Source organism: Paroedura picta, chromosome 7 (genome assembly GCF_049243985.1).
Source record: "Paroedura picta isolate Pp20150507F chromosome 7, Ppicta_v3.0, whole genome shotgun sequence".
Lineage (NCBI taxonomy): Eukaryota > Metazoa > Chordata > Lepidosauria > Squamata > Gekkonidae > Paroedura > Paroedura picta.
Window position 1 is genome coordinate 22,943,462 of NC_135375.1, and position 142,430 is coordinate 23,085,891.

The 142,430-nt window shown below is 45.5% G+C and overlaps 5 protein-coding genes across 12 annotated transcripts; 2 read left to right on the top strand and 3 right to left on the bottom strand.

The window, feature by feature from the left end:
* Nucleotides 1–1,302: 1,302 nt before the first annotated feature.
* On the top strand, nucleotides 1,303–18,359 carry ZNF131 (zinc finger protein 131). Of its 2 annotated transcripts, none has more exons than XM_077347060.1 (7): nucleotides 1,303–1,467; nucleotides 5,067–5,205; nucleotides 7,464–7,565; nucleotides 9,420–9,564; nucleotides 10,980–11,668; nucleotides 15,092–15,222; nucleotides 16,841–18,359. In XM_077347060.1, the coding sequence occupies exons 2-7, from the start codon at nucleotides 5,082–5,084 to the stop codon at nucleotides 17,498–17,500; spliced, it is 1,851 nt and encodes a 616-aa protein (XP_077203175.1). In that variant the 5' UTR covers nucleotides 1,303–1,467; nucleotides 5,067–5,081; the 3' UTR covers nucleotides 17,501–18,359. The 2 variants fall into 2 exon arrangements, with proteins under 2 accessions (XP_077203175.1, XP_077203176.1); XM_077347061.1 differs by lacking the exon at nucleotides 1,303–1,467 and adding an exon at nucleotides 3,013–3,152.
* Nucleotides 18,360–22,630: 4,271 nt separating this feature from the next.
* Nucleotides 22,631–54,681, top strand: NIM1K (NIM1 serine/threonine protein kinase). Of its 5 annotated transcripts, none has more exons than XM_077347069.1 (4): nucleotides 22,631–22,760; nucleotides 44,789–45,728; nucleotides 50,326–50,594; nucleotides 53,174–54,681. In XM_077347069.1, exons 2-4 carry the CDS (start codon nucleotides 45,440–45,442, stop codon nucleotides 53,921–53,923), a joined length of 1,308 nt encoding a protein of 435 aa, XP_077203184.1. In that variant the 5' UTR covers nucleotides 22,631–22,760; nucleotides 44,789–45,439; the 3' UTR covers nucleotides 53,924–54,681. The 5 variants fall into 5 exon arrangements, with proteins under 5 accessions (XP_077203184.1, XP_077203181.1, XP_077203182.1 ...); XM_077347066.1 differs by having other exon boundaries at nucleotides 22,636–22,760; nucleotides 44,627–45,728; XM_077347067.1 differs by lacking the exon at nucleotides 22,631–22,760 and adding an exon at nucleotides 23,711–23,760 and having other exon boundaries at nucleotides 44,627–45,728.
* Nucleotides 54,682–56,609: 1,928 nt separating this feature from the next.
* On the bottom strand, nucleotides 56,610–85,254 carry HMGCS1 (3-hydroxy-3-methylglutaryl-CoA synthase 1). 3 transcript variants are annotated; one of them, XM_077347063.1, is made up of 10 exons: nucleotides 85,123–85,254; nucleotides 69,976–70,433; nucleotides 67,574–67,699; nucleotides 66,771–66,935; nucleotides 65,747–65,915; nucleotides 64,024–64,194; nucleotides 62,549–62,655; nucleotides 61,020–61,145; nucleotides 60,143–60,306; nucleotides 56,610–58,576 (listed from the first exon to the last, which is right to left on the bottom strand). In XM_077347063.1, exons 2-10 carry the CDS (start codon nucleotides 70,421–70,423, stop codon nucleotides 58,484–58,486), a joined length of 1,569 nt encoding a protein of 522 aa, XP_077203178.1. In that variant the 5' UTR covers nucleotides 70,424–70,433; nucleotides 85,123–85,254; the 3' UTR covers nucleotides 56,610–58,483. The 3 variants fall into 3 exon arrangements, with proteins under 3 accessions (XP_077203178.1, XP_077203179.1, XP_077203177.1); XM_077347064.1 differs by lacking the exon at nucleotides 85,123–85,254 and adding an exon at nucleotides 80,785–80,807; XM_077347062.1 differs by lacking the exon at nucleotides 85,123–85,254 and adding an exon at nucleotides 74,222–74,398.
* An 18,326-nt stretch (nucleotides 85,255–103,580) lies between these two features.
* CCL28 (C-C motif chemokine ligand 28) lies at nucleotides 103,581–116,928 on the bottom strand. The gene is made up of 3 exons (XM_077347070.1): nucleotides 116,771–116,928; nucleotides 109,510–109,633; nucleotides 103,581–107,133 (listed from the first exon to the last, which is right to left on the bottom strand). Exons 1-3 carry the CDS (start codon nucleotides 116,826–116,828, stop codon nucleotides 106,977–106,979), a joined length of 339 nt encoding a protein of 112 aa, XP_077203185.1. The 5' UTR covers nucleotides 116,829–116,928; the 3' UTR covers nucleotides 103,581–106,976.
* Nucleotides 116,929–125,305: 8,377 nt separating this feature from the next.
* TMEM267 (transmembrane protein 267) lies at nucleotides 125,306–141,566 on the bottom strand. The gene is made up of 3 exons (XM_077347071.1): nucleotides 141,457–141,566; nucleotides 138,887–139,274; nucleotides 125,306–134,611 (listed from the first exon to the last, which is right to left on the bottom strand). Exons 2-3 carry the CDS (start codon nucleotides 139,208–139,210, stop codon nucleotides 134,276–134,278), a joined length of 660 nt encoding a protein of 219 aa, XP_077203186.1. The 5' UTR covers nucleotides 139,211–139,274; nucleotides 141,457–141,566; the 3' UTR covers nucleotides 125,306–134,275.
* Between the last annotated feature and the right edge of the window lie 864 nt (nucleotides 141,567–142,430).

A 142,430-nucleotide genomic window follows, 5' to 3' on the forward strand; every position in this document is an offset into this window, starting at 1 on the left:
ATTAGAGACCAACAATAGCTGGCCACATCATTTATCTGTACAGTTTTTAAAGTAGCGGATGGATAAATGCCTCTTTGAGGATCAGAGATGATGTCTGATTTATAATAGATGCTAAGTGTTTGTTGTTTTCATCCTTACATGACTAACAGAATACAAGTAGTAGCCTCCACCAATCTCAGGGTCTTGCCAAAATTGACTTAGAAACGCTAAATGGCTCATGGATAGACCACATGATGTATTAGGCCTTTCTTCAACTGGTATCCAGGTTAAGAAATGTTCTCAGTATTTTATCAGCAAAAAGCTTGGCAGAAGCATTACAGCCAGTTGTTCCTTCCTAAGACAATACCTCTGAACGTCTCTTGCCTTAAAAACCATACAGCATCGCCACAAGTCAGCTGCATCTTGATAGCACTCTCCACCATCAATAAGGATTTCAAGGCAAGAGTAGGTTTTATGTATGGTTCTCTGTTATAATGTAAACCGCCCTGAGCCTCCGGGGAGGGCGGTATAAAAGTATGATAAATAAATAAATAAATAAATAAATAGGTGGTTTTCCACTGACTACCTCTGCACAGCGATCCTGAATGTCTTGGGTGGCCTTCCATCCAATTGCTTACCAATGCTAGAGCTGGCAGCTCTGGGTAGGAAAATACCTGGAGATCTTGGGGTTGCAGCCTGGGGAAGGTAGAATTTGGGAGGCAAAGGGATCCCTGTGCCATAAAACCCACCCTCCATGGACATCTGGAGGGCCGCAGTTTGACTACCCCTGCTCTAAACTGCCATTTTCCCCAGAGGAAGTGACCTTAATTGTCTGGAGATCAACTGCAATAGCAGACCTCCAGGTGTGATCCAGTGGTTTGCAACCACAATCCAGGGTTAACCCTTCCAATATCTTGAACTGCAAGTTACAAATATCAGTTTCCCTGGAGAAAATACAGACACTAGAGCATTATCTCCTATTATGGCTTCTATTCGCCCCAAATCCTACCCTCCCCTGGCTTCACCACGAAAATCTCCAGGCATTTTCCAACCCAGAGCTGGGAACCATGGGTTAACCTGATCAGATAAAGGGCGACGCAGGCTTTTCCCAAAGCGCCAAGCCCTAAACTCCTTTCCATTTCCTGGATATTTCGCCCACGTTCGCGCAGCGCGACTTTAACACCCCCTGCCAGCACCAAGATCGCATCGGCTCTTCCCCGACCTCATGAAACTACAACTCCCAGGACGCCTCGCGCGACAAGGAGGGCGGGACCGCGCCACTCACTCCTCCCAGCATGCACCGGGAGCCCACCAGTTTCCCGAAAGCGCCTGGTCAGGGAAAGGAGGTCAATGAGTTCGCCGTTTCCGGCGCGCGGTGCAGGACGGGAATGCGAGTAGCGTTGTCGGCCGGTGCCTGCCTCGTTTTTCGGCGAGCTAGGCAGGCAGGTAGCGATCGCCACGGCCGAGGCGGACGGCGAGCCTGGCTAGGTGAGTGTTTTATGGCCGCGCCGGATTCTCTCGGGGTCAGCGCGCGCCTCCGGCCGAGGCGGGCGTCGAAAAGGCATCGATTTAATGCGCGATTTGATGACGTAATAACGGCTCTGGAGACGGAGCCGCCGCTGGAATCGCGGGGGTCCATGCGCCGGCCTCCGTGGCGTCTTTCCGCCCGCGCCGGTCTGTGCGGGGACCTCCGCGCTCCAGCCCTCTCCCCCTTCAGGGGTCCTTTTCGCTGCTCGGCGCCTCTCGGCGGTTAGGCCTTCCGCTTATCTCGCTGGGAGCGCTTATTGGCCCCCCAGTACCTTTCCGTGCTGAGATTGGCTGGTGTTAAAATGATTGACAGTTGTCTTCCCAATGGGGTCACGAACTGCCTGGATCCCTAGTGGGAAATAGTTCAGTGTCTTAGACCAAGCACGTGGCGGGGGAAACAGGCTGTTGTCCCCCCAACACACACACACACACGATCTTTATTCATAGTTTTCCTTCTCTCCTAGACTCGGTGTAAAACAAGGCGGCTGAATAGCATGAGACACCCAGTAAGCAATGCAGTAGGACTAAGAGCACACGAATTATTTATTTATTACATTTATATACCGCCCTCCCCATAGGCTCACAAACAAGGTTGGAAATACAAAAGGCTTCTCAGAATCCTGCAGAAGTTTATTTAGTGGGGTTTGTTCCAGGATGGCACTGTTTGGTTACCTTTTTAAAGATGCAATTAGACCGGTTGTTCCTGTCTAATCTTCAGACAGTAAACAGTTGTAGCACCTGAAATTCTCGCAGCAGTCGTGAGGCTTTATTATTATTTTGCTATAGTCTTATTTGTCAGAGATGTCACTCTTTGTTTACCCATGTGCTTACAGAGAACACTAAACAATTGACCAGAAAGCCATAAGAACAAGAGACAGTTTGCCATTGCCCATCTCTGCATTATGACCCCTAGTGTTCCCTGGAGGAATCTCATCCAAATCTTTAGAGGTTTCTCAGCCAGGATCAGCCCTACTTGGCTTCCACAGTCTGATAGGATTAGGCTTGCCTGGGATATCCAAGTTAGGGCAACTCCATATGTGTGGAATAGTGGTTAAGAGTGGCAGCCTTTAATATGGAGAACCAGGTTTGATTCCCCACTCCTCCACATGCAGAGAGCTGAGTGATCTTAGGCCAGTCACAGTTCTCTGAGCTCTCTCAGCCCGACCTACCTCACAAGGTCTGTGTTGTGGAGAGAGGAAGGAAAGGTGTCTGTAAGCTGCTTTCATGCTTCTTCAGATAGTGAAAAGCAGGGTATAAAAACTAACTGTGGATCTATCTGTGTAAATAAAAGATGACACCTTATTTTTGGTGGTTTGGCTTACTTGGAGGGAAAACCCTAGTCTGCCTTCAGAGTAAATACTGTATGTTGTGCCTTTCGAAGAAATGCTGTTCAAAGTCGGTTATAAACAAACTAAATATACACACACACCCTGGAATAAGCCCTACTCAGCTGGACCTCTGGCTGGTGGCAAAGGTGAAATTTTCTGCCCTGTGTATTTGAGCAGATGGAATTTTGCTAAGATGGAGGGACACCTTCTCTGGCTGAAGGATGGAACCAGGTTAGCATTCTTTTGGAGACATTCTTCCTGGCAGGGAGGATGTACCGCATCCAAGTGGTCTCTAGACCAACGCCTGCTTAATCTACAGTAAGTGTCATGAGACTTCCTTATAGTAGTGTTTAAGTCCAAAGTGGTCTTGAGCATTCAGGGCATATGTATGTAGAATGCAAGTTTAGTCTATATTACCATTGGAACTAGAAAGTCTAGTTATTTTGGATTGTTTAAACCTGGGATCAGATGTTATGATTTTATACATGGCATGTCATTGCCAGAACAGTTTTACTGCTAATTCCAAAAAAAAATTAAGGCTGGTTACTGCTAATCTGAACGGGCAATCTTGCCCTCCTGATTGTGATATTTATGTGTATTCTCTAGCAGCATGTAGCCATGTTCCTGCTACTGGGGAGGGTGTGGGGGAGGCCAGAACCAGTGTTAACGGTCTTCCTGACCACCACATTGTTTGGGTGGATGCATGCATACTATCTCAGCTGCTTCCTGGGTTAATATGGCCTAATGCATAGTTTGCCCTTTTTCACGATACCACCACACCCATGTTTTTGTAGCACAGGCAATAAACATGTTTGCTTCTCCAAGTTCCTGGTAGATAATAGGTGAGTTTGTTTTAGTATTCATAACCAAATTATTCAAAATGGGGTAGGAGATGAAGACCTGGGGATACTCAATCGTGTATCAGATAATCTGGAAAACAATGAAATGCAGGTCTTGGGACTGCAATGTTCCCAATTTCTAACACTAAAATCTTGCCATGATGGAACACCGTAAGACTCAGGTCTGTGACTAAGCTTGCCATAGGAGAATGCATTTTGTGTTCTGGCCCATCCTTCCTTTTATTCCCCCTCCTTCCAGTTGGAGAAAGGTATGGATTTCCAGACCTTGCACTGAGACTCTCTGCTATTGAGCCTGCCCTCTCCTTCAGGCTAGTGGTGGGGAGGCGGACAGGAGGACCTCTGAAGCATAGAACAAAACCAGTCCAATCCAGTTACTGTTATTTCCACCACTGTCATGAACAGGAGCACCCAATCAGATAAAACAAAAGTGGATTATAAACAAATTCAATATATCTCCCCCCCCAAAAAAAAACAACAACCTTGCTCAGCTGGACCTCTGACCGGTAACTCTTTAAATATGCTGTGCCGTAACTGCAACAACATATTTGGTCACCTATACAGCTGATCAGTTTTCTGCATCCCTTAATAACCAAGAAGTTTTCTCATCCAGAAAAGTAATGGTAGAATTAGCTTTGAACATAAATTTGAAAATACAGGACAGTCTAGAACTATAGGGTCAGTAGAATCCATTTGGTCTGAACTGCAGGTACATAATCTATCAGAAAATGTTCTATCTCATTATTGTCTCGTTAAAACTGCCAGAGACCCATGCTATCATAAATGCCTGTCTATGCCAAGATATGGTCAGCAAAAAAAAAAAAAAACCCTTAGCATTTTAATTGAAGGAACAACGTCAGTCATGAATCCTCCCACAGAGTAGCTGTAGCATTAACAGCAATTACACACGCACAGAGGCTGAGGCCCGCCAGAATTTGTGGATCATTCTTTGATCCTCGTGCATCTGAGGTAGCTTCCCCCCTCCCCTCTCCCAAACCTCATATGCACACCAGAAGCTCTCTTGAATGGGCTTTGAGCCACATTCATAGCTTGGATTTCATATCTGTCTGAAAAAGAAAACCAGCTTCCTTCAGAGATGGCAGATATAACATTTGTGGGGTCTCTTAACTTGGTCCATGGTTGTTTATGACTCTTGTCGCAAAAACATTAAGAATTATTCATGGGAATTGTTGACTTTAGATGCCCATTTCTAAAAATGGACAAAAAGTGTGTTTAGTTTTGGGAGAACGAATTAGTGGCTTGAAATCGAGGCATTGCAATAACGAAAAATATTCTTGCTAATCAATTCATGTTGATATATCATTGCATGGTTATGGATTATGGAGGTCTCATTCTATGGTGATTTTTTTTCTAGATCACTGCATTAGCCATGGAAGCTGAAGAGACGATGGAATGCATTCAGGAATTTCCAGAGCATTATAAAGTAATTTTGGACAGACTGAATGAGCAGAGAGAGCAAGATCAGTTCACAGACATCACTCTGATTGTCGATGGTATGTAGTAAGGCAAACTGTAAGACACACGTAGACACCATTGTGTTTATTTCTTGATGCAAGGAAGAATAATAAAGCCCCCAAACTCATGGGTTTAATCCTGGTAAACGTCATCACAGCAAAGGGTCTAAGGCACGGGTAGTCAACCTGTGGTCCTCCATGGGGGCTCATGGGAATTGTAGTCCATGAACATCAGGAGGACCACAGGTTGACTACCCCTAGTCTAAGCTATTTCTGATTCATCTAATTGGGTGATTGCAGCTCTTGGACCAGTTACTGTCTCAAATCCAGTTGAACGGAACAGGGCTTGCTTTAAAGATAAAACGTATGGGATGTGCTCTCAGGAACCTGTCACAAATGTTGCTAGAGATGAAATTCCCCCCCCTTCTTTGTGATCCCCACCATTAGTTTGTTGAATAGTAATCACAAATTGTGGATCATAAAACTGCAGCGGAAATGCTGAGTTCTTTACTCAACTATTGAATGCAATTGATCTGTCTGTTATCTTACGCAGCAAAGCTCATGAACTCAAGTGTTTTTTTTCACTTGGGGTTTACAAAATAGTTATTGATGGCCATTTCTCATCATTATTCTGTGTTCTTTACAAATGAACCCTTTGTTAAGGAGTCTCAATAGTTTGGCTTGGTGTCTGAAGCCAGAAAAATACCTTCAGAAGTCAGAAAAATACATTCAGAGAGCCAGTTTGGTGTAGTGGTTAGGAGTGCGGACTTCTAATCTGGCATGCTGGGTTCGATTCTGCGCTCCCCCTCGTGCAGCCAGCTGGGTGACCTTGGGCTCACCATGGCACTGATAAAACTGTTCCGACCGAGCAGTGATATCGGGGCTCTCTCAGCCTCACCCGCCTCACAGGGTGTCTGTTGTGGGGAGAGGAAAGGGAAGGTGACTGTAAGCCGCTTTGAGCCTCCTTCGGGTAGAGAAAAACGGCATATAAGAACCAACTTCTTCCTCTTCTTCTTCTTCTTTATTCTTTCCCCTCCCCTGGCACGGTGACTATGTAACAGCAGCTGCTATTTATCGGAAGTGGAATTGGTGAAAGCATGGCTCCTAAGGGAAATGGAACTTTTAAGAACATCCTAGTTCTGCAAATTCCACGCTGTGATCACCTCTGCTTCAGAGATAAAATTGAAGAGGAAAATACTGCTTCTGGATAACAGCTCATTTGAAGTGCTGTGTGATGTAACAAGAAATCAGTATCAGCTGTTGCTGTGAAATTTGTACAGTCGTGAATAGCAGGAGACCTTATACCAGGAGACCTTATACTGCAGGGGTGGGTTGGCCCTTGACCTTGCAAGGAGTAGGCTGAGTTTGGAGCCATCTTTTGGTTTGGACTGAACTAGTAGCCAGCAGAAGCAGCTTGCAAAGCTTGCAAAGCCTACTTCTTTGTTGCCACTAGGTGGCTCTCAGCTGAATGGTCCTTTCAGTGGATGCTGACATTAGTTTGCTCCTTGTCGGTTTTAATAGTCCAGTTGTCACTCTGCTACAGTAAACCAAGATCTGACACTTACTACCTCCTTGATCCATATTTATATAATTATCTATTCTCAGCTCCTGCCTTTGTGTGGGGCAGGGCTGGCCAAAGGATGGCTTTCCAGATGTTCATGGACTACAGCCAGTTGGCAGGGGCTCATGTAAATTGTAGTCCATGGACATCTGGGGAGCCACCATCTGGCCGCCCCTGGTTTAGGGATTTATCTTGGCACAACCATCACTGGAGGAAGTAGGTATGTTAAATGGCTCTCAGATCGTGGGCTGGAGAGACAGAGCTCTTGGAATCTCATGTCACTGGGAGAGCAAGTTGGACCCAGCCAGCATTGTTGCTCAACACACATGGCTTTTCTCCATGCAGGTCCAGCATAGACATTTCGGGTGATCTATCTTCCGTCTATCTATTATATCAAACAATAGTAAAAACCATTTGCATAACTCCAGTATTTATATATACATTTATATAAAAATATTGGAGGCACGTAAATGTTCTTCTACTAACTAGAAATGTGAGCTGGCCACCCTTTGTCTCCCAAGCAGCTTCTCTGACTCCTCATCTATCTCCTGTTTCCTTCATACATGAAATTATCTTTGTGTTTTCTGGTGAACAAGATGCACTCGTTATGGACCATCTAGTCAGTAAATAAGGGCATTGATTTAAACTATTTTCTTCTGATTGTGATGCATATTTTAATGGACAGATGGGAGGATTTCATATCCCGTTCTTTTTTTTTTTTTCCTCCCCTCTGCAGGTCATCATTTTAAAGCGCATAAAGCTGTTCTTGCTGCCTGCAGCCGGTTTTTCTACAAATTCTTCCAAGACTTCACTCAGGAGCCTCTAGTAGAGATAGAAGGTAATTGGTGGATTAATAGCAAGGCTGAGCATTGCCTTCTTTCAGGAAGGCCCCATTTGTCTTGTGTCTCTTTCTGCTCTCTCATGTCGATCTCATCTTTGGCTACAGCAATGAACTGCTAGGTTTCATTTCCACAGTAGAACGTCACTGTCAAACCCAGAGGGTTGTCAAAGCTATAATGCTTTTGCCTAGAACTTCGTCTCAGCACCCTCAGCCCAGGTAGAGGACAAAGAATGCTCAGGGGAAATGTGGCATCCTACCACGTTCACTAGGAAAGAGCAGAGGCTGGGAAGGGTTGGGAATTCTTGGCCTGGGGAGTGGCACCAGGAGGAGTACAAAGTAAAGGGAAGATGGGTGGAGTAAAAAGGAGAGAATTCAGAAGCAGAGGGGAGAAAGAATGGTTGCGCCTAACAGGGTGGGAAAGGGGTGTGGATGAAGAAGACTGAACATGCAGAAGAGGAGAGTCCCCCCAGGTTCCAGGAGGTCTGATGCCCAAGAAGGGTAGAGGGTGGTGCAGAGAGCTGGGGAACAAGAGCAGGTGGTTCCTGACCTTGAGGAGGAGGGATAGGCTTGGGGTGTTCTAGGCACTGGATGTTGGGGTGAACCTTAGCATCTACTTGCAAATTAACAAATAAGAAAGACACCAAGGTGAAGCTCCATTCACAATGGTACCCATTATGATAGATGCTGGGACTTACAATAGGCCCTTACCTCCAGAAATCTGCATGAATCAACTGCATGTTCCAGAGGTTATATTGGAGGGGAATTGATGGGAATATCATTCCAGTAAGCTGCAGCGTTGAGGGAGAGGGATATTTGTTATCTAGACCCAGTGTCTGACTTGGGTTTGGAAGTGAAAGTCTTGGGTCTCGTTAGTACTTAGGTGGAAGACCTCCTTGGAATCCTGCCTGTGCAACCTAAAGATAAGTGGTGGGGAAAAGCATGATATACATTAAGTAAAATAAACTGAGGCTCCATCCATTCTGAGAGCCAGTTTGATGTAGTGGTTAGGAGTGCAGACTTCTAATCTGGCATATCGGGTTCAATTCTGCATGCAGCCACATGCAGTGGGTGACCTTGGGCTCTCCACAACACTGATAAAGCTGTTCTGACCGAGCAGTGATGTCAGGGCTCTCTCAGCTTCACCCACCTCACAGGGTGTCTGTTGTGGGGAGAGGAAAGGGAAGGCGACTGTAAGCCACTTTGAGCCTCCTTCGGGTAGAGAAAAGCGCAATATAAAAACTTACTCTTCTTCTTCTTCTTTATGAAAGACAGCACGGGTGGAAGCTGTCCTTGAAGTCTGTGGTCTTGGACTATATAGGACATAGGTAATCAACAAAGATCTCTTTGTTGACATTGGGGAGACATGCTAATACTAACTGACCCTAGCCATTTTCTGACCCAGACACTGCTTCTGGACCATGTTTAAGTCTCCTCCCAGCCAGCAGTGCACATTTCAGTAACCTAATCTGGAGATGATTCCTTCAAGAAGGGCCACAGCTGGAACAACATCCAAAGCTGAAAAGGTCGCTGTGTTCTGGGTGGAGCCTTTGCTTGCTCTCCTGGTTCCCTGATCAGCACTCAAACCAGCCATCCCTGTAGCATCTGGACTGAGCTTCTTTATTGACTTCCATCGAGCTCATGGCTCCATCTGCCAGCTCAGGACTTCCGCCGCCTCACTTCACCCAGGTGCACAGGAGAGAGAATGTTGTGTGCCGTTGGCGTGGCTCTCCAACCTTCAGCAAGGAAATCTGTGAAAGAGACAGATAGCAAAATATGATGATTATCCATGCAAAACATAAGAGGCACAGTCTGTGCCTTTGAGGTTTCATGGAGGCTTTTGCTTTCAAACAGGTGTCAGTAACATGGCGTTTCGTCACTTAATTGAGTTCACCTACACTGCCAAGCTAATGGTCCAAGGGGAAGAAGAAGCAAATGATGTCTGGAAGGCAGCTGAATACCTTCAGATGTTAGAAGCCATTAAAGCCCTCGAAATCAGGTGAGTGAGGAGGCCTTTTTGGGTGCTGTTTCCTAGGAGGTCATTTAGGAACCATCCATGACCGTCTGCGGAGGCCCCTTTGGTCTTCCAGCATGTGACCTCACTTTGCTGTTGTGAGGACAATGGCGCATATCCAAACCTAGAATGGAAAAAGTCACTCTTGTCTAAGGAGCCTTCCTCCAACCTATGTGGTGGTTCCATTTGTTTAGTGGACTGTTCTGATAATATGCCAACTGAGCTCATAGAATCATAGAATAATAGAGCTGGAAGGGGCCTCATGGGTCATCTAGTCCAACTCCCCGCACCGTGCAGGACACTCACAACCCTATCGCTCATCCACTGTAACCTGCCACCCCCTTAAGCCTTCACAGAATCAGCCTCTCCGTCAGATGGCTATCTAGCCTCTGTTTAAAAATCTCTGATGGAGAACCCACCACCTCCCGAGGAAGTCTGTTCCACTGAGAAACCGCTCTAACTGTCAGGAACTTCTTCCGGATGTTTAGACGGAATTAATTTCATCCCATTGGTTCTGGTCTGTCCTTCTGGGGCAAGAGAGAACAATTCTGCTCCATCCTCCATATGGCACCCTTTAAATACTTGAAGATGGTTATCAGATTCCCTCTTATTTGTCTCCTCTGCAAACTAAACAGACCAAGCTCCCCTAACCTTTCTTCATACGTCTTGGTCTCCAAACCCCTCACCATCTTTGTTGTCCTCCTCTGGACAAGCTCCAGTTTGTCTACATCCCTCTTCAACTGGGGTGCCCAAAACTGGACACAGTAGTCCAAGTGAGGCCAAACCAGAGCAGAATGAAGCGGTACCATCACCTCCCATGATCTGGACATAATATTCCGTTTGATACAGCCCAAAATCCCATTTGCCTTTTTACCCACCGTCACACTGCTGACTCATATTTAAACTATTTCAGCAAAATAACCATGCCCTTTGTGTTCGCATATGGCACAGCGGCAAAGTAGGAGTTTGCCACTGAATTATGCTCAAGTCAGTATTTACTCAGCATTGGGTATGTCTGTTGTATGGATACATGATCTGGGTCCTCCCCCCCTTCCCCGAGCTGTAACCATGCTCTTGTTTCTCTCTAATCACTAAAATTATATTTAACTGGGCCTCTTGTTTAACACAATGGGTTAGACCCAGCCACCTTTTTTGTGCAGTCTTGGCCAGTTCTCCATCTTACCAGAACCCCTGTCCTGTGCTGTTTATGCCCATACAGATGTCAAGATCCCCAGCATGACCTTTTCCTTTCCTTTTCTTTTTTTTTTTGTCAGTGCCTCTTCCCTTTTCCACCAGCACGAAAGCTGGATGGAGTCAACCCATAAGCTGAATGCCGTTGTTTTCCTGCAGCTCTTTGTTTTTGTATTTTTTTAAAAAATGTATTCTGCACAACTTTCTAGGAACAAGGAAAATTCATTGCCCCTTGAATCCAATCAGGCACAAGACCCCAGCAAAGCTAAAAAGAGGAAGATAGCGGAGACCTCCAACGTGATCACAGAAACGCTGCCCTGCGCAGAGTCAGAGCCGGTGGAGATCGAGGTGGAGATTGCGGAAGGGGCTATCGATGTGGAAGAAAACAACATCGAGGCGCACGAGGAGGCTGCGTCCGCCGAACAATCCATTAAGTACATACAGACCACGGGTACGTCCGATGAGTCGGCGTTGGCCCTCCTGGCGGATATCACCAGTAAGTTCCGCCACGGGGAGCGGAAGAGCCAGATCCAGGAGGAATGCGACAACGGGTCTGACCCGATGGGCAAACAGGTGGAAGGCATTGAGATCATGGAGCTCCAGCTGTCTCACGTCAACAACCTGTTCCACTGTGAAAAGTGCAACCGCTCCTTCAAGCTGTTCTACCACTTCAAGGAGCACATGAAAACGCACTCCACCGAGAGCTACAAGTGCGACCTATGCAACAAACGGTACCTCCGCGAAAGTGCATTGAAGCAGCACCTTACCTGTTACCACCTTGACGAAGGTGGCGCCAACAAGAAACCGAGGCCGGGCAAAAAAATCCACGTCTGCCAGTACTGTGACAAACAATTTGACCACTTTGGCCATTTTAAAGAGCATCTGCGGAAACACACAGGTGACTGCAGCTTTCTTTCTTTGCCCGCTTGGTTACGGACCAGCTGTTTGGTGCTATCCCTTTCCCCCACTGAAATTGTAGTAATATTTTGCCTGCGTCTCAAGCACATCCTCAAGGAGAAGAATGGTAGCAAAGTTGGATCATCTTCATAGCGCTAAAAACCTATTGGCACAGGAAGTAATCCTGAAGGCGGGCCTGCATAATTGTGTGGTGATCTCTCATGGGCTCAGTAAACGTCCTGATTTTGTTGCATGCCCTGCTGTCAGATACTCGCTTGGCCATGGAGGGCACCTTACTGGGGGGGGGAGGTTCTGCTTACCTTGGCACATTGCATGTCTTGCAAATGTAGCTGAAGGGCTTGCATGTAACACTTACTGGCTTCATTGGGACCAGGCACCATCCCAAGAGACAGAACTTGCACACATTCCTTTTAAGGAAGTGAAACCTGAGCTGTGGCAGATTCTGGCCCTTAATCCCTCAAGGAAGTTGTGGCTTCAGGTTGTTTTTAATGGCGTTGGCTTGGTTTCGTTTTTCATGGATGTGGTTTTCGATGGTTTTGTTTTAGCGGCAAGCTGCCTTGAACTGACCTTCAGAGAGGTGGCATGTACATCTGCCAAATAAAATAAATAGGTATGTTAGGAAGTTCTGGAGTTGCCTAGAAGCTGACTCTGAAGCGGCATGATCTTGTGACTGCTTTGCTGTCTCAAGATGATTGTCGTGTTCTGGCAAGACTTTACAAGTGAGCATGGGCCGGGAAGTCTAAAGGCACAAGCTTAATATCATACCGTCCATGAGAGGCAGCGTGGTGATGTGGTTAAGAGCAGTGGGCTTCAATCTGGAGAACTGGATTTGATTCCCCACTCCTCCACATGCAGCCAGCTGGGTGACTTTGGGCCAGTCATAATTCTCTGAGTTTTCTCAGCGTCACCTACCGCAGAGGTCGTGGGGAGAGGAAGGGAAGGAGGTTGTAAGCTGCTTTGAGACTCCTTGAGGCAAAGAAAAGTGGGATGTCAAAACCAATTCATCTTGTAAGGTAGGAAGGTTAAGTGGCTGAATCATTGTAAGTGATGACATGAGGACATAAGATCTGCTTTGCTGGATCAACTGAATGCTCAGGCATTCTGACGTTCGTTACCATCAATATAGGAGTAAAAGGTAAAGGTATCTCCTGTGCAAGCACTGAGTTATGTCTGACCCTTGGGGTGACGCCCTCTAGCGTTTTCTTGGCAGACTCAATACAGGGTGGTTTGCCATTCCCTTCCCCAGTCATTACCATTTTACCCCCCAGCAAGCTGGGTACTCATTTTACCGACCTCGGAAGGATGGAAGGCCGAGTCAACCCTGAGCCGGCTGCTGGGATCGAACTCCCATCCTCATGGGCAGAGCTTCAGACTGCATGTTGGCTGCCTTACCACCATGCGCCACAAGAGGCTCATAATATAGGAGTGTGTAGCTTCTAAGAAGAACACACAAGTGTGCTGGATTATTTGGAGGTGCTTGTGCTATGTTTTGTGCTAGATAGGTTGGCAGTCTATTTTAAATTCTATTTTATATCTTCTATAAGATAGAATATACAGTATGCAACTGAGAGGCATTTCAGCAGCACTGCTGGAGAATTTGGGATATAGACAGTGGATGAACAGGAATTCTCACATGTGCACGCACGCACATGAGTCACACACATTGTGTAAGGCGCCTTAGTGGTTTCACAGGGGTTACAAGGCATGTACAATCAATGTGGGGGTGGAATACAACATACCAAATGCAACCTGCCAGTGGCCAAATGCAACCTAGCAGTGACTGTATGAAAGGAGTGATTAAAGTGAAACATAACCAATGTATACCTTCTGCCTTAAAGTAGTACATGTTACCAATCCTGTGTTTTCTTTGCAAGGCAGATATGGGGCATGACATTTGCAGGGGAGAATCGGCAGGGAAAACAGACCCTTTTCTTCTGCCGTTGCCCCCAGCAGCTGTGTCTTTTCCTGCCCCCAACCCCCAGGTGTGTTTAATTTTTTCCCCTCTATGTCTGAGCTTGAAAACGGCAAGTAGGCCTGGAGGAAGGGGGAACAGCTCAGAGGATGGATTTTGGGGGCGGGTGGCAAACTGGTAAGAATTTAAGTGCCTCAGTAAATGGGGTTTAAGAGCATAAGAGCCCTTCTGGATCTGACCAGTGGTCAGGGGTGGCCAAATTGTGGCTCTCCAGAGGTCCATGGACTACAATTACCAGGAGCCTCTGCCAGCCCCTGTTCATGGTAATTGCAGGCCATGAACCTCTGGAGAGCTAGCGTTCGGCCACCTCTGATCTACTCCAAGCTTCCTTTAGGATGCTTAGGGCTGCTTTAGGATGCTTTGGTCTGATCCTGCGTTGAGCAGGGGGTTGGACTAGATGGCCTGTATGGCCCCTTCCAACTCTATGATTCCTGTTTGACCCAGCTGCCCTGGAGAGCCAACAAAAAGGGCACAAAGAACAAGACCTGCCCCTGATGTCGCCTCCTATCGCTGATATTCCAAGGTTTGCTGCCAGTAATTGTGGAGGCTTTTTGGTCACCCCATGACTGGTAGCCATTGACGGGCCTGTCCTCCAAGCATCCGTCTGTTCTCCTTTCAAAGGCTCAAGAATACACATTTGCTGTAATGAGTGTAGTTCCATGCGAATATTGCACTCCCGTGTAGCCTTACCTGAGAGTCGGCTCCATTGAACATAGTGGGATTTACGTTTCTTCTTCCATTGCAGGCCTGCATGAGATCAAATGGGAATACTGCCCTGCTTGTGAAATTTGCAAATCCAGCAGTAAAACAAAACAAACAGATGGCCACTCAGTGGTAGGATAGTCAAACCAAAAGAACAAAACACCGAGTTGAAGCTCCCAGTCAAGCTGTGCCCAGTGTCACTGTTTATTCACAACAAAGGCTGAAAACCACACCAGTTAAATTGGCTTTTCAGCTCACTTCCTCAGCAGCCAAGATCTGTACTAGGTTATATGTCCTACTTTCAAAGGTAATACCAAATGCCATTAATTTGCTTGTTGAGTATATTTCACATAGGGAGTATGGCATTCATTCAATACAGAAATTGGCTGCTGAGGAAGTGAACCGAAAAGCCAATTCAACCAGTGTGGTTTTCAGCCGCTGTTTTGAATAAACAGTTGATTTGACCACCGCTTGTTTGGGAGCTTCAACACAACGGTTTGTTCGTTCGGTGTGTAATTTGCAAGGCAGAATGCAGAGTCTGATTGACCACTAGCCCAGCCTTCCACGGTAGTCCTTGGGGTTTAAACTTCTGAATCCTGCAGTTCTGCACCATCTGGATTATGCCGTTTGCACAGAGGGGGAGGGGGGCGATGAGACCGGCTTGTCAGGTCAGGAATGGTGGGGAGATGATTTGCCTTTTCAAAACGTTGCCTGTGTTTGCCTCGATAGGTGAAAAGCCATTTGAGTGTCCAAACTGCCACGAACGTTTTGCCCGGAACAGCACACTCAAATGTCACTTGACAGCGTGCCAGTCCGGTGCCGGTGCTAAAAAGGGGCGGAAAAAGCTTTACGAATGTCAGGTATGTCATCAAGATACCGGCTCCAGCAGGGCTGGGGCCTTTTACTTGAAAAAGAGGGCCTGAGGATGGAATTCAGGGGCACTGATGAGATGGGAGGAGGGGATGGTGATTCCCATTAGCCGTAGGGGCAGGAAGGAGGAATTGGTACCCCTGCATAGAAATTGAATCATTTCAGCTCTTGTTTAGTTCCCATTGTAACTGTACGCTGGTCTGAAATGCAACCTTGTATAAACTGCGCCGGGACATCTAAGAGGGCGGGCTGATGGTCGCCAAATGCTTTAGGAACAAGTTGCCACAGCAACTCCATAACATAAAAGCTTGTCCCTGGAGCACGTCTGCCACACAGACTCTTGCAGGAGCGACTCTTTGGAGTTCGTAGCAGCAGTGTCTTTGACATAACTGTGCTGGGACTAGAGCTGGCCTATTTAAAATGTTATTGCTTCATCTGAGTCCTCCAGAAATTCATCCTGGTTCCTAAACTGTCTTGCTGTGAGAAATCTACACCATTAGATGATCAGCTCTTAGCAATATCCTCCACACACATACCCCGGTATTGTTCACACTCTGTTCTGGACAATTTGTGCTCCTGGGCGCTTAGTCCCTGGAACCATGTTTTGCTTGTTTGTTTTCTTTAGCTATTTCAGAAAACTGTTTTCCAAGATGTAAAACCCAGCATATTTACTTGTGTTCTTACAACTTCTAACAGAGTATTATGACTCTTATATTTTAACTAGGGGCCAAGCCCATTGCATTCAGGAATACAATGGGCACTAGATTGGGGGTGGAAGAACTCTGCAGATGGCCTCTCCCTCCCCCCAGGCCCTGGAAAGGCTGCAGGCTGGAGGCCCCCGGGAAGAGAACTCACCAGCAGGGGCAGCTCTCATGCAGCAGAGATCTGCAATCTCAGAGGGAAGTAGAAGGAGGAGGGAGTGGTCAAGGTTGGGGGAGAAGGCGATTGGATGGCTGCTGGATAGACAGGCAAGCCGGTTGGAGGAGGAGGCACTCAGGGGTGGGACAGCGGCCTTGAGCCGGTGTTAAGTACACTTAAGCCTGAGACACGCTCCTCCTCCAAGGCCTTACAAGAAATATATTGTATGGAACAGATAAAAATGAAACAGTGCTGTTTCAAAAATGTACCAGTACTGATAAACTTGCCTCTCTGTCTGGCGGAAGGAAGAACTGCAAACAGGAGGAAGGACCTTTTTGTTTTGTTTAGCGTTACGTCTTGGGGGCAGTCTGAGACCCGCATTTCCCACTGTAGCTTCTAAGCAGTGACTGGGATCCTGTGTAGAATCTCTGCAGGCCTTGCAGGGAGGGGAGAGGTATTCACTGACTGCTTTCCTGAGGCAGAGCCCCATGCCCCCTGAATGTTGTGCCTGGGAGTCAGGGACCCCCCCCCCCAGGAATAGCAGGAGGGGATTGTCCCCATGCATGGACATTCTAGGTGAGCACCAAGACATTTATTTTGGGATGTGAGCTTTTTTGAGCCGCTGCTCGCTCCTTCAGAAAGCTGCTACCCCACCACCACTTTTGTTTAGTGCTCATCTAGATCAGTCAGGACATGAAAACTGAACTTTGGTTAACCTTCCTAAAAGCAGCCTTGCGTTGTCCTTTTCAGGTCTGCAACAGTGTCTTTAACAGCTGGGACCAATTTAAAGACCACTTGGTAATACACACAGGCGACAAGCCCAACCACTGTACCATATGCGACGTCTGGTTCATGCAAGGCAGCGAGCTGAGGAGGCACCTGCAGGATATCCACCACATTTCAGAACGGATCGTGACCGAAGACATCCTCCCAGTGGACAGCGATCCAGTGGCCTCGATGACCATCATTGAGCAGGTGGAGCAAGTCCACGTTCTGCCGCTCATTCAGGTCCAGGTGGATCCAACGCAGGTGACAGTCGAGCAGGTGCACCCGGACTTGATACAGAACAATCAAGTGAAGACCGAGCAGATAGCCGAGCTGCAAGAACAGGTGGAGATAAGCTACCTGGAGGTGGAGCACATCCAGGCTGAGCCAGGGACCGAAGTGCACATGGAGGAGCTGGACGTCGAGCACGTCAATCAGTTGCAAATGGAGGAGGTCCAGGCGCAGCTCATACAAGAAGCGGATCTCGGGCCAGTAGAATCGGAACACGTGGATCAAGGGGGGCTAGAAGGGAGCTCGCCTGTGCAGGTGGACGAGGTGGTGGCATTGGCAGCTGATCATGGAGAATCTGAGGATTTAAAATCTCAGCCCATAGTGGACATACAGGAGGAAAAGGTGGAAACATGAGACAGTGTTGACTGTGTTTCTCGTGGTCTGAAACATGTCATACCAAATCATTGATTTTTTTTTTTTTGCTTTGTTGTTTTTCTCGTTTGACTTTTGCACCACCAGTGGGGAATGGCTGTCCCACACTGATGTCCTTTGGGGACCGGACCGGTGGACCAAAGTTTAAGATATTTGGTTAAATTGCTCTTCTTGTACTTTCATTTTTTTTTTTTTTAAATCCCTCTTTCATTAAAAAAAAAATACCATGGAACAAAGTCTATTCTAGACACGGACAGCTTTGTGTGAAGTTTAATTGTAGAGTTTTGTTAGACTGTACCATTAGGTTTTGCTGTTGTCTCTCTGACTTTTGGAGCAAGTTCTATTCCTCCTTGAAGAACACGAGTTTAGCGTTAACATTGTGTGATGTTTCAGCATTCGTATGGATTAACTAAAGAGAGTTGCGTGATCTGGTTAGAAACGGTGATGGTTGTTTTCTATTTCCTCCCCTTTAATATTGTGCAGTTACTACAATCTTTCACTTTTTCTTTTTTTGTCTTCTTCAACGTAGCTGCTATCTTGGAAGCCTAGAATTTGGAACGTGCAGATATTTGAGGCTCAGAAAAGCAAAGCAAAAACACCCCCACAGACACACAAAAACCCTGGTGCCTTTTCACAAGTCAGAAATTACTTCCACAAAGCTTTGGAGGTAATTACAAAGGCAATGTAGATATTGCTGTACAGCGCTTTTGTAACCCTGCTCACAATTGTCAGCTAACAGGGTTTTTTTTTTTTTTTACATTGAAATAAATGTAGACGGGAGAGAGGAAATGGATTTATCACTGACAGTTTTTCTTTGTGGGTGGGGGAGGGCCATTCATAATAGGAATAATTCTGCTGAATCTGTTGCAAGTTATGAGTTGGCCAAAAGATTGCACTGGCATCTTCAGATTTTTATTTTTTGGGGAGGGGAAAGGTACATTTTATATTTAAAAGAAATGCAATTTTTTTAAAAAAAAATACAGTGTGTCTACACAATGCATCAGGCTACTGTTTTATTATTTAAACTTTTTTTTCAACCCTTTACAGGAAGATCTTGTGTCTGAAAGGGGGGGTAGGGGAGTGGGAAATCAATTTAAAAGCCATAGGTATGAATGGTTTGAAACTGTGGATTTATAAGTAGGAGTGTAAATATTTGAATCAGTATTACTGAACAATAAAACAGTACCAACCACACATCATCAACTAATGCAGTGGTATTTGCTTCGTCAGGAATACGAATTCTTAGAACAGCTCATATTATGCTGCAAAACAAACAAATCGAGTTCTTACTGAGCATGTGATGTACAGGAGAGATGCGAGCCCAGTAGGACAGGGGTAGTCAACCTGTGGTCCTCCACATGTTCATGGACTGTACAATTCCCATGAGCCTCTGCCAGCAACAAGTATAGCCAGCATGGCATAGTACAGGGTTAGTCAACCTGTGGTCCTCTAGATGCTCATGAACTACAATTCCCATGAGGCCCTGCCAGCGTTTGCTGGCAGGGACTCATGGGAATTGTAGTCCATGAACATCTGGAGGACCACAGGTTGACTACCCCTGGTGTAGTGGCTAAGAGCAGCAGCTTCTAATCTGGCCAGCCAGGTTTGATTCCCTGCTCCCCCACATGCAGCCGGAGAGGTTTCTGTGAGGTGGCTATCTAGTCACATTAACACATTACATTTTCTTTCACATCAGAAGGGGCACCATGTTAGTTTGCTTCACTGAGATGCCTTGAAGATTTAACATTCTGAGGGAAGCAAAAAAAGCTATTGAGCGAGAATGCATTTTATCTGAAGCTGTCTTCTGGAAACTCAAAAGTTCTCAAGTCCTAGCATGTAAAGAAGCTCTGGAATTAGGTTGATATAAGAGAATTAATGTCTTGAACCTCCCTGGGGTGTGAGGTTGGAAGTGAAAGTAGCTGCCCTGATCATACTCTTCCACATATGGTGACCTTCAGCTAGATGGTCACCAACTAATTTCTGTGTGATCATTCAATTTCTGGAGACTTCATGCTGTTTTCTGAAGGTTTGCTTCCGGAACCATGCAGACAGGGACACACAAGTCTAAGCACTGCCCTAGTTTGTGGTTTGTCAGTGTCTTGGAAGTGGAGAGAAGCCCTGTGTCCTGGTTATTCTTTTGGTGCTGATTGCTGTCCATGCTCAGCTGAGGACCATGAGTCCATAACCTTTGCAACCAAAGCCAAATTGCAACAAATCTGGCTCCACAGGGCAGATTCCATGCCATGGGAATTGCATAGAAAATCCCATAGAGGAACATTAGAAGGAGTGGATACTTCCTTGTTAAGTACCTATTGATCCCCAGGGTCTTAGGGCTGTTTGCATCTCTCACTTTTATCATCACGTCAAACACAATAGAGAAGTGTGCGCGTGAAATCCCGTCTTAAATCTCTAGGAGATTATATCAGACTTGTTAAGTTCTGGTTCAACAGTTTCAAGCTGAAATTTCCCTTTGAAATTCTTTTGCAGGAGAGTGGCAGATTTTAGGACAGCAATACTGTATTGGGAGTCTAAAAATGGTAGTATGGGGAGCATTTCAATGTCGGACTTGTATCCCTTTATTCTTTGGCATAGAGATTGCAGAACCACAATGTGTATCTGCTGAAATAAACTCTAGTCCCCAAAAGTTTATGCTAGATTGAAATGAAGAGAAAAATAGTTGGCTCTTATATGCCGCTTTTCTCTACCCGAAGGAGTCTCAAAGCGGCTTCCAATCGCCTTCCCTTTCCTCAACCCACAAGAGACATCCTGTGAGGGAGGTGAGGCTGAGAGAGCCCTGATATTACTGAAGAAGAAGAAGGGTTGGTTCTTATATGCCACTTTTCTCTCCCTGAAGGAGTCAAAGCGGCTTACAGTCGCCTTCCCATTCCTCTCCCCACAACAGACCCCCTGTGAGGGAGGTGAGGCTGAGAGAGCCCTGATATTACTGCTCAGTGAGAACAGCTTTATCAGTGCTATGGCGAGCCCAAGGTCACCCAGCTGGCTGCATGTGGAGGAGGAGCGAGGAATCAAACTCAGCTTGCCAGAAGTCCGGCGCTCCTAACCACTATACCAAGCTGTCTCCCCTAGTAAAGTGTTAGTCCTTAAAGTGCTGTGGGTTAATGTCGGTTTTTGCTACATGGAGTTGGAGTTAGAGTCTGCCTGAAATTCAAAAAACATGTTTTGAAATGGTATCTGTAGGCCTGCCACGATGAGCCTCTTGTGGCGCAGAGTGGTAAGGCAGCGATATGCTGTCTGAATCTGTCTGCCCATGAGGTTGGGAGTTCAATCCCAGCAGCCGGCTCAAGGTTGACTCAGCCTTCCATCCTTCCGAGGTTGGTAAAATGAGTACCCAGCTTGCTGGGGGGTAAACGGTGATGACTGGGGAAGGCACTGGCAAACCACCCCGTATTGAGTCTGCCATGAAAACGCTAGAGGGCGTCACCCCAAGGGTCAGACATGACTCGGTGCTTGCACAGGGGATACCTTTACCTTTACCTTTTAGGCCTGCCACAGGATGAGTGACCTAATTCCATTGGGGGGTTATTAGGTGACAAAACTGGGTTTCTCTTATCAGGCTGCAGTAAAACAACATAGGCTTGCCTGGTAAGTAAGACGTCATTTAAAGTGGCAATCTGAATTCTGCCGTGACTAGTGTGAGGAGCTTGTGTTTTCCTGTCATAGAATTTAAGAGCGTAAACGTTCCAGACTGTACAAAGAATCCTAAAACAAAGCCAACGCTAAGTCGCCTTACTAAGTCAGGCCATAGACCGCCGTAAGTTGGACGTGACTCGACCGTACTTTACACATTCAACTACTCAGTAATGTGGTGTGTTGTCCAGTTTCAATACCTTCTACGAGACACATGAGAATGCACTCAGGCCGAGAGTAATAAGGGTGGAATTTTGGAGAATAAATCTTTTAACGGGGGGGGGGGGGGGGGGAGGCTCCAAGACAGGGATATTTTGACACATTTTATACGTGTGGGAGCCTCTTCCTTTATATATATTTTTACCACTTTATAGTCCCCATTACTCCATTACAGGGGTGTATTTAAACAACTGAGGAAGACCCCCAACAGGGGCTGTTAAGCATTTGGGTTTTTTTGTATCAGGTCATTTATCCATGTGCTCTGGATTTGTACAATAGTGTGAGACTAATGTTGATGTTTTTACATTTTTAAATGTGCACATGAGTGATAATAAATATTTGTATTTTAATATTTAGCTTATTCTTCTTCTGCCCAGCCTGTAAGTTTCCCAGCTAGTCCAGTCCCATAGATATGGAAATAGGGTTCTTCTTAGAAAGATGCATCTTCCAGAAAGGTTTCAAGCTACCTACCTGTCCTGAAGGCAGAGAAAACTGCAAGTGCTGAACATTCTTTTTATTGGAGGGGGGGGGATCCATGTGCCTGTGTACAGTTCTCCAAGCAGATCAGGCCGGATCAACTAAGATTAAATTGGAACAACCCTTGACTGGCTCGGCCCAATGCAATGTAGGGCTGCATAAAAGTAAACCCCACTGAACTTAATGGGGAGTTAAAACAGGAGTTCCCTTTACAAAGTAACACTTTTTATTCATACATTTCCCCTGAGCCAGGGTTCACTTCATCAGAGGCACTGGCTTGCCCAGCCATCAGGTCAATGCTTTTGAGTGGATGTACCCTTCAAGAAGAGGGAAAGTTGTTTTTTTTGTAACTCCCCCCTCCTTTTTACAATCCGAAGGAGTCTTAAATCATGTTACAATCTCCTCCCCTTCCTCTCCCAAAAACACACACCCTGTAAGGTAGCTGGGGCTAAGAGAGCTCTGTAAGAACAGCTCTAACGGGACTGTGACTAGCCCAAAGGTCACCCAGCAGGCTGCATGAGGAGGAGCAGGGAGTCAAACGCTACTCGGCAGATTAGAGTCCACCACTCTACACCATGCTGGCTCGCTGGCAAGTTTCTGCAGCATACGTCAGGCAGAAAGCCCACCGGTGTAGCTCCTCCCTTCTCAACCATGCCGGCTGCTATAGAAACGCGCTGGCCTCTGTCCAGTTGGCCGGCGGCTTCTCAGGCCACGCCCCCGCCGCGGGCCCATTGGTCCCCTGGGCCATTCCCCCCACCCCCCCACCCCCTCGAGCGTGTTCCAGCGCCTCATCGTTTGCAGAGCGGCCTCCTACTCTCGGGCGGCCTCTGCTGGCAGGCGAAGGAAGCGACGGGGCTGCGCGGAGTTGCTTGGGCGCCGGCGCTGGAGGGGCGCGCGGGTGAGATGCGTCTCCCTCCCGTCCCTGGGTTCGGTTTGCTCGCAAGGGAGCCCCGTCGGTTTCCATGGGGGATGAGGGTCTGCCGGGGTGCGGTGCGGTGCCATGCCAGGGAACCTGGGGGGCGGGCGGGGCGCCCTCGTGCAGGGCGCATCTCAGTCCTTTCCGCACCTTATGCAACAGCCGACCCGGCTTGTGCGCGCGGAGCTGCATCCCGCCAAAGCCCTCTTGCCCAGGGATCTTCAACCTGTGGTCCTCCAGATGTTCATGGACTACAATTCCCATGAGCCCCTGCCAGCATTTGCAAATGCTGGCAGGGGCTCATGGGAATTGTAGTCCATGAACATCTGGAGGACCACAGGTTGAGGATCCCTGCGGTCTTGCCGAAGACCTGTCGGCGTCCCGGGGGCTGCGGGGTTTGAGTCCCGGCCGCGTGTGGGGGGTGCATGTGCGAGGGCGTTGAAGCATGGCTGTCCCCGGGGGCGTCTGTTGCGAGTGTTTCGGGAATCCCCGGGTGTGCGTGCCAGGAACATGAGAAGCCGCTGCCTGTTGCCTTTGGACATGTCTTTCCAGACGCTGGCTTGACCCGCACTGTATGTGCTTGTTTTCAAAGTTAGATGTAGACCTAAAAGTGGGCACATATCTGAACCCAACCAAGGCTATGGAGGATTTCCCTGCATTTTATACCTAGTAGACAGGCATTTGCCCTTTCCAAAGCATTTCCCTTAGGAACCCCCCTCCCCTTCTGATAGGAGTCTGTGCGTGTATATATATATATATAATATCCCATGAATATCCAAACCAGTAAGGAGAAAATGGGTTCTGTGCACCTTTTGCACTGGGTTCCGTAAAAATTGGTGTGATCTGCACAGGGGAGGAAGGGAAGTCCTAGGAAATTTGGGAGAGGGCTGTGTGGCGTTACTTGTGCTTCTTAGCAGTCATTTCCCTCCCTGCAACAGGTGATGCGTACTGTCAAACCTGACAGCCATGGCTCTCTGGAAGGGTAGGAGATCTTTGCATGCATGCAAATTCAATAATGATGATGATGATGATGATGATGATAATAATGCACTCAAAGGGGGCTGGGTGATATTATTTTGCTTACTGTCTTCCTATACTGTGTTTTTGTTAAGTTGGTCACAAGATGGTTTAACCTTTAAATCTTTTAGGCAGTTTCCAGTAATCACTGGTCTGTATTGGAGTGGGGAAAAAGCAAGGGAGTGTTGGGAGAATAGGAATAGTACCTTCTCAGTTGTAGTTCCCCAGCCTCGGAATAACCTCTCTCAGAAGACAAATTCAGGTGGGTAGCTCTGTTGGTCTGAAGACGCAGAACAGAATTTGGATCCAGTGGCACACAGAAGCTTATATCCCGAATAAAGCTTTGTTGGTCTTAAAGGTGCCTCTGGACTCAAACTTTATTCTGATCTCTATTTCTGGGGCATGCTGAAGGGCCTGGCTTAAAATATTTTAGCTTCTCTGTGCCTGCCCTAACTGACTGAATACCCTGTCACTGTTTTCTATGGGTTCTTATGGATGTTCATTCTGTTAATAAGATTTGATGTTATGGTTCTTCTATTTTTAGCCTCTTTCTAGGACTGGCATTTTGGAGAGCTTTTTTTTAATTGTGCGCCGCCTCGGGGCCGTTGACCTGGAAAGCTGGAATAAAAATATGTGAGACAAATAAAGAAAGGTCGGGAATAGGAAGCTGGAGAGTTTGGAAGAGAAGGAATGACTTTGGAAACGCAAGAGCCAAAAGATTGCTGAGTCTGAATTCCTGCATGACACTGAATGTTTTTTAGCCCACTTTCATTGACTCACACTGCATTCAGGCAGATGGTGAGAGGGAGGGCAGGAAGGGATGAGTCAATGCTCGGTTCTCATGGCCCTTTCTTACGTGCCCTGGGTAATGCCACTTGCCAGTTTGGGATCTGGGAGGCCAGATTGGACCAGGGATCCCAGAGTTGTTGTTTTTGTTTTGTCTTCCCCTGGGCATAGAGCAGAGGTCACTGTGGAATGGGGGTGAGGAGCTGTGAATTTCCTGCATTGTGCCCAGGATGTGACTAGATGACCCTTGGGGTCCCTTCTAGCTCTGTTTCTATTTGCTGATGTGAAAAATGAAGGGGTGGTTCCAGGTATCTTGTTTCTGGAGTGTGAAAAATTGGCAACCTTAGACATGGAGGTTTATGTTGTGCCAGGCCAGAAAGCTAACTTAAAGTCAGATTGCCTCTGTCATGTACTTTACACGGGAAAGTACAGTGCACAGCTTGGTGTAGTGGTTAGGAGCATGGACTTCTAATCTGGCATGCCGGGTTCGATTCTGCACTCCCACATGCAGCCAGCTGGGTGACCTTGGGCTCGCCACGGCACTGATAAAACTGTTCTGACTGAGCAGTGATATCAGGGCTCTCTCAGCCTCACCCTCCTCATAGGGTGTCTGTTCTGGGGAGAGGAAAGGGAAGGTGACTGTAAGCCACTTTAAAACTCCTATGGGTAGAGAAAAGTGGCATATAAGAACCAACTCTTCTTCTTCTCCTTCTCCTCCTCCTCCTCCTGGGGAAAATGAGTGTGCGTCAGGCACAGTGTGATCAGTACACCAAATCTTGTTTTTGACAGATCAATATAATTTTGTTACAAGAGCTTTCTTTCATATTCGCAGTCAGTCAAAAGCTGGAGTCCAAAGAATGGTGGAGATATTTCCATGTCCCTAAGGGGTCTGATATTGCTGGAATGGCTGCCCAGCCAGAGGGGCTTTCAGTAGTATGAGGTGTAGCCCAGGATCTAAACAGCTTGGATTCTTCTTCCTGCACAGAAGAAGGAGCTGTGGCCTGGATAGCCCAGACTAACCCAATCATGTTAGATCTCAGAAGCTAAGCAGGGTTGGCCCTGGCTAGTCTTTGGATGGGAGACCACCAAGGAATAGGAGGATCACTATGCAGAGGAAGGCAATAGAATCATAAGAATCATAGAGTTGGAAGGGACCTCATGGGTCATCTAGTCCAACCCTTGCATTATGCAGGACACTCCCAACCCTATCGCTCATCTACTGTAACCTGCCACTCCCTTGAGCCTTCACAGAATCAGCCTCTCCGTCAGATGGCTATCTAGCAAACCACCTCTGTTAAAGTCTTGCTTTAAAACCCTACGGGGGGGGGGGCCTTCACGAGTCAGCTAAGCAAGGTCAGTCCTTAGAAGGGGGACCACCAAGGAAGGCTCTGCAGAGGAAGGCCATGGCCAACCACCTCTGCTCTGCACTTGCCTTGAAAGCCCCTTGCTGGGTCACCATAAGCCAGTTGTGGTTTGACTGCCCATGCACATGTGCAGATGAGATATGGAAGATGTCTGACTTCGGACCTTATCTGCGTATGGTTTGTTTAATGCTGGTTAGCAGTGCCCCATGGCTGTTGGCAGATTCAGGTAGGTCAGCTAGGCGTAGTTCATGCCTCGTATGCCTCTCCAGTGAGTAAACAGCCCCTCCGAAGCAGCATCTAATGTCACTTTTCTAGTTGAGTTTGTCAGGTCTGAAAATAAGACCCCCCCCTTAATTCGCTTAGGGCCGCGATCTTGTAATGCGTAATTCATGAACTCTGGCGTTTAGCATTTCCATATCAGATGCTTCAAATTCAACTACAAATAGTCTGTATAGTTGTCGCATCTCCCAGGTAGTTCTGCTTGAAAGTGGATCCCTTCGAGAGGATTAATAGGATACATTTTCTGTTTGTTGTCCTGACAACTGTGGCTCAATGCAGCAGTCTGTTAATCCGCACAGGTTAATCTAATTTCAAGATTAGCTCATTGGCATCAAGCAGCGGGGTGGGGGAAGGGGATCTGGGATTGATGCCAACAGATCAATGACATTTTATAAAATGCCAGCCCTGGGTAGCAATGATGCCGTGTCATTGAGGAAAGAACTGAGGCTTTAAACCAGTGGTTCTCTAAGAATCCTGTTGAAATTTTATCAGGGCTTCTCATGGAGAAAAATCAGCCACCGCAGATTCAATGCAGCTAGCTATACCTTCCAAAGAACTGCTTTGCTCTAAAGAAATGCTTGAAATGGCTTTACAAAAAGTGTGGGGGAAACCCTCTCCATAATACATTTAAAAAACACTGAAATGAACTAATGCAGGTATAAAGGTAAAGGTATCCCCTGTGCAAGCCCCGAGTCATGTCTGACCCTTGGGGTGACGCCCTCCAGCGTTTTCATGGCAGACTCAATACGGGGTGGTTTGCCAGTGCCTTCCCCAGTCATTACCGTTTACCCCCCAGCAAGCTGGGTACTCATTTTACCGACCTCGGAAGGATGGAAGGCTGAGTCAACCTTGAGCCGGCTGCTGGGATCGAACTCCCAGCCTCATGGGCAGAGCTTCAGACAGCATGTCGGCTGCCTTACCACCCTGCGCCACAAGAGGCTCATAATATAGGAGTGTGTAGCTTCTAAGAAGAACACACAAGTGTGCTGGATTATTTGGAGGTGCTTGTGCTATGTTTTGTGCTAGATAGGTTGGCAGACTATTTTAAATTCTATTTTACATCTTCTATAAGATATACAGTATGCAACTGAGAGGCATTTCAGCAGCACTGCTGGAGAATTTGGGATATAGACAGTGGATGAACAGGAATTCTCACACGCGCACGCACGCACATGAGTCGCACACATTGTGTAAGTCACACACGTTGTCACACACAGGGGTTACAAGGCATGTAGAATCAATGTGGGAGTGGAATACAACATACCAAATGCAACCTGTCAGCATCACCCAGTGGCGCTGCAGATATCAAAGTTGCCAAAATCGGCCTAGAAACAATAAAACAACCTGGCAGAGTAATTAGTGGACTCAGTCCGATGTCAGGAAGGAAGAGCACAGGTAATGCTGCAAAATGAACAAAATTGTCTGGACCAATGAAGATTTTCCTCCTGGGGGCTACACCTTAAAAGGAGAGGCACTTAGTAAAGTGCTGTTGGGGTGGCAGTGAACAGCTAGAGCTCCTCCTTGGAAAAGGCCTCCTCTCTGTTTGCCCCCCACCAGAAGGTTGAAGGACACAGAGAATATCGCCACAGCTGAGCTTCTTCCTCAGTGCCTGCCCACATTGCCTGGCAAATGCTCCATGTGAACAGGCTGTCACAGGATACATGACCTCTGGGGTGATGGTGGAAAGTGCTGTCAGGTCTCAGGTGAATTATGGCGACCCCGCAGGGTTTTCAAGGTCAGACACATCCAGAGGTGGTTTGCCATTGCCTGAATCTGCATGAACACCCTGGACTTCTTTTGGAGGCCTCCCAACCAAATGTTAACCAGGAGCTAACCCTGCTTAGCTTCCAAGATCTGATGAGAGCCGGCTAGTCTGGGCCATCCAGGTATAGGCAATGTTTCCCACAGTCACCACTTATTGGGACAAGCTAGATTTGTGGATCTCATCCCAATTCAGACTCTCTCTTGGGGCCCTTCAGACAATCAGGATCTCAGATTGCAAAGGTTAATGTTTCATTGGTTCGCTGGCAGGGGCTCATGGGAATTGCAGTCCCTGAACATCTGGAGGACCACAGGTTGACAACCCTGTTCTAGAGGACACGTCCTCTATTTTTGTGTGCGTCCATTCACTTTTGGGCTCTTCATTTTAAAAAATGATGAAAATGACTTCTTTTGAGGTTTGTAAAGTTAGGAATATTCCCACTTGGTAGCAATTATCAAAGCGTAAACCAGGCTTTCTCAACCAGGGTTTCACGAAACCCTGGGGTTTCTTGATGGCCCTGGAAGGGATTCCCAAGTGGGTGGAAATTAATTTTTATATAGTTTTATAATTTGTTAAACATTTATTGGGTGATATGAGAGGGGCCTCAAGTGGGTGTGCCCACAGCTATGATTCCCAACCATATTCTGTATCATGCCATTTCTGGGGTTTCTCGAAGCCTAAAGAATGTTTCAGGGGTTTTCAACAGTAAAAAAAGTTGAGAAAGGCTGGCTTAAATAGTCGTCATACTATTGTACTAGTGTATGATCACTTGTCATAGTGATTGCTTGTTTGAAGCAGTCCATTGGGAAACATGTCTTCTTTTTTGCTTTTCAAAATATGGCAACCCTAAATAAGGGAATTCAGGCTTTGTGTAAAAATGACTGAAACGGACAGCTGGCGGAATGCCTACGCATGGTCCTGACATGTCATGGAAGATATTGGAGGACTATTTTGGGAAATACGGGCCCTCTGGTATGTCATGTGACACCGACTGTCCCATGTCAAACATCATGTTGCATTCTTTAGGTTTTCTAAAAGATGTTTAATGGGACCTTGTTTTGATGTTTTGTATTGTGCATGGTACACAGTCTTTAAATATCCGAAAGTGACGTTAAAACAAACTAGACATACCTTGATAGGCCAGCTGGTTTTTATAAATTAAATACGTTACACAAAGTTTGGGGAGGGTGAAACACCAGAAGGGCTGGATTGCTAGCGATAAATTCCATTTCTCGGTTAATCTTAGAAATCTTTTAATAGACACTGGATGACATTCCTGGGTGGTTATGACTCTTATCTTTTGCCATATGTGTGAGCCAGTATGGAATAATGGTTGGAGTACTGAACTAGAGTCTGGGAGTTGCTTTGGGGCAATCATATTCATTCATTCATTCATTCATTCATTCATTCATTCATTCATTCTCTCTCTCTCTCTCTCTGCCTAATCTACCTCGCAAGGTTGTTGGGAACATTAAATGCAGGTGGGAATAATGGTGTTGTAAGCTGCTTTGGATCCGTTGGGGAGAAAACCAGGGTATAAATATATACACACAGCTTGGAGAGCTATCAAAACAAGGAAGAGCTGGGTGGATTCGGAGCAACTTAGGTAGAGATAGTCTCAATTGCTTGAGATAATGCTTGTGAGTTTTAAAACCAGAAAGATTCTTATAGCTGGAATATTTTAAAATCTTAACCACGGCACCGCAGACTAAATAAAGTCATAAGGGCTTAGGGGGAGGAGTTAGGGCGGGCTCTGTCCGGGATGAGGAAGGGTGCCGATTGGCCCCTTCCTCCGGACAGACCATTGGTGGGGCCAATCGGCAGGCGCCCCGCCGCCAAGCTGTGAACTCTTTAGCCTGATGTTTTTCTTCTCCTTTCCCCATTGCAGTACCTTCTCCACCCACCTATAAAGATGAGAGGGCTTGCTGCTGTCTCCCTGCAGGGGCCTGATCACGGTTTTTCCTTCACCTTCCCCCCTTCACCTTCCCAACCCACAGAGGTCTCAGCAAAGAGCTTGAGTGCATGGCCGTGCTGTGCCGTGTCATGTCCTTTTCTGCAGGGCTACTTCAGGGCAGATGCTTCTCGATCAACCGGTTGATACTCCAGCTTGTGAAAGACCTAAGCTGGGAAGGAGAGGTGCTGTTGACAGCCCGGTTGCCTATGAGCCTTTCCACAAGGCTATTCCTCAAGGTGACCTCATCTCTGATAGGGAAATTATGGCCCTCCCTTGGAATGTTCAGATGGGAACGCTTCCCTGTTGTTAAAACGGGTGCAAACTGTGTTGGTGTCGTTTTGCATAAGCACAACCTGTGCAGTGGGGCCACCCACACAGCTTAGAGCAGAAGACTTTCTGTTGTGGGTTTGGAAGGTGAAGAGTTGATTTGGAGTTGAGGGAAAGGGGCTCAGTGGCTGAGGGCATGCCTTGAGTGAAGGCGGTCACAGGTTCCATCCCAGGCATCTCCAGTTGTGGGGGATCTTGTAGAAAAGATTAGGAAGGGAATTGTACACCCCTAAGATCCTCAAGCATTGCTTCTACTGCTTTTGGTCTGAGTCAGTAGAGGGCACTTCATGTGTTTGTGTAACTCATGTTAATGCTAGGACAGCGGCCTGTATGTTTGCTCCTGCTCCATCTAACAGTGATGTGTGTAAATAAGTAAATCCTGATCCTTATCCATGGTTCCTCTATATATTTGTGAAATAGCCTGGGGAGTGGAATGTGTCCGGCTGTCCAAGTTGGAATAGGGCCAATCAGGGTGCACACTGATTGGCCCCGCCCCTACAGCTCCCGCCCTCCCTCCCTGGACACTAGCCATGTTCCTCTCAGCCATGCCAGAGAGAGAGACACACAGAGCCCTGCCAGACCAAACATGAGCCCTCATTACCTCCTATCGCTCCTGCTGCAAAGGAGGCAGAGAGAGACACAGAGAGAGCTACGCCAAGCTGCTGACCAGCCCTGCTTCCCTCCTAAGAAGGGGCCCTAATTACCTGCTATGGCTCCTGTTGCGAGGCACACAGGAGAGACACGCAGTGAGAGGGAGAAAGAGAGACACAGAGTCTCTCTCTGTATCCCCTGGGTCCTAGCCCCCATTGCATTCCTGCTTGCAATGGGCTTTCTTGCTAGTTAAAAATATCCCCAATTCTCCCTCTCTAAAAACCAGAAAGCCTTTATTCATGCTTTTAACTAAAGGGGGGTGGGGAATGTTCTTTTAGTGTCGTGCATGTACTTCCTTTATGCTCTCCCTTTCCTTTCCTCATTTCCCCTCCTCCTTTTTATCTGTACAACAACCTCGTGAGGTAGGCTACTCTGAGAGGGTGTGACTGGCCCCAAGCGCTGCTGGCAAACTTTCATAACAAAACTGATATGAATCTGTGGGAACCTCTGCACCACAAGGTCTGTTTTAGTAATATAATTTTAATATATAATTTTAATGTGCTTTTCTTCCCTCGCTTGGCTTGTTTTTATTGGTCCATTATTATCCACTTATGATGATGATGATGATGATGATGACGATGATGATGACGATGATGGTGAATTTTATTTTTATAGCCCTCCCTTCCCTGTTGGCTCAGAGAGGGTAACAACAGGATTATTACATTTATATTTACACAGATAAACAGGGGTTTTTAAAAAATGTTTAAATTAAATTATGTTAATTAAATTTCAGCCGACTTCACTTGAGCCAGTCCACCACAGCTTAGCTTATTCTACTGGTTTTGCTGGTTTTTCTCACTGAAGTTTTGAGCCACCTCAATCCAGTCTGGAGAGGTGACATAAAATGTCATCAATAAGCACATAAAAAGAACAATTGTAAAATTCCACAGAGTCCATTGTACCCCACTTTTCGCTACCCGAAGGAGTCTCAAAATGGCTTACAATCACCTCCCCTTCCTCTCCCCACAACAGACACCCTGTGAGGTAGGTAGGGCTGAGAGAGCTCTGAGAACAGCTCTAACTGGACTGTGACTAGCCCAAGGTCACCCAGCTGCCTGCATGCAGAGGAACCAGCTCTCCAGCTCTCAAACCAGCTCTCCAGATTAGAAGCTGCTGCTCTTAACCACTACACTACGCTGGCACCCCTACACCACTGCACCAAGCTGGCATTCAAACCAGTCAGCAAATAATCTTCATTGTTAGCTCAAGCTTCAATACGTCACAGCAATTGGCATGCTTAATGTATTAATAAGAAGGTACAGTATCTCTGAAACACATAGACTTGGAGTTGATGAATCAGGGGATTTTTAGCCTTGTATTTCATCTCTGATCCAGGTGACCGTGCCTTCAAAACCAATAATGGACCCACCAACAGAAGTAAGCTTGTTTCTTTGGCACAGTTTACTACAGCCACTAAAATACTCAAAATGCTCTGATTGCAAAGAGTTGAGAAATGTTGACGTTTCATCAAGTAACTGGTCGGATCCAGAGTTGGGTGCCTGATCAGAGGAAGAGTTCTGCACTCAACCCTCTCTTAATCCCACCCTTCCCAGGCTGTACCCCAAAGTCTCCAGGAATCCCCCAACCCACTGCGGACAGTTCTCAGACACAGAGTTATCTCCAAATGCCACCAGCTCCTATTTTCGGGGGCTGCAACAGCTTTGAAGATCTGTGTTTGGGCAGATTTTTATTTATGTGTTTATTTTTGCGAGACGAAGCGTTCTGTCAGGGTTCACGACAGCTTACTGGCCAGTTCATGAATACCTCTTGGCTAAGTCCTTTTGTTCCCTCCTGAATAATGGGCGCTCAAGAAGAGGGGGGGGGGGGGCTCACTAGCAAATCTCTGGAGCGTTCAGTAATTGCTCTTGTGATTGGACCCTCCAGTTTGCCCTTTGCTGCTGTTTGCACATGTGCAAAAGGTTGTGGGAATTCTCCAGGGGTTATGGGAAGCTTGCAGCAGCTCTTTGATCGCTTGGAGCCTTTGCTAGAAACACAGCGTTGTCCAAACCTTGTAACTGGAGGCGGCGGGGGGGGGGGTGTTAATTTGCATTCTAAATGCACAGGTTGCCTGTCTGCAGAATTTTCCTCGTTACCCCCTTGCTGCTGGCTTATATGCTCCGGTTCAGGAGGCCCGAATCTGCACATTCTGCAACAGCCCAATTCCTTTGATTCTTTTTAACAGCAGGGTGACCTTGGGCTAGTCACAGTTCTCTTAGACCTGTTCTCACAGAACAGTTCTGTTAGAGCTCTCTCAGCCACATCTACCTCACAGGGCATCTGTGGTGGGGAGAGGAAGGGAAGGATGTTTGAAGGCCCCTTTGGGAGTCCTTCAGCTATTGAAAAGTGGGGTATAAAAAAAACAGGTCTTCTTATCTTCTGTCATTAACTGCATACAAACTAAAAAAACAGGCCTTTTCTGTGATATTCATCTTGTTCTTCCTTAGGAACTTAGGGAAGCATTGTGTTGCTGCCATACTGGGTTATTGTAATTTTATAACTAATGTTGTATTGTATTGTAATGTAGTGTTTTATCTCTGTAAACCGCCTCAAGACAGCAACCCCAGGAGTTGTGGTAAATAAATCAAATTAATAAATTAAAAATAAAACTAGGCATGAATTTGGGCCAGGCTCACCCCTGCTTGGTGTGTATGCAGGAACCTGCCTTATTCAGAGTGCGGCCCCTGATCTGTGAAGGTCAGTAGTGCCTTTCCTACCTCGTGCGGGCTCTGCAATGTTTCAGACCTTTTACATCACAGGTCACGGGATCATTTTGACTGGAGATGCTGGGGACAGCACCTGGGGCCTTCTGCTCTACGACTGAACCCAGCCTCCCCGGTTCTGTTCGCCATTCAAAAAGCTGCTGCTTCAGGATGTAATTTGTTTTTTTGTTTCCATCGCTGTTTTTCTTATTGGATTTGGTCACTGTTTTTAATGTCTGTTGGCTTCTCCCTCAAGCATTTGTTATCCATTTCTTTCTTTCCTGATGGTGTACTGTAGATTAGCGATCCCCAACCTGTGGGCGGCGGACCACATGTGGTCCTTTGACTAACTGGGGTTGGCCGCAAAGGACGCCTTCTCCCCCCCCCCCGGCCCTTTACTTCATCCCCCCCAGCCCTTTACAACACACTTCATTGTTGTGGCGTGTCTGTATGTTATTTTGAAGGGATGTTTAAACATTACCATAGCGATCAGAGAGCGCTAGGGCAGTGGTTGAGAGTAGAGGAGTAAACTACCCCCCGACCGGGCCTCAGTAAAAGGCGTTGAGTGGTCCCTGGTGATAAAAAGGTTGGGGACCACTGCTGTAGATGACCATTTTGGGGGGTACAATCAGAATCACACAGAACTGAGAGACACCCCAAAGTGCCATTCAGTGTAGCCCCCCACCTTCTTGGGGACTTAAAACAATGACACTATCCTGATAGGTGCTCATCCAATCTCCTCCTAAAAACTTCCAACGAAGGAGACTCCACCACCTCCCGAGGCAGCCTATTCCATCTACGAACAGCCCTCACCATCAGAAAATACTGTCTAATATTTAAGTGGAACCTTCTTTCCATCATTTGAACCCATGGCTGCCAGTCCTTGTCTCAAAAGCTTCTAAGTCATTGTCTTATAAGCAGCTGAGGGGAAGATACATAACCAGAAATGAAAGATCTGCGTTTTTTTGAAGACTGACTCAGAGCTTCCTGTTGATCTGAAAATCCCTCGGGGAGGTAGAGATGTCTCCTCACGTTACGCCATAATTAGATGAGTAGCTTTGGTAAGGTTGCTGCGTCCAATTATTTTTAAACCTGCAAGCCTTCATTTGAATTGCGTATAAAGCAAGGGGATGATTTATCTTTCTAAAATTTTACTTACTTGCTTTAAAAAAAAAGTCTCTGGCCCCTTTTGTTGCAGAGATCCAAAGGGAAAGGGATATCTTTAACAAATAAAATTAATAATAATATTCTTTGCAATAAGAGGAACAAACCTTCTTTTTTAAATAAAGAATTCTGGGAATTCAGAGAACCTGTTAATAATGATCTGTGCCTCATTATAATGATATTTAACTTCTGATTTTTAAAAAAATTGAACCGATGGTATAAATGAGGCCGTTGTTTGAAAATAGTTTAAAACATCAAGCCAACAAACAAACCCATATTCACAAGCGATGTTTTCTCCTTTAATGCATTTTTTGTTTCTCTTTTTAATCTCCCGTTTTCTTCAAGGGGAACTGATTGCTTGATTAGGAAATTTGTTTTCTGCCTCTCCAGTCTTTTTTTAAATGGCTCACAGCTAATGCTAAGAACAATAGAGTGTTGTCCAGTCGCCATTCCCCATGGGGTTTTCAAGGCAGGGAATGAACTTGCCCTTTCTTGCCTCTATGCAGAGACCGTGTTATTCCTTGGGGGTCCCCCATCCAAGTACTAACCAGTGCTTCTGCTTAGCTTCCAAGATCCGACAGATGTGGACCATATAACAAATGATGATTTGCAAGTCAACAAAACAAGTCATGTGATAAAAGCCAAGACATAAAAGCACATAAAAGTAAAGCGAGTTAATAAAACAGTCCTCTGGGTTGGCGCAGATGAGAAAATGTCTGAGAAAATAACTGAAAACCCTGGATTAAGAGAAATTTGGCCTGGTGCCTCAAGGTGGGTTCCCAGGCATGCTTCAAAGGGAAGGGCATACCAAAGTCGTACAGGTTCCCTTTTCCTATCCTCCTTGATACTTTATCCCTTTTTATCTTTTAGCTTTGAGAAATGACGATTGAGGGATGACATGATAGAGGTCAACAAAATTATGAATTATGAAAGAATAAAGGAGTACTTTTCTCCGTGTTTCACAATACCAGAACTCGTGGGCACTAATGAAACGAATGAGCAATAGGCTGAGATCAGATCGAAGGAAGTACTTCTGTTAGCAGGCAGATCCCTCCCTTCACTGTGGGGCAGTTTAAAGACAGACGCCCATAACCCTCTTCCTTATGATGGCAAAATATTATTTGCAGTAAACTGCCTGGTCAAAATGACATAAAAATAAATATCAGCCCGTTCATTAAAAATACTGTCCCAAAAAGGACACCAGCATGCATATCAGCCTCCAAGATCAGCCTGGACATGTAGTTTAAAGCATCTGAGGGCAAGTGGTTGACTCCCGAGCAATTTGTTCCCTATCCTGGGGAGATGCATAATTTAGGACAATAGGTTTCCCAGGACCTGGCAATTAATTTAGTCAATTTCTCAACCTTGCTTCTTTTGCACCCATCTACCTAAATTAGCATACTTAACATGCTTCCCAAACTTAATAGCTTGCCTGTCCAGTAATTAAAGGGTTGCTGAGAACCATTTTGCACATATTGTTCACCTCCCATAAAGCAATCACGAGCTTTGTCTAACATTTGGGAACCCATCAATGTTTCTCTCGGATCATTGTGCTCCTCTGGTAAAACCTATCACATGTCTCCCAAAATCAGTGTATTTGGAGCAGACGCATCAGCGTACCCTTGGTCTATAAAATATGGTCATCTTGCCCCGATCCTGTGTGTGTGTATTGGGCACATACATACACCCCATCTTGCATGTAGCCCCTCTTTCCTCCCTGAAAGGCTGATCATTTTGCTGTTGAATCCATGGACCTCTCTTCATATCATGATCAGTAAATATCACCTTTCCCAAATTCTCTCTCCCTTTCCCTCATTTTCTTAGTCAGACTTGTGTGTTTTCCAAGACTTTTCATGTGTTTGCTATATCCTGAATAAAAACATTCCAGTTTTAACATTTGATTGGGCATTTTGAGTTTCTGTAAGGGAACAATCCCTGTAGACCCGCGGTAGCCAAACTGTGACTCTCCAGATGTCCATGGACTACAGTTCCCATGAGCCTGCTGGCAGGAGCACAAAAGAATTGTAAACCATGGACATCTGGAGAGCCACAGTTTGGCTACTGCTGCTGTAGACATTGATGGAGATCCCAAGTTACCCTTTTTTGCTATGTCTCCTTAAGCTAAATTCCCCAAACTAACATTAGAAGACCTCCTATTAGGGTAGCACTTCTTAACCCAAAGATTAATTACCACATGGAATTCACTGCTGCAGGAAATGGTGGCAGCTACAAGCATAGACAACTTCAAGAGGGGATTGGATAAATATATGGAGCAGAGGTCCATTTGTGGCTATTAGCCGCAAGGTATAGATGGAATATGTCTGGGGCAGTGATGGTCTATATTCTTGGTGCTTGGGGGACAACAGGGGAGTTTTGGTCCTACTGGTTGACTCCCTGATGGTGCCTGGATTTTGGCCATCATGTGACACAGAGTATTTGAGTGGTTGGGCCGTTGACCTGACCCAGCATGTCTTCTGTTATGTTCTCACAAAGCCCCTGTGTAGTGGGTTGGGTTTCAAGGTGGCCGAGTGAGGTTCAAGGCTGATTAAAGATTTGAATCTGCATCTCCCCATCTGCTACTCCATCTACCGTATTTGCCGGCGTACAAGGCGACTGGGCGTATAAGACGACCCCCCAACATTTCAACTCAAAAAATTGAGTGAGCCCAGTGGGGGGGGGAGCCGCTCGCCGCCTGCCGCTCGCCGCCCGCCGCCCGCCGCCCGCGGCGCTGCTCACCCAGTGGGGGGGAGCCGCTCGCCGCCGCTCGCAGCTCGCCGCTCCCCGCCACCCGCCGCCGCTCGCCGCTCGCCGCCCGCCGGCGCAGCTCACCCAGTGGGGGGGAGCCGCTCGCCGCCGCTCGCCGCCACCCGCCGCCGCTCGCCGCTCGCTGCCCGCTGGCGCAGCTCACCCAGTGGGGGGGAGCCGCTCGCCGCTCGCCGCCGCCCACCGCCGCTCGCCGCCGCTTGCTGCTCGCCAGAAGAGCACCCGGCGTATAAGACGGCCCCCCCACTTGGAGGCATGTTTTTCAGAGGAAAAAAGCCGTCTTATACGCCGGCAAATACGGTAATTTAAAGCCCTGGGTGCTAGTCCATCTGTGGATAAATGCGATCAGCCTCCTACCTCTCTGTAATATTTTGCACAATCATAACAGCTGAGATTATTTTGTCTCAGTGACAGGCCAATATGAAGCACAGTATTAAGCAAATCCAGGATGGATTAGTCAGTGAATGAAATGCCAGAAGTCCTGTATTAACATGGAAGTAAAAATAGCCTTGACTATTTCAGACCTCCAGTTGCCTGGTATTGGCTTGTTGAGTCTCTCTCTCTCTTTCATTCTCTTTCAGGCATGCTTAAAAGACTCAAGGTCATTCTTTTTACTTCGAGTCCAATCTTGTTTGTACGGAAGGTACATCCTTCCTGTAGGCAAAAGATTCATTTGTAAAGGCTTCTGTCCAAACTATTTTTTTTGGGGGGGGGAATATTGGATCATTTGGGGTGTGACAAAAGAGGGCGTGTTCCATTCAGGATGCCAGATTCCTAACTTGGTCAGGTAAGCAAGCTAACTAGGAGGGGGTGTCAAGGCATAGACTATGAATTAAAATAAATACAAGCAGATTTTGGGCCCATTTCTGTTCTGAAGATGAGTAATGAATGACTGAGAAGGGCAGAATGGGAGAAATGTCCCATGCTTTTAACTGACATAAACTTATCCTCTTGATTGTCTAGTTTAATTTTGCTGGGGCAATTTGCCTTTTGTGAGTTTCTCTCTCGTAATTACATCCTTGCAGTCTAGATTGTAGAAAGCTGGTGTGGTTTGGGGGCAGGGGGATTAATCAACCAAACATTCAGAGGGTCATCTCAACTGAGAGCCAGTTTGGTGTAGTGGTTAGGAGTGCGGACTTCTAATCTGGCATGCCAGGTTCGATTCTGCACTCCCCCACATGCAGCCAGCTGGGTGACCTTGGGCTCACCACGGCACTGATAAAGCTGTTCTGACCGGGCAGTGATATCTGGGCTCTCTCAGCCTCACCTACCCCACAGGGTGTCTGTTGTGGGGGGAGGAACGGGAAGGCAACTGTAAACCGCTTTGAGCCTCCTTTAGGTAGGGAAAAGCGGCATATAAGAACCAACTCTTCTTCTTCTGTTTCCTGTTTCCATAAATGGCTTGCAAGTTTATTGGTCTGATTTTTGATAGCTTCTTTCTACATGAGGATGGAAGGTGGATATGAAAGTCTTTACCCTATCGGTGCACGATTAGATCAAAGCCATATAGTAACTTTCCCCCCCCACCCCCTTTTAGTGTTTTGAATTTAAGGGGAAAGTTGCATGTAATTTCAAAGCTCACATCCTCTTCACTGACTGACATAAAAGGTATTGTTTTGCCTGTTCAATTTTGCATTAGTTTATAAAGAGAAGAAGTCATGTTTCCCTCCATTGTCCAATATCGCTTGGAGAAAAACATGCACAGACTTTTATACAGACTTTGTGGTTAGAAATTATCAGTGATAATTTCGATATAGTAGGTATCTCAGAAGCATGGTAGAATGGGGAAGATCCATGGGAAACAGTCATTCTTAAGTATAAGCTCTACGGGCTGGAGAGTGAGGGACAGGTTGGTGGTGATATTACGTTGTGTATCAAAGAGGGCATAGAATCAAATCAGAAAACATCAGGGGGATTAACTTCCTAACAGAAGTGATATGGGTGGGAATGCTGAGCCCCTGCTGGTCAGCTGATTAGCTGTGGGGCCTGGTAGTAGGGGAACCCTGCTTCCATTGGAGGGGGTCTGGCAACCTTCCACTGCTAGTCCATGTTTGTTTCTGCATCTCACAATGCTGCCTTCAATTCGTACAGCTGTCAATCACTGCTTAAAGGCAAAATCTCCTGTTCTTTCCCCCCAAAGAAACACACTCTGTAACGTTAAGTCTAACATCCTACTGCTTGGTGGGAAAAGGTGGAGTTGGGTGAGGTTATATTTATTCCCTTGAAGAATGATTTATTGTACATCGTGGGGCTGCTGGAAAAGGTAATAAAAAGAGTTCTGGGAGAGAGGCAATTGAAATGTTTTTTCATTTTCCTGATGCCCACGTCGATGTGGGTGCGTGCATTCTCTCTCTTTCAAAGAAAAACCTCCATTGATTTCATAACACAAAAGCTAGAAAGGCGATGAGATAAAATCTGTGAGGGACTCAAGAATGGTCTCACCTGGCCTCCTTTCTCATGTAAATTAGCTGTGTGGCATTTAAAAGGAGGCCACAAAGTTGTCTACATTTCTGTCTTGTGAGGATGGGTGATTTTTTTTTACACAGAATAAAATCACCTCAATTTTTGAAAGCTGCTTTAGTATTTTAGCCATCCAGTTTAATATCCATTTTCTCCAGTAGTTTTGATTGTAGATTATATCACACCCAGCATGATGGAGTGGTTAGAGTGCCGTACTAGAATCTGGAAGACGGAGGTTCGAATCCACATTTTACCATGAAAGTTTGCTGGGTGACCTTGATCCAGTTCTTTCCTCAGCCTAATTGACCTCAGAAAGTTGCTGAGAAGGTAAAGCGGAGGAAGGGGGAGAACCATATTATAAGCTGCTTTTGGTCTCCATGGTGCAGGGTGGGAGTAGAGTAGAGTATATAAATAAAGATCCCTGAAAGTCAACACTACTGATTTTCCAGGATTCTTTCCATGATAATGTTAAATAAACCCTGTAAAGGAAAGCCACTAAATTCTTGGGGGGAGAACCATATTATAAGCTGCTTTTGGTCTCCATGGTGCAGGGTGGGAGTAGAGTAGAGTATATAAATAAAGATCCCTGAAAGTCAACACTACTGATTTTCCAGGATTCTTTCCATGATAATGTTAAATAAACCCTGTAAAGGAAAGCCACTAAATTCTTGGGGGGAGAACCATATTATAAGCTGCTTTTGGTCTCCATGGTGCAGGGTGGGAGTAGAGTAGAGTATATAAATAAAGATCCCTGAAAGTCAACACTACTGATTTTCCAGGATTCTTTCCATGATAATGTTAAATAAACCCTGTAAAGGAAAGCCACTAAATTCTTGGGGGGTGAACCATATTATAAGCTGCTTTTGGTCTCCATGGTGCAGGGTGGGAGTAGAGTAGAGTATATAAATAAAGATTCCTGAAAGTCAACACTACTGATTCTCCAGGATTCTTTCCATGATAATGTTAAATAAACCCTGTAAAGGAAAGCCACTAGATTCTTGGAGCTTTTTAACTACATATTGCAAGAGGTGAAATAAGCCGTGTCTTCCCTGCAATGGTTAATGAAGAAGAGTTGGTTCTTATATGCCGCTTTTCTCTACCCGAAGGAGGCTCAAAGCGGCTTACAGTTGCCTTCCCTTTCCTCTCCCCACAACAGACACCCTGTGAGGTGGGTGAGGCTGAGAGAGCCCTGATATCACTGAAGAAGAAGAAGAATTGGTTCTTATATGCTGCTTTTCTCTACCCGAAGGAGTCTCAAAGCGTCTTACATTTGCCTTCCCTTTCCTCTCCCCACAACAGACACCCTGTGAGGCGGGTGAGGCTGAGAGAGCCCTGATATCACTGCTCGGTCAGAACAGCTTTATTCGTGCTGTGGGAAGCCCAAGGTCACCCATCTGGCTGCATGTGGGGGAGCGGGGAACCTGGCTGGCAAGATTAGAATCCCGTGCTCCTAACCACTACATCAAGCTGGCTCTATTTATTTTATGCTTTGTGAGCACAGAGAAGGTCTTTGACAGGGTGGGAGGAAGTTGCTATCAATTCCTACATTTGTAAATCACTGATTACAAGCAAAATCTGCTTTTTCCCCAAAGAAACACACTCTAAATGTGAGCTGAATTAGGTTTTTGATTATAGGGTAGATTTAAAGAACAGACACCGAGTGAAGGAGGTGAGGCTGAGAGAGCCCTGATATTACTGAAGAAGAAGAAGAGTTGGTTCTTATATGCCGCTTTTCTCTACCAGAAGGAGTCTCAAAGCGGCTTACAGTCACCTTCCCTTTCCTCTCCCCACAACAGACACCCTGTGAGGTGGGTGAGGCTGAGAGAGCCCTGATATTCCTGCTCAGTCAGAACAGTTTTATCAGTGCCGTGACGAGCCCAAGGTCACCCAGCTGGCTGCATGTGGGGGAGCGCAGAATCGAACCCGGCGTGCCAGATTAGAAGTCCGCACTCCTACCCACTACACCAAACTGGCTGATTTAGCCCCAGCCTTCCCTGTCGGTGGTCTCATGTCATTGCCAAGCAAATAGGGTTGTCTGCCTCTAGGTGGCACCTGGAGATTTCCCAGAATTACAGACGATTGCTAGACTACCAATATCAGTCCCCCTGGAGAAAGTGGCTGATTTAGTGGGTAGACTCTATGGCATTGCCCCTTACTGAGGTTCTTCTCCTCCCCAAACCCCACCCTCCCCAGGCTCTCTGCCCCTTGAATCTCTAGGTGTTTTGCAACCTGACCTACAGATACTCTCCTGACCTTGACCGTTATGTTTACTCTTCAGAACAACATGTTAATGCCATGCATTTAGGTTTAACGGCTCAGAGCTCAATAACAGAGGCACTGAAACAGAATTGATGGGACCGTCAGTCAAAACAGGGAGACAAAAATGTGAGAGGGAAACAAAGTCAGCAGAAGTTCTCAACCTTCCTAATGCTGCAACCCTTTAATCCAGTTCCTCATGTGGTGGTGACCCCCCAACCATAAAATTATGCAAGTGTTCTTTCACAGAAATTAAACCGAAACTGACCAATGGTGTGAAGATCCATTGATCATGATTGTATATAAACTGTTTTTTTCCCTGGGGTTTCTCAGTTCAGTTCTGCCTCTTGTCCCACCATGCCGATCTCGCTCTTTTCCACTGCTCCAGACAGACAAATGCTCTATCTCAGTCTACCCCGCAAGGCTGCTGTGTGGATGGCGCCCCCCCCCCGGTCAACTGCCGCGACCCCTGTGAAAGGGTCGTTCGACCCCCAGGTTAAGAACCACTGGTTTAGGGCTTATTTCCGAGTCTGTGTCTTCACCTAAGCAGAAAGCAAAGCCTTAGGCAAGTATTGGGGCCTGAAATATCCCTGGCTCATCACTTTATATCACCGCTATTGTCATAAGGCTGGTGCAGCATCCTCAGCCAGAAAAGAACACATGTGTTTTAATTATGTAAATTTAAATTATGTAAATGGGTGTAAATGGGAGGAAATGGGTGTTCCCGTGCTCAAGATGTCCATTTATTACAATTGAATATGGCATGATTAGCGTCAGCAGCTGAAGCAGTAATGCAAGCAGAGATTCTGAATAATGAATGTTGTTTCGGGGGTGGGGGCGGCTTGTGTCTTTCTTTGCCGTATCCAACTGCTGCCTATTGTCCTCAGCACCACAACCCTTAAACTGCTTTGCTATTTATGTCCTCTCTCGGCCACTTACGCAGAAAGCCTGCACTAAGCATCTGTTTTCGCTTGGTCAGAAGTCTTCGGGTCTCTTTGTGTTCTAATGGCTTTTTCAGTGATGCAGCAAATGATGACCAGAAATGCAGGAACAGTGGAATGTAGCCCAGTGCTCTCAATTCAGCTACATTCCACCGTTGCAGACAGGATGCTAGATGGACCAGTGGTTTGATCCAGCAGGGGCTCTCTTCTTATGCTAAGGAGAGTCAGACTATGGCAAACTTCCCTTGTCCGTCTCTTGCCTTGTAAACCTTACTGTGTTGCCATAAATTTGTTGTGACTTGGGCTTGTTCAACACTTGTTGGATAATGCACTTCTGCACACATTGGATAATGCACTTTCAGTGTGCTTTTGCAGCGGGAATTTTATCCATGGAACAGGAAAACCTGCTTCTATTGAAAGAGCATTATGTAACGTGTGTGGAATGGGCCCAGCTGCAAAAGCACATTGAAAGTGCATTATCCAAGATGTGCCCTAGATCAGATTAGAGGTAAAGGTAATGGTATCCCCTGTGCAAGCACTGGGTCATGTCTGACCCTTGGGGTGATGCCCTCTAGTGTTTTCATGGCAGACTCAATACGGGGTGGTTTGCCAGTGCCTCCCCCAGTCATTACCGTTTACCCCCCAGCAAGCTGGGTACTCATTTTACCGACCTCGGAAGGATGGAAGGCTGAGTCAACCTTGAGTCGGCTGCTGGGATTGAACTCCCAGCCTCATGGGCAGCGCTTTCTGACTGCATGTCTGCTGCCTTACCACTCTGCGCCACAAGAGGCTCATTACCACCATAGAGATCAGATTACCACCATATTTTACTTGGTTGGTAAGCTGCCTCCACTACTAGTTTTGGTTGAGATTTTCTGGAGCGTTGGGGATTAGAAGTGTTTGAGGCAAGCAGATCTTTAGGTGGCTGGGAGCAGCAGAGCTGGAGCGCCCAGTTCCCAAATATTCTGGGGAAATAAGGATAGGTTCCTCGGGACCAGGCCACAGAAACCACTTGATAAGCAGATTTCAGAATGTGGACTCCTGGCCTACTGAGGAAAGCTTCAGTGCATCCGTAGGCAACAAAGAGATGCTTCGGGCCAACAAAATGACAATTGAATTGGTTACATAAGGCTGCTGCTGTGCCTTTGGGAAACGGGAAGACAGCACAGAGAGAAGGAAGCTGTGCTTTCAGGAGCTGGTTTTTTTCAGCAGACGCTAGCTGGGTTATGGGTTGGGGATGTTATCAGTTCACAGTTTTGCAAATCTCTTTTGATGCCTGGCTAAGAGGAGGAGAGGTCAAATGGTTACCCAGTTCAGCAATTGCCTATCGCTGAACGAACCAAGTTGCAATTTCTGTGCCTCCTGGGAGATTCCAAGGCTCTAACCCATTTTTCTGCCCCTTCTTTTTCTTCTCCTCCTCCTCAGGTGAGCACGGTAGCCAGCAGAATTTATAGAAGGCTCAAGGCATTTAAAAAACCTCATCTAAACTGAGGCGGGTTTAAGGTGGCATCACAGTCACTTAATCCTTTGCTGGCGCTCCATGTGACTTGTGTGATACCGAAGATCAGATTTTTTTTTCCCTTCCAGGCAGCGTGAAGCTTACATTCCTCTTAGCATCCTCCAACGTCCGCAGTTTACATCGCTCTAACAATGGCAAAGGAAAGGAGCTCGGGCAGGTTCTGTACCGCTGGGCTCCGGAGGTGCGTCCGAGCCTTTCCCATCGGGAGCTAAAAGCCCTCTACTGTCGAAGAATGTAAGAACAGAAACCCCAGCTTTTGGCTCTTGGACTGGGACGTGATTCAGGGGGAGAGGACTGTAGCCACTCTGGCCATCTGTGGCCAGCTGCTCCAAAGGACCTTGGGAATCCGGGATGCCTTTCAAAGCAGTTGCAAGTTGGGGGATACCATTTGTGGAAACCTAACGACGAAAGAATTGTCAAGATGAGCGTCCGTGTTTGTGCTTCACTGAGGCCTGTGCTCCCTGCGCCCGTGATGTTGCATTTACAAAGCATTCATTATTGCTGTAGACCATGACTCTTGTGAGCTCAAAATGGCTAGTTGACGGCGCACGTGAGTGGCTTCTCTTAAATTTTTATCTGCCGGCAACCAAATGCTAATCTTTGATGTCTCGGACTCTGCTTGGGCTGCCATGGATCCTGTTCTCTCCTGGTCAATATTTCCGAGCAAATCCCGCTGGAAGAGCTTGCGAAAGCCTGTGGAGATGTGATTCCCCCAGACTATGACCACAGGATATATGCATGGAAGTACAGGGAACCAGAGATACGTTAAATGGCACCGGGAAGACAGTGGAGAGGACTATACGAAGACTGAAGTTTATGCGGACGATGATCAGGGCCAACAGCGCCGGCTGACCCCTTTTGAGAAACTTACTCGGGATATGTCCCAGCATCAGAAGGTGGTGAAAGAATTAACTCTAGGGAAGAGGATTGGATTTTACCGTGTCAGAGGGGAAATCGGGACAGGGAATTTCTCTCAGGTGAAGCTTGGGATCCATTCTCTCATCAAAGGTAGGTGGAACCAGTTTATGGCGGATGTATTGGGGGGCAGGAGGATGGTGCCCTGAGGCCACAGAGATGTTAACTGGCAACTGCGGGAATTAGAGATCACTGTGCAAAAGCATCTTTTAATAGGCTGACTTCTGAGTGAGTGCAGACTACGAACTGGAGTCTATGCCCGGAGCTGGATTATCTCGGCTTGTGCACGTTCAAGCACAGACACTTAAATTGGGGTAGTTATCTGTTTGCATACTCTGTGAAGGCTCAAGGGGGTAGCAGGTTACAGTGGATGAGCGATTGGGATGAGAGTGTCCTGCATGGTGCAGGGGGTTGGACTAGATGACCCTTGGGGTCCCTTTCAACTCTATGATTCTATGATTCTATGACAGGTATATAAGGGTAGCTAGGGAGAGGTCATGTAGATCTCTTCCACCTTCCCCTAGTTTTCCAGTGCATATTTGTTTCAGATGAGAACACCCATGCTAATCATCCATGATAATTAGGAAGGCTGTATGGTCATCTGTGCGGTGGCCTTTTGGATGCCAGCCTCAAGGTGGGACTTGGGGATCCTCTGGGATTACAATAGACTCAATGTCTTTATCATTGAGAAGCCCCTGAAACATTCCTCAGGCTTTGCAAAACCCTGGAAGTGGCACAATTGTGCAGAATGTGCTTGGGAAGCATAGCTGTGTATGCACCCACCTGGGATCCGGCCCCTTCCCACCCCCTCCAGGCCCATCATTAGCCACATTGGGGGTGGGGGGGGAGAGATTGACATGACCATATATGTTCATAGCACTCCATAAATATTTGACATTGTAAATATATATATATAAATTAATTCACTCTCACCCATTCGGGAAACCTTTCCAGGGACGTTGAGAAAGCCTGGACTATAGAGATTAGTTCCCCTGGAGAAAATGGATGCTTTGGAGGGTGGATTGTGGCATTCTACCCGACTGAGGTCCCTGCCCACCGAGGCTCCACCCTCAAATATTCAGGCAATTCCCTACCTGAAGCTGGCAGTCTTACCCCCCCCCCCTCCACCTCCCACCAGTAGTCAAGGGTCATTTGGCAACCTTAAGTGGTCTACCTCCTCCCAATATTTGTGTGAGCTGCTTTAGTCCCTGCTTAGTCAATTTTTTAAATTAAAGATGTGCCTTAATAAATGAGTGTTGTTTTGAGCTCACTCATTTCTGCGTTATGAACCTGAGAAGAGAAACCTGAGTGAGCTCCCTAATCCCAGCCTACACGAAAAGGGAACTCTCCACCCCTCCTGGATCAACTGGCCTTTCTCCCATGCTGGTTCCTGGGCGGTGTGGTTCTGCGGTTTTCTGTATCTTGCCCACTGAATGAATCACCCGGAGCCCCCCTTGACATGTACTTTACCCACAGGAATGCCACCCGCCCCCATGCAGTGTTTCCTGTTGCCATCTTTCCTTTGTGGTAGCGTCAAGTCACAGCTGATTTACGGCAATCACACAGGGTTTCCAAGGCAGGAGATGGTCAGGTTTGCTGTGGCCTCTGTGTTGTGGCCCTGGACTTCCTTGGCATTCTCCCATTCAAATTCTGACCAGGTCTGACCCTGCTTAGCTTCTGAGATCTGATGAGATCAGGCTGGCTTGGCCATCCTGGTCAACAGTGGGAAATGCCATGCTTTTTCGTGTCATTTTAATAAAATACATAATAAAAACTCATATGAAGTTGCATCAGTTTCGACCCATTCCCCCCTCAGGTCTTGGGAGACCACGTCCCAGTGGGAGACTCACCTCAGGAGTAGGATTACCGGTCCTTCGATACTGCTGGTGGAGGATGGGGGGGGGGGAAGCTTTCTAGGAGCTTTCTGACATGCTGACATCACCTGGAAGTGACATTAGCTCATTAGGGTCAATGCTTTGGCTGTTGAGCAAAACTCTGGTAGAATTTGCTTCAAACCATAGAGTTTTGCCTCAAAACCAGAGCATCAAACACCCCCTCTCCCCAAACACAGTCTTGTCATGTTACAGGAATTTCTGGCCATAGAATTCCTGGTGATTCCTAGAGCTACACAGATGTGACAAGGGTAGTTCTAGCAATCCCTAGGAATTTTATATGTTAGATTCCCATACTAGAACTAGAATTCTTAGATGCAATTCAGAAGTGGGCTCTAGTCCAAATGAACTTGCACTTGAATAAAATCGTGTTAGTCTTTAAGCGGTCGCGAGACTCCTGGTTGTTGTTGGAGTTTTTTGCTGTTTATTTTTTACTCCTCTGGAATTAGTATCCATATAGTTATGGCAAGGTTTTCTAGTTATTAAGTAATTATTATCAGGGTTGCCAGCTCTGGGTTGGAATATAGCTGCAAATTTGGGGGAATGGAGCCTGGGAGGATAGGGCTTGGGGAGGGAAGGGACCTCACCCAGAAATAATGCCACAGAACCCCACCCTGCCCCAATCTGCTATTTTCTCCAGGGCAACTGATCTACATAGCTTGGAGATGTAATTCCAGATCTTCATGTACCACCTGGAGGTTGGCGACCCTAATTGTTATGGAGGAATTAAAGAAAATATATTTTTCTGTAGATAGGAAATACTGTGACAACAGGTACAAATAAAAGAAGGCCGAATGATGTAGGTTCCAGTTGTTGAAAAGAATAAAAATCCTTTGATGACAGTCTTGAAGTAGCCCTGTTGTAAAGCAGTTAATCGTCTTGCCAAGGCAGCTGAGTTTGTTGTTCTGATCACATAACCCATTCTCTCACCTGCATAATTTAACAAAGGGAATCCTGTAGCCATTGCTGACATTCTCTCGTTGCACGTCCTATCTCCATCTGTACTTATACCTGTACCTGCAAGTCCCACTGAAAACGTTTTTGGATTCACTTCTGTGCAAGAGAAAAGATCAAAGGTCCAGTAGCATTGCTAATAAATATTTTGGCAGGGTTTGGGCTTTCATCAGTCGGTGCTCACTGCACTTGCTCTTTTTTCCTGCTGCTGAAAGACAAACTCATCGTGACTTAACTTCTGAGCAAGAATGCTTAGATTGAACTGATAAAGACGGCTCCTTTCTACACCTACCAGTATCTAAGGTTGCCTATTCCGCCCCCCCCCCCAGGCAACCTGGGATGGAGGAGTAGAGTTGCTAATTCAGTTTAGGAAAGTCCTGGAGATTAGGGGGGCGGAGCCTGGGGAAGACAGGGACCTCAGTGGATAAAGTGCCATAGAGCCGTTCTCAAAGCATCCATCTTCAGGGGAACTGATCTCTGTAGTGTGATGAGTTGTAATTCTGGAGGATCCCCAAGTCCCAATTAGTGACTGGCATTCCTATCAGTATCTCTCAAAATGGACATACAAAGCTGATTTGTACTTAGTCAGGTATTTGGTCTATCTTGGGCCTTTTATGCAATGGTGGTTTCTATCACATTCCCAGTGCATTTCCCCTGGGGTTTATTAGCCATTCTGCTTTCCTGTCGCATTATCTGCTTGCCTCAAATTGGAGTAATGTTCCCTTCTGCAACGATTCAGCCCTCCCTTTGCTTTCAGTTCAATTTTTCTATATTTTATCTGAGACTAGTTTTGGTCCATTTTTTCCACCACCACCCTGTATAACCTGGAGTTAAATGGAAAACATAACCCTTCCTTCGGAGCATTTCCCCACCACACTCTGTTCTACCCTTCAGTCCTCCTTTCCTATCCCTATGGTCCATTTGTCCCTCCCACCAGACACGGTTCTCCATCTCCCCATGCACCACCTTGCTTAGTTTCCAATCTATGCTCCTAGTTTCCATCAAAATAATTTTTAACAGTCTCGGGTTGAGGCAGTTCCATCTTGATTTAGAAAAGTGCATTTTTAAATTGTAGCTGCAGAATGGATATGCTGGAGGAAAGAGAATGGTGTGTAGGTGGGCACAGAATCTGAAGTCAAGATTAAAGGCTTACCACTCTGAAAATCTGCAGTAAGAAGCATGTGCGTAATGGGGCTTAGAGGATTAGTTAAATGTATGGAGCATGGGACCATCAGCAACTACTAGCTCAGATGACATAATGGCAACCCTACTCTAGGCATGTAGCACTTCAAAAAGGTATCATAGAAACAATGGCCGCTGAATAAGGTTTTGCAACTGAGCAGGAGGGCTTCTGCCAGACACCTACAAGTCTCAACCCATCTTATGAGGACCACTTTTCTGGATTTGTTCAAACACAGTAGTGTTTGGCTTTCAACTCAGGTATTTCATAGAATCATAGAATAATAGAGTTGGAAGGGATCTCCCGGGTCATCTAGTCCAACCCCCTGCACTATGCAGGACACTCACAATCTTGTAGATCAGGGGTAGTCAACCTGTGGTCCTCCAGATGTCCATAGACTACAATTCCCATGAGTTCCTGCCAGCGTTTGCTGGCATGGGAATTGTAGTCCATGAACTTCTGGAGGACCACAGGTTGACTACCCCTGCTGTAGATCAGTGGTAGAGCTAGAGATGCCAGCTTCCAGGTGGAATTACAGCTCATCTCCAGACGAAAGAGACCAGTTCCCCTAGAGAATATGGATGCTTTGGAGGGTGAACTCCATAGTATTAGTCAATACTGAGGTCCCTTAATTATAAAAGTAACACTTCTATTACCTTTCCAGAAAAAGTAGCTATCAAAATTTTGGACAAGACAAAATTAGACCCAAAGACTCAGCGATTGCTGTCCCGTGAGATTTCGAGCATGGAGAAACTGCACCACCCAAATGTCATCCGGCTTTATGAGGTGATGGAGACTCTGTCCAAACTACACCTGGTGATGGAATATGCCAGCGGAGGTGAACTCTTTGCCAAGATCACAACGGAAGGGAAGTTGCCCGAATTAGAGAGCAAGCTCGTCTTCTCCCAGATTGTGTCTGCTGTTAAACACATGGTAAGTTTGTTCTGGAGTCCGACAAATGCCCCACGATTTCCTTGTGTTTTTTTCTTGGCTCTGAAATAAGGAAATGCAAGGCTGACGGAAGTGTAGGTTTCCCTGCTTTAGCTGTATGTGTGGAGGGGCAGAAATAGAATCCTAGAATCCTAGAGTGGGAAAGGGTCATACAGGCCATGAGTCCAATCCCCTGCTCAACATGAGATCAGCCTAAAATATCCATAATAAGTATCTATCCAGCCTCTGCTTAAAGACTGCCAGTGAAGGGGAGCTCACCAGCCCCATAGGTGCCCATTCTGAACTACTCTGACTGTGACATTTCCCCCCGAAACCCAGTAGGGTTCTACACATAGTTTAAACCTGTTACTGCAGGCCCTATTCTTTGCTGCCAACAGGAAACACTCCCTACCCTCCTCTAAGTGACAACCTTTCAAATACTTAGAACCATCATATCCCCTCTCAGCCTCCTTTTCTCCAGGCTGAACATTCTCAAGTCCCTCAGCCTTTCCTCGTAGGGCTTTGTCCCCAGACCATCCTCATCCCTCTCCTTTGCACCCTCTCCATTTTGTCCACATTCTTTTTGAAGGGAGGCCTCCAGAACTGCACACAGCACTCCAGGCGGGATCTGACCAGTGAGGTATACAGCGGGACGATGACATCTTGTGATTTTGATGTGATGTCTGTTGATACGGTTTAAGACCGCATTCACCTTCTTTACCACCACATTACACTGTCTGCTCATATTTAGCTTCCAGCCCAAAGTAACCCAAGATCTTGTTCACACACACTGCTACCCAGAAGTATGTCTCCTACCCGGTATGTGTGCTTCTCATTTTTGTGACCCAGATGTAGAACTCTGCACTACTTCTTACTGAATGGCATCTCGTTCTCATTTGCCCACTTTTCCAGCGTGTTCAGATCTCATTGAACTCTCTCTCTATTCAGCTTCTCACTATGATCAATGCTGGGCTCCACTCTCAGTAATATAACCCAGGGCTGATTGGCATTTAGACCCAAAATCAAGTGCCTGAAGGCTACTTGCTCCTATGGGTAACACAGAACCCTGTTACAGGAGTGTTATAAGCCCAAATCCATTCTAATGTGAAGACAACTATGGACTCCTTTTGCAGCATTACTGCATTTTCTAAAATTTAGTTTTAAAGAAAGTTGCCCACAGAAGGCAGCCAGCCGACCTGGAGACAGCATGAGCCTGTTATTTTCTCAACTGCTTTTAAGCTGACTTTTTAAAAGGCAGAGACATATTGGAGCTTTTAGCTGCAATGACTAAGTGGAACCTTCATATTCAGAGGAAATAACCCTTTGAGAATACTAGTACCTGGTAGGGGGGGGGAGAGAGAGAGTAGAGCAACAAACAGCAGGGAGTTTTGGCCTCTGTGCTTTGCTTGAGGCCTTTTAGGAGCATCTGAATGGCCACCATGTAGAACTGGATGTGGAACAAGATGGGCCATTGGGTTGACCCCAAATGACTGCTCTTCGATGATTCTTTGTGAAATGGAATTTGGAGTAGTGGGGATGGAAGGATCATGCTGCTAGCCTATCACTACGAGTCCTGGAGTTTTCTGATGTCTTCTCTGGCCTATCATTGCTTCTCCTGGAAATGAGCGATAGTCATGGCCTCCAAACAGACATGATAAAGGATCAGGAATCTCCATTCAGCAGTAAAAAGCAAATTGCAATTAGGCGTGTCATAAGAACGTAAGAGAAGCCACGCGGGATCAGGCCAAGGGCCCATCTAGCCCAACTCTCTGTCACACAGTGGCCAAAACCCAGATGCCATCAGGAAGTTCACTTGTGGGGGCTGAAACTGAGATACATTCACTCTCAGGAGTGGTTTAAGGGTTCACGGGGCCCGTAGCACTAGAGCTGGTTTAAGGATCTGCAGGGCTCTACCAGAGTACAGTTGTGGCAGAAGCAGCCAGATTGGGAGTGGAGGGGCCTTCCACAGTGGAGGAGGTGTCCTTAAAGATGGAAAAGGGGGGAGGAGAGAGGCTATGGCCCTGATCCATGGGGAGAAGGCACCATGCGGGAGCCCATAGCACGTGCCACATGGGGGCAGGAGGGGTTACTAAATCTGAATTGCCTTTGTAATTGTTCAGCAGTGGATTAGGCTGCCTAAGGAGGTGGTGAGCTCCCTCTCACTGGTGGTCTTCAAGCAAAGGTTGGATACACACTTTTCTTGGATGCTTTGGGCGTTGAACAGGGGGTTAGACTAGATGGCCTGCATGGCCCCTTCCAACTCTATGGTTCTATTACTTGGTCTTTTCGAATGGAGATGCAGGGACTGGACTCTTGGACCTTGACGTCCTTCCACTGAGTCACAGCCCCTCCTCGACCATGGATATGCTTCAAAGGTTTGGCGGTAGGATCATAAAAGTGCTGAAAAGCAGCCTTGGCCTGAGTGGACACAAAGAGTGGGGAGAGGTGGGAGGGAAGTTGCTTCTCTTTCCTCTGCAAAGGCTGAAGCCCTAACTAGCATATCGTGGATAGGGAATGAAAAAGCACATCGATTGCTTTGTTTCAGTGCTGGTGACCTTTTGGGGGTTTTTTTTGCTCCGCAGCACGAGAACAACATCATCCACCGGGACCTCAAAGCCGAAAACGTGTTTTACACCAGCAACACTTGCGTGAAAGTGGGAGACTTTGGCTTCAGCACCGTGAGCAAAAAAGGGGAGATGCTGGACACTTTCTGCGGCTCTCCTCCTTATGCGGCCCCGGAGCTATTCAGGGACAACAGCTACGTGGGCTCTTACGTGGACATCTGGGCCCTGGGAATCCTTCTGTATTTCATGACCACCGGCACGATGCCCTTCCGAGCAGACACCGTGGCCAAGCTGAAAAAGTGCATTCTCGAGGGAGCGTACGTCTTTCCGCCGTTCCTGTCGGAACCTTGCCAGAAGCTGATCCGGGGGATCCTCCAGCCTGTCCCGTCGGAACGCTATTCCATTGAGCAGGTCATGAACAGTGAGTGGATGAGGGGAGTGCAACATCCAAAGCCCCTGGAGCCCTTTAAACTAGATCCCAAGTACTTGGCGGAGAGCGCAGTGCTGCGGGAGGAAGAGGCGGAGGTGAAAAGCATGCTGATCAAGCTGGGGATTACAGAGGAGCACATTCAGAATAACTGCGGGAGAGATTCTCATAGCGCCATCACAGGGATCTACAGAATTGTTTTGCACAGAGTCCAGAAGAAGAGGGGTATGGAGACTGTCCCTATTATCACCGTTCCGGAGCCCAGAGACCCGGAGATACGGAAAGGGCCGGCTACCCTCCGGGGCCTCAGACATTCATCAAAACTCTGCTTGATTTTATAAGCCCTAGAGCCAGCTTGGCACTGGGCCCACTTTCTGGAGACCTTTCTTTGATATTACTTTGCTTTTTGGGTTTTGGGGTGTGTGGGGTTTTTTTGTTTTGGTTTTTTGTTAATTTTTGAAATGAATTTTTAAAGATGCCTTATGAGTTGTGTCACCCCTGAATTAGGTTGAGTTCTGAGAAATGGCTACAGCTACTACCTAGACCACCAATATATAGGGAACAAATTCCAGTGAACTCCATGTGCCTTTAAGTTCTGAGAAAGTGCAGTGGGGCTGCAGTGCCATGGGAAACAACTGTGTGCATTCAGACAGCATAGCCTGTAGGGGTTAGGTGGTTTTTCAGTTTGATTTGTTCTAGGTAAGGCTTTTTAGGCTGTTCTTCCCTATGAGCATACGCCTGCTAGTCCAAGAGACTCAAGGATTGCCAGAATCAATGCAGGAAGGGTCTGAATCCCAGACAACAGCCTTTGAACGGTATTGCAGAGCAGCTATTTGTCATGGCGCATAAATTCACTCTCCGTGGTCTATCCCAGTCTGGTTAGAATTCTAGAGTCCTCAAGTTATCGGTTAGGATCCAAATGTGCAGCAGAGCCCTCTTACACACGGCTTGCAAAGACTGGATGTAGGAGAATTGGGGGGGGGGGAGCTGGAAGATATGGCCAATTTGAATTTGACTACATAATACACAAAACAACCGTAACATACAACTTGTTCCTCAGTAATCCTATTATATAAATAATACACGTGGAAAAACAGAATATATTCTTCTGCTTGATAACTTATGGGAGGTTCCTGAGTTGTGTGTGTGTGTGTGTGTGTGTGTGTGAGATAAAGTTGTATATGGTTTCAAAGCTGGTCCCAATTCGGAGAGGTTGGGAACCACTCGGTCAAGTCCATAACTCTGCTCCTTCTTAAGAACAGTTCAGACAGAGTTCATGGAATCATAGTTGGAAGGGACCTCCAGGGTCACCTAGTCCAACCACTTGCACAATGCAAGAACTCACCATGACCTGCCCACCCACAGTGACCCCAATTTCATGCCCAAGTGATTCCCCACCACCACAAAAATCCCCAGAATCCAGCCTGGCTTGGAGGAGATTCATCTACCATCCCACAGTGGCAATCAGCAATGCAAGGAAGGGCCACAAGAGACAAACACTAGCACATCCCTTCCTGCCCACCCACTCACAATCTGCCCAAGTTCATAGGTTTTAAGCGTTAAATTCATGAAAGAGACTAGCGTCTTCAAATAGCTGTTGGCAGAATAAAAATTCTACACAAGTATTTTTTTTTAATGTTCCCTACCCATTGATTGTGCCACTAGTCCACTAGGGCTGCTAGTTGGCATGCAGAATGTTTAAGCCCTGACCCCATAAACTGCCGGGAAGATCTTCCGTATGCCATGATCCTGGAGAGCCTCTGTCACTCAGAGCAGGCAACCGGTCCACTGGCATGACACAGCCTGATACCCAAGGTCAGATGTTCTTAACCAACAATGGGGAAGTAGTTGTAATTAGGAACAGACTGCACACCTTAATTGAAGGGGGGGCATGTGTTTTAAACAAAATATTTTAATATTTTTAATATTTTTAAGTTTCCCCCTTTGAGAGTCAGTGTGGTGTAGTGGTTAAGACCGCAGACCTCTGATTTGGAGAACCGGGTTCTATTTCCTCACTCCACATGAAGCCAGCTGGGTGACCTTGAGCTAGTTGACGTTCTCTTGGGGCTGTTCTCACAGCAGTTCTCCTAGAGCTCTTTCAGTCCCACCTACGTCACCAGGTGAGGTGGCTGTTGTAGGGAGCGGAAAAAAGGAAAGGTGTTTGTAAGCCGCTTTGGACTCCTTCAGGTAGTGAAAAGCAGGGTGTAAAAACCAGCTGTCCTTCCTTCTGCCTTCACATTTGGGGAGTGAAATCTATTGGAATTAATGCTAAGCAGCAGCAAGTCTGGCCCGAGAGCAAGCGGCAACTGGGAAACTCCAGGCTCTCCCAAATCCAGCCACAATTATAGGCTTCCAGACACCAACAGCCCATTCAGTTGCAGGGCCAGTCAATACTCTGCTGTGTGGGCAGCTGGGGCAGGGCAACCTGGGTCACATTCGCAAGCAGCAGAGAGAACAAGGGAGTCAGAGCAGCAACTCTGCCATGATTCCTCTGGTTGAATTTATCACTCAGCTGGTACAACTGCTGCTCAGAGGTCAGAGTGACGCTGAATCAGAAGTTTGCGGTTGCAGAGGAGGAAGGATGGGGAGACAGGACTCTTTCCCCACCACTGTTGCTTGAACAGCTGCTGAAAAGAAGGCCTGGCCCAAGTATGGCTTTTACAAGAGGAAACAGCCAGAGAGGAAAGGGTTAAACCCCCTCACCCAGTTTCCCTTTGCAAAATCAGTGGGTAGGGCTAATTGGCCAATTTCTTTTTAAAGCCATGGATTATATAATTAACATCAAGAACTGGGTAGGCGTGTTGGGATCTGAAGCAGCGGGACCACATTGGCAGTCCAAGGCTTAAGCTGTGCACACAAAAGCTTACCTCTTAATTAAAACTTTGCTGGCCTTAAAGGTGCCATTGGACCCAGACTTTGCAATACCCCCTCCAAAAAAAAAAGAAAAAGCAAGATGCAACTTGAGTCAAGTCCTGATGGTCCAGCTCACGGGATCCGGAAGGAAAACATGGGCTAGCACACGGGTCGTTCAAATAGCTCAAAGTTTATTTTACAAGGCGTCTGCCTCACCATTTTGTGAGGCTTATAAAGATTATAATTTTGAGCTGCGGTTCTGGGCCGTGTCCATTGCCTGCAACGGACTCGATAAATGTCAGGCGACGTGAGAACAGCCCCACCCCAGCCCCAGCTCGTACCCTTCGGCCACAACACCTCAGACCAAGTCCTGTTAAGTCAAAACATTAACACGCCGTACGGATGCCCATCATCTCATTTTAGTCATTGACAGCCTTTAAAAAAAACAAACGAAACAAGACATTCCATCAAACCCTGCACGCTATGAACTAACTCTGTAAGCCTTCCCCCCACCACCAGCCTGTTCACACAAAGCTTTTTTGGGAAGAATTTCACAGCAAAATAAAAACTGAAAGACAAAACTGAGTAAGCTTAAATGTAAATGCAATGTATTTTACAAACCAGGGGCTTTCCCCTCCTTCCGTTCCAGCATGACCCTAACTTGCTCACTGGTTACCCCCTTCCCCCGGGGAGCATCTGTATTCTACAGCGGTTCCTTCGGACCAGCTCATGAGGTCACGCGACCAAATGCAATCCCAGAAAGACCTCTTTTTGCACTGCAGTCAGCTAACGGAGGTTTATCAAGTCCCTGGCTGGCCACCGTACGTAGCTGGAGAGTCATAAGTTGTAGAGGCCTGCTCTGCGATCAGTGCTCTGAGAATGTTACCTCCCAGTGCTCCTGCAGAGGCCCTATGACGTTTGAAACAGGGAGCTTGAAACATGAAGCTATGTACAGGAGTTCAGAACCACAACTATTGTAGATAGGATCCAACCACGTACATAGGACAGGCTCGAGGAACAAGAAGTTCAAGGATGAACAAGAACCCTTCTTGGGTTGTGAGTTTTTGACAACCTCTGTATTATCTGAAAGCCAAGTTTTACAGAGCAAACTCTCGAGTAACCTTTATAAAAGATCACATGTGACGTTTAGAGTACACTAGATTGCCAGTTCCTCCTAAGAGGCACCAGGGCCTCACCGATACAATATTCTGCCATGAGCAGTTCTGAGGGGGAAAGGAGCTTTTTTGCCCCCCAGTCATGTGTGTGTGTATTCCTTAGCTTCACCAGCACAGCAAATAAATATGGGGCAGGAGAAAAGGGAGTTTCTAGGAGGAGGGCACGAAGTTGGAAACCAAATAAAAATCAGTTAAGTCTCAGACCTCCAGCTTTCTGGGAATGGCAATTGGGAAAAGTTTCTCCAATTAACAGCACCTTGAAAACAAGCCAGTCGCACTCCTTTGCTCTTCAAAGCCATGGGCTCTTCGAAGGAGTGGACAGATGCTTGCACTTAAGAGACTGGGTACTTATATTGTTAAGGCACACATGCCCCTAACATTTGAGAATCACTAAAATGTCTCATACATGGCTTTAGGTCATATCCATTTCTCTCAAAAATGGCTTTTTAAAAGTCTTGGTTCCTCTCTTGGTTCCCCTCTTGGTTCCTGGAGGCGTATTTTGCAAAAACTGGCTGAGATTTATTAAAAACAAGAGGCAGGAGAAGCACAACTTTTTTTCTTTTTTTTTTCCTGAGCCAAAATTAAAGGTACCTATTCCTGCAGTGTATTGTTAAAACCAATCAATCCTCAGAAACAGCCTTTGGTCCTTTCTTGTCCAAGAACCTTATTATTAATTCTTTTAAGCGTTATGAAACAGTATGTGTCAGCAAACCGCAGAATCAAGGACAGAACCGCAAAGATTAATTTTTCTCCATGCTCCAACTAAGCAGTACTGTACAGCAGAATGTAAGTAACGACAGCTAATCCCTTGCCCTGTTCCCCACCCCTCCTTGATCTTTTCTTTCCGACTCCCACCTCACAGAGGTTATCTACTTAATGCTCCCCGTTGGAAAGGGAAACAGCGACGACTTCAGAGTCTGTTTTCCCAGGAATCCTTGGCACTTTCTTGGCGGGGCTTGGGATATGCTGAAAGAGGAATCAGAAAGAAGCCACCAGTTAGACCACATGATTCCAAACAGAATTCCAAGTCATTTTATACTTAATGTTTTCTTACGCACGTAGGCAACAGAGGGGGGGGGGGGGAGACTCCAGACAACTTTATTGGGATTTATACTGCATTAAGACCCTCTTGTGGCACAGAGTGGTAAGGCAGCAGACATGCAGTCTGAAAGCTCTGCCCATGAGGCTGGGAGTTCAATCCCAGCAGCTGGCTCAAGGTTGACTCAGCCTTCCATCCTTCCGAGGTCGGTAAAATGAGTACCCAGCTTGCTGGGGGTAAATGGTAATGACTGGGGAAGGCACTGGCAAACCACCCCGTATTGAGTCTGCCATGAAAACGCTGGAGGGCGTCACCCCAAGGGTCAGACATGACTCGGTGCTTGCACAGGGGATACCTTTACCTTTATACTGCATTAACAAAAGAGGCCATGGCAATTGATCCTCAGGAAATGTCCAGTGTTGGGTACAGATTATAAATAGGCAAGTGGGTCTGGTTGAGAATAGCAGCATGATCTATGGGCAGCATACACGGGTTGCCTTCCATTTTATGCTCACGATAACCTCATGATTTAGATCAGGTTGAGACACGTTAGCTGGCCCAAGAATGAGGATTGGAACCTGGGCCCGGTCTAATTACAGTAAAAGCTTCATTATCCAGCATTCACCGCCGGTGAGGGTTGCCAGTTAATCAAATGTACCAGTTCATTTAAGTTCATTACTCTGCCGCACCTCAAGGAAGCCGCAGCAAATGCAATGGTGCTAAGCTCGACACCCAGCGAGCCACAAAGTCATCCTAGGCAGCTGGCTCTCTGGGAGCTATCCAGCAAAACTGACTCCCAAGCACTCAAGGCAAATTGAGGAGGACAGTGACCACAGTGGAGGTCATCCAATTGTAATGGCTGTCCAAAGTCCAGACATGACAAGCTGCCTGGCTGGAAGGGCAGGAAGCACATGCCAGAGACAGAGGAATATGATGGCTGAAGGGGAGGAGCTTGTCTTCTGGGCATTCTGAATAATCAAGTGGCAAATAAAGCTTTTGCTGTACTACACCACACTAGCTCAGCTGTCTCTCTGGTTGCAGAAATCCTCTCTTAATATTTTCAAACCAGTTAGCCCTAAAGGTAAAGGTATCCCCTGGGCAAGCACCGAGTCATGTCTGACCCTTGGGGTGACGCCCTCTAGCGTTTTCATGGCAGACTCAATACGGGGTGGTTTGCCAGTGCCTTCCCCAGTCATGACCGTTTACCCCCCAGCAGCAAGCTGGGTACTCATTTTACCGACCTCGGAAGGATGGAAGGCTGAGTCAACCTTGAGCCGGCTGCTGGGATTGAACTCCCAGCCTCATGGGCAAAGCTTTCAGACAGCTGCCTTACCACTCTGCGCCACAAGAGGCTCATCAGTTAGCCCTAGCTACAGTCAAAGTCAGGGATGACACACACCGCAGTTGAGGGGGGAAGAGGAGGTTATAAACCTGCTCCTGATTTCTCCACTATCGCTGATTGGGGAATTTTTTTTTAAGCGGATCGGACTTACCTCGTGAGCGAGGCCCAGATGAACCACTTCAACTCCCGCTTCCAACGGCCCATCTCCCAGGAAGGGGCGGCGAGCGTAGGTTCTTCTGTGTTTTTCATCCACTCGCACCAAATACCACGTTCCCGCACAGAGATCGTCCACAGAACATTGCGGAGTATAGTTGGCTATAAAGAACAAGGCGTGCAAAAACCCTGAAGCCAGTTGTCCCTGGTGTCAGCACAGCTGCAGACCTTGCCCACAGTCCACCTGGACAAAGTCAGAGTTGTTTAAAAGTTTCTGGCTCCTGTCTATTTGATCTTGCAGGTAGCAAGAGAGAGACCAGTTTCACGTGGGACACGCAAACAAAAACAGGATTTTTTTTTGAGCACGAGCAAGTCATTCTGGAAGAGGATCATGAATGAGGGACGTTTCACTTTCTATTCCACAGGCATCTGATACAATATGAAGATGCCTTGGCATACCAGGACCAGGTGTCCTGGTATGCTAGGTGTCCCTTGGCATACCAGGACACCTAGACCATTTCAGCATTGGCACATGTTCTCAGATGCTTAGATATTATGCCAAATCAGTCTGCAGTAGACTTCAACATTAAGACTACTGCAATACCCCTGTCTGTCTTACACAAGTCTTTTCTGACACCAGATACAGTTGCTCTTCCTGCTGGACCCAGACTTGAGCTCTCCCAATGCTAGAGAGCCAGTTCATCTTTCCTGAGAAGCTAGAGCTGATAAACTAGGTGGCCTCATTTATTTTTAAAGGGAAACGTGTCAAAATCCCCTTTTATCACTAACTCATGCTTAATTTTGTCTCGGAACTTATGCTAGGTGTTTGCTGAACTTAACCTCCCAACAGATTCCTCCCTGCCTTTTCCACTCACCTAAGTGATGGGTTTCCTGCCGGAGCATCATTTTTTCCGCAAACACCTCTGGTGAGATACACTTCCTTGAGTCAAGCCTTGCTTTCAGATCAGATAGGCTTCCGGTTATTTTATCCAAAGAAGAACCTGCATTACAAAGGAGTAATTATTATTTTTTCTAGAAAGATGGTTTGGTATTTTGTAAAGAATGACATTTCAACTGGGCATTGAAAAATAGTTTTGGAAACTTTGAAGAGTAATATCTTTATTGTCGACAGTTGCTCCTCTGCCTCCACCATCATGTCGCAATGCAGTTAACCTAGAAATCCAAGTAATATAAATATATCTGATTCTCAAGTTGGCTGAATCTGGGCATACAAATCTGGCGACTGGAGCCATGAAGAGATAAGACAGACTATTCTACAAAAGATTCTACAGATTTTCTTTAAAAATATGAACTCTCGCTCAAAAAACTCAACTGGAGAGTTACAAAACTCCAAAATAACAGAAGCCAGGCCTGTGGCTTTAAGAAACAAATGCTCTTTGTAGCCGTTGCATCACAACAATAACTATTGCTAGCTGAAGTTTTGGTTTCTGTCAGCAGGTGGAGGAGGCAAGGCCCTTTACTGGGCTGCTCTGGACTTTGAGGGCTATAACTCATTGAGGCCAGGCCTGACAGACAACTTGCTGCTGCATGTCTCACCAAGGCCTGGCTGCTTGGTACTGTTTCACTCTTTAAGATGGGGAGTGGCAGAGAAAATGAGTTTGTGGTTGGGTGAGAAAAGAAGAAAGGTGAGGATTATTTGTTTATGTGTTTGTGGGGGGGGGGGTTCAGGGGAAAATGAGGTTGCCCACACAAGTTTTGGAGAGTTCCCCATCATGCAACTGGGCTTGGCCCAGCAGCTGGCAGTGTGCAACTTTACCTGACTCTACCAGGGGTAAGGGAAGTGGGAAAACAGAAGACAGAGAGTGAGAAATAAAGGCAGATTTGGGCTGGTGGCTTGGAAGGAGAAAGCAGCAGGAAAAAGATAGAGGTTTGGGGGGCATTCAGGGAAAGGAAAAAGGGGGAAATGGAGGAAGGGGAAATGAAGTGCCCCTCCCCAAGTGTTTCCAGGCTCCCCACTTATCCCTTTATATTAGTGCTTGAGCATCTGTGGCTGAAGCCTTCTCTGAACTGCTACAGCAGCAGCCTTTACCAGAGAGGAAACTGTCACACATGTATGCATTTCTTTTGAGTAGCTCATTCTGATTTTGTATTCAGGATGGGTAAGGAACTGGAAGGCCCTCAAGTCCCTACTTTCTGCCCACCGGAAATGCGCATTCTTCATCCATCTCTGTAGCTATGAGGTCTAGCAGTTTTGTTATTAGGTTGAAAGCAGACCTTCCCAAACGGCCCATTTCTCAGAAGATACAAATGGAGCAGGTAAAACTACTGCTAAGAGAATCTTTGCTTCTCCAACATGCATGTCTTCTCAACAGGAGTTAGCACTAGCTGTACAATATCAACTGCTGGGTGCATCAGATGTACATCTGAAGCCTTTAGAACTCACCAGGGGTTGCATCTTGTGTAACTTTGATAGAATACAGGGTAGCAGCAAACCCAGAACCATAAGAAAAGACGCCAATCCTCTGCCCCGCCAGTTGCTGAGGAGAATACCTAAACAGAGGACAAACAATACCCCATGGATTAGGGAAATTCTAAACTTCATGACCTTGTTTCCTGGATATTGGCTTGTGAAGTTCAGCTAGCTCACTCTAGTCGGAGTCCACATTAGAGCAAGCAGAGAGAAACAGACCTATCCACTGGCAATATGATAAATAAAGAAAAATGTCCTATTCTTTGTGGTTTTCCTTGTTTCCTTATTCTTTAGGACTTCTGTCAAAACGGAATCCAGGTAATCTCTGTTTTCAGTTCTTTCATCAGTGACAAGTCCTTATATATATATTAATAGTATAATACTGGTCACAGTAAAGAATAAAGAAACAAGGGAAACCATAAAAATAGGACATTTTTCTTTATTTATCATATTGCCAGTGGATAGGTCTGTTTTTCTCTGTTTGCTTTAATTATTAGTCCGTCCTTCTTATACTCTTGTAGGAGTCCACATTAGAGCCGCACAATTTACGTAACACCTAGCATGCTCCCCCTTTTCTCCTTGTTGATGCATCCTTAATGCCAGCTGCTCTTGGTAATGAGCTTTCCTATCCCGCATGCCTGCAGGCTCTTCAGAGAACATCCTGTACTGTCTTAGAGTTGCAGAGCATACAGCCATAAAAGGAGAATATAATTATCATCAAGATTTCAGTTAGGGGCTGTTCAGGTCGAAAGTGCTGGTGTGTTGTTGTTTTTTTAGCTCCGTCTGCCAGACTGCCTCCTAAGTACATGCAGGGGAGTTACACAAAACGACTGCTGAAGACACAATGCCGTGTTTGGGTCACAAGAGAACAGATGCAAATTTACACTTTGTACAGAGGCACTGCTAAAAAGCAGCCTGCTAGATCTAGTTCCTTTGACGTTGACAATGCTGCAACAATTATGAGCAGCCCACACATTCTGGATGCTGCATGGCTGCAAGGACGTAACATTTTGGATAGTGCAATTTATGGTTGCTGCTATCCCTATAGCAGAATACCCTTCATCTACCCAGCGTAGGCAGCCAACATCTCTGCAGTTAAAGATATTCATGCTATGTTTAACTCGCCTTCATGTTCCCATTTTGTATCTTGTCAAGAGTACAGCTTAAAATGCACAATCATACATTTTCTATGGTGCTGTGTGCAATCTTTAGAAGTTGCTTATTTTCTTAGGTGAGAAGCATGGGACCCCAAGACAATCTGAGAATGATTTTCCCTCTCCAGGAATTCCTTCCCTCTGATACTTGAATGCAAGTATATATGCTTAAACACACTTCACTAACTACTCTTGTACAAGCAGGTTGTGTGGCCTTGACTCTAAGTCCAGCCCTGCAGACTCTAGTAGCCAAAGTCAGTCACAACCAACAGAACAGTCAAAGTTCATACTTACTGAGCTAAGAGAGAAGCAAGGCAGCCATAGACTGAAGGTGTGTACATATTCCCATTCTGATTGGATACAAGTAAGGAAGCTTTGGTTTTCTGGTTGAAAATCTCAGCGCTGGTCTTCATGAAAGCTTTCTCCACATCCCGATCAAAGTAAGTGTCTTCCAGTTTTACATCCCTGAAGAGAAGCATGACAATTTCAGAAGCGTTATGAAGGAAGATATCCTGAGAAAATTCTAGATGAGATGGAAGTTGTGGAAACAGAAGAAAACCTAGCTTCTGAAAGTTAGATCTCAGCACTATTGAATATTTGTACTGGTTCTTTTGAAGCTAACCAGTGTGGCATGCTTCTTTCCTTTGCCCAAGCTCATTCATTAATTATTATAGAACATTGTCTGCTAAAAAAAGAATTCACAGTTTGCATTTGAAAAATCATATACTGCAAGACACCCCCCTTAATTAACCTTCCGTGCCAAGGACTAACGTTTATTAGTAAATATTAGCTTTCTATTTTGAATTTACTCTTCCCCAAATTCCTAATCTTACCTGTAGCTACAATAAAGCCTCTTGACAACCTTTCTTGCATTTTCCTTAGGAAAGGTTTATTTACCAATTAAACTCTCTCCTCCCAATGCATTTGCCCGTCTTTTCCCATAGTTAAGCAGCCTAGTGAAATCCATACAACTTTGTACTTTGCTTCATCTCAGCTTTTGAGAATCTTCTGGCACAAGGGGAACCATATCAAACAGCATCACATGCCATTATAGAGTTTTGGGGAAAACTACAACCAACACTGAAATCAAACTAAACAAGAAAAAGCTGAAGAACAGGAAAAAAAAGGAAAAAACAAATGTACTATTTGAAACCTGCATAGTCTAACCCAGGCTTTCTCAACCAGGGTTTCCTGAACCCCTGGGGGTTTCTTGACAGCTCTGGAATGGTTTCTCAGAAGAGTAGGAGTTAATTGGTTTTAGAGCCAGCTTGATGTAGTGGTTAGGAGTGCGGGCACTGATAAAACCCAAGCAGTGATATCAGGGTTCTCTCAGCACCCACCCCACAGGGTGTCTGTTGTGGGGAGAGGAATGGGAAGGCGACTGTAAGCCGTTTTGAGCCTCCTTCGGGTAGGGAAAAGCGGCATATAAGAACCAACTCTTCTTCTTCTTCTAATACATTTAAAAAATCTGTTAAACATTTTTTGGGTGATATGACCACCCATGGTCTTGTCAACTCACTCTCCCCTCCAAAATGATGGTTCAAGGTGGGCAGGGGTTCATGGTGGGCGTGTACACAGCTATGCTTCCTGACATATTCTGCATGATCAAGCAACTTCTTGGGTTTCTTGAAGCCTGAAGAATGTTTCAGGATTTCTCAACAGTAAAGTTGAGAAAGGCTGGTCTAACCAAATCAAACATCTTTTAATAAATTAACAAACTTGGGGGAAGTATCTACTTGGGGTGTAGAAGGTCCCAGGTTCAGTTCCCGGCATCTCCAGTTAAGAAGATCAGGCAATAGATGACGTGGCACACATCAGCCTGAGACCCTGGAGAGGTGCTGCCAGTCTGAATAGACAGTACTGACCTTGATGGGCCAGTGGTCTGATTCAGTAGAAGGCAGCTTCTCTCTGCTATCCACATCAGCAATATATCAGTCTTTTTGCTACTGTTACTAGAGAGTGCAGCAATACATCCTGATACCAGTTCCAGATTAATCAAGCAGCTTGAGCAGTTTACCTAAATGCTTCCAGTCCACTGTAGATCCCATTTTCTTTCGGTGGTGGCTGATCACTAAGGAAGTCATTCAGCAACAGACGAGCGACTGATTTCTGTACGAGTTTGCAGTACGGAGAATGAAAGACTAGGAAGCCAAAATCATTCAAGCTGAACTCTTTGTCAACTCCCTCTGGACAAGGAAGCAAAAGGAAACAAAGAAAGATGTTTGGTCAGTACACATTTTCTTCTGCCCTGTTCTCAGTCCTGTAAATCCAGCTTTTAAAAAAGCCTGCAGGCAAAGTCCAAACATGTGCTCGTATCTCTGTGTTCTGGACCATGCTTCGCTCACTAGGCCAGTCATGGGATTTCACGAGCAGTCTACGATAGTGCCAGCTCCTGAGCTGAAATGTTGGAATGTTCTGGAGCCTCCTACACTGCACAGGCAGAACTCCTGCATTATGACAGTGCAGAGTCCGCAAAGAAGAGCAAAGGTGTAGAACTCACATTGGCAGGCATTCCACAATGCCAACAGACAGCAAGTGTTGTTTGTCACACGCACATTCCCTCCCTCCCACTGAAAACTGTCAACATCCCTTGAACATGTCGCTATTACAATCGCATGACTGTGTTGCATTTTCTGCAGCATGCATTACCTATCTTAGAGGGAATGGAAGGAAGACAATTAGTTGACACTACGGTTGCTACTGAACCCCAAACAAGCCATTTATTTCATGGCTCTTAAAGTTTAACTGAAGTGTTTTGTTATGGCTGCTGCAGGTAAAGGCTTCTAAAAGGCCTGATGAAATCTCAAAGGCTGACACCCCTGCCTTAACAGTGCGGTCAGTATCCCCTCCATGGTAGAGACAAATGAGCCATTTATTTAATTTTTATTAAATTTGTCAACTTTACTCCTACAACTATGGTATATGCCAGTGAATAGATTGTGAATAATGGTAGTCCTAAGTCAACAGAACCACCCTGACAGATCAATCATGGCTAGAAAAAGCCCCAAATTCTGCAACAGTTATTTCTTGATGTCACACACCTTTCTGCCATTGAGTACGGATCTTCTTACGATAGACAGCGTAGCAGCGATCCAATGCACTGAGGTAGCATTGTATGGACAGTTTCCCATCAACCACAGGATACTCAGAGACCATGTCAGGCTTATAGAAGTCATAGGCATGTTGCATGTGTGTCCCACGCAGTCCTAGGGAAAAAAGTCAAGATGTGATATTGCATTCAAGAAGATAGTGCTTCCCTAAAAATGCTGCCTAGGGAAATTGGAGTGACAGCAGTGGTATTAGTAGTGGTGAAGGGGGAAGAATTTACATGGTTGAAAAGAAATCTACCACCAGGTTTCTCTTCTGATATTAGAACGTTCACATAGTTTTCTTTCAGGCTGGAGCACTTATTTGCAGAAGCAATTGGGGATGGAATACTGTCTGAGTCAGCTTAGTGAATACTTCTTCAGTTAGGCGAGTTAGGAAACTTATTTTTATTTATTTTTGGACTTGTATACCACCCCTCCCCGATAGGTCTCTCGGCGGGTCACAATATAAAATTCTAAAAACAATAAAATCCCAATGACTCTATTTACAGAAAAAACAATATCACAAAGATGGCAGTATAATCCTTCCCAAACTTGTTCAGGGTGGGCCCTGATCTTCCTCTAGTGAGAGCAGGAGCTGGTCTGGTGGAACTTGGGATCCAGTTGGAAAAACCCGGGATTCTGTCCTGGCCTCAACCATATGCCTGGCGGAAGAGCTCCATCTTGCAGGCCCTGTGGAAAGCTGGTAACTCCGGCAGGGCCCTCGGCTCTTCCGGGAGCTCATTCCACCAGCTTACCTCTTTCAAAAATCAGAGGTGCATTGGGACCCACAAGCATTGCGACGGCACCAGCTCCTCCGGTCGGCCTGGCATTTCCAGTTGCATACACAGCTATATCGCCAGCAACGACCAGTGCATAACGTCCTGTAAAACACAAGCAAATACTATGAAGTCTGAATATCGCTGTTGGAATTTTCAGCGGCAATTTCTAGCAACTTGGGGCTTGAACTCCAAGTACTTTTCCATGAGAACAAGGCCCACAAGATTCAGCAAGAACCACTTAGGAGTGAGCACGAACAGAACTGGGCAGTGTGTTTACTGTTTACAGTCAAAAGTGGCAACGAGGCAATAATGTTAACATTTGCAATACTGTTTCGGAAACTCAGAGGTTGAACAGCATAAGAATGTGCTAAAGATTAAAATACAAATGTTTATTCCATTCATGTGCACATTTAAAATTTTAAAAACATCAACATTAGTCTCACACTGTTGTGCAAAGCCAAAGCATATTAACACATGGAGAAAAAACAAACTGTTTCAGCCCCTCTTGGGGCCTTCTGCATTGGTCCAATATTTAAATACACTCATGTAATATTGTAATGGGGACTATGAGGTGGTAAAATATATATGTATATATAAAGTGGCTCCCACACTTATATCTCTCCATTGGAGCCCCTCGTTTATTTTCCAAAATTACACCCTTATAATAACCCTCTCTCAGCCTGAGTGCATCCTCAGGTGTAGAATATAGTGAATTTAGAATACTGCTGGCTATATAAGACACTTTGTGTTTTTGTCAATTTGTGCAGACTATTTTAAAGGCAGTGAACAAAACTGAAGAAGTTCCTGGAATGCAGCTTTCCTGGGCACCTACGGCACCTATCAGGAAGGTGCTGCTCGAGATGGGAGCCCCAGAAAGGAAAAAAAACACTAACCAACCCGGAGGTTGAATGTTAGTCACCGATTCGAGTTTTGCAGCCTACTCTGATCCCACTAACTTGCTGATGCATAGTCCCCACATGCTTTACCCCCCCCCCCAAAAAAAATCCCTAGATAGAAGAAACCTGGGAAAGCAATTTTCTAAGGGTGTTCAATCAATTCCCTAACGCAGCAGATGACTGATTCCTGGGTCAAAGGCCAATGCTCTTCTCTCTACATCAAATGTTGCTAAAAGGTGTACATAATAATTACACGCCCAATTTCCCACTGCTACAGCCCAGAATTACAAGTGAAAGTTGTGCTTGTTTCCTGCACAAACTGATATGGTTATGATGATATGAGCTTTCTTTCCTAGGCAACAGTCCATTTCCTCTCACCTATAAAAATCTCACATTATAATTTGATGATGTAAGGTCACTGCCAATAAAAGAAAGCTCATGCCATAATGAAGCTATCAAGCACTAAGCACATGGCATTCTTGCTTCTTTGCTCCTACTAACCTGCCTCCTCCGTCTCCCCTCCAGCAGCTAAACACAATTTCATGATATAAGGCGCAACAGAGTACTTCATTTTTCATCATACTCCCTGCCACCAGAAAGCCATGCCTTTTAAGAGATGTGACTGAAGTCGTAGTTTTCCTTTTTCCTAAGTAACTACTGGCCATCTTCAAGCAGTGGCTGGACACATATTTATCATGGATGCTTTAGGCTAACCCTGAATTAAGCAGGGGATTGGACTAGATGGCCTCTTCCAACTCTATGATACAATTCTAAGACAGCTTCCTGTGTGAAGTCACCCCCATTGTATGCAGTGGCAGAAAAATTAACTTGCTACTAAGTCTCATTGAAGTCTGGGGGGGGGGGGTTGTTAATGGCCCAATCCTACGCATGAAGGTGGGCATTACTCCCAAAGCAACTTGGACCTCAACAGTCATGAGGCATCAGGGAAGAACTATGGCAAAGCCTCCACTGCTATTTAACACCAGAGGACACTGGCTCTTTAGAGGCCCTCTACCTGTGTTTTGTCTGGCTCTTGGGACTTCTTATGAACACCAGTTGCCTATCCATAGATATGTGCTTGAGGTGACCCATGAATCTTGCTATGTGCTTCAGCTGCTTGTATGGTTAACTAATTCAATGAAAAGAAACTACACCGTTGATTTCCGAATGTTACAGATAAGAGAAAAATGAAATCAGCAGGCCAAAATGATAAGTCTCACAGCCACTCTTGTTTGGTGTATAAATCATATAATTTCTGGGCAAATAACGGGCTCCTAGGTATATTTTTCCCCATTTTCAAATACTTCTTCAATGATTGCCACTGCAGAGTCTGTAATCCATTTAACAGTAAATTAAGACGTATCTCTCGGCTTTACGCTCTCTATTTTGAAGCAATTTTACTTCTACGTGCCCCTCTGATTGCTGTATAAATCATATAATTTTTGGTTAAACTTTTTTGGTTTTTGGTTAAACTAAGCTTACCATCCCAAGAACTAGATTCCACCCAGTTAACAGCATTGAAGAGTGCGGCGGTGCCTCCATAGCATGCATTGGTTGTGTCTATGCCTTCTACATCTGTGTTGCCAGATTCTTCAAACAGCTGCATCAGGACAGTCTTTACAGATTTAGATTTGTCGATGATCGTCTCTGTTCCAACTTCAAGTCTCCCGATGCAGTTGTAGGAAAGATTGTTCCTCTCCATAAGCTTCTGCACCACAGTGAGGCAGAGCGAGTTGATATCCTCTCTATCGGAGCAGAAGCCCATCTTGGATTGGCCCAAGCCAATGGTGTACTTCCCTGCATCCACGCCATCAAATTTCTCCAGCTCTGCCTGGTCGACATACTGGGAAGGAAAATAGATCTCCAAAGCCACTATTCCCACATCCTTTGGCCAACAAGCTTCAGCATTCACAGGAAGAGAGCCAGGCATGGTGGTGTAGCTGAAAGAAAAAGACTCAATATTTAATATGAACAGAACCATGGACAGCTGTGAAGCACAACTCTGTGTACGTTTACAACAGAAATAAGTATCATCAAGTGATCATACTCCCACTATGTCAAAAGAGCAAGGTCATTTTTTTGGTCTAGACTAGTAATTAATACAACTGTATTGTAAGCAGGCCTTTGGATATAAAATGAAGAGCCCAGAGCGGTCCATGTAGACCTTAGTTTGGCAAAAGACAGTGCAGCTGGAACAGGAGCAGGGACCTCATGGCATAGTGTCGGCTGCAGATGGTTGTCCCTGCATTCCCATACCTCTGACCAGCTTTGCAAGTGGGAAGAAGAGTGGCACCTTCAGCATCCAAATAAATTCTTAATACACACTAGTCAAGACACATTCTTGTGGAAATGACACTGCACTGCATGATCAAGCACAGCTGCTCTGAATGGCTGTCCTCCATAATATAAGCCTAGCTGAAAGTCACCTATGCCTGTGGACATCACTACATCCAGTGGCAGTGAATTCTACCATCTACAATGCAATCCTAAGGAAGTCCTAGTGGTCTACACAAATGGGAATGACTCCTAAGAAAGTGTGCAGACTTCTTTATCTCCTGTTGACTGTCCTGAACCTATGGTCCAACAGCTTTAGTGAATGCCCCCAAGTTCTAGTATTATGGGGAAAGGAGAAAAACTTTGTCTACTCCATGGACAATTGTATAAACCTGCTTGAGCAACCCAGCGTGTTATAGGTACTTATGAGCCAGTTGCCTGAGAGCATGTCAATCAATAATAAACTTTTTCATGAAATGGTACACAATTACCTCTAAAATTTAATGAAATGAAATACCTAGCTTTTTTCTTCATCTAACGACAGCAGCAGATGTGGTTGCAGTGAGTCCCACATTCTTTACCAGCAGGCTTAAATTATGTCAGTTAATCAATAATGCCTGACAGATGATAGAACAAAACATGAAACATAAACCACAAACACTCAATTGCTCACCTGTGACCTGCAGTAAACAAAGCAATCCAGGATTTGTCCTGTGCTACAGCTCTCTACCTTCTTAACCCACCTTCGAGAACATATTCAGGAGAGCCTGTGGCAATGGTTCTTAAAGCACAACAGAATTTCCTAGAAACATAAGCTCCTCCCCAAATTCCTCTTCCAGAGGCTGTCCCCACTACACCCACGGTTGAACACCATCCCCCTTTGTTTTTACTGAGTTTGGCTCTTCTTAGCTCAAATGTTTCGAACTGCCTCTTACTTTTCAGCTGCTTCTCTGCAATGCAAATCATGACTGAAAATAGCCAAACAATTTACTTTTGCCAGTTACACTGGGAATACTTGTACAGTACTTTACAAACTAAAGAGAGGAAAGGACAATCCAAAACATTGCTTGGAAGCTGACTGCCTCAGTGATTAGATGTGGCAATATGTGACCACTGAAGCAACCACAATCCGAAGGTTCATGAAACTTGTTCCTGAGCATCAGAGGTCTCCTTAAAAGTCTGGATTTTTACTCCCAAAATTTAACAGCAGTTATCACTTTTAAAAATCCTGGCCCTTCACCATAGCTCAGGGCAAGGAAACTTACTTTGGTCCTCCTATTTTAGCTTCGCAGCAACTCTATCAAGTAGAGTAGGCTGAGAGAAAGTGACTGTTCAAGACCTCCAGGGCTGAATTGAGATTTGTAGCTAGATGATATCCTAACTCAGGGGTGGCCAAACCGTGGTTCTCCAGCTAGCAGGGGCTCATGGAAATTGTAGTCCATAGACAACTGGAGAGCCACAATTCGGTTACTTCTGTCCCAACCAATACAAAACACTGTCTTACTTCTGACTGTTGTGTGGGGAGTGTCATACTACTTAATACATTGGGATACACAAGTTGCACACCTTTTTCCAAAATCTAAGTGGATTTCCCCGCCCATCCATAGTTTTTATACTACAGTCTTCAAAACAAGACAAAACTATTGTTTTATCTGCCTTATCCATGTTGGCTCTAGGATTCATAGCAGGTAACAGGGAAAAACATATTAACAGATTCAGGTAGGTAGCCCTGTTGGTCTGAAGCAACAAGAAGTATGCATGTACACCTTGAGTAAAACTTTGTTAGTCTTAAAAGGTGCCACTGGGCTCAAACTTTGTTCCATAAATTAACAGGTCAAAGAACAACCACAAGCACAGATGGCCAATTATAAGAACATAATAAAAACCATGTAGGATCAGGCCAATGATGGCCAAAACTCAGGTGCCATCTGGAAGGGCCAGAACTCCAGAAGCCCTCCCACTGTTGCTCTGTAGTTTTGGTTTTTGGGAGGCATCACTGCCCTAGACCTAGTGTTTCATCTCTATGTTGTGGCTAATAGCCAGCCACTGTTCCATATGTTTATCCAATTATTAACTGGATCAAGTGTTAATTATCCCACCCATCAAAGCCCAGCCCTTAACACCTGAAACTGGGTGCGTAGCCAAAACTGTTATTCAGAGCAACCCAAGAGCCCCATAACTTTGATAGAAAGAATATACAACAACAATCTGCAACTCAAGAGACAAAGTGTATCACCTGTACTTCTGGCAGGGTGGTGGCCAGTAGCCTTGGTGATATTTTAAACCGCTGCATAATACACATACACAAAACAAAACAACTGGCCTTTGTACATTACTAGGGAAGCCTTCACCAGGGCACAACAGTCTTGCTGGAGAAATATGGAAAGCAAAAGGTGACACCAAGCTTATTTTTTGTAGCAGGGATGGGTGGTAGCAAGAAGGAACTGAATTCTGATTATTTGAATGTAAGCGCACAAAAGGTTGTTAAACAGATTTTAAATTATTTATATTGGATAAAAAATCTTTTATTCGAAAGAAAAAAAGAAACAAGAAGACAGCCTGCCTGTAATAAAACTTGTACTATAGTATCGTTTGTTAATGCTCGCTGTTTACATCCATCCCACTAATTTTTGACACTTAATAACAATCCTTTAAATTTAGTTAAGACCTTAACCTCCCCTCCTACAATCTATCCAAATTTTATCCCCTGCTGGCAAGAGAAGACAGGACCTGCATTAATGGGTATAAACAACATGTAGCATGGTATTGCTTATATATAAGGGGAGGGGGAGGAAATACCACAGAGTAGTCCAGCAGCGGAATCGGCTGCCTAAAGAGGTCGCCAGCTCCCCTACACTGGTGATCTTCAAGCAGCAGCTGGACAGATCCTTATCCTGGATGCTTGAGGCTGATCCTGCATTGCGCAGGGGGTTGCACTAGTCGGCCTGCATGGCCCCTTCCAACACTAGGATTCTATGAAATTAAAGGCATCTTTCTAGCGACAATTTTTAAGTTCCAATGTAAACTTCCTTTAAATTACTCTGTATTTCTCTCATATTCCCATTTCCAGGGGTTTGTCAAAAAGGCTTCTCTCATAACTGTATTGCTTTATTTTGAGATTTATATTCCGCCCTGCCTTGGGAGACGCATCTCCCTCAGAGGAATCAAAAGGCTGTCCTGACGTGGCGAGCCCCCCTCTCCCCCGCCCAAGTGCGAGCTAGCTGGACGCATTCAGGTGACAACACAACCGCCCCTCCCACCCACACCCACAGGGGAAGGAAAGGCAGGTCGACCTTTGCTCCATTGCTAACGCCAGAGTCCGAACTAGGGGAATGTCCCAAGCAGGGACCCTTACTCCCCCCACACCCGCAACCCAGAGCAAGTCCCCTCTTCCCAGCCGGCAGGGAAGGCCTTGGCCGAGGCCCCTCTCCACGCTCCGCGGCCGGCTACTCACCCAGGGCGGAATCCCATCCCTGGGCCCGGAGTCTCCGTCAGGCACCGGGGAGACGACCCCGACGCAAGGAGCATGCGCACATCACTCGCTACACCGCTGTCACCTTGGAGGGTTGGGTGGAAGGGGAAGCCGCGACCGAGCATGCGCACCCGACACGCCAAGTCGTCAGCCTCTCCCGAACTCTCGAGTCGCAAGCTCAGGCCACGCCCATCGACCCCCGCCATTGGACCATTCGCCCGGCTCCAGCGCGAATGGCACGCGAGAGTTCTAGCCTACCTATCCCTGGGCGAGCGGAACAAGACGTTTGGCGCATGCGCGGACTGCACATTTCTCCCCCCCCCCTTTGCATAAGGAAAAAGTGCCTTCTTGGGTAGACCGGTGCGTGGCTGTTTTTGGTCTGTAGCAGCAGGGCGAGGTTTGAGTCCCGTGGCACCTTGACAACGCGCCAAGTTTTATTCAAGGTAGGCCATGCACACGAAAGCATTTACCTTGGATAAAAATGTGTTGGTCTTGAAGCTGCCCCTGGACTCCAAATTTGTTCTGCTGCTTCAGACCAATCTATTTGTATTCAAGGTATATAACAGGGGTAGTCAAACTGCGGCCCTCCAGATGTCCATGGACTACAATTCCCATGAGCCCCTGCCAGCAGGGGTTCATGGGAATTGTAGTCCATGGACATCTGGAGGGCCGCAGTTTGACTACCCCTGCCTTTCCTGTGCATGCACACTTCATCACACAGTATCTGACGGAGTGTGCATGCACAGGAAAGCTTGCACTTGAATAAAAATGTGTTGGTCTTAAAGGTGCCACAGGGACCTTTTGTTCTGCCTGGCGTAACGAGTAATCAGACACTGTTGCTCGGAGCTATACATTTCCTTCACTGCAATACAACTTTCCACAAAGGTCATGTAAACCTATTGTGAATGGTATCTCCTTGAGGCCTGTGTGCCCTGCAACAGGTCTCTTCTGTCTTCCATGCAAGGGGCTTTTGCATACATCAAACCCAGGCCCCTTATGCCTGCTGCTAAGCCAGGCAAACCTAACTTTCTGACAAGCATGCTCCTTTGATTTCTGTTTTCCATTTAGGGGTGTAAGCAGCTGTATGTCTAAAAATGTAAGGAATGACTTCCCTTCCCGTTAAGATTTAAAACCTTTACCGAAAATAGTCCTGCCCATCAAGATTGTGCCCCCATAAATAAAATGGTTCCCTGTAGGGGCAAACGACAAAGCATTTCTTTAACCTGATTTGAGTTTCAGAATACTTAGGTTGGAAGCACTGAGGCGGTCTTACGAAATCAACAGAACTTTCTGGGTAAATTTAATTAAGATCGGCAGTTGATAAGTATTGTGAAAACAACATTCTTAACTGGGAGTAGGAGAGCACTTTGTACGCTGTGTGTCACAGTGCACAAATTAACACACAGGAGCCAAGAAGTTACCCTCCAAGCAACCTTCTAAATAACCCCAAAACAAAGGGGGAAATCCTGTGTGGGTCTACTTGGAAACAGGTAAACATGCAAAGAATTTTTTTTTAGAACTGCAGCCAAACCTGCAGAATCTACTATGAGATCAAAGCTTATGGGTTGGGCAATGCATGCATTTCCCCACCATTACTGCACAATCGTGCAGCATGTAGCTTAATCTTTTGCTGCTAGCCAGCACAGTGAGAACATCCTTTGAAGAATTTCTAGGGAAACTAAAGCTAGCAAATAAAGCCGCTTTGTTTGAGAACTCTATGAAATAAGGCCAACATTTCAATCCCCTGGTGCCTCAGGAAACAAAGTTTTCTAATTGAGTTTCAAAAGTGTGTTTCCCCAAACAATGTTAGAGTGAGGCTGCAAACCCATGAACACTTTCTTGACAGTGGGCCCCACCAAATAAAATACGAGTTACTTCTGAGAGGACCTGATTACAACAATTCCATGAAACAGAAAAACTTTTGATGAGCGCAAGGAATGAGCCTACGGGAGGAAAAATTGATGACGTTAATTCAGATAGAATGATTAACGTGGTCAAGGGAGTTACTTGGGCTTGTGGTGGTTTAAGAGACAGTGTTCTACCATGCTACATCAAGAGGACTCTCTGTCCAATGTTTATCTAAATTCCAATTACTTTTTATTTAGACTGGATTGCTTTTGCCATCAGGTGATGCTTTTGAATTGAATTTTGAGCCTGCGGGGACCCTCCAGGACTGACAGAGGGTGGTGGGTACAACCACAAAATGGCTTCTACAGGAGATAGAGCCACACAAACACACACACAATAGGATGCCTGAGGACCGGAAACATGAGGAGTACTTTTAAAAAATTCATTGGGAAAAAGAGGAGTAAGAAAACCAACGCTACAGTAGCAGCTGCCACCAAAAATTATCTATGGCCAACCATAAGCCCCACTCATAGGTGCCAATGGTGCCACTTTGGGGACCACACTCTCTCGTGTACTTGAAAGTGAGGTGAGGAAAAGTCAGTGGATTAGGACAAACATCCTCAAGTTAAAGAAGTCAAAACATGTCCTAATGAAATGGCTCTTGCTGTATGTTATTTGCTATGTAGCAAGATACAGAGCAATGTTAACCTGCCAGCTTGGTATAGAGACTGGATTGCTTTTGCCATCAGGTGATGTGGACTTCTAATCTGGCAAGCTGAGTTTGATTCTGTGTTCCCCCACATGCAGCCAGCTGGGTGACCTTGGGCTCGCCACAGCACTGATAAAGCTGTTCTGACTGAGCAGTAATATCAGGGCTCTCTCAGCCTCACCCACCTCACAGGGTGTCTGTTGTGGGAAGAGGAAGGGAAGGTGAGTCCTCTTTAACTCCTGGAACAGAAAAGTGGCATATAAGAACAAACTCTTCTTCTTTAGTTCAACCTTTTGTCTACTTGGCAGCATGTTGGCTGCCTTACTACCCTTAGCCACAAGAGGTAATGAAAGCATTTCTGTTCTCACATAAACCAATACTTGCTTCTTGGCCTGCTTCCAAGATTTGGTCTTAAGCATCTGCATGGCAAAAGAACGGGAGCATTCTCCTTCCCACCTTTACACAGGGCAAAATACCAGTTTATCCCAGGTGCCTAATCAAAGGACAAGGCACAGTTGTATAGGCAACCTTTTAATGAGAGTTGAAGCAAGCAAGTTGCCCAAATGGGTGAAAATTACATTGGATATTCTCTGTGCAAAAAAGAAGGTGGATCTTCTCATTGGCCAAGTCACTGTCTGAACCAGGCCTTCAGTCTCACAATCTAGGTAACATGGGGAGCATACCTGTAGCAACATTGACTGATAATACACCACAGTTAAGGAGTTCATGATAGAACAGGGACTAAATGGTATTCCCTTGCTCAGTATTAAGTATTAGGACCCAGACACAAAAACTGCCCTAAACCAGATGGCTCAGGCTACCCCAGTCTCATCAGATCTCAGAAGCTAAGCAAGGTCTGCCCTAATTAGTATCTTGATGGGAGACCACCAAAGAATACCAGGGTTCCTACGCAGAGAGAGGCGATGTCAAGCTACCTCTGAATGTCTCTTGCTCAATCCCAATTTCTTCCCTGGACATGGTATGGCTCATTGTAGCTGTCTTCCCTTTCCACCCACAACAGCCAGGAGTATTTGATTCTCTCCAAGCATACTTCCTTGACATATCAAGAGAACTCCCTCAGCAAGTACAGGGAGCTTGCTTGTCATATCTTGCTTTCCTAAGTCACAGTTGATAGAATTACTGGATATGTGGAAAGCCTATCGCTCTGAGCTCCCAGGAAGATGGGACAGGATTAAAACGCAACCGCTAGGTATCTTGCCATCCTACGTTTCTACTATCGTGCACTTTGCATATCAGCTCCACAAATGCCAAAACCTACTAGTCACCACTCCAAGGTCTGTTAAGTGCACAGGATGTGGCTAATTAAAGCTGAAATACAGAAACTAAATACAGAGTTGTGGCAGCTTGCCAAACGCCTGCACACGTAACAGGGAAATACATTGCTTGCTGCAAGCTGACAGTCAAGACGGGCAACGTAGGCAGATGGCTGCTGAAATCATTTATTTATTTATTATACTTATATACCGCCCTCCCCGAAGGCTCAGGCTTTGTGGTCTTTTAGACAGACAGCAAGAAAACCGGGAAATAGAATGGAGCACCACAGCCATGCTTGATCTGCAAGAAGGCTGAAGGAACCATCGCTGCATCTGTGGGACCCAATCAATTACCGCCTTGTCTCGTATCCTGCGTTTCTGGGGAAGGTGGTTGAGAGGGCCGCAATGGATCAGCTCCTGGTATACTTGGAGGAAACTTCAGGGCTTCACCCATTCCAGTCTGGCTTCTGATCTCACCACAGGGTGGAGATGGTCCTGGTCGCCCTTATGGATGATCTCCGGCACCAGCTAGATAGAGGCAGATTGGTGCTCCTCATGTTGCTCGATCTGTCAGCGGCATTTGATGTCGTTGACCACGAGTTGTTAGCCCACTGCCTTGCCAGGGCCTTGCAATGGCTGATAGCCTTTCTCCAGAACCAAACACAGTGCATCGCTGTGGGACAGGAGCAATCGCACAGTCACTAGCTTTCGTGCAGAGTCCCACAAGGGGCGGTCCTCTCTCCCAAGTTATTCAACATGTGTCATCTTGCCCAGCTGGTCCAGAGCGTTGGGCTGGGCTCTCATCAATATGCGAGTGACACCCAGTTCTATCTTCCAATGGACGGATAGCCCAACTCTCCCGCAGAGACATCTGCTGGTTGTTTGGAAGCAGCGAAGGTCTGGCTCAAGTAGAGCCATCTGAAACTCAACCCTTCCAAGTTGGAGGTCCTGTGGCTGGGGAGGAAGGGTCTATATCTGGAAGCGTGTCTCCCTAGCCTGGTTCGGGTGCAGGTGAAGATCGCTCCCTTAGCCAGGAAGGGTGATCTTTGATGTCTCCCTTTCCATGGAGGCTCAGGTCACAAAGGTAGCCAAGCTGATGTTTTTCCACCTGCGCCAAGCGAGGCTACTAGCGCCCTGCCTGGCCCCGGAACACCTAGTCACAGTGATCCACCTCCAGGCTAGACTTCTGTAACTCACTCTACGCTGGCCGGCCCTTATCCTTGACCTGGAAGTTTCAGCTGGCACAAAATGCGGCTGCAAGGGTTCACACTGGAACATCATGGAGAGTCCATATTCAGCCTGTACTGTGGCAGTTGCATTGGTTACCAGTTATGTTCTGGATCAAGTGTAAGGTTTTGGTATTGACCTTTAAGGCCATCCGCAGTTTGGGTCCAGTGTACCTGAGGGACCGGCTGTCTCCCTCTTTGTCTCTAGCAGAGCGTTATGCTCTGTGAATGTAAACAGGCTAGTGGTCCCTGGCCCTGACCTGATGGAATGAGCTCCTGGAAGAGCTGAGAGCCCTGACGGAGCTCTTGCAGTTCCACAGGGCCTGCAAGACAGAGCTCTTCCACCAAGCATTTGGTTGATGTCAAGGGTGCAACATCAACCAGGTCCCCCCCTCAAATCAACCCACCTTACGGTAGGAGGGGGCAGGGTTATTTTGTTTTTGGTTTTAAATTGTATTTTTATCTGTTGTGAACCGCCCCGAGTTGGCTGGGCGGGAGATAACTCTAACAATAGATATAAATCGTAAATAAGAAGCAAGCTCTTTTGCTTACTCCGGGTTGGCATAGATGCAGCAATTAAATTTATTCAGTGGTAATACTTGGCCAGTTGTTATTATTCATCAATATTTATTTTGATTGGTCACCGAGTTAGTACTACTGCGAATGCCTCTGAGAGTTTGAGCACTGAGCGTTCAATGATTTCACTTTTGTACATTAACTGGCAGAAAACAGTGAAGACTTAACTGTTGGAGGTTCAAGCAGAAAGCACCAAAGTGGGATTACAGCTGAACCTCAGGAAGACAAACACACGTACAGCAAAGCCAAGCCATGGATCAACCACAAGATGTCACCATCTCCCAGTTTCTTCCTTGCATACTCTCCTGTTCCTCAGGACCTTCTCCCCTTGGTAATCTCCTTCCTGCATTGTGTCAGGTCCCCTTTCCTTGCATTTGCATGGAGTCACTCCTTGTTTTGCTCAGAGCTTCACTTTGGCTCAATTCGAGGGTGGAGGAGAACGACATTCTTCCAGCCTATGAATATACACTGTGTGCTCCCAGTCCGTTTGCCTTCATAAATCTTACCCTACGAAGAAACAGGAAAGAGGTGGCTCCCTTTCCTGACAAGCACACAGGGAGGAGGGAGGTTGGTTTCTTGTGACTCACAGTTTAAGCAACAGCAGAGCGGTTTTCAGTCAAGATGGAAAAAAAGTATGTGCAATCCCCACATGATTACATTTAAGAGCTTTCAGGAGAAAAGACCCATCAACATTAGCAGAGAACTTGCAAAAACTCTCCTTAGGTTATGGCTACAGTAGACAGAATTTTCATTGAGCAAGTGAGAGTAAGATGTCCTGGGCGGGATGAAAGGAATGGGGGCCTCAAAGAGCACACCATGCTCTTCTGCCATCGCCATGTAATTTAGAATAGCGAGGGCGATGCAAGAAAAGCCTCACCCAAAGCCACACCCTGCGCACATACACAAACTCACCAAGATGTACAATCAGCAGTGAGACTGAGACTCAGACAGAGCAAACAGCCCTGGGATGAGAGCGGTCTTCTGCAGAGGAAAGCAATGACATAACCTTCATTATTCATTTAACTCTTTGGCTGCTTAGCAACTATCTGTGTCCAATATAATCTCCTTTACCATTAGGCCATCAGAATGACCTAACATTCCTCATTCACTCATGGGGGAGGGGGGGATAATACCTTACTGCACCCCAGCCCTTTGCCTATACCTGTATAAAAAGGTAAAGGTATCCCCTGTGCAAGCCCTGAGTCATGTCTGACCCTTGGGGTGATGCCCTCCAGCGTTGTCATGGCAGACTCAATACGGGGTGGTTTGCCAGTGCCTTCCCCAGTCATTACCGTTTACCCCCCAGCAAGCTGGGTACTCATTTTACCGACCTCGGAAGGATGGAAGGCTGAGTCAACCTTGAGCCGGCTGCTGGGATTGAACTCCCATCCTCATGGGCAGAGCTTCAGACTGCATGTCTGCTGCCTTACCACTCTGCGCCAAAAGAGGCTCTTATACCTGTATATACTTCCACTATCCTTGTTTATGTTTCACCCTGAACTAGACCTTTATGTTTATCCTGTTTAGCTTCTCTATCAAGAGCTGGGAGTTGTCCTCACCACCCCCAGTGCACTATTATTTTGATTGGCTATTGTTTTAAAATAGCTCTCTTAATATTCAGGTTTTGTTGGCCTCCACACCCATCTTCTGTCGTCTGCAGTGCTGAATATTAAATTCACCAGATCTCGGAAGCTAAGCGGAGTGGGCCCCGCTTAGTCCTTGGATGGGAGACCACCAAAGAAGCCCAGTGATGCTATGCAGAGGCAAGCACTGGTAAACCACCTCTGCCTTGAAAACCCTATAAGGTCATCTGTAAGGCCCCTGCTACTTGATGGCATTTTCCATCAGAACCACACCTGCCTCATAGATGAAGACTTCATGATGACGTGAGCTCTGACTCCTGCCACTGGACTACAAAGTCAAACATGTCTAATTTGTACTAGTTTATGGAGAGATTCAAATTCATGCCTATAGTTTCCAACAAAATCTGTAGGTCTTTAAATATCCTTAATTGTGGCTAGATTGGCTTGCCTTTTCTCTCCAGGCATTATTCTTCTTTATAGCGTTTCTGCAGCAGCAGCAGCAACAATTTGGAATATTAAATATTATTAAGCCACTCAAAGAAAAGATTGCTTCCAAGAAACTTACTTCATTGAAAAATACCTTATAAACAGAAGATGCATTAATACTTGGTATGCAGCTATAATACACTTTTCCAGATGTTGGCTGGGAAGCAGAAACTAGAAGGATGCCCAGATACAGCCACATATGATGCAACCATTTCCATACAAGAAGCTGCTAACTTTACCTAAATTGCATTCCCCCCATCTTGTGGATGCAGCAGATTTCCCTTCTACAGCTCCATAGAGGTGCAATGTAAATGAAACTAATTGAACACTCACACAACCAAATACTGTACATTTATTTGTTTGCCAGGCAACTCTTGCCCAAATTAAACACAAACCAAGTATCTTGCTATAATTTAGGGGCATGGAACGTTAGTTGGAAGAGAAGAGCTGCAGCAGAGAAGCAGAATTTTATCCTAGACTAACCTCAGTGACAGGGTATAAATATGCATGCCCATTGTAGAGTCCCTTCCCTGAATCACAAATGCAAAGGTTCAGGAACATTTAGTTCAGCACCTCTGCCAGAGAGCATAAAGGTCTCTATGGGAACTAGATGATCCTTCCAAGTATTCTCTCTTTCTCTCAATCCTTTTTGACCACAATAGGGCAGGAAAAATAGATCGATGGGAGGTAGGCTTAATGACACATTCACTACCATTGGCTCCGTTAATGAACACAACCTGAAATGCAAACTTAGAATCCAGGCATTAAAAACCATGTCTTAAGCTGAGGCAACATAGTAACCCTATTTTTGGATTCTCTTGAGTTTGTCAATGGACATTATGCTAGAATCTCTATGTCACTCTAAAGAACAGAAGCACAACGCATCAAAATTTAGCTGTGACAAAGTCCCACCGAAATAATGGAGAAAGTTGCTATGACGAATCCCATTATTTTTAGTAAGACACGCATGCCTCTTCTGTTCATGCTTAGTCATAATGAAGACCCTTTGTCTTCCATGGGGCTTATATCAAGGCATAAATGTAAAGGACTGTAGCTTTTTTTGCTGTTTCAAAACTACACTGTCATGGCTAATGTTTGCAAGAATGACCCAGGAGTAAAAAGCACATTGTTAATTCAGAGGAGGAGCTGCTTTAACTGGTTCAAGAATTCATTGTGCATATTAGCTTCTTTACAGGTAAAATATGCAGTTCCATTCTGGTTTCTTAGGACAAATAACTGCAGGGAGACCCTGACAACAGATTTCCTCTGACAGTCCTATCAGATCTCCTCTAGTACATACCTGGATAGTGGCTCTTCAGTTGTTTCCTGCTGCCACCCACCATTGTAGTTTGCACACAGCAGAATCCACATAGAATCATAGAGTTGGAAGGCTTCCCCTAGGTCATTTAGTCCAACCCCCTGCACTATGCAGGAGACTCACAACCCTATCACTCATCCACTGTACAATTATTTATACTTGGAGGGGCAGTGGCAGTGTGTTCACAGCAGTACTAAGTTCATGAATTGGCAGCAATGGTGCTGAACTGTATTTCTGCCAGGAATCCAGATAGTCCCTTTGGAACTCTTGGTATCAAATCACAGCGTAGACCCCTCTCCCCATTTTCCTTGCTGCCAAGGTGACTTTCAACAATGGCCACCCCAGAAGTAGAGCAGCTTGAATGCCACAGAACTGAATGTTTGGGAACAAGGAACACTGTCTAACTTCACAGAAGCAATACATTCTTAATAGATGTAAATCAGATAGACAGAACAATCCAAGAAGGATCTGTACATTTTGACAGGAGATGCAATAGTGAGGGAAGCTGCAGTCGGCTTTTGTTTTTTAAGGCAAGGAAAGCAGAAATCATTTTGACTTTATGAGCAGATTCATCGTGCAGGGTAAGATAGGGACCCTATCTAAGTATTCTTGCAAGAATCTCTAAGGATTCTTGCAGAGATGGCAAAAGGCTTTGAGATTTTTGGGGGGGGATGCATTCATCAAACTACCACCAAATTTTGGTTATTAAATTTACACCTATACCACCCATCTCACTAGAGAGAGGAGACAGTTTTTAAAAGATATTATTTTAAACCAGAATATTAACTAGTTCATTATACTAATATCTATAACTCTTTCATGGTTATAGTGTAATTTTTATTGTTTATACATTTGTTGTTACTCACCCTGAGCCTTCAGGGAAGGGTGGGATATCAATAAAAATTATTATTATTGTATTCCCAAGCTAGCCAACTCTACAAAAACCATGCTTCTTGCCAAGGATACTGTTGCTGGGAGATAAACCTGTATCCAACAATCTCAAAGGTAATTGTCAGAAATGGAGCTTCCTGTACCCATACAATCTAATAGGGTCCACAAATGGAAGGTAATTTTTTAAAAATTTTCAGTTCTGCCTTCTTCCTTCCAACTTTTAATTCTGCCTTCCTATGGTTTAGCTGCCTTCAGTCACCTGAAAAGAAAGCTAGGACACCTCATTTGCTGCTATGTTTTTTCTAATGGCAAAATAATTTGGGTTTACACTGGGGCTGCCGGACCACGATTATTAAAATCTGCATTGGGCGGGGCTCTCTCTCTCTCTGATGCTAAGAAAGGAAAATATAAATTTCTATTCCACCCTAAACGTCCTGAGCCCTTTCAGGTTTTAACACTGCCCCAGATGCAAGGAAGACCATGTAATGACCTGCTTTTCTACATTAACCCAGAGTGATATTGTAGGACATGGCCACCTTTTCTAGAGGGAACCAGGTGCCAGAATCTCCAAATTCTTTTAGTTAGGGCAATGGACCCACCCTCTCTGGAACAGAGAAAGCAAAAGCCCAATGGCATTTTAAAGGCTAACAAAATTTATCCACCATAGGCATGCCTGTACATCCATCAGGTCCATGCTCTTATATCAATAAACCTCATAAGGCTAACAGATGTACACTTCAGTGAACCTGGTGAAGGAAGCTTGGGCACCCCAAAATTCACACTGGAGTGAAGATCGTTGAATCTTTTAAAGTGCCACTTGGACTCCTGTTGCGTTTTGCTATTGCAGCCTAACAACGCAACCTGTCTGGAATCAGCACCTTGCCTAGAGAAAGCCATGCACCAGCAGCACCCATCCAATTACATTAGGAATCAGCCCACCTGGCCGAGGTGGACTCACGCACTCCCACCCACCTGTATGCAGCGACGACGCGTCCGAGGCTCGGGTCCTGGGCTCGCTCTCTCACCTGCTCCCTTTGACTAGAACGCCGCAGCAGCTGTTAAGGCGCCTTTAAACGAGTCCCGCTTGAAACCGGTGAGCGGCTGCTCGCCTCGCCCAATCAGAGGCCGGGGTGCCGAAGCCCGCCCCGCCTCTCCTTCCCAACCAATGAGAGACGTGAAGCGAAAAAGGAGAGGGGATGGTGTGAGAAAATGACGACGCGTGGTCAGAGCAAGGGTGCCCAATGGGTATGCCGCTTAGGCACCGGCCGGCGAATGGGCGTGTGACGTAGCCCACCGCCGGCCAATGAGAGGCCCGCTGCTGACTGAGTTGGTGAGAGCGGTTCGGCTGCAGGTCCTCTGGTGAGAAAGAGGAGACGGTCGCCTAGCAACGGGAGGAAGGCGCGCATCTCGAGGGCGTCGAGTTACTTGGCCAAGGGAGGGGAGTTCTTGGAGTTTGGAAAATGCAGAGTGTCCCGGGGGGGAGAAAGGCATAGGAGGAGTGGTAATTCCTCTAGGGAACCAGGAAAGGAATTCAGGCCTATGGAAACAGACACACCTGTATGCTTGCATGAACATGTTTATCCAAACGGGGCATTTAAATATTTAGTTTTTCCAGACAGAAGAACCAGCACTAAGTAGTGGTTAGAGTTTGGGAATAGGATGTGGAAAACCCAGGTTCAGAGCCCCATTCAGCCACATAAGCTCTCTGGGTGTCCTTGAGCCAGTCACACTTTCAGCCTAACTGTATACCTAAGGATACATTCAAATGGGTAGTCGTGTCGGTGTGAAGTAGCACAATAAAAGGCATGAATAAAACTTTGTTGGTCTTAAAGGTGCTACTGGGCTCTGATTTTAATGTGTAACCTAAGGACATGGTTGTTTGGAGAGGAAAAGAAAGTTCTAAGCTGCCTTATGTTCCTGTTGGAAAAAATCAGGGCATAAATAAAATCTTTCATTCTGTAGGTTCCTAAATTAGCCGATTCTAAAAACACTGCATTTATACGTGTGGATTTATATATATACCAGGCTGTCAAAGAGCATAGTGATTAGATAGGATCAAAATGGAAACGAAGTACAAGATTGGAAAACATGGCGATGGTTGACTCATAGGATTGCCAGGTTGGACATCATTATGTGGATGTGTGATGAAGATAGGGCTCACTTGAATCCCTCATATTAGGTCAGACCAGTATTACTGCTTTCTTGTTCAAAAGTATAGCTGCATGACAAGATTTACCACCAGGCAACCAAGTGTTTGTAAATGGAAGATGATCAATTCCTTTTGTGCTCTTAAGAGGACATTGGTGTGCTGCAAATGACCATCTTAGTCAGGATTGTGGTTGCTAAGGCTGAATATAAACACAGTTTCAAAACTGTTCGGAAAGACTGACAGGTATGTTGCTTCAGTCAAGAGGACTACATGGATTTTGGATATTTGCCTAAATATCATAATGGGTTAGAGGATTATCTAATATCTGCAAATAGATTTCAATTAATATAATATTCTGTCTAAAACAGCACATTCTGAATAAAAGACCTGATGACCTGGAGGTTTGCTCCAGTGTTGATGTTGCTATCTGACACCTAATAGTAAAGGCACACTTTTATCTAAGATTTGTGGCAAGACAAGAGCATAGTAGAGATATTACATACTTTCTGACAATGACTGGTATTTTAGACTCATAGAATCATAGAATAATAGCGTTGGAAGGGACCTCCTGGGTCATGTGGTCCAACCCCCTGCACTGTGGAGGACACTCACAACCCTATCGCTCATCTACTGTAACCTGCCACCCCCTTGAGCCTTCACAGAATCAGCCTCTCTGTCAGATAGCTATCCAGCCTCTACCTAAAAATTTCCAAAGATGGAGAACCCACCACCTCCCACTTTATTTGTGCCTAAACAGTTGTGAGTTTGTGTTTGATTTTTAGCTATCATTGAATTCAGTTCTTTGCAATAAAAAGGAAGGCCCACAATATAAAAAATAAGTAGAATTCTAAAAGAAATTAATGGTCTAATGATGTCTACATAATTAGCAAGGCTGTAATTATCCTGAGTGGTATGTTTAATATATTTTTGATTAAAAAAAAAACTGGTATTCATTCCAAGTTCTAACCATCGATGACTTAAAACTGACAACTTGCCAACCATCTTGTTGATCTGACTATCAAAGAATCTGACTTGTGGTTTGATCTGGCTGTTCGGATCTTTTGATGTTTATCTCAATTGCCTTATTTAACTTGTATAGAAGAATTCCTCCTGCACTTTATCTTTAACTTTGTTCTGAAATTATCAGTTGCTAAATAAACATTTCATGGAGCCAATGGTGGCACTCATGAGCAAGAATACCCAAGTAAAAATTTGATTATATTTATTGAACCTCAGTCTTGGCTTTGTCTTTGATTCCATTCTTGCCTGTTTCCCATGTTCATCATCATAGTTCTCTGTTCTAATTGGGAATCAGCCTTGCTGATGTATACACATAAGGGATTCCACTGGCACTTTGTAGTAGTCAAGTGCGAATGTAATCCTCCAGCATCAGTTATTCTGGCTGACCTATACTCCATGCTAAACCCTGCTCCAAATGGTTTAGAGTGGTGACTAAGCCCTACACTGGCATGTACATATGCTGGAGCCAAGTTCTGCTAGCAGTGCACCAGGAGTCAGGCCTGTAACTCCTGGTATAGAATTGTATAGCATTGTGAGCATGTCAAGGGTGGAGTAGGGTTTGGATCCTAATCTTCTCCTAATCCCAGTCTTGCCTTCCACACCTAGAGTTGCCAATTCCAGGTTGATTTGGGGATGGTGCCTGGGAAGGGCATAGTTTGGGAAGGTGGGAACCTCAGTGGGATATAATGGCATAGAGTCCACCATTCCAAGCAGCCATTTTCTCCTGGGGAACCGGTCTCTGTAATCTGGAAGTCAGTTGTCATTCTGGAAGACCTCTCCAGGCTTTACCTGGAGGTTGGCAAATGTATCCTCACCGGTGCAGTGTTATACCACTGAAAACCCTGTTGTATCTTTAAAATAGCCTATAGAAGAGTATCCCTCCTACCCCAACCCCCTGGCCTGGAGCAGTTTAGGATACAAACTAATTCTGCAGCCAGTCACAGCCCATCAGGGTACTGTATAAACCCCATCCAGGACACTCATAACCCAGATAAAAAGAGTGTATGGCTTGGGCCTATAAGTCTCTAGTCTCATGGCAAGAATTCTTAAAACACACATAGATGAGTCTCTGGGAAGAGAACCCTGAAAACAGGTACTTTGGAAAGAGAAAGAAAGAAAGAAAGAAAGAAAGAAAGAAAGAAAGAAAGAAAGAAAGAAAGAAAGAAAGAAAGAAAGAAAGAAAGAAAGAAAGAAAGAAAGAAAGAAAGAAAGAAAGAAAGAAAGAACTGAGTATAAAGGCGAGGCTGGGCCAAGCAGCCAATGGGGAGCCGCGCTTTAGGCGGCTCCCCATTGGCTGCCTGTCCCTGGAGTGACACTTGGAGGGCCCAATCAGGAGCTGTTTCGCAGCTCCTGATTGGGCCCTCTGAGTTTTTATCCCGGACAGAGCCCGCCCTTTCTCCTTCCCCTTAGGGTTTACTCTTTTATTTATTCCGCTCTGCAGGAGAGGTTAAAGATGCCTAATAATTCCCTGCTCAGAATGTTTACATGTACTCCACCTCAGGACACAAACTCCCAACAGGGACCTCAACATGTCCAGTGGGGGATACCTGGGCAGTGCGCCACACAAAGCTAATCAAGGAAGTGGAATTTGCACCAAGTTGTGACAGCTACAACTGTTCACTTGCACACCCTGTCCCCTTATTCTATACATTGTCCCACCAATCCTTGTGTTTAAACTGTTGCTAGCATTGGTGATTGATTGATTAATTTATATCCTGAATTTCTCCCTGAGTAGAGACCCAAAGCATCTCACATTGTTCTCCTTGTCTTTATTTCCCGCACAGTTACATATGTGACTCTTTCATGGAAGAGAGGAATTTGAAGGCAGGTCTCCCAGATCCCAAACAAACACTGGAATCATTTTGCAGTAACTAGGTGTTTCTGTTACATATTCTCCCTGTGTGGAGCAGGCATACAATACTGAACAGTAGTACGGATACCACATCAACGTTGGCAGTATTCTAATGTTGAGATCTTAGAATTGAGCTGCCCAGAAGAAAGTCATACCTTAGCCCAGCTTTTACCTAGAGGGGGTTAGTATATCTGTTGGGGTGCCAAGGCCACATGAACCTCGCAACAAACTCAGCAGAGCTCAAGAGCAGAGCTCAAGGTTGCCAGTTGAATTCCGGATCAGGCTAAGGGTTCTGGTAATTACCTTCATGGCCATACGCGGTCAGGGCCCAGTGTACCTGAGGGACCGCCTCCCTGCCTATGCCCCCAAAAGAGCTCTTCACTCCACTGCTACCAACCGGCTAATGGTCCCTGGCCCTAAAGAAGTCCACCTAGCCTCAACCAGGGCCAGAGCCTTTTTTGTCCTGGCCCCCACCTGGTGGAATGAGCTCCCAGAGGAGATCAGGGGGCCCTGACAGAACTAAAACAGTTCCACAGGGCCTGCAGAAGGGAGCTCTTCCACCAGGCATTTGACTGAGACCAGGCACAATCAACAACATCACAGGCCCACCCTTTCCCCCCCCCCTTGAAATCCACCAAGATTCCTGGACCTATTTATATTACTATTGTTTAATGTTATACTGTTTTCTTATTATCCTTATCCATGGTTCGTTTATATATTTGTGAAACAGCCTGGGGGTGGGGCGTGTCCGGCTTTCCAAGTTGGAATAGGGCCAATCAGGGTGCAGCCAGCAAAGCTTTGCTGGCTGCACCCTGATTGGCCCTGCCACTGCAGCTCCCAGCCTCCATCCCTGAACTCTAGCCTCTTTGCTCTCAGACTTGCCTCAGTGCCTGGAGCCAGCAGCAGGTAAGGGGAGAGGACCCTGGGCAAAGGGTCATGGTGGAGGGCTTGCTAACAAGGGCCTCCTGGTCTGCTAAGCAGGGCCTGCTAACGAGGGACTCCCGGCCTGCTGGCTGCCTGCTAAGGAGCTCTGTCCTGGGCCTGCTAATGAGCTGGCCAGCCCCTACCTGTCCCACTTGAGCCTGCTGCGGGCTGCGGCCCAAAGCCTCCTTCAGCTGCCTGGCCAGGGACCAGGGGAGGGGGCCCTTTCAAGGCCTGTTCTTAGGAACAGGCTTTGAAGCTAGTCAGTTAATAATATTAATGTTATAGTCATTATATGTATGGTTCCATGTATAGTTTTCAGTTCTGTGTAAACCGCCCTGAGCAGAGGGTGGTATATAAATATGAATAAATAAAAATAAATAAAATAAAGAGTCTGCCAACTGCTAAGATCTAACTAATGCCAAAATCCTAGGACATTTTCCATCAACACAAACCCTGTTGTTCAGCACTGGAGAGATCCTCTACAAACCCAACTTGAGTCTTCCACTCCTCCCAGATATGATCATAAGTCTACCTGTTTCTTCCAAACAAGCTCATAAAATTACTTATTAAATCTTGGTGGAGCAAGGGATCTCCAGGCAGAATTTAACAATGAAACATCCAGTTTGGCTAATGATAGTCTTCTTCCACAATATTAGTGTAATAATGCATTTAATTACTCTGTTAATTGCTTAACATGTTATGTAATATGTTCATAGATTGGTCTAGTTTTGTTAAGGATGCTAAGAGAACTGGAGGCCCCTTGACCATCTTCAAGGGAAGGCCTTGAAAAAATGCCTTGGCTGGTTCTGCGGCACTGCACAGCACTGCTGAGCTGCCCGGGACTGTTCTTTTTTGTTTTGTTTAGGAACATGGTATTGCTACTGCATCTCTAAACCAGCAAATTCTGGGGGTGATTCACAATGCCTTCCTTACCTGGAAGCACAGGTCACAAATAAAATTCCTAGTACCCTATCTGGCCCCAGAACACTTAGACACAGTGATCCATGCAATGGTCACATTCAGGCCAGATCACTGTTATTCACTGTATGGAGGTCTACCCTTAACCTTGATCTGGAAATTACAGCTGGTCCAGAATGCGGCTACCCAGGTTCTCATGAGCAGTGGTCTCCAACCCCCGGTCTGGGGATCAGCACCGGTCCATGGATTAATTGGTACCGGCCCGTGGCTCCTTCTCGGAGGCTGCCCTCCTACTCTGCCGCCAGCTCACCTTTGGTCCTTTCCGGCGGCCACTATGGCTAGGGCTCCCCCTCAGCCTGGCACTGCACAGCTGCTGCTGGCAGTGGCCCCCAGCGGGTGGCAGGAAGTTAGGGGCACCGGCAGGAAAGCAAGTGGAGCAGGAGCTCAGGTGGCGACGTCCCTCGGCAAAAGACTCCCCCCCCCCCAGTAAAATTGTCAAGTGTTGACCGGTCCCCAATGATAAGAAGGTTGGGGACCACTGCCTTAGAAGGCCAGATCCTGAAGATGAAACTCAAATACTTTGGCCACCTCATGAGGAAGAAGGACTCCCTGGAGAAGAGCCTAATGCTGGGAGCGTTTGAGGGCAAAAGAAGAAGGGGACAACAGAGAATGAGGTGGCTGGATGGAGTCACTGATGTGTGAACTTAAATGGACTCCGGGGAATGGTAGAGGACAGGAAGGCCTGGAGGATCATTGTCCATGGGGTCGCGATGGGTCGGACACGGCTTCGCACCTAACAACAACAACTTTAAAAATGGCTTCATTGCGAAACAGCCTCGGGAGTTTGGCGATGTCATTTGGAGGGGCGGGAATGAGCCACCAACATTCGAAGGCTGAATTGCGAAATATTCCTTGGAAGTTGTATTTAACTCCCTCTAGTGGACTCAAGGTTACACCTGCTTTAATGTTCATGAGCTCAAAGTGTGTAAATTTCAGATCATCTAGTGACCTGTGACCTCCATTTGTGGATATCTAAATCTATGGATTGGAGCCATACCAATATTGGACAGATTTTCCTGCAAACTTGAGGGACCTGCCAGGTTTGAAGAAAAATCTGAAATCTTAAAAAACAACAACATAGGAATCTGCTCCAGAAAACCAGGAATCGCTTTGGGTATGGCAGATGCCAGGAGCCATTCTGGATTCGAAGTGTTTTCCAGATACTGCCTGCCCTGCAGTGGACTTCAGAGATTGGGGTCTGGAGTTGCACCAAACTCGTTGATGGGATTACCCCATGATAAGGTTCCCCCCTTGAGTCTTGTGCCCTCCCCTTCAACCCTGGCCCCAACACAGTAGAATCCTTAGGGAGATCAGGGCTCTCCAGGACCTTAAACAATTTTGGAGAGCCCGTAAAACAAAGCTGTTCTGCCAGGCCTATGACTAAGACCAGGAAATAGCATCATAAAGATGCTGGTCCCCCTGCTCGAGAACTAACCTCCACCAGTTAAAACTTCAACTAATAATGTTTTTAATTATTTTAAAACTTTATTTAATATTAGTTTTATATATATTACTGTACTCTGCTGTTATTTTATGTGATGTTACTCTCCCTGAGTCTATTGAGAAAGGCAGGCTAGAAGAATAAATTTATTATGATGATTATACTTTACCACTGTGGCAGACGTCATTGATCCAAATTGGGTATTTGCAGAAATAGTGAAGCACAATCACTGTAATGCTTTAACATTCCCCTTATGCAACGCAGTCAATTTACGGTAGGGGCAGACGACAGTGCAGTGTTTGCTCTCAAAAGTCGATAAATGTGGGTTTGACAAGGCTGCTATGCCCAAGGTTACCCATTCATTACTTCATTCATTGCCCTTCTTTTCTAGGAAATAGTGTTTGCGTCAGGAGTTGTGTACAACAATATTTGCATAGATTATGACCAAATCCTATTTTAAGCAAGAGTTTTAAAGTTTAAAAAAAAAAGCCGTGAGACATTTCAAATAATGAACTTCAAATGTAATTTGGATCAACTTTGGCTGCGTCCCAAGTCAACTTTGTAAAGATGAAGCTTCATTTATTTTAAGAAAACCCACAAGTCCGCAGCATTTCTTCAAGTGAGAGTCCTCAGACTTTCTTAAGAGCCAGCTTGGTGTAGTGGTTAGGAGTGCAGACTTCTAATCTGGTGAGCCAGGTTTGAATCTGCGCTCCCCCACATGTAACTAGCTGGGTGAACTTGGGCTCGCCACGGCACTGATAAAACTGTTCTGACCGAGCAGTAATATCAGGGCTCTCTCAGCCTCACCCACCTCACAGGGTGTCTGTTGTGGGGAGAGGAAAGGGAAGGCGACTGTAAGCCGCTTTGAGACTCCTTCAGGTAGTGAAAAGTGGCATGTAAGAACCAACTCTTCTTCTTCTTCTTCATTGATCCATACTGATCCATACTGATACTTTACAGAAAGATCTGGATCAGACTTTCTTACATCACTAAGTACTGATACTTTAAGGAAAGATCTGGATTTTTATGCAAGACAGGAGTCCTATGGGTGTTTATAAGAATGGTATCTGTTCCAGGAGGTATTATAGAGGCAGGACTGGCCGTGGGAATGGAATGTCCTGTTGCAAGCCTACAATATATATGACCCACCAATCTGCCTGCAGCTCCTCAACACAACCTGATGCCTTTACTATTTGAAAAACCTCAAATTTTCTCCATAATTACTGGTTGGACCACCCACATGGACATTTTCTTAAAGATCTAATAAAATATTCTAGAATCGTAAGGGTTTTGTGAACTTTCAGAAGTCTGTCTGAGGTTTTATTCTATTTCACCTGGTTACCACAATAGGAAGGATAGTGGTAATGGATATCCAAAATAATTAACAACCTGATCTCAGGGTCAGATATAATCTCATGGATTCTTACTAGGGAACAATCACCTTTAAGGATATCCGGGGCTTGCTTCTGAGTAGTCATAGGATAGCAAAGCTCACGTTCAGCATGTTGCTCCTTAATCCAGCTCTGTGACATCCATGTAGTCCTTTAAAAAGTCAACTCAGAAAAAATGCCAAATTGCAAATGCTTTGATAACGAAACACTCATTCTAACTAAGTGGATTATTGCAAGTTGGTTTTAAACACGATTAGCGAATAGCTAATCCTTTCCAGATTTTGGTTTTGGAACCATTTATTGAGGTATGACGGAAATGTGTAACTTTTTAATTAGACGTCAGAAGCCTGACCCAGCTTTGGTGAAACTTTAGTAGGTGCAGACACACCTACACAGCTACACAGCTTTGGGCTGCATTATATACATCTGCGGTGTGTGCAGGTGACCAAAATTAATACAGAAGATTTCTAATACCTATAATAAGTGTAGGAGTAACTAATTAAGCTCATAGTGCTTTAGAACGAGTAAAGCAAAATTCCCTTTGATGCAACTGTTAAAGGTATAGAAGCCCTATCCTTTATTATAACTGGTCATCCAGCATAGACCTCCCCTCCTTCCTCTCTTCATCTCCAAAGCTGCAGGACTTTTCCTCCAAGAGTTAAGCAGAATGTTGCCTGGACAGATGGAACCCTTAGTACACTCTCATTTTTGTATCATCTCAGGTTGTGAGTGCCTCCTCCTTCTGATCACCTTGAAGGAAGGCTGCCAAGAGCTGCCATGCCCCCCCCCACTTATCCAAACTAAACATCATAACAAAACAAATACTTTCACTAGCTGTTACCGTGCAACTATACTAACAAAAGAATTTCCATGTCCACCTGTCTGTCCCTTTGTGGCAGGCATAACTCATCAGACAATAAAACTAGGAATCTCAAAATTGGCCACCAACTTTCAGGATGATTATGGGATTCCAGGGCTAAGAATGAAAGGAATCAGAATATTCTGGCACAGGTTATCCCACCCACCCGCATTCTATTTGCAGTGGAAGATAAGTAGTGCTCTCTCTTTCTGATATAAGGTGTATTTGTAATGTTTGTAACGTTGCTTGTAGAAAACTAAAACATTCTTACTTTAAGGCAGTGGTTCTCAACCTTTCTAATGCCGCAACCCTTTAATACAGTTCATGTTGTGGTGACCCCCACAGAAATCAAACCGAAATGGACCAATGGTGTAAACATCCATTGTTCATGATTGGATATAAATTGTTTTTCCCCCCCAGGGTTTCTCAGTTCATTTCTGCCAATTGTCCCACCATGCCAATCTTGCTCTTTTTTGCTGCTCCAGAAAGATGAATGCTCTATCTCGATCTACCCTGCAAGGCTGTTGTGTGGATGGCGCTCCCCCCGGCCAAGCTGCTTGCCCTGTTGCAACCCCTGTGAAAGGGTTGTTCGACCCCCCAAATGGGTCCCGACCCCCAGGTTAACAACCACTGGTTTAAAGTATAATAAATAAGCCAAATAGTACAATTTTGTATGCTAACTAAAACCAAAACATTCTTACTTTAAAATGTGTCATAAATAAACCATATAGTACAATTTTATATGCTAACTAAAATAATGTATTTTGTCTTGAAGCAGTAAAATAAGTTTTAGGGTTGATAAGACAGTAAGTACTGCATATATTTCAATCCTCACCCCTCTCCCCAATTTCCATTTTTAAACCACTGGGGTAAGAGGTTTTGTCCAATGCTTCTTTGGATGCGTGCCTCAAAATTTCCAGAAGTTTTACGTCTCTAACTAGAACTGGGGCAACTGCTTTTCACTTGGTCTTGATTGTTTGAATTATGAGTTTAAGTTTAGTTTTAAGAAGTTTTCTCCCCCTCTTTAATCTATTAGCTATCTTGGTGGCCCTAATATGGGCAGAAAGGTTAAGTCCTGTCCCCTGGGCTGAATCTGCATGGAGCTTTTATTCCAATCTCAGATTGATTCAGTCCCTGCCATCTGCACTGAATGCAATTTCCATTTTGATTTTGCCCAATTTAAATTTTCCCTCGGCAACAAGCATGATTGATCTGGTATGTCCCTACCTTTTCCCCGCAATATCCTCGTGGATATAACCGTCAGTATTTGAAAAATCCGCATGAGAAAGCAAGCAGATCTCTGCCTGTTCTGAAATTGCTGCTGAGCTCCATGGTAGAGAAGCCCTGATTGGCTAAGGCTTTATTTCCTCGTTCCCAGGCTGCAAGCTTACTTTAAAAGAGAAGCTCTAACTTCTCTTGGCAGAAGCTCCAGAAGCCATAACTTCTCTGGGCAGAGATTTGCCTGTTGTTGTTTTTTCTCCCTCCTCTGCTGTCTCCAATTGCCTCCCCCCCCCCCGCTTCAAGAAAAGAATAAAAGAGGCTCCAGCTGCCCTTGGCTCCCCCCTCCCCTTCTGAGCTTCCCTAACCATGTGCAGATTACTTTTCTGTTTCAATGGGGGGGGGGGATAGAGGAAGACCCGAGTTCAAATCAATCTGGATTCAGCAGGATTCACAATGGAATAAACAAAGTAAGTGCAGATTCAGCCCTTGTCTGTACACAATAGATAATGTACTTTCAGGGCATTTTAAAAGTAGATTTTCCTGTTCTGCAAAGGAAACGCCAGCTGCTAAAGCACATTGAAAGTGCATTTATCCTATGTGTGCGGAATGGGCCCTAGATAGCCCAGGCTAGCCAGATCTTGGAAACTAGTATTTCCTTCCTAGTATTTGAATGGGAGACCGCCAAAGAATATCAGGGTCATGACTTGGGGGCAGGCAATGGCAGACCTCTGATTGCCTCTTGCCTTGAACACCCTACAAGGTTGCCTTCAGTCAGCTGCACCTGGACAAAAACAAAAGTAGGCAGATAACTAAATAAAGTCCGTTTGCCCAACTCAAGCATGATGCTCACAGGGTGACTTGGCTTAGACTTCCTCACATGTCTGTGTCAAGGATACAGGCACAGAGAACCATGTAAGCAGCCCTGTGCTCCTTGCAAGGAGATGAGAGAAAACCGATAGGCAAAATGTGCAAGGAATAATTTCTGTGGAGGTAACATATCCAAACAAGAGAAACAGGCTATTCTGACTCCAAGCAGGTAGTCTCTTGTGCAGCAGAGTTTCCCAGCTGTCAGTTTCTGTAATTACTTAGGGAAACTAATTTCTGTAGCTTCCATAATTCTATGCTTTACAGCAGCTCAGACTTTCAAGGTCTCTCTAGGTTTGCCTTTTATGTAATTAAAAACCTGCAGCCTTTTGTCGGAGGAAAATTACTTTTAGCAAATCTGTGTGTTTCGCACATTTCAGTTATTTCACTACAAGCAATGCGTAAACATCCCATTCACAATGTGCAGGTGGAGCAGTAGTTAGGAAACACACCTACACCTATATAGATGAGAGGTCTGTGCTACCTGGAAGCAAAATACTGGTGATCTATCAGTAAGAACAATCATATTCTTCCTGGAATTGAAAATTAGAAATCTGATGTTGCATTCCATATTACCGTGATAGAGGAAAACAAATGAGATACCAATATGTGCAGTAGAAGGACAACTTTATCAGACAATGTTGTAACCTGGATCCTTTTGAAGGCTTCATGAGAAACAATGCAGTAATCAAATTATGGTTCAGACTAGTAATAAAAATCATCATGGGAGACCATTGTCACTTATTGGTAAAATGAGTGCCTTTTGCAATATGGAACTGCAAAATAAACAAAACTTTTAAATAAAATGGGAAAGGGATTTGGGTGGGCCTTCTCTAGTGAAATTTGACACATATTAACATTAGGCTTTAAATTCACAGTTTATGAAGAACTTCTTGAAAATACTGCATCAGTGGTGCCTTACACTTCAAAAACTAGCTAAAATGTATGGTAATTTGCCAGATAAATGTTGATATTGAAAATCATCAAGAACAGACTTTCACCATATGTGGTGGACCTGCTTGTAGGTAAAAAATTATTGGCAAGTTTGTTCATGTATAATGAAAGTTAGTTTAGGATTAAGTTTTTCTTTATTAATTGAGGCCTTGTTGGTCCATTATATACCAACTTATTAAACCCACACTCTCTACAGAGCTGTATCTTATCACAGCAGCTACGATTGTATTTGCGAGACAGTGGAAGCAAAATTCAGCCCTGTCAATCCAAGAATGGGCAAAAAATATCTGGAGATAAATCAAACGATAAAATGGACTGATTTAAGGAATGGGAAAGATCTGCAGCAAACCAAATCTATTTGGAAACCTGTAATGCAAAAGTGATGCCATTTTGTTGCATAAGGTGCTTTTACTTCTCTTTTGTTACTGTTGTTCTTATAGTATTTTTTTCCTTGCAATTATAGAATCATCGAGTTGGAAGGGACCATCCAGGCCATCTAGTCCAACTTAAAGCATCAGTGATAAGTATCAACTTAAACCATCCATAAGTATCTGTCACGCTGCTGCTTAAAGACTGCCAGTGAGGGGGAGCTCACCACCTCCTATGGCAGTGAATTCCATTGCTCAACTACTCTGACTGTGAAAATTTCCCCCCTGATATATACCTAGTTCCTGTCTACATATAGTTTAAAGCCATTACTGTGGGTCTTATCCTCTGCTGCCAACAGGAACCTTTCCCTTCCCTCTTCCAAGCAACAACCTTTCAGATACTTAAAGACAGCAAACATGTCCCCACTCAACCCACTTTTCTCCAGGATGAACATTCCTCACAGGCCCTAGACCAGGGGTAGTCAAACTGCGGCCCTCCAGATGTCCATGGACTACAATTCCCAGGAGCCCCCTGCCAGCTAATGCTGGCAGGGGGCTCCTGAGAATTGTAGTCCATGGACATCTGGAGGGCCGCAGTTTGACTACCCCTGCCCTAGACCATGGTTCATTCTCATTGCTCTCCTCTGAACCCTCTCGATTTTGTCCATGTCCTTTTTTAAGTGAGGCCTCCAGAACTGCACACAGTATGCCAGGTGCCATCTGACCAATGCAGAACGATGACATCTTGCAATTTTGATGTGACACTTCTGTTGCTTTAGCCAAGACTGCATTTGCCTTTTGTGCTGCTGCATCACACTGTCTGCTCATATTTAGCTTACAGTCCACAAATGTCTCATTCATACACTCCACTCCTGAGAAGTGTATCTCCCATCCAGTATGCATGCTTCATATTTTTGTGACCCAAAGGTAGAACTCTGCACTTATTCTTACTGATTTCATTACTCTCATTTCCCCATTTCCCCAGCATGTTCAGATCTCGCTGAACTCTAAGTTCTGGGGCGTTCGTTATTCTGGGGCTTTCGCTATGTCATCTGCAAGTTTAATGAGTAACCTCTCCATCCCTTCCTCTAGTAATTGATAAAAATATTGAAAAGTACTGGACCCAGTACTGAGCCCTGTGGCACCCCACTGCTCCCCTCCCTCCAATCTGATGAATCACCATTGACAGCTACTTTCTGGGCACAGTTCTCTAACCATTTCCTTATCTGCCTGACTAGCCAAAAATCCAGTCTCCAGTCCTCCATTTACCCACCAGAACATCATGGGGAACCTTGTCAAAAACCTTACTGAAATCCAGGTAAACAACATCAACTGAGTTTCCATGATCTAGTAAGCCCAATCACTGGGTCAAAAAAGGAAACCAGGCTGATCCGGAAGGGCCTGTTGGAAATAAATCCATGCTGACTTCCCCGGATCACCAAGTTTATTTTTATTTTATTTATTTTTACATTTATTTTTTGGATTTTTATGCCAACCTTCCCCAAGGACTCAGGCTGGCTTGCAACATGTTCCTTCAAGATGTTTGCAGATCACTTCCTTTAATATCTGCTGCATTATCTTTTCTGCAACAGACTCAATAGTGCATTTTTTCCTGGGTCATCTTTCCTTCCTTTTTTGAAGATTGGGTTAACAGTCGCTCTCCTCCAGTCGTCTGGCTCATCTCCAGTCCTGAAGATAATGGACAAAGGTTCTACAAGCTCTTAAGAAAGTTCTTTGAGCACTCACTGTCACATTATCTTTGTTCAGGGGATTTGGACACATCCTGTGCAGCCAAGTGCCTTTTGACAATGTCTATCTATGTCATCCTGCCAACCAGACAATATACCTCGCCTATACCATTCCTAGATGTGCCTATTCTTCACGGGAAAAATAGAGGCAAAACAGGCACTGAGCCTTTCTGCTTTCTCTCTGTCCTCTGTTGGGGCCATTCCGCACTCGTTCAAAATTGCACAATGGTTGTAAATTGAAATCGCTACTGACTTGCTGTTATGCACAACGTCGTTGACAATCTGCAACACTCCTGAAACCGATCTGCAAAAAGCGCTTTGTTGTAGCGCTTTCAGGGAAATCCCAAAAAGTGTATTCACCCTCTGGAAAGCGCTACACTCTTGCAACCAAACTGCAACACTAGTGGGAAAGTTCTGTGCGTTACCATTGCTGCGGTTTCTGCAAAGTCCCTCCCCCTGGCTCTCTCCTCTGATCTTCCGGCGAAGCAATCACCATTTTTTTTTCTCGGAGCGAGCAGAGATCAATGCACCGGCGAGCCTTCGTTTATCCAGCAAGGCTTCCCCGGCTGCAGTCCCTCCCCAGAGCTATTTTAAGTCACCAAGCACCAAGCACCACACAGCCCCATTTGCTTATTTTCCCTTTATTTTTCACTCTATTTTCGGCTGAAAATCGCGCCCATGCGGGGGGGGGGTATTTTTTTTCACTTGGGGGGAGCGTGGCAACAATGAAACGGCAGCTGAAATACCACCTGCTAGCTAGATGGGTCTCTCCATTACAATGAATCAACGCAGATTCGTTGCAACGTGTTTTTTTTTTAACCTTCCTTAAAGGGAAAGGGGCTTTTCGGGAGCATGTTAACGGCCACCCATTGGCTGCTCGTTTGATTGACAACCAGGGGCGGGACAAAGCTCAGCAATATCGCTTCCTGGCTAGCGGTTTTTGCTGAGACCGGAAACCTGTGGGAAACGATAGAAACGCAACTGGATTCCACTACAAAGGCAGGTATGCATAACGACGAATTCCACTATTTAAAATGGCGTTTTTTCGTTCCGCAACCAATTTGCTACATAGATCCTGGTGCGGAATGGCCCTTAGAGTTTCTCCATCTTCACTCAACACCGGGCCTATCGCCATCGCCACTAATAATAATGCAGTTTTAAAAAAACGAGATGTACTCATGGTTTGCCAGGACAACCTTTGTCAAATGCTGGTGGAATGGATCTATGATCCAGCAGTAGAACTGAGTTAAGGGTTGCAGGTAGGGGAGGCTTAACCCTTCCTATTCCCTCCAGTTTAAAGGTAAAGATTAGGAGAGTAGAATCATAGAATCATAGAGTTGGAAGGGGCCATACAGGCCATCTAGTCCAACCCCCTGCTCAACGCAGGATCAGCCCAAAGCATCCTAAAGCATCCAAGAAAAGAGCAGTAGCTGCTCTTCTACTGTGACTCGTTGGAAGATTACCTACTTGGTGTGCAAAAGGCTGTAGGTTAAATCCCCAGCATCTCCAGCTGAAAAAAAGGGCCAGGCAGTAGGTGATGAGAAAGCTTGGAGAGTTGTTGCCAGCCTGAAAAGACAACACTGTGGGTTTTTCTGCACATTGGGCATTATCCCGTGAAGCCTGCTGTATGGCAAAGCGTGAGAAATAATCGCAACTCACTGGCATTCCACACCTCTTGAGCTATCTCGAATTCTTCTGGGTGCTTTTTGTGCTTCTTGCACTCCTCACTTGCTGCCGGAAACACAGGAAGAGAGAGCAAGCCGCTTTAGTCTTGTTGCTCTTTGGCCTGCCCACCACTTGTCACCAACCGATCCCCTCCCAGGATGGCAGATTGACGTATGAAGTAGGGTTGTGCGATGCGGCCGCTGTGGTGGCCATTCCCACCAGTAGCAGCCAGCGCTGCACTGCAGCACTGGCTGCTACGGGCGGGAAAGGCTGCCAAATCAGCTGAATTGCAGAACTCTAAAACTTCTGGTGATTACTGATTCTTTTTTAATAGACTTATTCATTTAAATGCCTATCTGCATATTTATATAGGCACAGACAATCACAGCCGAGGTGCGTGTCCGCCTATTCGTTGCTCCAGGCTGTTCTCAATTTTTAAAAAGAACTTCCTGTCCCGGGAAGAGGGGAGAGGGAGGCGGGTGTGAGGGTGAGACATTGGAGGCGGATGTAGCGCTTCTTCACCTCCATACATTTCTTGTGCTGGTGGCTTGCTGGTTGTCCGCCGGGGGATAGTGCTTTTTAGGTTGGTGAATCCACTTTTTGGGTTTCACCAACTCACACTTTAAAATGGCGGATGTAGTGAGCAGTTTGCTCGCCGGACACGAGAGGTTGGCAATGTCTTGCAGAGCGGCTAGAATATAGCGTCTTCAGATGTTAAGCATGATGCTAAATTTATGGTGTGCAGAAAAGCCCTGGCATTAGTAAACTAGGGATACAGCTCAGTAGAAGGTAGCTTTATCTGTGCAAGCACTCATTAACCCTTCTCTCACTAGCACTGATGCTGCGATCCAGTTCAGAGTCCCCTTTGGCAACCTCAAATAAAACACAGAGTTTGGATTCTGGCTGTCTCACATCATATGTGATTTAGCCCTCTGATCCTTTAATGGAAAAGAGATCTCCAGACTTTTGGCAAGTCAAGCAGGTGTGTTTACATAGATACTAGTATCAAGGGAGAAGGGAGAAAATTCCAACCAGGGCACCTTAAAACTGGCAGGGTGAAACTTTAGCATCGCCAGCCTACATTCTTGTATACTCTTGCCATTTATTATTATTCACGAGAAACCGGTGTTGAAATGCAAAAGGTAGTCTCTCGAATTCCCCACGCACTCGTGCTCATGATGCAATAAAAGGGACCTAGTAGTGCAAAAAGGAGAAGATGCATTTCAGCTATAAATCTGCTTCAGTGGCCGAGGGCCTCATACATTACTTAAAAATTGCACGCACTGATTGTAGCAGAATTTCTTAGTGCATGGGTTATTAGGCAGTGGAGTGAGGCAAACAGTTTGGAATGGATGAGGAAAGAGGAAGAGTGATGGTTAGAGACTTAGAAAGCATGTTCCAGAAAATCAAATGCAACTTTAAAGAAAAATTGGATCAAGGGAGGACCATGTAAATCTGCCTCCTTTTTCGTCAAGCCTCCACTTTGCATGTCAGTTTTCACCTGTGTTTTGTGCTCAGAGAAGTAGGTCTCTAGCCATCACAGAACCAAAAAACAGTCAGCCTTCAGAGGAAGGTGGAGCATTCTTAATTCAATCATATTCCATGGAGAACACTAGTAGATGTTCCAGGAAGTGTCCTGGAACAAGTAACTCATCCAGTGTCTGGCTTTCAGGCTATTAAACAAGGGCCCTCCACAATTCATCACAATTAACCACTAGTAGAACCTGTTGCTGTTAACATTTCCATTTACTTGGGTAAGCCTCTTTTTTGTTTCCTCTCTTGAATGTTTTGTCTGTCTGTTCCTCTGCCAAAGCCCCATGTTGATGATCATGCTAAGTCTGTTTCCCATCAGGGACCCTCCCTCTCTTGCCTTATTTGGAATTGTTCTTGGAATCCTGGACAACCCCTCTCACCCCCTTGACTAGTCAAGATGAGTGGGAAAACAAAACCCAACCTAACCAGAAAAGGTAGGAGCCCAAAGGCTGAGCTGCAAAAATGACTTTTAGAAATTGCAAATATTTATTTCATAATGTGCACTGTTTCAAAATTTTAAAACCATCTATAAATCACAGAGTCATCATCATAATTTAGAAACATCACAATTCTAACTACACGTGGACTAGACCAACATGGAATAGAGAAAGCGTGTTTCGATAAATTAAATTAAATTAAATGTCTAAATTAAAAAAACATTACATTAGACACTTTACAAAATAAATGTCCATTCCAATATATTTAAATTATTTTTTTCAGGAGTTTTCATTGCCATTCAGCAAGCCCCTTGATTTTATGCATGAGTGTATTTCTCATAACAATTTGATCACTGTGGAAAACCCATCAGGGGTCAAAACGCGTTTGGCCTATTCCAAGGGTAGTCAATCTGTGGTCCTCCAGATGTTCATGGACTACAATTCCCATGAGCCCCTGACAACGGCTCATGGGAATTGTAGTCCACGAACATCTGGAGGACCACAGGTTGACTACCCCTGGACTAGATGACCCAAGAGGTCCCTTCCAACTCTATTATTCTATGATTCTATGTCATTAGGCAACACTGTAGTACACCTCCCACACACACTCACTGATATGGTAATAGATATTGGGGGGATTACTAAACAGATGCTCAATGAGTGACATTATCCCCACCCCCCAATTCCCCAAACTCCCACTCGTTTTACCCCAATGTTTTACTGAGCATGCTCAGGGGAATGGGGAGCACAGGTGAGAGTTTGCCTGTCATTAACAGACAACTGACAAGCACACCCCCAAACCAAGGATCAGTAACTATATTCTTATAGCTCTTTCAGGCAGTGTGGTGTAGTGGTTAGTGCTGGGACAGCTTCTGGAAGAACTGACTTGAATCCCCACTCTGCCATGTAAACTTGCTGGGTGAACTTGGGCTAAATGCACAAACTCTTAGCCTGACTTACCTCAGCGGGTCGTTGAGATGATAAAACGGACCACTGCGGGAAAAAGTGGGGTATAAATGAAGTAAATGAGAAAAATATAGTCTTGTTTTCCTCAGTTGATTTTGAATTTTGTTAATTTCCCACCTATATGATCCCCAAAATCTTTCTACTGATTTCTCTCTATCTTGAACTCCATTCTTTTGTTGTGGTACTACCTCTGTTAGTCGCTGATTTGCAGGCTATTACATAAACTTTTCCAAAAATGTTTGTAGCACGTCAGCCTCCAGCTACCTTGACAGTGTGAGAGGCCCTGTAAGGAAAGGAGCTTCCTTACACTCTTTTAATGTGGACTTGGGCTCAATATGGAGTGCGGTCACATTTGCATGCCTTTCCTGCATTTCAGTTTCCTGGCGAGTTGAATTAATCACCAATGATGAAAATGGATGGCGATTGTAAAACTGGATACACCAATTCAATAATTAGGAAGCAGGCTAAATATGTCCTCAAGTAGTTTGTCAGCCAGGGAACTTCCTTTAGTCATTTGCGGTGATGTTATAAACATCATAACATTGTTTTAAAAAGGAAAGAAAACAAGGAGCTATACGGGAAGGGTTGAGAGAGAACGAAGAAACAATACAAGCGCCTGACATCAAAACCTACCTATCAGAAAAAGAAAAGAAAGAAAAGGAACTTCATGGATGGGTTCCTGCACAGAGAAAACTACATGAAAACTCGTTGTCCATTTTGTCCCCATTACATTGCTTTGTAATAAGGGGGTGGGTGGGTGGGATCACATCATAATGCAATTCACGTTATGGTTTTTAAAGATTAGTGGATTGATCGGGGACAATGTGGGGGAGAGCTGGGAGAACAGTAGGCAGGATGAACACATGGCACTGATGACACAAAATGGCAACAAGCAGGAATCTCAATTCTAATTTAGGAATTCCTTCCTGAAAAACAGCGAGTTAAAATCCAAAGGGAGAGGAACATCATGATAAAGGGGAATTCGGAAACCACAGGATAAAAAGGCACGAAATTCGGATCTACTCCTGAAGAGACAAAATTTTGCATGGTTCGATTCTTTAAGAACGACGATGTAGGCATTTGCTCTTGTGCAGAAATGGTTACACTGCCACCCATAATCCTTATCCATGGTTAATCTATATATTTGTGAAACAGCCTGGGGGAGTGGAACATGTCCGGCTGTCCAAGTTGGAATAGGGCCAGTCAGGGTGCAGCCAGCTTTGCTGGCTACACCCTGATTGGCCTTCCCCTGCAGCTCCCGCCCTCCCTCCCTGGACGCTAGCCACGTTCCTCTCAGATATGCCAGAGACAGAGCCCTGCCAGACTGAACACGAGCTCTCATTCCCTCCTATTGCTCCTGCTGCGAGGGAGACACAGAGAGAGACACAGAGAGAACTGCCCCAAGCTGCTGACAGTGACACAGAGAAAGCTGCCTCTGCTGCAACAGAGGGAGAGACAGACAGACAGAGAGACCTGCCTCAAACTGCACACCAGCCCTCCTTCCCTCCTATAAACCAGCCCTAATTACCTGCTATGCCTCCTGCTGCAAGGCACACAGAGAGACACACAGCAAGAGGGAGAGACAGAGAGAGGGATCTGCACCTCCCAGTGTCCCCTAGGTCCTGGTTGCAATGGGCTTTCTGGCTAGTATCAAGAAAATGGTGGTTTCATCAGCAACAGAGGACTGGAATAACTGCAAGCCAAAGGGATATTTGCTAATGCTTACAGGATAACCATAGAAAAGTACACACACACACACAAACAGCAGGTCGTAAGAGCAAGAATGAGGAGGAGATGGGCAGTTAGGCACAGGGTGTTCTTGCAGGTCATAAATCTCAATTTACACGTCTGCCTGTGAGCCAGCTCCTGCCAGATCTATGATGGCAACTAACTGGCCCTCCTCAACCTTTCCCATCTGTGATGAGAAGTATGAGCTGAGAAGGTGACTCATGGGGAAGAAGACGACTTCTGGAGAAAACAGTAGCTTGGGAGGGTGAAATTGATAGTGTTATACCCTGCTAAGCTCCCTCCCTATGCAAATTCCACTTTGCAGGAAAACGCAACTAGGGTAAAGAGTTTTTTAAAATCCCCTTTCTCCCCCTACTGCGATGCTGCTTTTGTAGTTCAAAATGTGCTCTTCTGCTTGTGTTTTTTCATTGCTCTGCTATATTCTTTTCTTCTGATCCACAGGTGTGCAGTGGTCGAATACAGGCCGCCACACACAGAGATTTCTGCCTCTTCTCCTGGCAAACAAATGCTCAACTTTTAGGGAAATTACACTTGTTCCGATGCTGAAATAGAAGAAAAGGCATTTCAAAGTATTCAAAAACACTGGTTGAAACTAAAGGGGATTGTTTCTGAATATGTACAGGTGGCAACTCATTTCAAGATCTTTGCTGAATTTATTACAAAGAACTGGTTACAGCATCTCTGTGGCTGTTCCGGCAACTGGCACACTACTGTTTTCTTTGCATTTTCCTTCCTTTTGGGGCTTTCTTTCTCTTTCGAGAATGACGACCAGTTCTTTGGCGACCTTTTCCTTTCTGTTTTATCCATCTCTTGACATGTTTGTTCTGTGGACTTACACATAGCTTTTTGTGCTTTGTGTAAAGGCTGTAGGAATAAGCAAACAAAACAACATTAAAAAATATAGTAACCCCTACAGTTTTAAATAGAGCCTCTTGTGGCGCAGAGTGGTAAGGCAGCAGTCATGCTGTCTGAAGCTGTCTGCCCATGAGGCTGGGAGTTCAATCCCAGCAGCCGGCTCAAGGTTGACTCAGCCTTCCATCCTTCCGAGGTCAGTAAAATGAGCACCCAGCTTGCTGGGGGGTAAACGGTAATGACTGGGGAAGGCACTGGCAAACCACCCCACATTGAGTCTGCCATGAAAACGCTAGAGGGCGTCAAACCAAGGGTCAGACATGACTTGGTGCTTGCACCTTTACCTTTACATTTTTACATAGTTTGAAACAATTAATATGTACGAGCAAAGAGTGTGACTATGAAGTATGCACTACCATTTTTTCCTGGTACTTTTCTGCCTGGATGCACTTTATAGTATAGTAGTTAAGAGCGGTGGCCTCTAATCCAGAGAGCTGGGTTTGATTCCCCACTCCTCCACATGCATCCAGCTGGGTGACCTTGAGCTAGTCACAGTTCTGTGAGAGCTGTTCTCCCAGAGCAGTTCTGCCAGAGCTCTTTCAGCCCCAGCTACCTCACAGGGTGCCTGTTGTGGGGAGAGGAAGGGAAGATGATGGTAAGCCACTTTGAGATTCCTTCAGGTAATGAAAAGCAGAGTATAAAAACCAACTCCTATTAATTCATTAATTTAATTTATATACCGCTCTCCCTTGCACTCAGGGTGGTTTACATAGAACATGAGAGAACATAGTAGTCAATATAAATACGATTCAGTAACTATGTCAAGTAAGACAACAGTTACAGTAGAAGTTTAAACAGTATTCCACATATAAACTGATTAACTACAATCCTAGCCCTTCCTTCCTTCCTTCCTTCCTTCCTTCCTTCCTTCCTTCCTTCCTTCCTTCCTTCCTTCCTTCCTTCCTTCCTTCCTTCCTTCCTCCATGCGTTGATTCATTCATTCATTCATTCATTCATTCATTCATTCATTCATTCATTCATTCATTCATTCATTTCTAGCCCACCACTCCCGCAAGGGGCTCGTGGTGGGGAACAAAGCATTTGGACAGCAGATTACATAAGAAAAGTCATAGCTGTTTCAGAATGCATCCGCTGTATAGCTATTTCTTTTTAAGACACTTATTTGCACAGTTTGTAAACAGTGTCCCTGAAGTACATCCACTTCTTTAAAGTTTTCTTTTGAAAACAGGCTTCCAGCGTACCGCGTGTTTTCTAATTGGATCTGCTTATTTTCAGGTTTCATCCTGCACTTTCCCATTTGTTCGTTCATACATTCAAAATAAATACTTTGTCCATCTATCGACAGCTGGACCAGAGTTGCCAACACTGAGATGGGGAATTCCTAGAGTTTTGGGGGTAGAGCCTAGTAGGGATGCCAGCCTCCTGGTGGGACCTGGGGTCCCTCAGAATTACACCTCATCTCCAAACTACAGAGATCCATTCCCCTGGAGGGCCTAGAGCTGGGGTGGTCAACCTATGGTTCTCCAGATGTCCATGGACTACAATTCCCATGAGCCCCTGCCAGCTGGCAGGGGCTCATGGGGATTGTAGTCCATGCACATCTGGAGGACCACAAGTCAGGACTACCCCTGGCCTAGAGCACTACGTTCTGTAACAGCGATAAGGACAGATCTGTTTTTAACAAGGAGCAAACGGTGGGACGGCAGGCTAAGGAAAAGTTGCCATCCTGCCAGTATCCATGAAGCCATCAGCCTCGCGGCTGGGGACTCTGGGATGAGGACTGTCGGCCCCATATTCTTCTGCAGTCAACTCCTCTCCTTCAGCCCACCCCTGTTGCTTCAGGTGAGTTTCCCACCTTGCCTTTGGCGTTTTCCTTTTCAAGGTTTGGCCGTGATGAAATTTGCTCTCGGGGAGGCGTGGCAGTGGCGTCATGATTGACGTACGGCCACCCAACCACCGCTGAGCAAAATTGTTCTCCTATGCTCGGTTCAAAGGAGAAGATACTGTTTTGTGTTGCAATCGCTGCGAATCCTGCTTTCACAAGAGGCCCAACCGCTTGTACGTGTGCTTGTGTGTTTGGATGTACCCTGGGTTGCAGCACAGGTATTGTGTACACAACATTTATTAGTTAAAAGGTTAATGAAGTACGAAACCCACAATCAGCTGGCAGCCCTACTGCATTTTTTTTTCATGCTGATGGATCGTTCCGTAGATGTCTCTGCCTCCTGCACCCTTATTTCCAAACACTGGATGAAATGACCCTGTTGAGTCTTAGTATTACGGAGAGATTCAGAAGGGTCGATTCTCAGCTGCATGTCTGTGGAATGGCTCATTTTGCCAAATGTGTATCTTTTAAGTGCCACTTACATGACAGCTGGGATCCTGCAGAGGTCATCCTTCTGGATCTTAAACTTCACCACTGTTCTCAGCCGTCTTCTGGGAATCTGATAGGCCACTTCAGTGCAACAGTCAACGATGACAGGAAATATGGCTAGAAGGACGAGAAAACAACCCATTCCGGGTCAGGACATCCAAAGCATGGTGCAGTTAATGTTAACATTCGATCCGGTAGGCTGCAGGAAGCTGCCCCAAGCCAGTAACCCCAGGGGGGGTGGAGGGGAGGGATATATAAATGACATCATAAAATAAAATAACTAAATAAATAAAAGGGGCTCAGATCAACTATTTTACTTTTAATGCTTCAACCACACTGGCTGGGGGGATGGCAGAGCTGCACTCTGAGGCAGCAGTGAAAGCCACAATCTCCTTGTTTTGAATCTCCACCGTACATTGGTGCTCTTGGCTCCCATTGGACTTTCACAACAGCCCCATGAAATGGGTTGGGCTGGGAGAGGATGGCTAGCCCAGGGTCACTGAGGGCCAAACTACATGCGACGGTGTCCCTGTGTCTGACATGGGCGTGCCGCTGCCATTTTCAAGCCTCAGGTGGGTGGGTTTAAAAAAGCCCCGGGGGCCCAATCAGTGTGATGGGACAAGGCACTCTTGTGCCCCCCCCCACACACACCATTTAAAGTGCTCAAGAAATACCCCCCCTCCCTCATCACACCTCAGAGAGCTGCAGGAGGAGCAGGGAGTTAAACATGGGTCTCAAAGTCAGCTTGGTGTGGTGGCTAAGAGCGTCGGCCTCTAATCCAGGGAACAGGGTTTGGTTCCCCACTCCTCTGCATGCAGCCAGCTGAGTGACCTTGGCAATTATAAGCCGCTTTGAGACATATGAGGCCTACTGGGTAACCTTGGGCCAGTCACAGTTCTCTCAGAGCTCCCTCAGCCTCACCTCCCTCACAGGGTGTCTGTTGTGGGGAGATGAAGGGAAGGTGATGGTAAGCCACTTTGAGACTCCCTTGGTTAGTAAAAAGCGGGGTACAAAGCTCTTCTTCTTTTCCTGATCTTCCTATGGATGGAGTGGATTGCCAGTTTTTACAATTGCATATTCAGCCTGGTTGGCCTGCGTGTTTGTGTTTGTGTGTGTGTGTATGTGTGTGAGTATCAGTGTCAGTGTGTGTTTCTCATTTTTGGCTTTAATCCTGAACATAGCTTGTGTCATGTTAATAGAGGAGAATATTTTTTAAAAACTCTACAGTGTTTTGAAGTTGTGTTTCCTCCAAGGCCTTTCCTTCAAACTGTCCTTTTTGCCTCAGAGTAGAAGTCACCCTCACCCCCTGACCCATTTCTTTTTTAAGCCACTGTGCCTTGGAGGCAGAGATTCTACCCAGAACCTGTGCCAAGCACGTCAGGGATTTGAGCAAGAGAACTGCCTTTGCCCTGAATGTCAAGGGGGGCTGAGTCATAAGGCAGAGTAGAGACAGATTTGGGGCAGTTGTGGGAACATGTGTGTGTTCATGGAGTCAATTCTGCGACCAAGCCCTACAAGATCAGGAATAGTTCAAAAGCATGGGGGTGGGGGAGGGCAGGGAGGTCCTTCCATTCATTTTCTGCTCTAGGCTTATAAGCAAGATCAGTTTTGCTTTGTGGTTTCAAAACGTGGAAATTAGCAGGTGGGGATTTTTATGGCATGAAGCTAAATTTCACCACCTGGCGATTGTTGCAAATCAGGCATCTGTTGAAAAGACATCTGCGGGGCTCAGTACGAAAGCTGGCAAGCCTAGAGATGCTCAGCTTTTTAAACAGAGGAGAAGCCCAGCTTTCACTATTCGGCAAGTGCCTTGAGCACTGTGACACAGGGCGGGATGGATGGCGGGGGAGGGGGAGCCCAATGCCTTTCTTAGGGGCCCGTAGCAGTCAGACCCTGTGAAACCCCTAAGGAAGCTACAGGGAAGGAAGGGGACCTCCAAGTCCCCTTCTTACCTGTGATCCCTCAACCCATTCTTCAGAAGGTGTTGTCTGGGACTGAGCTAGTCATCGTAGTTCCTGACACCTCTAATTTCTATTTAGTCTTCCTGTGTTGGAACTCCAATAAGACAACACTAGACTTTTGCAAAGGCAAGCTGGAAATACAGAACAAGTGAGGCTCAACTTTGTGCAAACACTCATCAAGTCATCTTGCAAAACAGGTCTGGGGAGGTTCATGGAAGCAGGGAGGTCTAGTTACATTTTGGTATTTATTCTGTACAGAAGATGATTTGTGCATTTGGGAGCACCCAGATGGCTTTTGAAAGAATGCCTTGGTGGGATGCATGATGATGATGATGATGTTAGCCATTCAGTCGTGTTCGACTCCTGGCGATCCTATGGGTCAACTGTTGCCACTGCTTCTCTTAGTTGTATAATGCTCTGGCCAGTGTCCATTCTGATCACGTTTAACCCCCATGTTTCCTCTTACCACTGTTATCCTCTTACCACTGAGCAATCCTAGTGTAATGGCTCTCTCCATGGAGTTGGATCGCATGATATGGCCAAAGTCAGTGAGACAGAGTTTCATGATATTGCCTTCCAATTATATATCACTGGGATGTGTGCGTGCATGATCACAAGAACTATTTCCAGAAGAATCCTCATGCCCAGAGGAGAAAGGAACAGCAAAGGAGATTTTTCTCCTACTCCCAAAATATTAGAACTTGAGGGGTTCCCCAGCCCCTTACAGCCCAATTTGGACATTCACTATGCCAGAAAATCATAGAATCCTAAAGTTGGAAGGGGCTATAAGCCATCTAATCCAACCCCCTGCTCAATGCAGGATATCGTCTGCAAGAATAATAAATGCGTAAAACCAGTAAATTGCTTTTGTTTTATTTTATTTATTTAGAGATGTATATGCCGCCCCTTCTCAGTATACCGTCTCAGGGCGGTGTACATGATTTAAAACACAATAAAACAAAACTAGCAATACAATTAAACTAAAATGATAAAATTTACACAATTTGCAAAAACTTCAATGAATAACTATCACACCAGCCATTACTAATACCGATGCAGTCACACTGGCCCACCAGATATTAAACTAGGAGGAGTCAGAGGGGAACAAAGGGTGGGGGGGTGTCAGGAGGGAGGCCTGAGATTCCATTGGGTTGTTGTTAACCAGCTGGCCTCAATCACAGACCTGGTGGAAGACCTCTGTCTTTCAGACCCTGCAAAACTCGGAGAACTCCGACTGGGCCCTGATCTCTTTTGGGAGCTCATTCCACCAGTCAGGTTATTTATTTATTATTTATTATTAATTAATTAATTATTTATTTATTGTTTCAATTTATTGCCTGCCCCTCCCCAAAGGCTCGAGGCGGGTTACAACATCTAGATAAAACCCCCAATAAACCCCCTTAAAACACACATAAAAACAGAACAATACAAAATACAATCAACCCCATAGGGATAAAGATGCTGCGGCAAAACTCATCCCAGTCCTGAAATCCTTCCAATAATACAACCTGGAGGGGAAGGGTGACAGAGGGCGGATGAATTTCTATAGGTCCAGGGATCCTTAGCGGGTTCACTGTGCTCGATCGAAGAGCTCTCTGGGGAACGTATTTTGGCAATCCAAAACTATTTTCGATAGGTTGCCTGTAAGATGTTGGGAAGGGCCTCTTGTGACGCAGAGTGGTAAGGCAGCAGATGTGCTATCTGAGGCTCTGCCCATGAGGCTGGGAGTTCAATCCCAGCAACCGGCTCAAGGTTGACTCAGCCTTCCATCCTTCCGTGGTTGGTAAAATGAGTACCCAGCTTGCTGAGGGGTAAACGGTAATGACTGGGGAAGGCACTGGCAAACCACCCCGTATTGAGTCTGCCATGAAAATGCTAGAGGGCGTCACCCCAAGGGTCAGACAAGACCCGGTGCTTGCCTTTAAGATGTTGGGAACAAAATCTAGACACATATATACGTCAGGACTACACTGAAGGCTGTGTGGGCAAGATGCTGCAAACCACAACGGTATCTTGGCACTGTGACAATCATCATCTGACGAGGCAATATGCCAGTTTAAGAAGGGGGGCCAAAGTCTCACGGACTAGAGTTCTATATCAGAAGGCTGAGCTTTAATGTATAAAAAAACACAACATCCTGTTCCTGAGTAAAAAAGACCAGAGTGCTCGATGGTGCAATCAATAGGATGGGATTATACAGTTTTATGAGAGAACAAAACAGGTCCTTGGACCACCAGGTGGCTGTTGTATAGTTGGCTGAGCAGGCTAAAGTAAGTGGAGGGCTACTGGGAAAAGAAACCACAGTATTTGCATATGAACAATTACTTCCTGGTGCCATTGCAGCCAGAGCACATTGAAGTCAACCAACGTGAAAAATTCTTAACAATGGGCACGTTGTTCATCTCCAAAACACGCTATAGGCACAGAGAACACTAGTAGGAACCGTATTTCCTTAAAGGAGGGCTGCTCATTTTGCTGGAAATAAGTGAGAAAATCCAAGCGTATCCCAAAGGCAGTCGCTGGCCAACGTTTGTAAGGAGGAAATAACCCAGTGCCTAATCTAGTAAAGCTTCATTCAAAGTAGGGTTTAGCACAGGAAACTCTTGGCCAATCCATGCTCTCCCACTATGCAACGTGGCACCCTTTTATGCTTGGTGCGGACTCTTCATGGAGGGGACATAAACAAGTAGTGAGCTACAGCAGGAGTCTGCATCCCAGATATTTGGCATGTCGTGCCCGCTTAGCTAGATTCGGGTTTGTTAATTTATTGGATTTGCTGCTGCAGGATGTGGCAAGAGATGCCAATTTGGAAGGCTTTGAAAGGGAATTCATGGAGGAAGAGGCTGTCCAGGGCCTATTCTGCACACAATAGGGAATGCACTTTCAATTCACTTTAGAAGTAGATTTTCCTGTTCCGCACAGGAAAATCCAGCTGCCAAAGCACCTTGAAAGTGCATTATCCTATGTGTGCGGAATAGGCCCAGGGCTACTCATCACGATGTATCGACTCCCTTCAGGACCAGAGGTCATCTGCCTCTTTAGATCAGTCCCTGGGGAGCACAGGCAGGATGATGCTGTTGCAGTCTACCTGTCTGCAGTTTGCTTACTACAGTTTGTTGTTTGGCCACTCTTTGAACTGAACACCCGACTAGGTGAGCCTTGGGTCTGATCCAACATGGTCCTCCTCGCACTGTTATCATGAGGTGGTAGAGCTGCCAGGTCCCTCCAGGATGGGAAACCCCTGGAGATTTGTGGATGAAGCCTGGGGAAGGCGAGGCCTCGAGACTCAGTGTTACAGAGTCCACCCTCCAAGGCATCAATTTTCTTCGGGGCAACTGGTCTCTGTACTCTGGAGAGAAGCTGCAATTCCAGGGGGATCTCCTGGTCCCACCTGGAGTCTGACATCCCTATGTAGCAGTCTTATATGCCTAATTCTTTGCAGGTTTATGGCCAAAGCATGTCAACATGGGGGGAAATGTAATCCAAGCAACTTTGTATACAACTTCTTAACGGACATATCACCTGCTTGCTAGAGCTTAAAAGAACAAGACAGCTCGGTGTAGTAGTTAAGAGTGGCTGCCTCTAATCTGGAGAGCTGGGCTTGATTCTCAACTCCTCCTCCTCATGCAGCCAGCTGGGTGACCTTGGGCTAGTCACAGTCCTGGCCGAGCGGTTCTGTCAGGACTCTCTCAGCCCCACAGGGTGTCTGTTGAGGGGAGAGGAAGGGAAGGCAACTGTAAGATGGTTTGAGACTCCTTTGGGCAGTGAAAAGCAGGATATAAAAACCAATTCTTCTTTGGTTCTTTTTGATTAAAAACTATGGATGGGATTCTCTGGCTTTGCTTCTTTCTGGATCACTTTCTGTCCTGTTAGGGACTTTGGCTCATTGAAAAACATGGGAATTGTGCAAACAGAAGTATTTAGATTTTCATAACACCCTTCCATATGGCTCTGGGTGGTTTACATAGAACGCCATAGAGTAATTACATGGGAAATTGTAACAAATATAACAATCATAACATTACATGTCAACCAGAACAATATTTTAATAGGAACAGTAACACTGACAGAATCCCTGGGTAGGTCAGATTGTTTGGTCACGGAAGGGGGTGTCTGAGGGGGGACCAGCAGATATTTTGGGGTCAGTCAGCCTCAAGCAAATGCCTGGTGGAGTATCTCCCTTTTGCAAGCCCTGAGGAATTGTCTGCAACCTATTCAGTTCTGAGTCCCAGAGGCAGAAATGAGAAGAGGGGCCAGAACTGAGTGGAGTGCAGAGCCCAAGCCATAACAGCCAAACAAACAAAAGCATGGAATACACATCACACTAGCTAACCAATCACCACAGTCTCACTTTGGCCACCATACATGAAATCAGGTAAAAGTGGTGAAACGTAGCTAAAAGGTTACTATCGCAAGGATAAATCAGTAAAATGAAAGAAGAATTCTGCATAGGCTACAAAGAGGATTCCTCAGCTGTACTGGAAGCAAACCTTTTCCTAATGTAACAGAATTAATTTTTGCTATATATTCCCACTGTCATGTAAGGAATTCATAGTCTGACAAAGAGTGCTTGCACCCGAAAGCTCACACCCTGAATCAATCTTTGTTGGTCTTAAAGGTGCTACTGGACTCTGATTCTTTTCCTAATAATTATGGACGTGGAAAGGAACTGAGCAACGAGAGGGAATGCATCTGCCAAAATTATTTCATCTTCATCAGAGCCAGAGACAGTGCTCAACACTGTAGCCAGCTTAATTCGAGTAACGTCATATAAGGTGCAATACAAGACATAATGAATGAGATCTTCTACTTGGGTAAGCCCACAAAGGCAAAGCTGACAATCTGGTGTGACCCCATGAAACTTACTGTATAAATATGCTGAAGGAAAGGTCTGGAACCTCACACTAGTAAAGGCTCTTCTTTGCTTGGGGTCAACATTGCTTGGCAGCTGAACCTTTATGTACAGGGACTGTCCCAGGTTCCCTTTCCCTAGAGCATGTCATTCCAGATACCTTGCTTTCGACATGCTTTATCTCAGCCTTGATGGTTTCTCGCCAGGTCATGTTTCCTGGCTTAAACTATTCTCCCCTCCGCAACGACAAACATAGCCAACCACTCGCCATGGCACCTAGATTTCCACTGATTTGCATGTCATTTCAAAAAGGAACTTACTGAAAGATCTCCCCTGCAGAGAAAACAAAAGCAGGGCCAGAAGGGTGACCTTTCTTAACGTTTGAACAAGTGCCCTTCTATACATGCAGCAAATACGTATCCAAGCTTGGACATGACTTACCCTCAGACACGTGAAGGATCAATATTGCAAATGTGACGAGGACAATGCTCAGGTTCATGTTTCCTGGGTGCTGGATGCTTTAGACTGGATTGGAGGTCAGAGAGGATGTGCTGCCAAGACTTTACTACCTCCTTCGGCACAGGAACAAAGGACATTCAGAGCCCTGCCCCTTGCAAAGTGCAAATATATGCAGAGGCTGATTATGGATTTATTTTGGTTTTACTTTTCTTTCCGTAGCCGCTTCTTCTGAAGGAAAGAAACAGTCTCCATTAATTTGGGTACTTGAATTCACTTAAAGGAATGTCCGTTTGAATCCATGCATTTACTGACAATGACCGTGGGCGCGCAGGGAGCTATGCATGTGGAGAAGCACTCGGACCTCGAGCTAGGCAAGGAGAACCAGGTGTATTGTCCTTAGCCCATCCCTTGTGAGCAGAGCATCAGGTGGCAGACTGAGGCTACCTGTATAGGCATCCCGTGCCCTGTCAGCTGAAATGTGCAGACAGCTGTGCTATTATGGAGGGCTCCAGGAACGGCGGCTTAGATTCAGGTCTTGAAGGGGCAACCAAAGGCACACAGGACCCAGCACACAGAAAACATGCCCTGGGAACTGCAGGGAGAATCACGGCACCAACTGAACCTGCCTCAAGATACATCCATAAGTCATAGATGCCAGCAGGTAGCCATGTAGGTCTGAAGCAGCGGAACAAAGTTTGAGTCCAGGGAACATTTGATTCAAGTTGTAAGCTTGACAATGAAATGTTCTCTTTTCGTGACTTCTGGGTTCTACAGCTGAGAAGGCATCTACCCATTCATCTTTAATCTTGACATTTTTATTTCCTTTACAATGTTCCTTTCACCCAGGGTTGAACCCAAATGAAAGATGAACCTTGTAAAGTGAGTTTGCTATTCTTGTAAGGCCTGTGTATCTGGTAAATGTTTTCATTGTGCCGTGTCCTAATCCACAACTCACTTTCTCTTTATACAGGTAGTCTGGTAAATGATGATGATGATGATGATGATGATGATGATGATGATGATGATGATTTCCATGCCATTGTGTGAGGAAGTGGGCTGGCGACATGAAATCTTGCAACTTGAATGCAACTTTGTTAGTCTTCAAAGGTACTACTGGACTCAACGTTGTTTCTATCCATCAGTCATGCGTTGCAAGTGACGTTCTCTAACCCCTCTCTGTTTGGACTCGGAAGCTCTTGCTTTGTTGTTACTTCAAAGAAGGTAAGTCTGACAGACATGATCAGAGTTGTAACCTCCAGCATGGGAGATTCCTGGAGATTTGGGTGTGGAGCCTGGGGAGAGCCAGGTTTCAGGAGGGGAAGAACCTCAACAAGGTAAAAAACTATAGAATCTACCCCCCCCCCTGCAGTTGGCATTTTCTCCAGGGGAATGGATCTCTATCATCTGGAGACCAGTTGGAATTCCAGGAGATCTCCAGGTCTCACCTGGAGGTTGGCAATCCTAGGATAGAAGCCCAGAATTGGAAGTGGCCATGTGGGCCATCTAGCCCAACCCCCTGCTCAGTGCAGGATCAGCCTAGTGAATAGGACAGCTACCAGGATAGAAGGTAACTTAACATTCTAAGCGGTATTTCTAGATCTAGGCTTATTTACACTTCCTCAGTTCAGCTCTGCCCCGGACCCCAAAGCTGCCTGTCACCTACGAAATTGTTCGTCCCAATGTTTGCTTGCTTTTGGAGCCTTGATGCAACAAGAATCCTTCTGCTGCACTACCACTTTACCTCTCTTTTTGTATTTTTCATCTGCATCCAAGGTGAAAACTGCAGGGTTGCCCTGGGGGTTCAGAACAAGCCTGACATCATGTGGGCATCTCCCCCAAATCCAAGAGCTTTCAGTATTCCAAGCAGGGGGAAATTCCTCTATGGAAGACTCCCTGCCATTATTACCAATACACCCCGCAGTTACCTGAGTGTTCTCTTTAACTCCTGCTCCCTGAAGGTGCTCACATGATGCTAGATTTCCTTGGACTTTCCATTCAAGCTCCCCTGCATGAGCAGAGTTACTATGCTGACAAGTGGAGATTCAGAAAGGCAGCTGGCCAGTTCAGACTCTTCTGCAGAGTTGCCCATTGCACAGAAAGGCAGTTGGAATCATTCCCAGGTAAAGGGCTTCCACTCAAATTCAGAAGTAGCCATGAGAACCAGACCCTCCATGTTCAGAGGCACTATGCCTCCAAATTCCTGGTGCTCGGGGCAAACAGAAAAGAGCTTTTAGTTGATGCTAGCAGGGATTTGGCTAGCCATTTATTGGGAATAACTGTATATCGAGTGCTGCTATTGAGATGTGGTTACAGCTATCTGAAGAAGAAGAGTTGGTTCTTATATGCCGCTTTTCTCTACCTGAAGGAGTCTCAAAGCGGCTTACATTCACCTTCCCTTTCCTCTCCCCACAACAGACACCCTGTGAGGGAGGTGAGGCTGAGCAGCCCGGATATTACTGCTCAGCCAGAACAGCTTTATTGGTGCTGTGGCGAAAAAGGTGAACTGCTTGGCTGTTCCGAAGGATATCGCCTGGACTCTTACAAACATTGTTGTCTTTTGGCTTTTATTTATTTTACAAATCTGCATTGAAGAGACAAAGGAATGCTGCATAATGGAACTTCAGATTGTTTTTTTCAGATATATATTTCTCCTGCTGCTGAAGAGCCAAATAATGTTCTAAGCATTTTGGCTTCTTGCTATTATATTGTGCCAGATGTACCCTTCTGCATCCAGCGGCTGAACACGGTTATTGCTTCACACGGGCCGGATTTGTGGCTGGTGTTTTGATTCTGTTGAATTCATGTCTGCTCTATTGGGTAGACATGTAGGTATGGTACAGAGCAACAGCATTGTCATGGACTAGACAGCCACAGACTCCTGTGATTCTCTTGGGGCATTTATCACACCCTCCAGACCCAACGCAAACATCACATGAAAACTAGCCATATGGCTTGATCAGATCCACCACACACACACCCCTCCAGTAGCCCTGCTAGAAAAGCCTGCACTCCGTCCTGTCAGCTAACTGATCAGCAGACCGATTCAAGTGGGTCGCCATGTTAGTCCGAAGCAGCAGAACAAATTTAGAGTCCGGTGGCACCTTTAAGACCAGTAAAGTTTTATTCAAGGTGTGAGCTTTCGTGTGCATGCATAAAACTTTGCTGGTCTTAAAGGTGCCACCGGACTAAATTTGTTCAGTTGGCAACTGTGGGTGTCCCTCATTCACCTCCCTCCAATAGGGATGCAGGCCAGCTCTCTCCATGTAAACTGCCCTAAGAATGAGAGGCATCAATGAACTCCTTGGAAGAAGGGTCAGGAACACACAAGTCATAAATGCCAGGGTGCTGCAGAGCTACCAAAACTCCCTAGGGAAGTTTTTAAAATTAATATTTATTAATGATCTAGATGAGGGGGTGGAGGGACTACTCATCAAGTTTGCAGATGCCACCAAATTGGGAGGACTGGCAAATACTCCGGAAGGTAGAGACAGAGTTCAACGAGATCTGAACACAATGGAAAAATGGGCAAATGAGAACAAGATGCAATTTAATAAAGATAAGTGTAAAGTTCTGCATCTGGGTCAGAAAAATGAAAAGCATGCCTACTGGATGGGGGATCCTGTCTGGGATTTAGTTGGGGGGCACGAATTGCAATAGTGAGAATGTTTTAAAGCTTAAATTTTTGTATATGTTTTAATGCTGTCACCCAACCTGAGCATTGGAAGGGCAGGATATAAACACCGCCAAAGGTTCTTATTAACCTTTAATAAGCAGGGATTACACAGGGATCATAGCAGCTGTACAGTCAAACCCACTTCCTTGTGTGCCACTCAGAAGCAGCCCATGAAACTTGGAATGAGGATGGGGGGGGGGGATTAACACAGCCCTCAAGGGCCAGCTCTGTCATCGCTACTTGCCCATAAGCTCTGGATTCAGATTCAGAGTACCTTTTTTGGCGTAAATAAAGCACTGGATTATCCTTGACCATGTTTATTTTTGTTACTTCGGGATGGTTTATAAAGAGCAGAGAGGTGCTTCTTTCCGGAGAGCACTAGAATCCAGGAACTCTGCATTCCAGTCTGCGCAGTGTATATTGCAAGGGGCCATTGAAGTTATGGGCAAACGTGTATCCTTTCTGTTTTCAACCAGGCATTTAATCCCTTGACAGGTCACCCTGTGGGTCTGGAACAGTGACTTCATTCTACTGGGGAGAAAGCAGGCATTTTAAAATAAAAGTGTCATGAATTGTCAAAGGTATAATTTGTTTCTTGGCCTAAGGCAGGGGTAGTCAAACTGCGGCCCTCCAGATGTCCATAGACTACCATTCCCATGAGCTCCTGCCAGCGCTGGCAGGGGCTCATGGGAATGGTAGTCCATGGACATCTGGAGGGCCGCAGTTTGACTACCCCTGGAGGAATAACTAGATTCATGAACCCATGAAACTGCTGTATATGGAATCAGACCCTTGGTCTACTCAGACTAGCAGTGGCTTTCCAGGATCTCAGACAGAGGCCTTTTGCATTATCTACTGCTGTATCTTTTAAGTGGAGATACAGGGGATTGAACCTGGGACCTTCTACACACCAAGCAGATGCTGTACCACTGAGCCACAGCTCCTCCATCAAGGATATTTGGTTCAAGTCCTTCATGCATAAGTAGGGGAAGAGTACTGGACCTCCTTAACTCAGGTGAGATAAAAATGTAAGCACGTGCTTTCCCGCTTACAGGAAAAAAAGCAAGAGGTAAGGGAAAGCTGGCAGGCAACAGCACTGGCAAAAATGTCAGAACAGACCAGGTTTGTTCAACATCAGGGAATGTTTTTTTAAAAAAAGACAAACCAGCTGCCGCTCATCTGTACCGAGACCAAAACCCAAGTTAGGTTACATAGGCTTTGCAATAAAATGGAAGAAACTTGATCCTTGGAGACCTTGCGGTGATGCAAGCACAAAGATTGTGTAATGTCGACTGGACTGAACTACTGCAATAGCTGGCATACAAGTCCGAAGATCAAATGCACATTTTGAGTCCCACTGGGAGATAAAGGGGGGAGTGCAGGAGGGGCGTGGCATGCACCCGAAGCCCCAGCTTTATTGACACACTGGGGACCATATTCACACACTTGGCGGTCATCTGCTTAACCTTTGCTGATGCTATCAGACATCCTTTCTAACTGCAGAGTCCCCTGCCTACCAGGAACACCTCTCATGTTACCCTCTTCATTCTCCCAGCTTTCTGTCAAAGTATATCAGAGGCCTACAGAATGGATTGATGTTTTTAGACAGCCCAGGTAGGTCGAAGCCTGTAACCCACCAGCCAAGTCAGGCCGATCCCTCAGCTGCCATCTAGCAAGCCCACCCATGTACGGAGAAGTGCAAAGCAGAGATCTTTTTTTTTCATGGGATTTCTCATAAAATGGTCCAGGAATGGGGCACTGCCCTGGCTTGGGTAGCCCAGGCTAGCTTGAGCTTGTCAGATCATGGAAGATAAGCAAGGTCAGCCCCGAGAGACCATCAAGGAATACCAGGGTTGCTATGCAGAGGGAGATAAAGGCAAGCCACCTCATGCCTTGAAAACCCTATGGCAGGGGTAGTTAACCTGTGGTCCTCCAGATGTTCATGGACTACAATTCCCATGAGCTGTTCCGAACACTGGCAGGGGCTCATGGGAATTGAAGTCCATGGACAACTGGAGGACCACAGGTTGACTACCCCTGCCCTATGGCAGTGGTTCTCAACCTTCCTAATGCCGTGACCCTTGAATACAGTTCCTCATGTTGTGTTGACCCCAACCATAAAATTATGCAAGTCTTCTTTCACAGAAATTAAACCAAAACTGAACACTGGCATGAAGATCCATTGTTCATGATTGTATATAAATTGTTTTTTTTTTTCAGGGTTTCTCAGTTCAGTTCTACCTCTTGTTCCACCATGCCGATCTCGCTTTTTTCCGCTGTTCCAGACAGATGAACGCTTTATCGTGATCTATCCCACAAGACTGTTGTGTGGATGATCAGCTGGTGGCCGAGTGCAGGCACCTGCAGGAGCAGCAACAGTGGCAGTGCCCCCTGCTGGCCAAGCTGCTCACCCTGCCATAACTCCTGTGAAAGGGTCATTCAGAAGAAGAAGAAGAAGAAGAGTTGGTTCTTATATGCCGCTTTTCCCTACCCGAAGGAGGCTCAAAGCAGCTTACAGTCGCCTTCCCATTCCTCTCCCCACAACAGACACCCTGTGGGGTGAGTGAGGCTGAGAGAGCCCTGATATCACTGCCCGGTCAGAACAATTTTATCAGTGCCGTGGCGAGCCCAAGTTCACCCAGCTGGTTGCATGTGGGGGAGCGCAGAATCGAACCCGGCATGCCAGATTAGAAGTCCGCACTCCTAACCACTACACCAAACTGGCTCTCAGATTCAACCCGCAAAGGGGTCCCAACTCCCAGGTTGAGAACCAATGCCCTATGGGGTTATTAAGTCGGCTTCGATGCTCTGAGGCAGAGATCTTCCCAAGCTTTCCTGGTGGTCCTCTCTCCTGCATGCTCCACTTATATGCCAGATCTTTGAGAGGCATTTATCCCTGAGAAGGCAGGGTGTATGTCCTTGATCCCTTCCCTCCTTGCTTACCCCACTGCTTTTTTCAAAGCCAATTCTCTTAATACAGGGCCCCCTTTTATGTTTTTCCTTATTGCCCCACACCATTATCTCTCCCTGCTGTCAACATTTCAATTTAGTGATCACCATGCCTCAGGTTTCCTGGCCCAAGCACCACTTTACTGGCTGGGTGGGAAAAATCACTACTGCTTCCTGAGAACATCACATCACGGGTTTTGTGTCATGTCGCTAGTCCTTAGCAGATGAGATACAATGGAGAGGGACTTATTGTTTAAGGTAAAAGGTAAAGGTATCCCCTGTGCAAGCACCGGGTCATGTCTGACCCTTGGGGTGACGCCCTCTAGCATTTTCATGGCAGACTCAATACGGGGTTGTTTGCCAGTGCCTTCCCCAGTCATTACTGTTTACCCCCCAGCAGCAAGCTGGGTACTCATTTTACTGACCTCGGAAGGATGGAAGGCTGAGTCAACCTTGAGCCGGCTCCTGGGATTGAACTCCCAGTCTCATGGGCAGAGCTTCAGACTGCATGTCTGCTGCCTTACCACTCTGCACCACAAGAGGCTCAATATTGTTTACTGGTGCCCAACAGATGACCAAGCAAAAGGTTGTAGCATTGTGAGGAAGCTCATGGAAAGGGGACATCACTGTGTGGATGAGTAAAACTCTCCTCTGCTTTGGACAAAACTTCTATGTACACACAGGGTAAGGCATCTATTTAGAATCATAGAATCATAGAGTTGGAAGGGTCCTCCTGGTTCATCTAGCCTAACCCCCTGCACTATGCAGGACACTCACATCCCTATCGCTCATCTACTGTCACCTGCCACCCCCTTGAACCTTCACAGAATCAGCCTCTCCGTCAGATGGCTATCCAGCCTTTGTTTAAAAATTTCCAAAGATGGAGAACCCACCACCTCTCGAGGAAGCCTGTTCCACTGAGAAACCGCTCTGACAGGAACTTCTTCCGGATGTTTAGACAGAATTTCTTTTTAATTTGTTTCCTTGATTCCAGAAAAGGATCTAGCTATAATTGTTTTCCTGTTTACTGAAACATTTAAAAATATTATTGGCTCATTGAATCTTCATGCTGAACTAGCAGTGGTTTCATATGCTTCCTCGACTCTTACCAGTTTGTATAATTTTAAATGATGTTCCCAAAAAACTGACCATTGTCTTTGTCTGGGCTCCCTCAAAGCCCTCCTTTTCATAAATTCAAAGCATCCATTTCTTGAATCTTGCTTTTCCAGTCACTATCTGGATTACTGATACTCACTCAGTGGCTCGGGAGTCACCTGTAGCTCTCTGAATGGCCACTTGGGGAGCACTGTTCTCCAGGGTGGCACCAACCCCACGTTCCAGAGAAAGAGGGGAAGACCATTACTCACTGGGGCTTGTGGCTGGCCAATGGGCCCTACCTTGAAACTGCTGAGGGCTTCCCCTAATTGTGGGACTCATGCCACAGATGGAAGGAAAGAGGCTGCCTCCTCCTTCTTTGCAGCCTGGGCATTTGCTGGAAGGGCAGCAACCTGGCCACAGAGTAGAGAACCTTCAACCACCACAGCCTCTGCCCAGGAGAAAAGCTGGCTGGGGGGGGGGGGGTTGCGGCTTCCCTCCCATTTTACCAACACCAGTCCCGACTGTAAGACATACAGGCCAGGGGTAGTCAACCTGTGGTCCTCCAGATGTCAATGGACTACAATTCCCACAAGCCCCTGCCAGCAAACACTGGCAGGGGCTTGTGGGAACTGTAGTCCATGAACATCTGGAGGACCACAGGTTGACTACCCCTGATAAAGGCCATGCTTGTTGGTACGGAAAAGTAAGAAGATTCTGCCAGAACCTTTCTACAAGATTTCACCGCCTCTTACAACTGTGCATTTATTAAACCACCTACAAAGCAGATTATTTGGATATTATGATTGTGCAAGTCTTTTTGACGTGCCACCGAGAAGTACTAAGTACACAAAGGGAATTATTTTTTGGGGAAAAATCAATATGCAACCAGAGAGGTACTGTCTAAATACAATACAGGTAGGGCAAGATTCTTTTCAGTTTCCAAGTACTCTGCGGTAGGGAGTTACCAGGAGGCAAACAACTTCCCCAAGTTTCAAAGGCCATTTGAGAAATCCATTAACCTGGGGGAAGTGGGTGTTCTATTGGTACAATTAATGCTAATGTGCTGGGGATTAAGTGTCCAGCTGCAATTGAGGGACGTCATCTAGAGACGCAGAAGTCTTTCTCCACAGGCGGGGATAACAATTTAAGTGCGTCCGTCAAAATCTGTTGGCAGAAAAATACAGTGATCCATTTAGATTTCATCAGACTTCCTTTTGCTGGTACTGCAGCCAGTGGTTAATAATTGCAAGTGGAAACGTCTCTGAAGCCTGAAAGGACGAGCAACTTTTTAAAAAGCAAAAATCAGTGCAAAGATCTATATTATTGACTGGAATCAGAGAATCACAGACTAGCTAAGACTTCCCCCTCTCCCCAAGTCTGGAAACTGATTTATCTCATGTCTGTTTTCCAACTGGACTGTCAAAATATGATTCATAAACAGCTTGCTAATTTGCAGACACCCTCCCTTAATTGTGGGCCTCTAGTAAAATATTAAATGGCACTTTGCATCATGGCTTATTAAATTTATATGCTGCTTCCCCCTAGAGGCCATGCTTGAGGCAGCTCGCCAAGAAAAGTATGGGAAGATCGCTGAAAAGCATAAAAACAATGAAAATTAACCAACTATCAAAAAACACAGTCAAAGGATAAAACCTTTAGCAGCCTAAAACAAACCTCATAAAGCAGACCTTAAGCTGGGCTTTCTCAACCAGGGTTTCAGGAAACCCTGGGGTTTCTGGACAGGCCAGGAAGGGTATCCTGAATGGTTGGTAGCTTATTAATTTTAATATATTTTTAAAAACTGTTAAACATTTATCAGGTGATAGGACCATATATGGTCATATTGACCCACCCTTTCCCTCCCAAAATGGCCAATGATGGGCCTGGAGAGAGTGGGAAGGGGAAGGGGGGTTTACACAGCTATGCTTCTCAACTACATTCTGCACGATTGTGCCACTTCGGGGCTTCCTCAAAGCCTGAAGAATGTTTCAGGGATTTCTTAGTGCTAAAAAAGTTGAGAAAGACTGCCTTGAGCTAAAAGCAGAAGAGCACACAAGATGTTTCAAATCCCTTAGCTAAAAGCCTAAGGAAAAATAAATGCCTCTGGCTTGATGCCTCAAAGGGGCATCAGGTGAGCCTCAAGGGGGAGAGCATTGCACAGGAAGAAGAGGTTTTATACCTCGCTTTTCACTGCCCAGAAGAGTCTCACAGCACAACAGATACCCTTTAAAGTGCCCACAGTCTTTTTGGCATCAGACAGGCAAAACACCAGGCTGTCTTCTCCCAATCGTACAGGAGTCTGAGAACCTTGTTTTAAAGTCATCCATTAGCACACAAATTCTTTTTGGGATCCAGTTATCATATTCAGGGTCTCAGAAATCCACCCAGACAGAAATAAAGTGAAAAAGAACATGAATTTCAAAAGGGGGAGGGATGCTGTATTGTTTTGGCATTTCACCATGGCAACAGGGCAGTGTTGATTTCTATTAAAATACATCTGTATTGTGGCATAACTGAATAGCAATGCGGAAGTGCCTTTAAAAAAAATTGGGGGCTGGGGGGAGGGGATAAAGTTTCAGTCCACAAGAGAACTGCTGTACTGTGATTGGTGGCTTGCTGTGATTGACAAGCCAAGGAGTAGAGGGAAAAGTTCGCCTTGCTTTCTCTTGCAGCCTCGTCAGGAGGCAAAAAAGCTGTGACGGGGCAGAGAGAAACCGTGGGAGGGGTCTCCCCGTGAAGAGGGCTGCAAATGCAAGATTTACCATCCTACATTTGCAAGCAGGAAGCCACTTGTATTTTGCTCCTCTGTGTGGAAATAGCCTAAGTGTAACAAACAAATAATAATAAAAAACTTAATTGCGCCTCTCTCATGCCCATTTTCATTCCAGCTTTCTTCCAAAGAATTTAGGATTTTCTCCTCACAACAACCCTGTGAGGTAGGTTAAGTTGAAATGGTGGGCATTTGAGCCCATAGCCTCTCAAGAACACTCTCTCATACTGTCGCTAATGTTGCCAACTTTACTTGTTAACACATTTACAGAAATCAGTAAAGAAATAATAGACCTGTTCTTATTGTTTGGTATATTTTATCCTACCCTTTCTCCAAAGAGCTCTCCTCTTCACAACCACCATGTGAGGTAGGTTAAACTGAGAGATCGTCAGGGATCTCTCAGAACCTGCTCCAATGGCTACAACACACTGCCTCAAATAAACCAAGTCAGAGATACAAAACCAGCTCTTTGTTGTTGAACATTTTTAATGCCACTTCAGTGTTACCGATAAAACAATACAGCCATTTCAGTATTCACAGCTTTGTTCACAAACAGCAGGAAATATGAAGACAGAATTTGTACCACTGTATTAAAAAGAATAATCCTACAATTCTAGGTTCCTTTCTCTTAGGGGGGGAAATAAGGCTCAGTAGTAATTCTGTAGGTGCCATGAAGCTAGAGAAAGATGGAAAGCCTTGTGCAGAAAAATTAAAAACAGCAAATACAATTTATTTCAGGACACCATCTCTTGCAACTTCTATTTGTTTCAGTGCAAGTTTCTGAGCAAGAATCAAAGACCCAGTAGTTTAAAGTTACTGAGTCCTGGTGCAGTACCAAACTTGGCTTTTGAGAGCTACAGCATTTATGCAAGAAGAAGGCTAGCGAGAAATGGACTCTGTTCTCTGTATTTATTTCGGGGAGGCTCAAGCACCCAGGACTGCAAGTCTTTCATGTGGCTTTCTTCTGCTGACGGCTCCTTTATTCACAGAGAGCTATTCTTCCTCTAAGAGCGGATGTACTGGCAATTTCAGGAACTCAAGGAAGGGCTATTTCACGTTATAATTATTAGTATCAATCTGCCTACCATTGATCTTGGAAATGCCTATGGCAGCCAAGCTGTCATGAAATACCTGCAACTATGTGGGCTTATTATAATATGACTTGACTCTCTTGCCAGGAGCTGGAAGAGATAGCTATGTTTGTACCCATCTCAGCTGAGAAACCAGACATCCATCTAAAAACACATAACAGCTTGTTTACATGAATAAGCTTTGGACTGTTACCATTACGTTATGGCATTTAGAAAACACACAATGAATGCAGATGAAACGGTTCGATAAGATATCATTCTTGGCTCCGTCGTTAGCTATTAACCTTACTTTTTAAAAACTAGGGGCAAAGCCCATTGCATTTAGAATACAATGGATGCTAGATTGGGAGCGGGGGGGGGGGAGGCTGGAGTGGAAGAACTCTGCAGATTGCCTCTCCCTCCCCCCAGGACCTGGAAAGGATGCAGGCTGCAGGGAACTCACCGGCAGGGGCAGCCCTCATGCGGCAGGGATCTGCAGCCTCTGAGCCTTGGAGAGAAATGGGAGGAGGAGGGGGTGGTCAGGGGTGGGGGACGGAAGGCTGGCTGCTGGACAGACAGGCAAGCTGGTTGGAGGAGGAGGCACTCAGGGGCGGGACAGCCACCCTGAGTGGGTGTTAAATGCTGAGTGGCACTTAAGCCATGAGACCAGCTCCTACTCCCACCCGTTAGCAAAAATATTAAGTGGAACAGATATTTCTATTGCATGCTTGCAGCACGCAGGTTCTTGAGGTGGCTTCAAAGCATCAATAAAAGGCTTAAATAAGAATCAACAACCAAACAGCAGCATTCAAATATTAAGTACATCAACACAAAAAAAGGCCATATAAATGAAGGGCCTGCAAAATGGCGCTCTTCCACCAGGCATTTGGTTGAGGCCAAGGACCACCCCTACCGTCTGAAGGTCCCCACTTCCGTCATCTTTCACACCGAGTTGATACTGGCATGTCATCTACTGGGTTCCTAGGTGCAATAGGGGGAGATAGTTGACAGAGCGAGCTTTGATTGGTTTAATTTTTAAGTTTTAGACTGGGAAGGGCAGGTAATAAATAAATAAATAGATAAATAAATAAATAGACTTTTCACTGTACAGGTTTTTAACTGTCATCAATGTTGTGAGGCGCCTTGAGACTGCTTGGAGAGGGGCGGCCTGTAAGTTTAAAAATAAAATAAACAAACCAGAACAAAGTTTGAGTCCACCTTTAAGGCCAACGATGTTTCAGGTATAAGCTTTCTGTGTGCATGGGCACTTCTTCAGATACAGCGATCAACCAGTAAGACTGACAGTCATCTTGGTAGTGTTAGAACAGGAGAGGAGACCAGAATGGTGGTGGTTAAAAGCCAAACAGGTGGGGGGGAAATGAAATTTTTTTTCCTGACCTGGAATTAAATATCACGCTAAGTTTGGTGTCAGGCAAATTGCTGCATGAGGTTCTGAGGTGGAGGCACCACAATGGAAAAGGCCCCGTCTCTGGCAGCAATTTGCCTTACCTCTGAAAGTGCAGAGAACAGGACCTTATCAATTGCTGGACACATACATACAGCAGCAGAGGGTCTTTCAAGTATCTGGCCCCACCGTTTAGGCCTCTATGAATTGTACTAGGAAACCAACTGCTGGCCAGTTAATATTTTTTCATGGGACTATTCATAAAGCTCGCAGCAGCTACCAGTTTTGCAGCTGGAAAGAGCTTTCAGAACTATCTTCAAAGACAGAACGCATTAAAGTGACCAAACATGGATAGGATTAGAATAGAGAGCCAGCTTGGTTGCAGTGGTTAGGAGTGTTGGTTTCTAATCTGGTAAACCAGGGTTGATTCTTCACTCCTCCACATGCCGCCAGCTGGGTGACCTTGGGCAAGTCACAGTCCTGTTAGAGCTGTTCTCATGGAGCAGTTCTGTCAGAGCTCTGTCAGCCCTGCCTACCTCACAGGTTAACTGTTGTGGAGAGAGGAAGGGAAGGAGATTGTAAGCTGCTTTGAAACTCCTTCTGGTAGAGAAAAGCAGGGTATAAACTTTTCTTCTTCATGGGTAACTGGAGCCAAATTGTGCTTTTTCTGTTGGGTGTTTAAATAAACTTATTTCATTAGTTATCATTATATAGTCACTACACAGCTATAAAATAATCAAGATTTTTCTACCCAGTTAAGGTAGCACATTTATAGGCCTTAAGTTGTTAGGAGCCATTACCATAGATAACCAAACTGTGGACAACTACCTAAACTGATTGAACATACTCACCAGTTAGATTCCTAAATTCATCTAGAGGCATATCATTCTAAAATAATTTATCAGTAGTTGCAGCTTTGCCTCACATAATAATTTTACTCCAAGTAAATGAAAGGTTCTGACCCAAGTAATATCCAATACGCTGTGTGTTTATGTGCTACAAATTTTTAAGGCACCCAAACATCATTTTGTATTTATTCTCAGAATATTAACTCTAATATAACAACACACGTACACTGGATTATTTCTGTGTGGGGTCACTGCTCACTGTCTTGCATAAGGCCATCAGAGAAGTGAAGCTATTTTCCTGGATTTATCGCTTTGCGCCAATTTTTTTTCTACACTGTTCTATTCAACGTAATGATTATGTGCAGGACAGGATGTAAAGGGCACACTCCCCAAATATTTTATTTAGGAAAATAGAGTCTCTCCGTTAAAAACAAAAATAGAACTAGGATTTTATTTCTAGGCACAGTGCTAAATAACCTTAGACTCCTGCTCAACATCAAAAAGATGGCTGAAAGCTTAACGGTTCTCTTGTATTTGAAACTGAATACTAGCTTGCAGTAGCTCTTATTAGTATCAATATGATTAGACGTCCAAGGACAAAGAATTTAAATTCCAGCCCGTTTGATTGTCCAAGCAGATAAGCACAGAGCCAAGTGCAACTGATACAGAGAGGGCCAACAGAATTCTTGAGTCTCTGCAAGAAAAGCTGTCAATACATAAATGAGTATTGCCCTGCTTCAGGCCTTGCTGGGAAAGATAAGAATAATGGAACAGGAATATGACCAGTAGGGGGGAAAGTCTACAGATAAGAAGACAATGTTCCATAGAAACATGTTCATTATCTACTCCCTACTGTAGCGCTCGTGAAAAGACTGCGAAGACCCGAAGAAGGAAAACTTAATGACTAGAGTCTCCATGCTTGCAATTTTTTAAACAGAGGCTGGATAGACATTTGATGGAGAGGCTGATTCTGTGAAGGCTTAAGGGGTTGGCAGGTTACAGCGGACAAGCAATAGTGCAGGGGGTTGGACTAGATGACCCAGGAGGTACCTTCCTACTCTATGATTCTATGAGTCAAGTTTTAGCTACTCCTGTGCCGGCAACAGCCACAAGCGCTTTGGGGCATGTGGTCGTGGAGGTAGGTACTTGAGCTTCATTTCTTTTATTAACCAATCCAGTCAAGTGAATCTAATTAGCTTCTCTTTTTCAGTTCCTTCTGCATATTAAGCAACGGCACCATCAACCGAGATAAGCAGCAGTAGGGAGCATATTTACAAGCACTAAATTCAATCTTACAAGGTTTCCAGATTCTAGTCTGGGACGGAGATTACAGAAGATGAGACATGTGGCAATGATTGAGCATCACCTGTAGTGGAGCGCCTGGCAAAGAACGAAGTGGTAGTAGTGAGGGGGATAGGAAACTTGATAGCTGAGGACGCCAAGGTGAATTCACCTAGATGGCATGATAAATCTTCCTTGACATCCTGCAATTTCAAATAGAGCTTATTAAAGAAAATCCTTGATGACCAGAAAGCTGACCTTTTCAAATGCTTCATCAGGATTATAAAATACTGACAGTTTTTTTCGTGGTGCAGCTTCTCTGAGCAAAACTCAAGAGCCACCTGCTGTGCAAAACCATGCTGCTCTCACCAATGACTGCGGCATGCAACTTGCCCTAAGGCATACAGGTTGGGGTTGCCAACTGAGAATCCCCTGGGATTACAGCTGACCTCCAGGTAATGAAGATCAGTCCACCTGGAGAGAATAGCTGCGTTGGAAGGTGGACTCTATGGCACTGTGCCTCACTGAAATCCCTCTCCTCTCCAAGTCCTACCCTTCTCAGGCTCCATCCCCAAAATCTCCAGGTACTTCCCAACCCAAAGCTGCCAACCCTAGTGCCGGAACATACTAGCAAATGAAAGGAATCAATTTTTTTTTCTTGCACAAGTCCATCTCTTCTATGCATGGGCCTGTTTGAGTCTGATCCACTCATTACATGTTTAGGTGTACATCCCAAAAGTATGTAATTAAGATTTTTAAGTGCATACCTAAAGTTCAACATATTTATAGAAAAAGAAACCTGGGAATAGTTGAAGGAGAAGAGACACTCGGAGAGAGTCAGGATTCAGTGATTTCTTGTGAAGTATTCATTTGGCACAAAAAAATTAGGATTTGCTACCGTGTAGTGTCTGCACAGAATACTTCACATCTGTTATCAAGCAAGAACGCCCTCCGAGCTGCATCTAAGCTGGGAACAAGACTCTGATCATTATACAGACCTTTTGTTTACATGCGTTTTGTGGTCTCTTCTGCATCACCCCTCATATAGGTCCTTGTTGCTCCCCATAACCTATTGCTGTCTGAAAGTCATGCCCATTCTGCATCCTACAGTGAGCTGATCCTGTTCTGAGTGCTGAGGAATATGGCCACAGCTACTCCATAACACAAAAGTCTCCAGTTTATTCTATTCTCTTAAACTTTGCTTTTCTAAGTTGATTTTTAATCTATGAAGCAATTCACTAGGGTCTTACCGCAGCAAGGTTTGATACGTAGCATCTACAACTGCTCTTCAAGAAATAAAACTGTATGCAAGATGAAATCCCTGAATTAAAAAAATGCATATTTTTAGAAGTTTTAAATACTGAATATTTTAACAACTCTTATTTTGCATTGACCAACAAAACATTTGGCACATCAGTGTTTAGTTGCCACAGACAAGTTTCTGCCTCCCTTCTTTTGTTATATGATCTAATTAAGGGATGTTTGACACTCCTCAGGGGATGGTCCTAGAACTGCTAATGTCTGATCACAATCTAAAATGTCAAGAGAACCATGGCTGGGTATTTCTCAATAATATGCACTGTTGAATTTGCACTGCCCTTAGAGCCTAAATGGTGCCAGCATCTTCACTATGACAACTAAGGAGTTTGCAGGAATATAAATAGTGAAGAGTGACTGAGTTGAATCTATACTGCAGAGGAGACCGAAGCAGAAACAACCCTAGAAACCACTAACACATATCTAGCATCATGAGCTGTACAGAAGAAGGGTATAAGAAGCTTCCCGTTTGATCCACTCTTTGTATTGGCCTTACAAGACACATTTCTGTTGAGATTAGAGGACTGCCACTTCCTTTCCTTTCCAGGAACCTGCCCACCTCCCCAACCCAGTTCTATATCCTCCAAGGCTAGAGAGTGTAGGAACCAGAAAAAAAAGTATCTAACTTTTTTGTGAAGGCAGAACTGAAAAGCCTGTGGCTGATTCAGCCACTATGGAATGCAGAGAGAGGAATGTTGATAGGAATAGCAGTTTCAGAGACTGGTCTGCAGTAGGCAAGAAGCACCCTAGAGACACAACTAGAGTTTCAGGGGACAACCTTTTGACAGTCAAAGCTGTCTGATGAAATCTGAAAATCTTGCTGTCTCTAGAAGGCTATTGGACTCAAGCCTAGGGATAGCGCTTTTTACCTTTCTCACAAAACAGATCTATTTGGGAATCAACAAAAGAACTGGTCTACAGAAGAAGATTCTAATGACTGTGCTAAACCGTAATATTATCTTGTGCAGGAGGCCTCAGGGAATTGCAGCCATAATAAGCAATGTGGTTTCAGGTTAGACCCGAGAAAACCCGAGGGCATTGTTTCAGCGAGGCACACACAGCCATCCGCAATGTCCTTAGACATCAATATGAATCCCATGTTTGATAGACAACAGTTCCCTGGTTCCAGTTAAATACATAATAAAGGAACAGAAATGAGGTAAAGATGCCGTGATTGCCACATAAAGCCAGTAGGGCAACGGCACAGTCTTTCCAAACGGACAGATCCACAAGCCGTGACGAATGCCATCTCGAACGTGATGCGAAGTCCAGGATATAAACAGCATCCAGGGTAGAAAACACCACGAATCCTTCAACTTGAAAAGATGCATAATAAACTTCAGCATCAGACACACAACTGGAATCACAGTAGAACAGTGAAGAAATGGTCTTTGTGGGAGCGTCAGAGCAGCCTGAGGAAAAGAAAAACACAGAGTGCCATTGCGTTGGAAGGAAAAATAGTTCCTTGGCCACTTTATCAATCTGCACGGACACCTTAACTACTGCTTTGTAGGATCTGGGAGTGCTGCCCACAGTTAAGAATTCAAACGCCGAGTGTTGCTTGTTAATGCTACTTTGAGCTGTAAAGAACTCATTTTCCCCTTTGTCTAAGAGTGGAAATACTGAGATTTGTAAGAAAACACAGCTTCCCTCACCCACCTGATTGGCTACATAGCCTTTTCGTCCACATAAATTTCTAGCGCAGGAAGTATTTCTTGTCTGAAACCCCCACCCCCTCCTCACCTCCCTGTTTGCGTGGATTAGCTTGTGCTCTGGTAGTGGATAGAATTACTCTCCTCCACTTAGAGGAGACAACTGTGAGAAACAAACGCTGTTGGAAGAATCCCTGCTGGCATTTGAGTCTGTGCCTTGGAATACCCAATAAATGTTTTAAAATTTGCTCTTGTCTGGAGTTGATCTTTAAATAAGGAGGAAATACATACATCTCACAAGAAAAACTGAAACAATCCAAAAGATTAACTTAGCATATTTGGGATTAAAGGGTCGAGAAGGTGTCAAGATAAAGGACTCCAGGCAAATAGCATATGTCATTATATTCTTTTGTGAAATGCGCCATCTACTGGCAATAGATGAGACATAACAGTATCAATGTCATCTGGTTTAAAATCATATACATTTCAGAGAGCCCATGTACACAATTCTACTTACAAAAAAAACTTCCCCTCTTTTTAAAACCAGTCACCCTTACAAAAAGGAGGAAATTAACCACAGAGGAGAAACCCATTGTCTTTTTAGAAAGACAATGAAATTCAAAAAGTAAATTTCATTTCTATCAATTTATCCAATTGCCTTTTTATCAACTGTAAATCCATCATGATTGAACACGGATGGTCTCATAACAATAAGCCTCATCTAAATTCCATATCTAAGGGCCTTATCAATCCTGAACTAGCATATTAAAACTGTGATCCTTAAACCAACTGCTTTGAAACAAGTCTACTCTGTCTCCGTCTACATTCTGGCGGGCCAAGAATAGAGATGCAACCAAATCAGCTTATGCTGTAAGAACACACAGTTCTGTTGGCTTACGAAATCTATCTGTAGCAAGCGCATCGAAATAAGTAGGATGAGGACCCCCTCTCCAGTAATTATACCTGATCACAATTTTTTTCGGTTAACCTGATGCCTTTTACTCATCACTACGCCCTTGTTTCTCCTGACTCTTCATGGGCAGGCAGACTAGCGCCACAGGAGTCACGGATGTCCCCCACCCAGTGTCACGAGGCAAGGTATATAACATTAGCCACCAGTGGAAACCATCAGTTTCTAAGTAAGGAGGGATTTGGGGGGGGGGGTCCCACATTTCTGTGTCTTCGAAAAGGCAGAAATGAAAGTGCAGAGATGGATTTAGCTGTGCCTACAAGGCTTTCATGAACCTTCCCAAAGCACAGATGCTCTGCTGAAGGATCGACAAGCCAATTTCTATTTGGGGGCTGTCAGTCTTGTCCGTAACTGATAAGAGTTTCTGTGTGTTATGTCCTATCAAGTCACTTTTGACTTATGCTGACCCCAAATGTCCTACCATTAACAGCCTTGCTCAGGTCTTGCCAAGTATTAAGATTGTGGTAAAAGAGAGCAATGTATCTGTGTACGTTCTGATAGCAATCAGCAAATGGTAATCTCCTTTCAGGTGCCCTCATGATGGGGACAGAGAGCGGGTGGGGGGTGATAATACAGGTAACATGACTATGTCTATGTAGGATTGCCAATGGTGCACAAGGGATGAAGCAGCTGAATGGCTTCCCATGGCCCCCTCTCCATGGCTGCCGCCGAGAGAGATGAACCAAGCAAATGAATATGAGGAGGTGTGATGACAGGGTGAAACAGTCACAATTAATAGTATCTTGGAGCCTCAAGTCGATTGTTCATGCGTCAGTCACCAACACACTCTCAGGCATATTCATGGCACTTCTCGGTGTTTTTCCCGAGGGACCATAATGAGGGAAAATCACAATACAACAAAAAAGAAAGGAGAGTGGTTGTAGTCTCTGGAGGACTCCTAGCCTATGACATGTTCCCCTTTTCATCCCCTCACCACCCCACCTAACCCATTCAAAAGACCCAGAATCCTAAGACCAGTGCTCAAGGGATCTTACATGGAGCTGGAGCCAAAAGGGCCTGTCCCACAGCAGACTCCCTGTCCTATGGTGGCCCAGAGGGGGCAAACAATGCTCTAGTTGGCTTTGCAGTGCTGTGAAGTGGACCAGGGTATTTATTTTCTCTTTGCAGGAAGGTGGGATTACATGGAACACAATCTCACCTTCCTGCATAATAAAGACACACACCCCCCCACATGGAACTAAGACACTGATGTATTGTTTCCTTGGGGGGACACATTTCAGCGGGGCACCATTTCCTGCTGAAATGTGGACAGAGACTGCTGCGGAGCATGTTGCTCCGCAGAGATCCACATATGGCAACCCAGTGCAGCTGCCACAGTGTGAAATCAGCCAGACTGTCACATTCTCTGAGAAGGAGAAGGCGGCTTGTAGTCTAAGCTCAATAATTCTTCCTCGGTAGGGTGGGGTGTTGGAGAGAACAGCTGGGATTCTTTCCCCTACATTTTATCGTGACAAACATGGGTTAGGCTGCAAGTTGGTAAGAAATCTGTGAAGACCAAATGAGCATTTTAGGTGCGCAGGAGTTTGACCCTAGATCATCCCACTTTAATCCACTACTGTCCAACTTCACCACTTACAGGAGGAATTACATGGTAAATAATTTGCAAGGTTATTTTAAAGGTGGTGTGGAGAACACAACACCCATTGATAGGACTTTGTGTTATATATGAGTTATTAGAATATTCAGAAACACTTATTTTAATCCTTACTAAAGCTTTAGTTGAAACTAGTTCACAGAAAACTGTGTATCAGATGCAACATTAAAAATGGAAACTGTGATCATGTCCATACTATTATTTTAAGAGTTGTTTTTATACTCCTTTTCACTACCTGAAGGGGTCTCAAATCAGCTTACAATTGCCTTTCCTTCCTCTCCCCACTATAGACACTCTGTGAAGCAACTGGGGCTGAGAGAGCTCTGCCAAGATTGTTCTGTGAGAACAGTACTATCAGGACTGTGACTAGCCCAAGGTCAACCATTTGGCTGCAAGTGGAGGAGCAGGGAATCAGCTCGACAGATTGGAGGCTGCTGCTCTTAACCACTATACAAGTTCTTCACACAACATTTGAAATAATGTCACAGAAATGCCACCTGCAGGATGTAATATTAACAGATGGCTTCTATAGTTGCTCTATTGCAGTTGGGATCCTATGTATGGTTTTATGAGTTACAGAGCCAAAAAACAGAGAAGACCACAAAGAATTGGGGGAGGGGGGTAAAAGAAAAAAAATCCTTTATTCTTGTCCCCTATTTCCTTCTATTGTAGTCTATAGCCAAGGGGCTGGAGTGCTGGTGGGTAGGGAGCTCTTCCGCCAGGCATTTGGTTGAGACCAGGCACAACCAACAGCAAATGAAGGGCCCCTGCTCCCCTCCCTCTCAGAACTCCACCAGAGTGCTCTGGACCTGCTTGTGCTGTTTATTGTATCATTGTTTACACTGTTTATTATTACAACTACCTGTTATTAATATTGTATGGTTATTCATGTGTTATTGTTTTAGGTATCGTTCATAAGTTCCATGTAAACCGCCCTGAGCCCCCGGGAAGGGTGGTATATAAATCAAATAAATAAATAAATAGGAACCAGGAAAAGGAGACAGGGTTTTCAGGAAACAAGGAAATAGTGCGGGATAGGAAAATGAGATGCCCCCAATAAGCTTGAGGGTCCTCTGCTTGTTAAATTCTATCGATTTCAATAGGAGAGAATTCATCTCACGCAAAATTCTTTCCTATGGGAATCCATGGGAACTTAAAATAATTTTGGTTTAAAGTGAGCTGATGTACCTGGTATACATAACTCAGCATAAATCCTTGAACAGACATAAATAGGAATCTAAGCAGACATGCTTATATCTGGTCTCTTCATGTATAAACCCACACGAATCTCACAGTTCTAACTTTTGTTCTAATACAAACTGTTCATAGACTTCCCCCTCAAAAACCTCTGTGCAACATTAAACTTCAATATTTCTAACAGCCTTTAGAGTGAACAACGGCACAGAAATATTCAGTGTTGTATAGATCATGAGGTTGTGGTTCTGCTTACCTTTAACGACAATGAACCAGCTAGGATGAAGTGATCCACATCAATCACAGAGGAGAGGAAACCAGCGAAAATCACTTCCCAAAAGTCACTTTTCTTCTTGAGTCCATTCACTATTGCCCAAGACCACAAACCAACAACACCATGCACAGTGTTATCAGAGAGTGCCCGCAACCAGTAATTTTGCTGAATGAAAGAAAACTGTAGAAATCTATCTGCTGCAAAGCAGAAAATCCCCAATCCTAGGCTTGAAACAACAGAAGCCGTGCTGAATGACTGGAGAAGAGCATGGGCTTTTTCAGTCTCAGATGCCATAGCAAGCAACATGTCTCTATATACAAAATGCTATCAGGGTACATATGGCCCATCGTCTGTTAAGTCTTCAGTCATTCTGTAATTACCAGAGAGAAAATGTAATGACAGCATTTATCAGCATGGAAAATCCATCTTTAAAAGAGCAAAGTGATGACAGCCCCCCCCCCCAATAAATAAGACCATTCTATAAAAAAGAATATCACACTGTAGCTCTTGCTGTTCCAAGGACAATTAAGATCAGCACACAGAGTTATCAAAATAATCTGGTTTTGCAATATTAGCCTCAGAGATCAACATTTTGTATTAAGATAATACAAATGTGAGGCACATTTAACCTTGGATGTTAACTAGCAAGTAACCTCTAAACCAATTTTTCTTCAGCAGCCACGTTGTACCAAACAAACCAGAGAAAGCCTTCAAAAATTATATTCAGAGCTACAGTGCAATCCAAAAGAGTGCATGTGAAAATGGATTCTTGAGAGCATTTGATCATTAGTTGGTGATGTGGATAAATTTCATAATCAATGCTCCATAATCAAATGTTTGGCCCAAAGGGCATCTCAGCTGAATGGAGCTGATGGGGACAGGGACACTGGTAGGCACATTTGGAAGTATGCTGTCTAGAGACTGAATGAGGAGTTATAGTTTTGCAATTTCATAAACCTTGCTAACAATCAATAAGAGAGAGGCATTGGGCTTTGCAGCTGACAGAAACTGAAGGAGGATGTTAGATTTGCTAATGTAAAACTGTAAAACCCAGAGGACAAGGTTTGCAGTGGAGCTTGGAGATCGTTTGGGATTACAAACTGGGATTATAGGTCAATTGTGATGGAGAAAATGGCCATCCCACTAAAGTCACACCTCCCCCCCTCACCATCATAAGAACATAAGAAGAGCCTTGCTGGATCACACCAGTGATCCATCTAGTCCAGCCTCCTGCCTCACACAGCAGCCAACCAGTTCCTCTGTAGGGCATAGAGGTCAAGGCCTTCCCATGATGTTGCCTCCTGGCTCTGAGATTCAGAGGTTCAGTGTCTCTGAACATGCAAGTTCTCATCAGTCACTGTTGCTAGTACACACTGACAGACTTATCCTCCATGAATCTATCTAATCCCCCCTCTTAAAGCTGTCTACATGTTTGGCCATTACTAGAGAAAAGCTGGTTTATTGTGTCGGCTTTTTACTACCCAAAGAAGTCCCAAAGTGGCTTACAATCACCTACCCTTCCTCTAACCACAACAGATGACCTGTGAGATAGGTGAGGCTGAGAAAGCTCTGAGAGAACTGCAACTGGCCCAACGTCACCCAGCTGGCTGCATGTGGAACAGCGGGGAATCAAACCTGCTTCTCCAGGTTAGAGACCACAGCTGTTAACCACTGCACACACTGGTTCTGTGGCATCCTAGTCCACATTTTAATCACTCTCCCAGCTCTATATCTCAGTAATCAAAACCTTGGGAAGCTACCTCTATTCAGAAGAGAGACTGCCGGCCAGAATAGGCCCAAGCCAGTTTTGCCTTATTTTATAAACTGGGGCCTCGACACTATCAATCTTGCAGATTACGGTGTGGCCCAAAATTGCACTTCTAGAGGCAGGGAAGCTTTTGACAGCTTGATGGAGATTTTACGGAGTTGCTTAGGGAACATTCATGCCTTATGCCTTATGCCACAAGGAGGTCTACCGCCAGGTATTGGGGAAATAGCTGTGGTCCTCCAGATGTCCATGGACAGATGTCCATGGACTACAATTCCCATGAGCCCCTGCCAGCGTTTGCTGGCAGGGACTCATGGGGATTGCAGTCCATGGACATCTGGAGGGCCACAGGTTGACTACCCCTGCACTAAAGCTTAGACTGGGCCTTAAAACGCGGCCGGTCTTCAAGGTACCCCTGTGCATTTTCGCTGTAACAGACAACGCCACTGCCATGGTTTCCACTGCTCCTAGACGTATCCCTTCTGCTAATAAAGAATTGGGGGGGGGGGTAGAGGGGGAAGCTTCCCCTGTTGAATCCCTGCCTATCAGACCGCGGCTGAAAAACACAGGAGGAAGAGAAGGGACCCGTACGCGGCGGAAGGAGCCAATGCCTGACCTCTCCCGCCTGCCCCCCCCCTCTGGGCGCCCCCCTGCCCCTGCCCCCGCCCCCATCCAAGACACCCCGACCCCAATCTCCTCAGACTCCCCCTCCCGGTCCCTCCGCGCCCATCCGGGTCTTGGCGCAGCATCCTCCCCCATCGGCTCCCCCAACCGTCCCCCTCACCTCTGGAACGCCGCTCGAGGCTGACAGAGAGAGAGAGCGAGAGCGAGAGAGAGTGCCCGCGCGGTAGCCCCGCCCACCGGCGCGCGCAGAGCATTCTGGGCCGCTCTTTTGTCTCAGAGGCGGGCTCGGCCCTGGGCTGCTGCTGCTGCTGGCGAAGGGCGGCCGCTTCAGCTGCCCGGGTTTGTTTGCCAGTATGAAGCGCACGGGCGCAATGCCAGGCGGAGCCCGGCCTGTTACAAGAAACGACGCCCTTAGGTAGCTTCTCCATACACCAGGCGCTTTCTCAGCCAGGGGTTCCCGAACGGGTTTGTTTGTTTGTTTTTCTATACCGCCCATTTCTTTGCAGCTCTGGGCGCTTTACACTGAACATTATGTAACTTACGTGGAACATTATACAGACTATAACATCAAACCAACTTTCAATAAAGCATCAAAAAATTACATCATGCAAAAGGTACTCAAAAAAAGCATTCAGAATCTGTTTTGAGGTCAATGATGCTTTTGCAGTTTTGAAGAGTCATATTAGCTTGCACAATTTCAGTGTGATTTATTACTTAAATAAATGGTGGGAGCGCATCTATTTATAGATATAGATATAGACTAAGGTGACCAGATTTTAACATTGGTAAAGCGGGACACCATTGACAGGGGGAGTTCGTGATTAAAAATGTGGTCTATACGGAGCAACAAAAAGTTTCATAGAATGCATAGAACACAAAAATAGTATTGTAATATATATTTTTTAATTTCAACATACGTACAATTTGCCAAGTGCCTCCAGATGTCCTTCCAAAAGTGGGACAATCTGGTCACCTTAATATAGATAGATATGTGGTCGTGTTGACCCCCCCCCCCCGGCCAGTGGTGGGCCTGGAGAGTGGGAAGGGGAGTTATCTTGTGTGGGCATGTACACAGCTATGCTTCCTGCCCTTTCCCACTGTATCCTGCGTGATTGCACCGCTTCTGGGGTTTCT

Bases quoted from the DNA above. Each gene is read 5' to 3' on its own strand.
- ZNF131 (XM_077347060.1), top strand. From the start codon at position 5,082: ATGGAAGCTGAAGAGACGATGGAATGCATTCAGGAATTTCCAGAGCAT. The intron at 7,566-9,419 runs GTAATTGGTGGA...GCTTTCAAACAG, and splicing joins GCCTCTAGTAGAGATAGAAG to GTGTCAGTAACATGGCGTTT. The intron at 11,669-15,091 runs GTGACTGCAGCT...TTGCCTCGATAG, and splicing joins GCATCTGCGGAAACACACAG to GTGAAAAGCCATTTGAGTGT.
- NIM1K (XM_077347069.1), top strand. From the start codon at position 45,440: ATGACCACAGGATATATGCATGGAAGTACAGGGAACCAGAGATACGTT. The intron at 45,729-50,325 runs GTAGGTGGAACC...TTACCTTTCCAG, and splicing joins GATCCATTCTCTCATCAAAG to AAAAAGTAGCTATCAAAATT. The intron at 50,595-53,173 runs GTAAGTTTGTTC...TTTGCTCCGCAG, and splicing joins TGTCTGCTGTTAAACACATG to CACGAGAACAACATCATCCA.
- HMGCS1 (XM_077347062.1), bottom strand. From the start codon at position 74,364: ATGCTCGGTCGCGGCTTCCCCTTCCACCCAACCCTCCAAGGTGACAGC. The intron at 67,700-69,975 runs GTAAGCTTAGTT...TGTGTTTTACAG, and splicing joins GGAATCTAGTTCTTGGGATG to GACGTTATGCACTGGTCGTT. The intron at 64,195-65,746 runs GTAAACTGCTCA...GCTTCTCTTCAG, and splicing joins AGTGGACTGGAAGCATTTAG to GGATGTAAAACTGGAAGACA.
- CCL28 (XM_077347070.1), bottom strand. From the start codon at position 116,828: ATGAACCTGAGCATTGTCCTCGTCACATTTGCAATATTGATCCTTCAC. The intron at 109,634-116,770 runs GTAAGTCATGTC...TCGTCCTTCTAG, and splicing joins GATCCTTCACGTGTCTGAGG to CCATATTTCCTGTCATCGTT. The intron at 107,134-109,509 runs GTAAGTGGCACT...TTATTCCTACAG, and splicing joins TGCAGGATCCCAGCTGTCAT to CCTTTACACAAAGCACAAAA.
- TMEM267 (XM_077347071.1), bottom strand. From the start codon at position 139,210: ATGTTGCTTGCTATGGCATCTGAGACTGAAAAAGCCCATGCTCTTCTC. The intron at 134,612-138,886 runs GTAAGCAGAACC...TCTTTTCCTCAG, and splicing joins CTGGTTCATTGTCGTTAAAG to GCTGCTCTGACGCTCCCACA.